This window comes from Gopherus evgoodei, chromosome 3 (assembly GCF_007399415.2).
Source record: "Gopherus evgoodei ecotype Sinaloan lineage chromosome 3, rGopEvg1_v1.p, whole genome shotgun sequence".
NCBI classification, from domain to species: domain Eukaryota; kingdom Metazoa; phylum Chordata; order Testudines; family Testudinidae; genus Gopherus; species Gopherus evgoodei.
This window is the reverse complement of record NC_044324.1, coordinates 5,519,121-5,638,979: the sequence shown is the minus strand read 5'-3', so window position 1 is coordinate 5,638,979 and position 119,859 is coordinate 5,519,121. Positions and strand designations below refer to the sequence as shown.

Genomic DNA, 119,859 nt, shown 5'->3' with positions numbered 1-119,859 from the left:
AGATGCTACGTACGTGGACTCGCCTGGGTCAGGACTCTGGACTCAGCCCTGGCCCCCCTTCCAAAAGCCTCGTGCCGCTTTTCTGCGTCACCAGTGACGTCTTGTGCTTCCGGACTCCGCTTTGTGTCCACCCGTCCCACGCGCCTACAGCCCGAGGGGACCCGGCACCGGCTTGTCCCTGTCCGCCCTGCGGGATACACAGTGCCTTCGCTGCCTGCATTCCAGACCGTGCCAGCAGACCCAACCCTGCCATCGTGGAGACCTTCCCGCCCCCCCCCAACTGGGATCCGTGCACGGGGGGGGACAGCCGATTGGCGACACACAACCCCCCCGCCACACCCGCTGCTCTTCACGGCGGTAGGAACAGCTGGTCGGCACGGGCCACAGGAGGACGACGGGGCCCCACGCCGCACCCACCTCGGTGGACAAGGTTGCGGGGGGTTGGTTGAATTCTGGCATGGCTGGATTGCCCCCCTTCTTCCCGAGAGGGGGGAGCTGGGTGGTGGCTTTTCGGGGGCGGGGGGGAGGGGCAGAGCTGGTGCTGCCCTTGCTGCAGATGGGGATCTCATTTCTATGCACATCCCAGCCCTTCCCAGACCCCCCCGACCTCCACGCACCCCATAGCAGGAGGCAGGACAAGTGCAATAAACCATAACGCTGCCCCCCACCCCCCCAGATCCCTGACTCCCAAATCTCTTTTACCTGGAGACCAAGCTCTTAAAGGTACCAGGCACTTTAGACTTATCCGCACGTTCTCAAAACAATGTCCCCCCGCTTTGTGAAATGCTCTGCTGTGATTCCTTCCCCCCCAGATGGTGCTAAACCCTCCCCCTGCCCCACTGGATAGACGCACCCCCTGGCTGGCACAATCCTGCCCTCCCCCCAATATCTGTTACATTGGATAGACTGTGAAACAGATAGGCCGGCCCCTTCTCCGAGGGACCTACTGGGCCCCCCATCCTTGCTGGTCTCCCCTTCTTCAGAATCGAAACCTCTGCCCTTCACCCCAGTCCTAACCCTCCTGGGCTGGGGGCTGGCCTGCCCTGCCCTTTGGAGAAAATAGCTCTTATGCAGCTGACAATCAATGATGTTTCTGTTGCATGCGTGAGTGAGTTGTGTAGTAGTGAGAGAAGCAGATGGGGGGGGTCGAGGGAGAAAGCTCTGGCCAAGGGGTTTGTAGAGGGGGCAATGGGTGATTTATGCTGTGTGTGTGTGTCGGGTGCATCTCCCCCCATCCCAGTCCATTCTGGGTGGTAGGGAGGGGTGGACACCCGTTAGGTATTTTCACTTCCATGCTCCAGCTGGGGTGAAGAATGGTCAGGGCCTGGCAAGTTAAATATTACCCTACCCCCACCCCCCAAGCTGAGAGCAATTTAAGCGCCTCTGCATCCCTGCCCCAAGCCACCTTATCAAGGTGGGGGGGTCTGGGGCCTGGGCCAGGAGATCCGACTTTAATGGCCGAGCTCCCCCAGGGTGGGATGCACCCCCTTCCCCCCCAGCACCCCATCTCTTGTTCACCCCTTGGCCGTCCTTACAGCAGAAAGCTAGAGGGGCACCCAGCCAGCCTGGGGTGGGGCAGGGAACAGCGGAAGCTACCCCCACCCCCCCAGTGGCATGGTTCCTGGGGGCAGCCCAGCAGCTGGCCCGGCTCCACCTTTCCTCCCTAGACACTAAGGCACATATGTGCCAACACAGAGGAAAGGAGGCGGAAAGGCTGCCCCACATAATCTGTGCTGGGCCCACCCGCAGGGGTGGGGCAGGCCTCCAAAATGCCTAAATCCGCAGGTGTCCGGCGCCTCGCCTGGCCCCATGCGGTGCCTTAATCTGCATTGTGGTGCCTGGCGCTGGCGCCGCTGGGCTCGAACCCGGGACCCAGGTGGCCTCAAAGGCCCTGGCGCTGGGACTCGGCAGTGGCCAGTCCTTGTGCTTCAGGAACTGTGCTTAAATCCAACGGGCTCCGACGTGCTTGGCCGATCCTGGGTGCCGGGGGGGGGGGATGGGGACAGACAGAGCCCCAGGGGAACCCCGAGAAAGCAGCAGACTGGCTGCCCCCCTCCCCCAATGGCTGCGTTTGAAGAATTTTGTTCTTTTTCATGAATTTTTTGTAAGTTTCCTTAAAAAAAAAAAAAAGTTTCCTGGTCCTTTCCCAGCCCCCTGGCTGGGGCAGAGCTGTGGTTTTTACTGCTCACATGTTCTGGGCGTTAAGTTCCACCTTTTGGAGGTGTTGGGGGTGGGGGCGGGGAGGGGGGGTTGGTGTCGCTGGCCGTGATGGCGTCTTAGGTTGAAATTGTTTGATCCAGGTTTTTAAAAAATATTGTATTGATTTGTGACATGAATGCGCGGGGGTGGGGGCGATTTGAGGAAGGTTTAAGTTTGATTTTTCTGTGGAGTTGCTTTTTGGGGTGCTTTGGTTGTGCAGCCCCTGAACACCCCCTGCCGCCAGCTCGCAGGCCTGCTGTTTGCTTCTGAGGTGGGGGGGGTTGTGTGTCCTGTCCATGGGGGGTGGGGGCCCCAGAGTGGCTGGCGCCTCCAGCAGGCACAGCCTGGCGGTGCGGGTGAATCCCTTGTCCATTTCAGCTGCATGGGAGGGGGGGGGATCCCTTCAAAAGCCAAGCCTCCCCCCCTCCAAAAAACCCACCTCAGCACTTTGTCTGTTTGTAACAACCTCGGGGAGGGGGGAAGCTCGTTAGAAATAAGCCAATAGGTTGCCCTGGTAACACCTCCTCCTCCCCTCTCCAGCTAGTTACCTGCCCCAAACACCTCAGCCAGTCCCCCCACCCCAGCCAATAAACCTCCTGCCCCCCCACCCCACTGACAGGCCGGGGGGTGGGTAGCGCACCAGGTTCAATGTTTTGTCCCATTAACCAAAGATCGCTGGGCCCCACAGCATCAGCCCCCTACCCCCCCCCCCCCGGTGACCAGGCCCTTTCGAGGTAGCCAGAGGCGCCGTGTCAACCAAAGCAGCTGGCGCCAGGCCTGGGTCAGGAAAGGGGGGGGGGCTGGGGCAGTGTAGGAACCGCCAAAAGTGCAGTGTAACGTAAAAGCAACCCCCCTTCCTTGAGCTGGGTTCCCCACCCCACTGCTCTCGGCTCCATTTGCCCCCTCGTGGGAGGACTTGGGGGGCTTAGGGCAGAGTCGGGGCCGCTGCTGCCCTGTGTTGTATCTAGGAAGGGAGGAGCGGGGTGGGGTCTAAGCAGCTGGAGTGTTGGGGTGCATGGTGGGGGGGCTAGTCTCAGCGCTGCCCCCACCACACTCCAGCGTTTCCTGGGCTCGGGGCGCACCAGGCTGCGGGTTCTCCCCTGCCACAGGCTGTTGGGGGGCACGGGGCCCTGCAGGTCAAGCCCAGCCATGGGCCAAGGCTGGCCCCTGCTGGGGGGTCCCACCCTGGATGTCTGGCGCAGGCGGGGGGTGCCCAGTTGGCACTGCTGTTCTCTGGCTCCTGCCCCACTGCTGGTGTTGAGGCCCCAACAATAAGAGACCATTCCCCCCCCCCCCCCGACTGCCAGTGCAGGGGGGGTCGGGCCTGGCTGGGCAGGAATCCTGCTGGACTTTGAGTCTTGTGCCTTGATTGGTCCCTGCCTGATCCAGCCCCTGCACTTTAGGGGCAAGCGCGGGGCGGCTGGCGTGTATCTCCCCCATTAACAGCCTGGGCCTGCAGTTGGGTTCTGGTATCTCCAAGAGATGCCCCCCCGACCCCTCGCCCACGTGCCCTGTGAGTTGTGCCAGTCCCTGAGGCCTGGCAGAGCCTAGATTAGCAACCCCCCCCCGCGCACTGCCCGTCATTGGCCAGCATTTCCCCCCCCCCCCCCGTGAAGCTCTGGGTGCTCCTAAATTCCACGCTCGTGGTTACATTTGCCACATGCGCCCTGCCCCTAGCTGCACAGCTACCTCGCCCCCCCATGGCGGCTCATCTCCGGCACGTGGCACCCCGCGGGGCTGCCCGGCCCCCTGGGCTGGAGGTGCAAAGCCGTGGCCCATTCCCCACGCTCCACCGGTTCATGGTTTCACAAACCTCATGTTGCTGCTAATTACTGGGGCGCCTGTTTGCCAGACAGGGCCCCGCTGGTGGTTGTTTCAGATAGCGTTTTGTTCCGTTGCCTGGGTCTGGGGGGGTGAGTTAGAGCTCGAGCAGCCTGGGGGGGCGGTCCCACCCTGGCAGCTAACCAAAGAGGTGCTGGGAAGCCACGGCGGGTGGGGATGGGTGGAGGATAAAACAACCTCTGGCATTAAAGGCCAGGCCATGGGCGCTGGCACAACCCCACCTGCCATGGGCATCGCTGGTGCCTGGGGCCGGGAAGCCGCAGCCTAGCAGCTGGTGCCTGCTGCCTTGGGACCAGCCCAGCCTGGGGTTTAATCCGGCAGAGGAGCGTTGGGGAAGCAGATCCCGGGCTCGCCGGGCAGGGGCCACAGTGAGGGAGGGATGCAAGGCCTTGGGGCTGAGCCCGTGCCAGCTGCCCCCCATTGAAATTGGCAGCTCTGAGCTTTGAGCTGCAGTGGTTGTGAGCCCCAGAACCACCCCTCAAGCTGTGGGCGCCGGCCCCCATCTCAGCCCGCACGCTGCCCCTGCGGCCATCCCAGCGCCTGGCTCTGGCCTCGGCAGCGTAGCAGGCACCAAATCACACGTGCACCTGTGGGTGGGGGGTCGCACGCCTGCCCCACAGGGTTGCAGGCTAGCCCGAGTGCTGGCTTGAGGCCCTAACCGCTGGGCAGGGGGGCTGGGCTGCTGGAGAAATGGGACGCTAAACCAACCACCTCTTTTGCCACTCCCCCCGTGCTGCTCCCCCCCTGCCATGTCTTGCCCCCCAGGAGGTAGCACCCTTTAATTTATACCAATGAGCATTTTGTACAGGTTTTTACGTTTTTGGGTTTGTTTTTTTTTTAAAAAAAAATCTCAAGGTTTCTAGTTTTGTATTCTTGCCGCTTCTGTGCTCCAGACGGGCTTGTCCCCCCCATCCCCCGCTGCTGATGGAGCTCCCACTCTGCTCATGTGGACGTGTTTGTTTTTAAATAAAAAGCTGGGAAATAAGTCGGCTCAGTCTCCTCTGTGGTTTGGTGGTTGGCTGGGAAAGTCCATTAGTGCAGCCGCAGCAATTCTGGCTTCCACCACCAGGGGGCGCCCTCCAGCAACATTAGTCACATGATGCACAACCTGTGGAACTCATTGCCAGGGGACATGCTGAAGGCCAAAAGCAAGATGAGATCAGTTCATAGAGGCCCAGCCCTCGATCTTAGCCACAACTGGCAGGAACACCCCAGCCCCCGTATGGCGCTAAACTTCTGTCAGGAGCTGGGACTGGAGCACTTGCTAACGGCCTCTGAAGTATTGGCCGAACCAGGATACGGCGCTAGCTGGACCCTTGGGCTATTCCTCTGTTCTTAAGCCATGGGGTTGTGGGATTCAGGCCTGGTTTAGCAGCAAAGCCTTTGTCCAGAGGAGGGAAACATGTCCCAGCACGGGCAAGGGAGCCTGGGACTTAGCACCCAGCCCTGTCTAGTCTCTGTCACCATCAGCTTGGCCGCCTCAGTTTGCCCAGTGGTTTTGGTTGGGTCTTTTGCCTAGGAAAAAACAACCCATTTTTACCCTGGCAGAGCAATTGTCAAACCCCAGGACGCCAGGGGTACCCCCAGCCAGTGTACAATAGCACCCCTGCTTGGGTGCTGCTCCCAGGGGGGAAGCAGCTGGTAACTGAGGCTAGGCAGGGGGGTATCGAGGGCCATGCTGCAGCAGTTGCTGTTGTAAAAACTGGTCTGAGACCTGACACGCTCGCCTCACCTCCTCAAGCTGGGTTAATTCAGGACCACGGGAGAGAACAGAGCTGGCTGGGCAGCAGGAACCAGGCCCTTCTAGTGCGGCCTGGGGCCCAGTAGGCTGCAGCTCCGTCCTGCTGTGCCACAGCGGCCAGGCTCCCTCCCTGCGTTCCCAGGCCGAGGGGGCGGCCCAGGAGCCCAGCGGATCAGATGGGTTGAGATGCGTCAGAAGCAGCTGCACAGGCATAACTCAGCGCGTGCAGGCAGCCAGCCGCCTCTGCAGCAGCAGCTCCCGCTCCAGCGGCCCAGGAGCCAGTTAAAAGGGAGGCGGGTTCCTGGCTGCATGGACACAGTAACCTTGAGGGGGCAGAGGCCCAAGTTCCACTCCTTGTGGTGGGTGCCCAAATCCCCTAGGCAGCTGAGCTGAGCTTTCTAACCCTAACAGCCTCATTTACCCCCGTTACAGTGCCCCAGGTCGGGCTCAGTCGGACCGTCGTGGAAGTGCTCCAAGCCCCACCCCAGGGAATTAGCTACCAGGTTACGTGCCCCTTGCACCCCAGGGAACCGTGCCCAGCCTGGGTCTTGTGCGGGTAGCAACGCTGGAGCGCAGAAAACACGCCCCAGCCTGTTACACCAGGACAAGGCCTGGCTGCAGTCTGCTGTCCTTTGCCCGCTTCCCGGCACGGCTACTGACCGTTGGGGATGAGATTTTTCAGCAGGGGCTGAGGAGTGGGGATATGGAACGGCCCGGAAGGGGATACCAGGGAATTTTTAAATGCCCTGTAATAAAATGAGGGAGGAGGCGCTTCTACTCCCACCACACCGAGGGAAAAAATATAGAGGGAGTGGAGGAATTTTTCCCTAAAGCCCTTTGACTTGATGCTCCCAACTCCCTTGGGCACTGCTTCTGCCTAATCCCCGTTCTTCCTGCCCGACACACAGCCTGAACTTCAGCCTTGAACAGCCAGCTGGGCTCTCCCTCTTGCACCCCCATCCAGCTGCCCCCCACGAGAAACACCCCCGACGACACCATCTCTATCAAACGTGGGTTTGTTTTTATTCTCGCAACTTGACAAGCACTCTCTACCGCTGTACTTGTGGGAACATCACATGGCAACAAACAGGAGTTAATCTAGAATATTTTTTTTCCTTTAAACCTTATTAAAAATGAGATTGGTCCTAAAAATATAGAAAGAAATAAATTTAAATTCACAAAAACTGTACATTATCAAAAAGTCACTAAAACACCACATTTGGTTATATAAAAAAGAGCCAGTCCTGTTCCTTTTGCAAGGAACATCAGAATCTCTTTCTTTTATCGTGGTTGGGTCTTCCTGTTTTATCAGACAGCCGGGGTGGGAGGGGAGGGGGAAGGCCAGTTCTAGACCCCACCCATGTAATTTACAAAGCCAACTCATTAAGGGTTAAAAAATAAAATATACTCCGCATCTTGACATCTCTCATACTCAGTCCAGAATGGATTTTTACACTCTGGTGCATCCCCAATAAGGAAGAGTAGATGGGTGGGATTTCAGACACGGCTGGATTAATTTTATGGGGATGGCAGGGGCTAAGAAGGAAGGTGGGGATTTAAAATTCAGGGCATTTTATCAGGGGAAAAAAACAAAACAAAAACCTTTTTAAAACACCACAACACCATTACAGAGACTAAAACTTTTCCATGACAAAAACAAAAACACAAACCAAAAAAAAAACAAAAACCTGACAGATCCAAAATATTTAAAAAAAAAAGTTTGTTACAGCGCAGTTATTTAGATAAAATATAAATATTTATGCATAATATAAAGTCAGTTCAAATAGGCTTCAAATCCACCTCTTATTTCAAAGCAAAAAAATAAAATAAAAAGTTTTTGAGGTTATTTGATAGAAAAAAGGCTACTTTTAAAGACGATGGGGGGGGTGGGGGAATGCATGACAGAGGCTGCTTCCATCTCAGGGCTTCCCACCCCCCCAAGGTAGGTTAGTTGATTTCAGTGCTCATGGTGAGTGGACGACGGGCTGGGGGAAGGGGTGGGTGGGTGTGTCCCAGATGTCGCACAGCTGGACTGGACTGTGAAGCGGCTCCGCTGGGGCCTGCCCGCCAGCCGCTCTAAAGCGAGTACCCGTAATATCGTGGTTTGAGGAGCGGGGGGCGGCCAGGGGGTTGATTTCCACACCATCGCTCCACCTCCGTGACGCTCTATCCCCAGACAGGGCTTAATACATGGGAAGGGCAAGGGACCACCCCCCAACCCCGCGCTTTCCAGAAAGTCCTGGGGGAGACCAGCAAGGGCTGCAGAGTGAACGAGCAAAGGGTTAATGAGGGGCTATGGAGGGGGGATATTTCCAAAGACAACGGGCAGTGGGATTAGCGATAACCCAGCTCAGCCTCCCCTGCCTAGATCAGGCCTGGCCCACCCCCAGCATTCACCATCACACATTATCCTCAATACTGGGGAGGTGGGGGACCCAGGATGCAGCAGCTTGTCCGGCGCTGCTGCCAATCTGCGGAGGGAGCTGAGTGCCCCCCTCCCCATTTGAAGCTGGGTGCCTAACTGCCCTAGCCAGCTGCTGGGGGTGGGTGGAGGGGAAGCAAGCCTTTACCTCCAGCTCTCGGCACCCGAGCCGAGGGTGAGGTCACGGAGTGGAGGGAGACTCTCCACTGGGACCAAGTGGCCCGGGGGCTGGGCTCCCCGCGGCCCAGGCACCCCAGGCCTTTCCCCTGCCCTGAGCAGGTTGGCAGGGAGCAAGGTCGGCCACCACCCCCCAATGCACCTTCACCAAAGCGTCCCCTCCCCCAAGAGGTCCCCCAGGCCTGGCGAGTGGCACGAGGGTGGGGAGGCTTGAATAGATGTGGGGCCTCCCACAAGCTGGGGGCAGCAGAGCCATTCAGAGGTTTAGGGTGCAGGGGGGATAGCCAGGGGGCTGGCATGAGTCGCCCGTCCTGGGACAGAGGGGATCAAAACCGCAGCTCTGGCTCCCTGGATCCGTCAACAGGAATCTGGGGGGTGGGGGAGATGCTGACACGCTGGGGCTAAGGTCCTAGAGCTGCCTATGCTCTCCCACCCCTTTGGGGCACCCCCCCCCATCCCAGTGTGGGACAGCTTCTGGCTTGGAGGGACGGGTCTTGCCCTGCTCCCCCTGCCCGTTCTTTACCCCTGCGAGGCGGGATGGGTGCTGCCTGTGAAGAGCACACAGCAGGGTGGGGGGAGCTGGGCTAGGTTCCTCCATGAAGTGCAAACCCAGCAGCTTGGGGCAGGGGGGGAGAGGGTTGAAGGAAGAACAAACAGCACAAGCCCTACTCCGGGGGGGGGGGGTCTCACAGCAAAGGGAGGGGCACACACCCATTCAGGCTAGGTTCCCATGAACAAGCCTAGCTCACGGGGGTGGGGGGTGCGTGTTCCTGCTGAGGAACAGGGCAGGGAAGGGGCTCCCCCACACAGAACCCCGCCTCCGGCTACAGCGATGCTCAGCCCAGCCCAGATCCCTGTAGCCAGATCCGTGGGGGTGTCTGATCCTCTCTCAAACCCCTATTAATTGTATGTGTGTGGGGGGGGTGACAGTCCTACAGCAGAGAAGGATCTGATCCAGTGGGTTGGGGGGGACAGGACAACAGGGACTCCCCCCCCACTAAAGGGCCTGCAATGGTAGGGCCTGATGTGGGGGAGGGAGTTGGGAGAGAGTTAGGGTTGGGGAGGGATGGGGATCCTGTTGAGGGTAGTATAAAGGTCCCGGAAGGTAAAGGGAGGCGGGGAACAGGCCTGGAAAGGTCCAGGAGGATAAGGGGGGCAGAGGGGCAGGAGTGGAAAGGTCCTGGAAGGTAAGTGCAATGGGGACGGGGTGCATGGAAAGGCCCCGAAAGGTAAAGGCGGAAGGGCAGGCATGGAAAGGTCCCGGAAGGAAAGGATGAGGAGGGGCGAGGGGGCATGGAAAGGTCCCGGACCGTAAGTGCAATGGGAACGGGGGCGCATGGAAAGGTTCCAGAAGGTAAGTGCAATGGGGACGGTGGCGCATGGAAAGGCCCCCGAAGGTAAGGGCGGAAGGGCAGGCATGGAAAGGTCCCGGAAGGAAAGGATGAGGAAAGGCGAGGGGGCATGGAAAGGTCCCGGAAGGGCAGGAATGGAAAGGTCCCGGAAGGGAAGCAGCGAGCTGGGGATGGGGGGAGGGCTGTGTGTGGAACAGCGCATCCCAGTGTCGTTGCGAGCGGGTCCGGGTGTGAAGCTCGACGCGAATCTCGAGGAGTTGAGTTCACTTTACTGGCCATTAATGCCTCAGAGACAGCACACAGCAGTGCCATCCTCATACACGGTCACTACGAACTATTGCTATGTTAAATACTCCCAGCCAAGGGGGCGGGGGGGCGTCTTTCTTCCTTTGCCAGGTCAGGTGGTGGTGAAGTAGAAAAGGAACCTGAAGAGCGATCGCCTGGTTTCTTTCGTTTTTGGCTTACACAGTCTATGAGTCCGGGTGGCTGGGGGGGGGGCTGGGGGCGGGGAGCAGCCGGGCCGTGGAGACGCCCCGTTGCCCCAAGCCCCCTGGTATGTGTGTGTGGGGGGGAGGGGCTTTTCCACGTCACGCCGGGACCAGCCTCCGTCGGGAATTCAGCAGGCAGCGAGATCGTCTCCAGAGGAGTCAGTTCTTTTGCGGGGGTGGGAGGGGGTCTCTCTCCCTACCCCAAACCGCACGAGACAGGTCTCAGGTCAGGAGCGTGGAGGGCGGGGGGCACAGTCCCCAACCCCACCCCTGGGCTCCCGCTTCACGGGTTAGGAGCGTGTTTTCCCTGATAAAATTCCTCCCACCGGCTCTCGAAGAATCTCCGCATGGCACGCCCGGCCTTGCCCACCTCCGAGTCGTCCTCGTTGAAGGTCTGGCAGTTGTCGAACACCAGCGTGGCATCAGTGGCGAATTCCTCACAGCTCACATACCTGGGGAAGAGCCAAGGAGACTCAGTCACCCCTGAGTCCTCCCCCCAGTCCCGGATCACAGCAGCCTCAGAGCAGGGAACAGCTCCCCTGAGCTCTGCTGCCACCCCCTCCCCATTGCCTGAATCCCCCCATACCCATCCTGGCTCTTTCCCTCTATCCTCCTCCCCACCCCAGCAGTTGCTCCCCTGACCCAGCGATACCCAGGTGGTGTCTAGCCAGCCTTTGGGAAGAAGGAGGAGCAGCCCCACACAGCCAGATGGGTGCAGGTAGGTTCTTCGTCCCTGGGGCCAGGCGGCCCGGGGAAGGGGAGGGATGCTCGGCGCCAGCCTGTGAGGTCCATGCTGCCCTCTGGCTCCTTGCAGAGATGGCCCCCCCCCCCGAGCCCCCTGCCCTGACACTCACTCGCCCCGCAGGAGCCGCGTCCGCATGGTGGCAAAGTCCATGGGGTTCTTGATGATTTTCCTGTAGCCGGGCACCAGCCGGGGGTTGACGGGCTCCAGGAAGGGCCAGGCGTCCTCCTGAGACTCCATCTCCATCAGGATGATCCTGCAGAATGGAAGGGGCATAGCACAGGGATATGTACCAAACTGGGGAGTGCAGTGCTCCCACCCCAGCTGGGGCATGCACATGACCCCCCCTCCCAGGCCCCACCCCAGCTGAGGGGGACACACCCCAGGGTACGTACTCGCAGAAGGTCAGGTCGCTGCTCTGGCCACGTGGGGACAGTCTCCTCCGCTTGGAGGGGGACAGGCCCTCCCCTGAGTAGCGGGGCACCGACAGGGTGTCACGCCTCCGCGGCAGAACCCGGCGCCCGGGGCTCTCCTCCTCCTCTGGGAAGCCCCCCCCGAAGAGACGCCCGCCTTTCCGCTTCTTGCCTCGCCTGGGTGAACTGGGGTCCTCGTAATACTCGCCTCCCGCCTGCAAGGAAAGAGAGACTGGGGGAGTCACCTGCTGGAATCGGTTGCTCCCCACCCCTGAACCGCACAATAGGGAAACTAAGGCACGAGGGGAGACGCTCCTCTGAGGTCACACAGCCACCACCCAGCAGCCCTGGCTCCCAGCAGGGGTGGGGGAGAGAGGGTGTTATCTGGGCTCGGAAAGATCTCGGTGAGGGGGACAGCCCGGCTCAGGCCATGCAGGGGTCGAAGCCCAGGTGGGCTCCCACGGGAACGTACCTGGGAGATGCAGACAGAGCAGAACCAGTCCCCGTCCGGCACCTCCGTCATCCTGGGCCGATGGCAGTAGAGGTGGCAGCCACGGTCGCAGCCATCACACAGCAGCAGGTGTTCGTCGTCATCCCCCTTCCGGCACACCAGACACGTCTGGGGGCAAAGGAGCACGTGAGGTGGGTGGGCTGAGAGGGGCGCCCAGCCCCCGACAGGAACTCAGCCCAACCAGGTATTTCTCTCTTACCCTACTAGGTCCATCCAGCCCGGATCCAGCTCTGACCCCCTCCCCACCCCTGCAGTAGGATGGTGGCTCTCCCAACAGAGTTCCAGCCCCGACTCTCCCTCCTGCAGCAGGGAGTTCCACAGGGTGCCACCTCTTCCCTACACTACCCCTGATCCCTGGCGCCTCCTGACATCCGGGAACCATCGAATGTGCCCCCCCACCCCCTGGCCCCCTTACCACTTTGTTGACTGACTTCTCCCAGGCAATGGATTTCTCCAGCTGGTAGATACACAGGGAGACCTGGGCCGCGCTCCGGCACCGCTCCAGGGTCTGGCGCCACGTCCGCATCCGGGGAGTGATCTCGTAGGCACTAGGGTAGAGGAGAAACACTCAGCCTGGTGCATGGAGAATGCCCTGACAGGGAGCTGGTTGCATGCTAAGTAACCCTTGCTGCCACTCCACATCCAGCCCTGGGGAGGGGGTTACTCTCTGGATTGTCCAGAGAGGGAAACTGAAGCACAGAAAGAAAGGGATCTGCCTAAATCACATGGCCAGGAAGAGAACCCAGGAGTCCTGGCACCCAGCACTTCCCTGCGTTAACCTACTAGACCCCACCCCCATCCCAGAGCCAGGAATCGAACCTAGGAGTCTTGGCTCCCAGTCTAGGCCCTAGACCCGGTCCCAGGGCTGGGGGAAGAACCCAGGAGTTTGGGCTCCCAGTCTGTGCTCTCGAGCCCCGTCCCGGAAACCCCATTGCCTCCCCGCGCGTGCCAGGCACTCACATCTCCGTGCTGCCCAGGTCCAGTGCCTCAGGGCTGCTCAGCACGGCCTTCTCCACCACCACCTCGTGCGGCGCCCACAGCGGCTCCTTCAGGTACCGGCGCTCCATATTCTGCTCCAGCGCCGCCAGCCGCAGGACGGCCAGGTCCAGGGGGTTGGTGGCCTCCCGGGAGGGGGGCAGCCCCTCCCGCCGGTTCTTGAGGGTGATCTCCTCCAGGACGCCCACTTTGTGCTCGCAGTACCGTAGGTCGTCCCGTGCCGAGTCGGGGCTCGGACACGTCCAGCCCTGGGGGGAAGGAGAGCCTTAGAGGGGGGCTGGGATCCTGGGGGGTAGGGTGGTTCAGCCTGCTCGGATCCCAGCCGGCTTTACCAACCACCCAGCAGCACCTGGGGCTGCCCTGGGGTCATTCATTCAGGTGCCAACCTGCTGAGGTCACGGCCCTGGGGGGAGGGACCAGGGAAAGAGTTCGCTGGCATGACCGGGCAGCCGCCTATGCCAGGGACTCATCCCCTGTGCCAAATGCACCCCGCAGCAGCAAGGAGGGGTGCATTTTGCAGCACCCACTAGCTCTCCCAAGCTATATCGGGGTGGGGGGCACAGGGTGGGGGCCCAGGCTCCTCACCCGGATCTGCAGATCCGCCATCAGGACCCGCTGCTCCAGCTCTTCCACCCACTGCAGGAGGGCAAGGTCCATCTCGTAGGCCCGCTCCGTCACGGACCACCGGGCCAAAGCTTCCTGAGACACGGGGTGGCCGGTGGCCTGGGGCTGGAAGATGGGATCTGGGCAGGAGAGAGACAGGTTTAACGGCCCGGCGTCCTCGCCCTCCACCCATGGCCCGGTTCCCCCCTCCCCCAACCACCAGCGTGTCCTCACCGGCAGTGGCGCGGGTGCAGACCTCCTGCAGATACTCCTTGTGCTTGGTGAGGTGCTTGTGCAGGGCCTTCTCGCGGATCCCCCGCGGGTGCAGCGCTCGGACCACGGCCTCCAGCTCCTCCGCGTCCTTAAGCCACCACCAGCCGCTCTGCATCTCTGCAAGGCAGCCACAGAGCCGGCTGAGCACGGGGGGGCTGCCAGCTCCCAGTCACCCTGCAGGGGAACGGGACCCCAGCAGGGAACGGGAGACAAATCCGACAATCCCCACCGCCCCGCAGCACGGCAGAGAACGGGACCCAGGAGTCCTGACTGGCACCCAAACCCAGCTCTGTGCCCTCAATGAGACGGGGGCGGACGTGGTCTCCTGTCTTCACCCGAGGCTGGGTGCCCCCCCGTGAATGACAGGGAGGGACAGGGGGACGGACGATGTCAAGAGGGAGACTCACCCACCCCCAGGCAAGGAAGGAAGGGAAGTCTGGCTGGGCGGAGAAGGTGGCAGGCTGGGAACTGGGCTGCCCCGGTGTGATGAAATAGGGGCTGTCTGTGTGGGGAGTGGGAGAGCAGGGGAGGACTTTAGGGGATGGACGATGCCAGGGCCTGTAACCTGAGCTAGCTAAGGGAGGGGAAAGGTCAACACCTTTGCCCGGGAAGGGGGCAAAGGAAGGGAGTGGCAGGAGGGAAGCAGTTTGAGTTTGGGCTTGGGGCTGTGTGGGCGGAATTCAGGGTATCCTAGCTAGGATCCAAGCACCCTGAAAGCCCAGAAGGACTCGGTGGAGGGGTCCTGACTGTGCCTGCAAGCTCTGCTGTAACCTGTGTTCCTGTTATCCAATAAACCTTCTGTTTTACTGGCTGGCTGAGAGTCACTGTGGGTCCCGGGAAGAGGGGTGCAGGGCCGGACTCCCCCACACTCCGTGACACCCAGGGAGAAGAGAAGAGCAGTGCTGGGATCACTGCCCGATGGGGGGTGGGGGGGTATCCTCACCTGGGGGCACGGGCTGAGCCATCAGCTGGGTGAGATACTTCTGCTCAATCTGCTTGAAGAACTTGGTGGGGGGCCGGCCCCGGCGCTTGGGCTGCCCCGGCGGCTCCTGGGCCTTCTCAGGTCCGCCCCGGCCCCTGGGGCACGCACTGGGCACCCTGGGGCTGGCGTGGATGGGCGTGGAAGCGAGGGGGGGAGATGTGGGGCCATTCGGCTGGGAGGAGAGAGAGCGCGGGTGAGAGGTGCCGGCTGCACAGCCCTCGCCCCAGCCCCGCCGCCCCCCTGGGAGCCAGACCCTCCAGCCCCCTCGGGGCTCCGGCTCTAAGTGACCCACGTCACGGGGCTTCCCTCACTTGCCATGGGCCTCGTCTGTGCTCCTGCCCCCCTTCCTCGGGGGGCCAGCCACCACCCCACTCCTCCCCTCGCAGCCCCCTGGATACGAGGAGGTGGTTTCCTCCCCAGACTCAGCCCCACACCCCCCACCCCAGGAAGCTGGAGCCCACAGATCCGCCAGACTCTAGCTGGTCCCCTGACCCCTCCCCGGGGCCCAGATCCTGCCCGGGGCAAAGGGAAGGGGACGGGGAGGCTTTCCAGCCCTGCTTAGAGCGACACCTACAGGGGCCAGAGGCGAGGGTCCCTTTGGCAGTGCCCGCTGTGCCCACATGGTCAGCAAGACAGGCGCCTGCCAATGGGAGACCTGCTAGGCCTCCCTCCCACCTCCCCGTGTCCCATTCCCCAAACTCTTTTCCTGTCCACTCCAGCAGCAGCCCTAGGCAGCCGGCTAGCTCTCACCTGCCTGCCCATAGCCTTGGGCTGGTCCCCGGGGCTGCGAGGTTGGAGGGCGGCTCTAGCAGGGGGTTCCTCTGAGGAGGTGGTGAGGGTGGGAGAGGCATGGCAGGGCGTCCTGGGCAGCAGGTTGAACCAGGGCCCCTGTTTCTCCATTGTCTCTGGGAAGCTCTCCTCCAGGGCGGGCGCCTCGGGGGCAGGGGGACTGGGATCCCCCTTCCCGGGGCTGCTGTCCGGGGTGAGGACCGAGCTGTTGAGCAGGGATGACTGCGTCTGGCTCAGCCAGGACAGGAAGGCTGACTGGCTCAGATCGTGCTGGCTCTGGCAGGGGGGCATCGAGTCCTCCAGGAGCCCGTTGAGCGGTGGGGGCTTGGGCCTGCCTGGCCGGGCCAGCTCCTCTTTGCTTTTCCGCGGCCGGCCCCGTGCCCGGGAGGCCGTGCACTTCAGCCGGTTGGGGATGGGCAGCTCGACCGGTTCTTTCTTCACAGGGGAGATCTCCGGAGCAGCCTCTTTTTCCTCCTCCTCCTCCTCCTCCATGTCCTTGGGCCCCCCCTCCGCAGCTGCAGGGTGGGGTCGGGAAGAGATCAGAACCGTGCAAGCCTCTCTCCTGTAACAGCCCCCCTTCCCACAAGGCCCCCAACCCAGCTCACCTGCCTCAGAGCCCTCCACGAAGATCCCGCCCAGGTGGGGCAGAACCCAGTACCGCCTGCGGTAGCGGTCCTGGCCCAGCGCCGTGGCCCGCAGCGTCTGTGAAGCGTGGAGCAGCTTCTTCCGGAAGAACATCTGCCTCTGGGGGAGGGAAAAGAGGGCAGAGGGTGAACCAGGGGGAGCCATCCTCTGCTGGGGGCTGTCCCGGGGATCCAGAGCCAGAGGCTGCCAGCTCCCCACCCCAAGTGGGGCCAGCCTTACCTTGGCTAGCTTCTCGATCTGTCTCTCCAGCTCGGGGACGCTGGATGCAGGAATGCTGGTCTGAGCGGGAGAAGGGACAGTCAGGAGGAGTGAATCCCCCCACCCTTGCCCACTATGTTCCCCTGGCTCTGCATACAGGACCTCTGTGCAGATGGGGGAATACCCCCCCTTTACCCCTCGAACATCAGCAGCTCTGGTTCACCCTTGTGATGTTGCCCCAATGGCACAGTTGGGGAAACTGAGGCATCAGGGAGCAAGACTTGTACGAGTCAGTGGTAGAGCTAGGAAAAGAACCCAAGAGTCCTGTCTCCCCTGCTCTAACCACTAAATGACACTGCCTCTGAACGTCCCCACTCCCCTCGCCCGTCGACCTGGCCCTGCCACGTGGCTACCTCCTCATCCTTGCGGGATTTCCGGCCCCGGCTCTCTTCCTCCTCTGCCTCCAAACCACTGTTCTCCTCTGTGATCCGGGAGCTGCGCCGCCTGGGCCCCTCATCCAGGCCCGTGATCTCGGACTCCGGGCGGCCCGTCCTCTTGGCCAGGGCGATTTTCAACCTGCAGAGCCACATAGGGAATGTCCTGAATGCCAGTCGGGGACACCGACTCCCTGCCGCCTCTCAGGTACCCAACCCCCACAAGGGCTGGGGGCAGGCGCGCAGTTCGGATCCAACAGACTGAGAACTCGGATGTTGCCATGGCAGAGTGGCTGCAGCAGCCTCCTTCTAATTCACCAAGACGCCTGGAGCCTCGCTGCCCTCCCCCTATAGCCACCCCATAAGTTTCTGTGCCAGAAGTAGGACTGGACATTTGACTGGTCTTAAAAGAGTCGGTCAACTCATCAGTCAAAAATGGCCAAATATTTTAGAGCACTGACTTCTTCCAGCTATAGACCACAACACCAGAAAAATGGGAGGCGTTTGTGGCCTCCCACAGGCTTAGCCTGAGATCAGCCATCCTCAGAGACTCACGACCAATTAACTATTGGCCAATCTAAGCTATTAGCCAATCAGGATGCTTTTGCTATGTTATTAACTGACTGTAGCTGAAAAAAGACTAATAGCCGGTCGGTCGTTTTGCAGTGAGAATCATAAATAAAAACTTGAGACTCTTTAAATAGGAATATCTATCCAATGAAACAATGAATTCACATGGCAGTGGCTCTGCTGGGTAATCTGAGCTCTGACTTGGTTCCTGAACCGCTGAGGTCCGAGTATCCCTGGCTAGGACATTGGTGCTTCATTCCAGATGACGAGCTACTCAAGCTCAGAGCGGAAAACACGATGAAATGAAGTTCCAACCGATGACAGATGCCCTGAAATAGGCATTGACCTACCTTTGCGATCGCATCCCGCTGGAATGTTTAACTCTGGTTGAACAATAGGCAGGTCAGTTGATGTTATCCGGCAGATCAATTGACCAGAAATGCTGTCCCCTTCTGCCCCTAGCCTCCTCCTCGACCTAGCCTGCCACCCCGGAAGCCCTCGGTAGCACCCACCTGCGCAGCTTGCCCTCGATGATCCATTTGTTCCTCCTGTAGTTGGACATGTTCTCCAGAGTCTTGTCGATTTCACTGCAAAGACAGCCCAGAGTTTAGCAAAGCAGTCCTGGCCGGACTTTGCCCCACCCCACACCCCCTCAGGAAGGCAAAGGAGCAACACCCTCCGGGGAGCCAGGGCCGGATCTCGCCTCCAGACCCAGCCTGTTGGGTCCCTGCCCATCACGTGCTTGGGAACGGTTCAGAGCATGTAAGGCTGGAGTAGGCAGAGCGCAGCCCAGAGACTACGAGTCCCAGCATGCAACACTCCCACCTGGCTTCCTACTCAGAACCAGATGGCAGTACTGCATTCTGGGACTTCTTGTCCGCAAGCCCCCTGAGCGCTTAGCCCAATGCATGATGGGATATGTAGTCTCCCTGACTCGCACCATCATTTGGCTCAAGGCAGCCCAATGCATGATGGGATATGTAGTCTCCCTGGCCTGCACAGCCAGAGTGGCCAGATTTTATAGGGACAATCCTGATTTTTGGGTCTTTTTCTCATATAGGCTCCTATTACCCCCCACGCCCTGTCCAGATTTTTCACACTTGCTGTCTGGTCACCCCATGCACAGCCCCTATGCAGCCCAATGCCTTCTGGGATATGTAGTCTCCCTGGCCTGCATCACCCCATGAGAGGCAACAGCTGGGTTTTGCTCCCTGTTCTAGCCAGCGCCCCCCAAGGCTGCAGGGCACCAGCGGCCCCGCCCGGCCCCCGCTTCTCACTTGATGATGAGGGCGCTGCCGTTGAGCTCGTTGACCAGGAAGGCCAGGATGGCCGCCTTGCGGTCCGGGGGCAGCGCCTGGAAGGGCTTGGTCCGCAGCCCGTGGCACAGGTCGGCATCGGCCCCGTAGGCCATGAGGAAGCAGCGCAGGATCTCGGAGACGGTGTCCCGGTTCAGGCTGATCTCGGACACCTTCTCCCCGAGGATCTTCAGGGACTGGGGGGAGGAGGAGGACAGGAGTTAAAGCAGTGGAGGAGGGGTGTGGGGAGGGTCCATGCTAAGCGGGAGCCTGGCTGGACAATGCTGCAGGTCATGCAGGAAGTGTGGGGCAGAGCAGGAAATGGAACCAGGCTTTCCCTGGCCCAGGCTGGCTCCCGCCCCGCTGTTCACACTGAGTCCAGGGGGCTCGGCCGCGCCCACGTACCTGGCAGTAGGAAGGGAGGCCAGGGTCATAGAGTGCAGCCCGCAGGAGCCGCACCAGCAGGTCCTGCACCTCACCGAGACTGTCGTCCATGCCGAACAGCCCCTCCTGCAGGGTGCAGAGGCTGGGGACGTCCCGGGGGACCTCGAAGCCCAGGACCCGGCCGTAGCTGTGCAGGAACTCCACGATGGTGAGGCAGTCGGAGAAGGCCCCGCTGGGCAGGACCAGGCCGGGGATGCGGGAGAATGGCGGCAGGGGCTGGGGGAAAAGAGAGAACAAGAGAGACGCTGGTCAGCGGGGCCTGGTGGGTGGAGCCGGGACCTTACCAGGTTTCAGCATGGTTCCCTTCCACCCCCTGATCCCCAACGCATGGGCATGTGAGACCAGCCTCGCCAGCCCGAATGGGCCAGCACAAGAGGCACCAGGCCCCACACCCCATGTGGGAGGCTTGCTCAGCCCTTGCCCCATGGGGAGCCCACCCTGACCCACTTGTGGGAGGACAGGGCAGCTGCAGAGCCAGACAGGCGCTGGCCTCAGGGGTGGGAGAGCCCTGATCTCCCCCCCTCCCGCCAGGGGGTTCACCTCACCTGATGGTCGCCCAGGCACATGTCCTCGGTGGGCTTCTTCATCTCCTCTAAAATAATCTGCTGCCGGCGCCGCTCCTCCAGCCGCCGCTGGGCCAGTAGGTTCTTGTCCACCTTCCGCACAGCCTTAGCCTTCTCCTTGGGCCGCCCCTTCTCCTTGGGCCGCCCCTTCTCCTTGGCCTTCTCCGGCCGCCCCTTCTCCTTCTTTGCCTGGGGGACAGAGAGCGGTGGGGGGAGGGAATCAGGGACACAGCCTCTCTCTTCATTTCTCCTCCCCTCTTCCCCCAAACAGGGCCCTCCACACCCACCTTGGCTTTCTTCTTGGCCTCCTTGGGCTTGGGCACTTTGGCCTCCTGCTTCTGTTTGTTCCTTGCCTGGAAGGGATAAAATCCAGCTCAGGTGACTGGCGGGGAGGGGAGCCCCAGTCTGGGAGTGGGGGGAGGAGGAGGAGGAGCAGGAGGAGGAGGAGGAAGGGACACCCTCCCAGCTCCAACTGGGTGCCCCAGGTGGAGGGAGGTTGAGGGAGCCCTCCCCCAGCACCGCTCGTACCTTTCGCCTCATCTTCTTCTTGATCTTGCTCATCTTCAGCCTGTCTTCATCGCTGAGCACCTCTGCAAGTGGGGGGGGAGGAGAGAAAGAGGCAAGGGTGGAGCCTGGAACTGCTGCAGGGGGGGAACCGCATAAAACTCACTTCCAGGCTGGGCACAGCTGTCTGGGCCCTGGATTCCTGGGCCCCCAGCAGCCACACAGGCCTATCTAGGCCCCGCTCGCCCTTGCCGTGTGTGTGTGTGTGTGTGTGTGTGTGTGTGTGTGTGTGTGTGTGTGTGTGTGTGTGTGTATATATATATATATACACATACATATACACACACACACACACACAGGTCCGCACACTGTCCGGAAGCTGGCGCAGTACAGTCCACAGCAACAGGCGTATGCCATGATGGGGGGGGGGGCCGCGCTGGGAGCGGACACGGGCCAGGGGTTGGGGCTACAGTTTTAGACCTAGCCTGCCCGAGCGGACTCAATCTCCGGTTCCATCAGCGAGGTGCCCAGAGGATGCTGTCCCGGGCAGGCAGGGGAGATCAGGCCCGTGGCACTGCGGCAGGGTGTCGCGTGGGAAGCCGGGGGTCCCACTGTGGGAGTCTCACGCCCTCCAGCTGGCAGCTTCTTAGCCGGGCTTCTCCCCGGACGGTGCCTTTACCCCCAGGCGTGTAGCGGGTGGGGCTGGATCCAGAGCGGTTCTGAGCAGCCCCGTCCCTGCTCTGAAATCAGCGGGAGTGACTGGCGCATCGGAGCAGGTGGCATCCCCAGGAGCCGTGCTCCCTTGGGGCACCAGGACCGCCTGGCACGCGGGGTTGGTGGGGGGAGGGGGGTACCTTGGGCTTCCAGTTTCTTCAGGAGCCTGGCGTCGGTCTTACTCAGCAAGTCGGCCATCTTGGCCTTGGGGGGCCGGCCCCGGCCCCGCTTCACCTTGGGCGCCTCCTTGGCCTTGGCCGTCTCCTTTTCCGCGTTGCGGGGGCGCCCGCGCTTGCCCGTGATGGCCTGGATGCGTGAGGGGATTTCCTCCTGGGTCAGCTTCACCCACTGTAAACCCTGTGTGGGGGAGGGCAGAGCCAGAATGACCCCTGGGGTCTCCACACCAAGCCCTGGTCCCCCGGGGAAGTCTCCTTTCATGCCTGTAGTGAGGGCGCCAGATGGGCAGGGAGGCCCTGGGGAGCACGGGGAAGGGCCCCAGGGAGCACAGGAGGGGCCCCCGACCTGCCAGCTGGCAATGCCATGGGGCTCCAGTGCCTGGGCCCTGCAAACCCTGCACCCTCAGGTGCATCCCCAATAAACATGGGTAGTCCCAGCGCTCGCCTCATCCCCCCGCTCCCGAGACACGAGCCAGCTGCAGCCTGCGCCCGGGAAGGTGCCCACCTGTGGCGTGTCTCGCTCCTCGTAGAAGTCTCCAACGGGCATGCGGGGGCTGAAGCTGAAGTGTTCGCGCCGGACGCTCTGCACCATGTTCCGGCTCAGGTACTGGGGAAGAGACAAGGCAAAGGAGGCTGATCAGGGTTCTGCGCTGGGCACAGGGCTCCCCCGGGCCAGGCACGGCCATCGGGACACACCCCTGTGCAGCACAGTGGGCAACACCCCCCCCATTGTACACTGGGTATCGTCATAGGGGGCAGCCCACGACTGGCAGCTTCCAGGACTGAGAGAGTAAGCGGGGGTGGGGGTGGGTTGGGGGGCACCGGCTGAGGCGCCCAGCAGCAGGGATCTGCCCGCTCCAACCCACCGTGCCAGCCTCCCAACGGCTGCAGGCGACAGATTCCCCTCGGCCCTCGATGGGGAGAGACATTTACCTTGATCACCTCCGGGAACTGCTTCATTCTTTTGCCGCAGGGCCCGTAGTACCACGTCTCCCCCTGCCAGCGGTGGCTGCCCTTCTTGATTCGCACTTCCCTCCTCCACCTGCGCGGGAAAGGCCCGTCAGCGATCGGCACCCACCTGGGCAGAGCGCCGGCTGTCCCCACCCCGGACCACCGCCCCAAGCGCGGGGCACCACCTACCCGTGCTGCAGGGGGAAGCGAACCTCCTCCGCCGTGGCGATCCGTCTGCGGGGGACTTCACCTGCCAAGACAGGGGGACAGTCACTGACCAAGCGCCGGCTGGTCGCTTACAGGCCGGGGTGGGGGCTGGAACAGCTGGGGGAAGCCGCTTCTCACCTACCCCTTGCTAATGCACTGTGCAGGGCGGCCGGAGCCTCCAGGCAGCTGTCCTCAGCCACTTCCTCCTCCTCCTCCAGACAGGGGGACTCTGGCCCCGGCAGGGGGCTGCACTCCAGAGCCTCTGATTCCTCCTCCCCTGGGTCGCCCCCGTCCTGCAGGTCCAAGCTGCTGTCTGCAACACCAGGGAGGGACAGACACTCATGGGGACGTGGGGCAGGGTATACATCATCTGCCGGGGTTATTCCCAGGCTGTCACCCCATGCTGTGTCCCTCCCCCGCCGTGAGGCAATTCCATCGATTCATCTCTGCCCCCCACACCCATAGGGCAGGCCCTGGGACCCCCCACCTTTCTAGGGGGGGAGCGGAGTGTGTGCACGGCAGGGTGAAATATACCCTGTCAAGTCATGCGGTGAGTCTGCAGCCGAACTGGGACAGCAGCCTTGGTGCCACGTCACCTCTGCTCTAACCACTGAACCTCGCTCCCTGCAGAACTGGAGAGGCCAGGCGCAGGATTGGGGCATAAGGAGGTTATGGCTCCCAATATGTCCCCTGCTAAAATCCTGCTGTGAGGGAACCATCCCTTCGCCCCTACTGCTAGGCCCCGAACCTTGCTGCTTTTCATGGTTCCTCTGCGATTTTTCTCCCCTGGCTGGAGCCCTCAGAACAAAACCTCCCCACTCAATACCCCCAACTTTCCACAGGCCCACCTCCCTGGGGGTACGCCGGCCATCTGTATCCACCTCTTATCCGGAGCATGGAAGCGCTGTGGGGCAGGGATTGCCTTTTTTCGGGTACGGACAGCACCCAGCGTCGCTGATAACACACTACATTAGGCAGGATCCCCCCACGTCTTGCTCCCCGGAAGGCAGTTTGAGCCGCTGAGCTTGAGATGTCCCAGTGTCTGCTGGGACATAGTCCCCACCAGCTGTGCGCTTTGCAAAGCAGCCCGGGCCGGCCCCAGGGCCACTCGTAAGCCGGTTCCACTCCAGAGACACCCCCTACCTTGCAGGACGGCCTCCCTCAGGACAGGCGGCGAGTCGGGGCTGACGAAGAGCGAGGCAGGGGCCTGGCTGTCGTCCGGTAGCAGGCTGAAGGAGCTGGAGTTGTTCAGGGAGGGGCTCTCAGAGCACTCGAGGGTTGAGATGTCCGGGGCAGCCTCCAGAGAAGACTTGTCGTTCACCAACTGGGAGTTGTCCATCTCATAGAGATCTCCGGTCCCTGGGTCTGCAGGTGGGGATCAGAGTAAGATGCCTTAGGCGCATCCTACCGGGGCGAGTGTTCACCCCACTGTGGTTAGGGCTGCACCCAGGGAGGAGCTGGTATCTCCAGCTGGGGGTGTGTGTGTCTGTTTGGGAAGTTAAACCCACACTGAGTGCAATTCCCATGATTCCGGCACACCAGGGGTTAATGGATTTCGTTGGCTCCAGCACATCAGGGGTTAATGGATTTCGCTGGCTCTAGCCATGCCTCCCCCACCATCCTTTGGGAACTGAAACCCAAGATGGCTGGGTAATAACCATCCCGGAAGCAAGTGGGGCTGGGTGACTGTGTAGAAGGAAGCCTGGCCCTTTAAATAAGGAAGCCAGGTCCTGTAACCCCACCCCTAATGGGAGGGATTTTGTGACTCCGCCTATCGGTGGGAGGGATTCCACAGCTGGAGGGGTATAAGAGGCAGTGTGTGCCCCAGGGCTGATCTGACAGGGTCTGGGCAGAGCTGGAGGAGGAAGTTCGCACTTAGAGACCATGTGAACCTGGAGCTCTGCCCCAGGGGTCTCGGCCCCCCAGCTGACACTGCTGTTGGGGCTGACTGGCTCGGGCCAAAGGGAGGTGGGGAGAGTTTGCCAGGACTAGAAAGGGCCATTTTTCAAGGACCGGGATGGGGGCCAGCAAATAGTTGGCGGCTTCAAGGACGCCCTCAATGCCAGACTTCCCAGCGGCCTGAGCCCCAGACCCGCAATGCAAGCGGGGCAACAGGGCGCAGGCAGACGGAGCCTTTGATTGGTCGAGATCCAGCCCATTTCACAAACCTGCCCCCCCTCACCCCAGATCGAAGGGGTTCTTTGAATCTCTCACACACCTCGAGCGGTGCTCTCTGGCCCCACAGCCGGCCAGCCCGGGAGCTTGCCCACGGACGGCGCATGGAGCCCCAAGAGGGAGACCGGTTACTGCCAATGCATTGGGCAGCTGACCTCTCAGGGGAAGGGATCCACCTCTCGGACCGGCCTACCTCTAGCCAGCGACTCGAAGGGCTCCAGTGGGTCTTCGCTCAGGAGAGGAGGGTCTGCCAGGGGACCGGCGAGAGCAGAGGCATTGCCCAGGCAGCTCCCAGCAGTGTCCGGGGACAAGACGGAAGCTTCCTGGCTGAGCAGCTCCACGGCCGGCCCGGAGCTGCTGTAGCTGCACATTTTCAGGTCTAGAAACAACCCACCCCCACCGCAAAGAGAGCACATTAACGCAACCCTTCCCCCCCCGACGCAGATATGGGTGCCCCCCCCCAGCCCCAGCACCCCAAGGGGGACCCCGCTTCAGGGGCAGAGCTCCAGACAGCAGCCCCGGTTCCTGTCCAGCCAAGCCAGGAAGACGCTGCTTGGGCAGGACGTCAGTTATGGGCAGCTTAGCAGGGCCCCCCCACTCCAACACCCTCCCCCCCAGCACAATTACTGTTCCCCACTCCCCCAGACCAGGCTTTCCGCACCCCTTTTCCCAACACGTCTTGTGGGGTGGGGGGGGGAGAGGGAGGGCTCGTGGCAAGTTTGCCAACTCGTCTCTTTTCTCCTTTGGGAGGGGGAGCCCCCTACCCGGCTCACCCCCTCCCCCGGTCATGTGCTCGATCCCCAATCTCCACCCTCGGGGAATTCCCCATGCACGCCAGGAGGTGGGGGAGGGGGGCATCTGCGAGTGCAGAACGTGGGTAGGAGGCCGGGGCAGTGCTGCTGGGCCCACCCAGGGGTGCAATGCAGGGGGCCCAACTCAGAGCACTCTCAGGGCAGCTCTACACCACGGCAAGGATTGGAGGGGGAGGCAGAGGGGCTGATTTAGACATGACCCCCGCCCCTGCACTAGAGGAGCTGATACCCCAGCCCTGGGGGGTTCTGGCTATCCCAGGCCGGTGCCACTCACCCGGCTGCGTCTCCTCCAGTTCCTTGCTGCCTATCAGAGCGGCGCCGGTCTCCTCGCTGGCAGGCGACATCTCCTTTGCCGCCAAGGACCCCTCCTGGCCGGTGCCTGGTTCGTCCTGTGGGCCCGGAGGTGGCGAGAAAGGCTGGGCGCCGGAGCCCAGCATGGGGGAGGGCTGGGCGGCCGTGTAGAAACCGCTGGCGCCGTTTGGCACGAGCTCAAAGCTCTGATCCTGGAAGGAGTCGTACAGCTCCTGCGAATCAAAGCTCAGCCCCATGGAGCTGGAGGTGCCATTGGCCCAGAACTCCTGCCCTGCCCTGGGGTTAGTGTTGTGCCCCGGGGACACCGGCCGGGTGCCACCAAGGATGCCGTTGAGCGGGTACTGTCCGAGGCCGGAGAACTGGGAGACAGCAGGGGTCTCCTTCAGGCCGCTGGGCTGGTATGGCGGGTAATTCCAGAGATAGTCGTACGGGTGGGGGAGGGCGGAGGCGTCGGGGGAGTGCCCGGCAGAGGTGAAGGTCCCCGAAGTACTAGCGTGAGATACAGTAGATAAGCCATTCCCATTCATGTCGCCATTCAGGCCTGCCGAGGGAAAGGCAGAGCCGCTGGTTAATCGGTCGCGCCTGGGAGAGGGAGGGGATCCCGACTTTCCTCTCTGCAGGGAAGAGCCCAGCTGAAGGGGGAAAGCCAGTGGGAGTGGGGCGGGGGTGAAGGGTCTTCCCTGAGACAACTCAACTGAAGGGTGTGGGGCACAGACCCAAGGGCGTGGGACAGCAGCCGGGAACAGTCACCCACAGAAGGGCTGTCCACATGGAGCACCCCGCCTGACCCAGATGAGGTCCTGCCGTCCAGCTCCCCAGCCCCCTAGAGAGCACGGTATGGAGGGCAGCGAGAAGGTCAGCTGCAGACTGACCCCCCCCCCGCCCCATGCACGCAGGTCATCGAGCACAAAACGGGGCCTTGGGGAGATGGGAAGGTTTGTCTGATTTCTCCCCAGCTGCCCGAGTGTCTCCCCCAACCCCCCATGGGTTGCAGCAGGGTACTGTGCCCAGAGGCTGGGACCCTCCGTCCCGGGAGAAGCAGGCCTCAGAGACCCGCTGCAGACTGGAATCGCATGGCCAGCCGCCCGCTGGCATCCGAGAAACCCAGAGCCACAGCGGTGGGAAGTCTGGCAGTTCTGGCTCCAAGCGCGGGGGGCTGCGAGCCAGAGTGGGGGGCTGCCCCAGCAAACATCCCCAGGAGATGGAGAACGTGCAGGTCCGGGTGCAACCCGCCGAACTGCCCCCGTCTCCGAGCCAGCGCCGGAGTCCCGCGGGGATTAGCTGCCCCTCGGCTGGGCTGCTGGCGAGATCAGCTGACCAGCCAAATCCATGCAAAACCCATCCTGGCAAGTCGTTTCTTTTCTAGGATGAAGCGATCCCTAACGAAGCCCCACCCCCCCTGCTAATCCCCTCCAACCCAGCCGGAATTCCACCCTCCAGGCTCCTCTCCTGCGCCCAGCCCAGTGTCTGCCCCATGGCCCGGCTGCCTTCAAACCGGGTTAACTAGTCTTCTCAAGAGGCTGCCTCCTGGGAGGAGGGACCCCCGGCCCAGGGCAGCTGGGTGACTGGCCCCCTCCAAGCCCCACCTTCCTGCTCTCAGCTCCTGGGTCTCCTGCACCAGATAGTCCAGTCCTGCTTCCGCTGGAATGAACCCAACACTGAACCCCACGGTGGCTGGCAACAGATCGGGGACAGGAGAATCTAGACACGGCTTCCTTCTTTCTGCTGCGTGGGTTCCGTCCACTCCAGCAGGGGGTGCCCTCAGTCCCCTTCCCCCCAACTCCTCGGGACCCCCCCCCCCGCTCTCTCAAGGGAAGCACCACCACTGGGGACACTTCAAACCCAAGGCCGGGAGGATGGCCTGGCCAGATCAGTCCTGCCTCTTTCCTGGGGACTGCCTCAGCCCCCGTGTCCAGGATCCCAGCCCCCAGCGAACCTGCTCGCCATGCTGCTAGGACGCTGGACACCAGTGAAAATGATGCAGGGTTTGCGCAGGAAGTGGGATCTAGCGAGTTAGAGCAGCAGGCCTGAAACCCAGGACTCCTGGGTTCTTTTCCCATCAGACACTGACTCTGTGCAGCCAGTGGAGGTCCCCGGCATGCCAGGAAGGGGCGGGTGGTCACTGCAGTTTGTTAAGCACCCCAGGGTGCTAGAGACCAGTGGAGGGTTCTTATTTCTGAATGGTGGGTGGGCCGAAGGGTCCAAGCCCACTCAGAGGCCTCCCCCCACCACGCACTTACCTTTCCCTTGCGGGGGGAAGTTGATAGGAGACCCGTTAGTGTAGAGGCTGTCCCCCGAGGAAGGGGCGGGCTTCAGTCCTGAGGCAGTGGGGACAGAGGGGAGGCCAGGGAAGTTAAAATGGTTGTTCGTTTCCATTTCTGAGAAGAGACGAGACACCAAAGGGTTAAACGTGTCTCAACCTGGTACCGCTGCCCATGCAGGACAGGAGGTCCCCCCCACGCCCCACATACTGGGTACAATGCACCCACCACCAGCTAGACACCAGGCAGGGATCAAGGCCAGGTGGGGGATCCCGTACTCAAGCTCCTTGACTCGAGAGGGGGTTGGATGGAAAACAAGCTGAGCCAGAGAACAGTGCACTGAAAAGACCTCCCCAAAAGGAGGCCGAACGGGTGCGAAAGCAACCGAATCTCAATTGGTGGAAGAAAAGTAGACGCGGAAACCACGGTGCGAATTCCCGGCCTGCGTGACGCTGACAGCTCGAGGCTCTGAGAAAAGTTGCCGGGTCCCCACTTCCCATCACCCGGAACATTCAGGGTTAGAAAACTCCCTGCAGCAGCCCCGACAAGCCAGCAGCCCTACAGTAAACAAATCAACGTCAGTGTAAGAAGGCGCTGCGCGGCTGCGTTGGGAGCTTTGGAGGGGAAGCGGCTAGCAAGAGATCTCACGTGTTCCCGGCCCCGGCTTTCCGTTAAACTCAGCCACTCTGCTTCTAGTCGGGGCTGCGGAAAGTTTTCGGCTGTAGCCGGAGGAATCCCATGGGGCTGCTTCTAGCATCTTCCCACCAGCGGGCCGGCATGTTTCAGTTCAGGATCCTCACCCCCCTCCCTGGCTGGGAGCTGTTTGCCCATTTCACTGGGGAAAAAAGCAGCATTTCCTGTTGCTGAGATCCAGGCAAAAGAGACCAGCCGGCCGAAATAAGCCAGGGAATGTCATCCCAGGGCACGGAGCCAAGCTACCTTGGCATTCGGCTTTCCGATGGGTCACTCCTGCCTGAGTGGTGCCTCCCAGACACACCCACCCATCACGCCAGCTGCGTGTGGGTCGTATCTTTTGGTTGCTGTCTCGCGTACAAAGGGCCAGTGCTAACCACACGCCTGGACGGCTGCCCAGAGCCTGCCCATATAAAGGAATGGGAACACGGAGTTAATGCAGGACTTCGCCTGCCCCTGGCCTGCCAGGAGGAGGGCAGCCCCTTCCCACTCCACCATTAGCCCATTATTCACTAGACTCCTTGTCTCTAAGTGGGTGGATTAGCCCCATTTCACAGACGGGGCAGAGAGAGATGGACGTGCTTCCCCAAGGCCAAACAGCTAGTCAGAGTCAAGAAGAGAACCCAGAAGTCCTAATGCCTCCGCCCCCCATCTCTAACCACTGGCCTCCCATCATCTCCAACTCCCCGTGGGCGTCTCCAGGGAATTCGTACACCCGACAGCCCGCAGTGCAAACAAAACCTGAAATTCAGCCCGACCGAGGGACTGCTGCTCCTTTCCTCTTCGATGGCTTTTGGAACAAGCCCTCCAGGGTATCAGCCGTTCAGCTCTGATCTCTGCCCGCTCCCAACTGCAGGAGAAAGCTCACCCCCCCAACCCCCCGGCACCAGCCTTAGCCAGCAAGGAAAGCAAATGCCGACCCCTTCCCAGATGTCGGTTGCTTTCTAGCATGTGAACCACGGTTCCCTAAGAGACCCCAACTGCAGATTGGGCGTGTGCGTAGGAAAAGGCTGGCGACCCTTCAAGGCTCAGGGAAAGGCGGCACGGAGATGGAAAGGGACTTGTCTGAGGTCATCCTGCAGCAGAGATAGTGGAGACCCCAGCTCAGTTCCCCACACAGGCCACGGTGGATCCTTCCCCACCTCACCGAGTTACGATGCATGGGTTGAAACACAGCAGGGCTGAACCCAGCAGCAGCCGTTCCTGGAGGGCTGCACCGAGGCCACGGCCTTGCAAGGAGCAGCAGGCCAGGCCCTGAGTGTCAAAAGAGAGACCGGTGATTTCATCACTCTCCGTGGCGTTCGCTGCAACGCTTCCAGGCCAGAGGAGCCCCGCGGGCTGCTCCCCGTCAGTGCAGGATAACGACAGCGTCTGATTCACCAACGCGGGGAAATTTCAGCAGCAGGCAACTCATCTTGCACGCGGGAGCCTCCTGCTTGCTACTGCTTCGGCAGACTCCTCCGCCCCATCCATGCTGCTAACTGGGGAACAGGTCACATTCACTAGTGATCAACCGAGAAAGTGACCTTCCCCCCGACTCCTTTCAGAGCCACGTTTACCTTCCACAGCCACACCGAGAGTCCCCCGCCGCACGGCGCACCCCGGCCCAGCCCGGCTTGCTCCTACAAGCCACAACAAGAAGAGTTCTCCAGCCAGCACCTGCACCGGCGAAGCTGGGCCGGACGCAGTAGCGTGGTTATAAAAACAAACAAAAAACTAACCACACACCTTTCCGGTACACCCCAGCCGCAGGTATTTTTGGCTGGGAAAACCTGTTTCTGGCCCTTTAAGGGCCAGAGGAGGAGTCGAGAAGCAGGAACCAGACAGGTGGCTGCTGCAGGGTCAGCTCTGAGAGCGTGGGGACAAGCTGGGCCGGTGCCAAGGTGAAGGGAGGTGCTGGGGACGGGAGGGCGAGGTAGCTAATCGGGGGCGGAGGAACCCCGGCCTTAGGAAAGCAGCCAGGAGGAGGAGTGTGAGTGCAGCCTGGCTAAGAGGGAACCAAATAAAAGCAGGGAAGATGGGGAATTAATTACAGCGACGGAGGAGGGAGATTAATAAGAGGGGAACGGTTCGACTAACAGGGTCAGGGTTTGAAAGCAGGAGCCGCGGCTGCGAGAGAACATTGGCTTCAGCAGCGAGCTGGCTGCTTCATTAGCTCCTCCCCAGATGAGGGACACTGGAGGCGAGCGGGCGTCATTTGCCTGATGGGGGTATTGATCGTGGGCCAGTACGGGCACGGGCTGCTTCCAGACGCCTCTCTCTGACCAATCCCATCGGTAACTGATTGTCTGTGGGTGGGCTGGACAGACACATCTCCGTGGGCCTAGGCCAGCCCACAGCCCAGCACGGACAGGTCTGGGCAGCAGCCGATTCCTCAGACAAACAGCAGCTTCCCCCCACCCCAAAACACCCGCAAATCCCATCCCCATAACCCCAGTCCTCAGCTCCCGCCCGGGAACGAGCCACTCACCCCAACCGTTCAGCCACCTCCCCACACCCAAGCAGGGGACAGAATTAGGCCACAGTTTGTCATTGCAGCCGACCATTTCGCAGGAGAGGTGGTGACAAGAACAAGGAGGATTCTGGACCCCGCCAGAGATCCTGAGCAAATTAGAAACATCACAGCCAGGCCCGGGCATGGGGGCTAATGGAGGCAATTGTGACCAGAGCAGGGCAGCGGGATGCTTAGACACCCACGGAGCAGCTCGCTGAACCTAGGAACCAGCCAGCAGCTTTCAAGAGATGGCAGCCGAGACTTTAGGCCTTGTATTATTTTAGGCCTAACCCAACGCCGAGTGAAACGCGAGTGGGTGGTTTGTTTTGTTGATTTCATTTGGGGGGGGGGGGTGTTCTTTGCCTGCAATTTCAACCGCCCCAACGCAGTTTTTTTGCCAAGCCAACATGGCAACAGACTATTGATACATTTGCGGCAGCGCCAACAACACGCTCCACGTTTTCCCCACCACTTCAGACCTATCTATCCACGAGGGATTAACCGATGGTGTGATTTTAAACCAGTTTCACTAAACCAGCGTAACCTGAGCGTGCGCCTCCTTATATTGGTTCCCATCCGGGTTATACATCCATTTATAGCTCACATCGGTAACCGGATGGGTGCAAACTGAACCAGCAAAACCAGTTTGAAGCCAATAGATACCCACGTCCACACACAGGAGCTGAACCAGTTTACACAGATTTAATATAACATATGGAGATATATACCTATCTCATAGAACTGGAAGGGACCCCAAAAGGTCATCAAGTCCAGCCCCCTGCCTTCACTAGCAGGACCAAGTACTGATTTTATCCCAGATCCCTAAGTGGCCACCTCAAGGATTGAACTCACAACCCTGGGTTTAGTAGGCCAATGCTCAAACCACTGAGCTGTCCCTTCCCCCAAATTAAACTGGGGCAACTTGTGCCTAGACAAGCCTGTAAAACTGGTCCCTGCGCGGGAACAATAGATGGTTTCAGGTCCAGTCAACGCAGGGTTTTTGTCCTGGCACAACCATGTCTGGTCAGGGGTGCGTGATTTTTTTGGGGGGGCGCTATCCAGTTATACCAGGACAACCCTTAGTAAACCCCAGTATAGCTTATTTCCCTTCCTGGCCGTCTACATGGGATAACCACATCAACGCTACTTACGCCAGGGGAACTGAACACTTCTACTGGACGAGTTAAAGCAGCACATCTCGTGTGTTCAGACAAGGCCTCCTACCCAGCGGCAGAGGGTGGTTTCAATGCAGACAGGCTCTGGGCCTCACTCATCCACAAGGGAACCAAATGAAAGAGGGAAACCGCCTATAAACACAAGCGTGAGAAAGGCCTAGCCAGGAGAACCAAGAGCGAGGAATAAACATGCCCAGCATCAGTGGCCACTGAGTTAGATTTTTAAGGTCCCCCCATCCCCCGTTTCGGCTTGTCCCCAAGGCCTTTTAACTCACTCGGGGAACGGTGAGCTCTGAAATAGGGTTTTTACATTTGACTTTGACCCTTGAAGGTAATTTTTAACAGGCAGAGAGGGACCCGGGCCGCCAGGTTCCCAAGCTCCGGGAGGTCCAGAAACCGAAACCGAATCAGGTTGAAAAGAAAAAAATAAAATAAAAATAAAAAAAGGACATTTCAAAAACAACAAGAGACGCAACAAACCCAGCTGCCATTTCCCGGCCACTTCCTGCGGTGGGGCGGGAGGGGGGGAGGAGGGATGCTGGCACCATGGCTCTGTGGACCCCACAGGGGATCCCCCCCAACCACACAGCGGGGACTCCCCTGGCTATGGTGTGATCTCACCCACACAACTCTCCCACCCCAACAGACATACCCAAGGATTCCCCCCTCCCCTACCCCAAACAGGAAATTCCCCCATCAGCTATCACCCCCCCCCAAAAAAAAAACCACCAAGAGGGGATCCCGCAACAACCACATCTCAAGCCACGCACAGGGGGGTGCACCCCTTCCCATGCAGGGGGATCCCTAACTGGATGCCAGGGCTCCTGGGCTCTACCCCAAAACCCACCGAGCACAGGGAATCCCCCACCTTCAAAAAGGGAATCCTCCACAACCCTGCCCCCTAAACCAGCCACAGGGGGGCCCCATAACCCTGCCCCCCCAGCAAAGCCACGGGGGGACCCCCATAACCCTGCCCCCCAAACCAGCCACAGGGGGACCCCCATAACCCTGCCCCCAAAACCAGCTACGGGAGGGACCCCCATAACCCTGCCTCCCAAACCAGCCACGGGGGGACCCCCATAACCCTGCCCCCCCAGCAAAGCCACAAGGGGGACCCGATAACCCTGCCCCCTAAACCAGCAACAGAGGGGCCCCATAACCCTGCCCCCCGCAAAGCCACAGGGGGGTCCCCATAACCCTGCCCCCCAAACCAGCCACAGGGGGGGTCCCAGGCTGCGAGGGGGCCTCCCCCCCCCGCACCTGGAGCGGCGGGCGGTGCCGGGCCCGGCTCGGTGCCCCGGCTGCGGGTCCCGCTCACATGGCCCGGGCCGGGCTGCGGGCTCGGGGCGGGCTCAGCATGGCCGGGTCCGGGGAGCCGCGCTGGGCAGGAAGCGGGGCCGGGCGGGGGCCGGGTCCTAGCGCCGGGACGGCAGGGCCGGCCGGGTCCTAGCGCCGCCGGTTCCTCCGGCCCCCCCACGCACGTATTGGGGGGGCGGGTCCTAGCGCCGCCCCTGGGTATGGGGGGGGCGGGTCCTAGCGCCGCCGGTTCCTCCGCCCCCCCCCAGGTATTGGGGGGGCGGGTCCTAACGCCGCCCCTGGGTATGGGGGGCCGGGTCCTAGCGCCGCCGGTTCCTCCGCCCCCCCCCCAGGTATTGGGGGGGCGGGTCCTAGCGCCGCCCCTGGGTATGGGGGGGGCGGGTCCTAGCGCCGCCGGTTCCTCCGGCCCCCCCCCCAGGTATTGGGGGGGCGGGTCCTAGCGCCGCCCCTGGGTATGGGGGGGGCGGGTCCTAGCGCCACCCGGGTTCTTCCTGCCCCCACCCGGGATTGGGGGGCGGGTTCTAGAGTCACCCCGTTCCCCTCCCCTCAATTGGGAGGCCAGGCTGGGTCCAAGCATTGCCTACTCCCACCCCCAGGGATTGAGGGGGCAATAGCTGCCCAGGGGGCTGTGCCAACACTGTGCCCCTCAAGCTCAGTCCCAGAGAATGGGGGTGTCCCCAAGGATACAGTGGGGGGACTGCCAGGGAGGACACCAGGGACACAGAGGGGAAGCGGCTAGTGGGGTGGGAGAGGTACTGATGAAGAGAGGGGTGGGGGGCACCGAGGACACAGGGAGAAGGGGGCACCATGGTAGGACTTCCCAGTGTGATGCCAGACTGGGAGACTTTGGGGCAGCCCCCTCCTCCCAAGTTGCAGGGGCTGTTATCTCCCCTTCCTTAGCTAAAGCTCTAGTCCCCCTCCCACACACACATTCAGGTAGGGGCATCTCCTTAGTTTCGGCTCCCTCCCCTATTCAGTCCCATCCCCAGACACCCCGCACCCAGCTCCAACTCACGGCTCCCCTCCTACCCCCCTCTAGAGCGCATGGCGGGTCAGAGCCAGCACTCCCCGCCTTACAGAGGGGAGACCGAGGCGCCCAAGGGAGTCACAGCAGGGAGCAGAACCCAGGAGCCCTGAATCACAACCCCACCTCAGCTCTAGCCTCCACTTCCTGCCCAGAGCCGGGAGCAAAACCCAGGAGTCCTGGCTCTCCCTACTGTGCTCTAACCATTAGACCATGCCACCCATCCTCCTTCGCAGCACTTCATTTCCTCACTCCCCCCTCCCCAAATCCGAGCTCCCCAGACTCCCACATGCACAGCCCCTTTCTCCTACCCCCCATCCCACCTCCTCAGTCATTCCAGGCTCCACTTTAAAAAGCCATTCCTCATTCCCAAAAAGTCCTCTGTGGATCTGCTGCAGCCAGCCAATCCAGCTCCCCTCCACACACACACAATCAGGGCACGAGAGCCTTCTCCTCTGCAGCTCCTACTGCCAGGAACCGGCTCCCCGGCTCTCCCAGCCAGGGAGTTCTCCTTTCACCTCTCGTGCACACAGCTCAGGAAAGCACAGAAGATGCCCAAGCACTTACAGCCTCTCCCTGGTGCATCCTTCACCCCCACTGCCTGGCTTCCAGGAGCGCGAACAATCCCAACCCAGGCCAGACCCCCAACCCCACATCACAGATGTGTCCCAGGGGCAGAGTCAAGAACCAGCCTTGGTGGGCCCCGGGTTTCGATCACCTCACTGTGGATCCGAAGCCCCATCCCTGCGTCTAATGTGACCCACAAAGCGGGGGTGTCTGACGAGCTCCTAGCAAGAGAATGTGGATGCTGGACCTTTGGGGAGAGGCCAGTGGCTGCATCTCCTGGCTCTGCTGAGCCGGGTCCAGACGCGTAACTTGAGCTTTCCAGCAGCCCTAGCAGCCGCAGATTGGCGCTGCTGGAGGACAAGGAGGGGCACACGCAGGGATCAAAACGGCCACCGGCCACACCGATCTGGCGGGACGCAGGGAGTGGGCAGCCGGAGATGGAGAAATCTGACAGCGCAAGCGGGCACAACAAGGTGCGCCCCCGCCCCCCCGGCCCACGTCAGCCGTTTCCTCCCGGTGCCGAATGCTGACTCAGCCAGACAGCTCGGTATGGTTATCTGCCCTCCTCTAGGCCTCTCGCCCAACTTGCCCAAGGATCTCAAAGCACTCCACTGAGCCACCAGCTAATCCATCAGCACAGCCCCTCTGGAAGGCAGGCATCACTCCCATTTTACAAGTGGGGAAACTGAGGCACGAGCCGGGGAAACAACTCCACCCCCACCCCACCCCACTAGCAAGTCAGGGCCAAGAAAATAACCCAGGAGTCCTAGCACACCCACTCCCCCAGCCTTGCATCCCAAGCTGGTCCTAGCTCTGCTTCCTGTGGCAGACAGTAGGACGAAGGCCCACGAACCCTAGGGCCTGCCGGGGGGAGCGGGGAGTGTCTGTGTACTGGCCTAGACCAACCTGGCCCCACGGGGGATGCTACACACAGCGGGGAAGATGGAACGGGCATATGGGGCACAGTGGGGAGGAGACCACTCCTGAATCCACGGGACGTGGATCCAAGCGAAGAACGTCAGACTCATCACACAGAGTTCAACCCCCCCAATTAGTTACATCCCTGCCCTCCTCAGGAAGGAAACCAGAATACAATCCAGCCCAGGCCTCCGAGCCGCATGGGCATTTGCCGGCCCAGCCCCCTCAGGCGCAGGCTGCAGCCCCCCCCTCCAGCTCTCACTAGGAACGCGGCATTCAGCTGCCTTTTGGTGCAGCCCCCGAGAGGGGAGTACCCAGCGCCCTCCCCATCACCGTGCATAGCCCACTTCCCCCCAGCCTGTCTCCCTGCAGGGGTGAGGGACGCACCAGGCAGCCCCGTTAGCGACAGCCACGCTCAGCTCCCGTTGGGGGTGGCGGGGGGGGTTGCTCCTCTCCGATGCCAGAGGCGTAAGTAGGTTACAGAGAGAGCTGCGGTAATCCCAAGCGGGGGGAGGGGGGATTTCTGGCATGGGAGGGGGGGTGGGTGGAGCAGGCCTCCAGCATGGCTTGATGGGCTGAGCAAATCTGGGAGGGAAGGGGGTGTAGGGAAGGTGGGGTGCAGAGGATCCCCCCTCCCCATTCACATGCAGAGCCTCGGCCAAGCACAGAGCTGGGCACATGGTCCCCAAACCGCACAGGGTTTCTTCCCCCCCCCCAGCACTCGGGGGACCCCTCTCTGAAACAGCCCCTCCATCTGCTCCCAGGGCCACGGGCTGCAGGGGAAAGGAGCAGGGAGGGGTCTCCAGCCTGCAGGGTTGCGGGTGAGGGTGCCAGTCAGCTCCCCTTGACTCTAACGCTGGGGCGATCCAGGACGGGTGCCCTGCACCGAGCTTGCCCCAGGACGAGATGACTCCCAGCTCCACCTCGTCCCCGCAAAAGGCTTCCAGCCCCTCCCGCCCACATCACTGCTCCCCTGAAACCCTCCCCCCCCAGTCCCAGCTCATGCCCGCTGTCACAGGAAGCCTCCAGCCCTCCAGGCTCTGAACCCAAAGCAATGCGGGGGGGCTGCCTCTGGACCCTGCTGAGCATCTCATGCCTCCTCTGCCTCTGTGCCACCCAAAGGTGCAGATCCCCCCACCCCCGGGGCATCCTGGCCATGTTTCCAAGCACGCGCAGGAGGCTGGGGCTGCTGCCCCAGGAATCAGAAGCGGATGGGAAGAGAAGGGACCCTGCATCTGCCTGGGCTGGCTCTCTGCCCCCTCCCAGGGGGCTGGCTGGACCCCCACACCACTAGCCAGCACGGCCCCTCCCTCCCTGCTGCCAGGTTGGTCTATTTTTAAACCCTTTCGCTTTTCTCCTGCTCAATTCCTGCCAGTTCTGAACCTTCCACCCCACCCCACCGGCCCCCCAAATCCCCTATCCCAGCAGTCCCAACTCCAAGAGCCCCCCTAGGCTCCTCTGCCCAATGTCCCCCCAACTCCCTCACAGCCACCAAGCCTACAAGCCTGGGAGGCAGCAGATGAAGGCTGGGATGGGGGACTCCCATCACCACCCCAACTCCTCCCCCATGGAGGAGATGCCACAAGCTGGCTCCAGCAGCCAAAGCACGGGGTGGGGGGGGACACTCGTGTGCCCCCTCCACAAAGCAGGGAGAGAGGACCAGGATGGGGGGGAGGAGGGCAAGCCCCCCAGCTGCTCTCACCTGGCCCCCTCAAATACACGCAGGGCCTGCCCCACCACCCCATAGCCTCGGGAAACAGTTCAGCCCCAGCAGGGGGGCACTGGAGCTGGGGGGCGGGGAGGGGGGAGCAGGGAAGAGCCATCAGATGATCTGGCTATGTGGGCTTCTTTCCTGCACCCCTAGTTACCAGCTGCCCCCCCTTCCAGTAGCCCCCTGGAAGCATCCAGACAGGGCAAGGCACAGGCTGGTGTTCTTGTGGGGGGCACGATGCTAACAAGCCCAAGGGGGGTGGGGAGAGGCAGTGGGTCTGGCTCCAGATTGGACTGTGGCTGCCAACTCCTCCCCTCTCTCCCATGTCACTCCCCCCCCCCCCAACAATCAGAGACAAAACCAGGAGCCATTGTGGTCTGGGCACCGCTCCAGGCCCAGGCGGCTGCAAGGTGCAGGGGGAACAGATGGCTGAGCTTGGCGAGTGCTTGTGCCAGGCAGTGGGGGGGTCCCCCCCCACACTCACACAGGACCTCCCCCCCACCGCCCCGCCCAACCCCTGGAGCCCAGCCTTCACTTCCCCTCCCACCAGCCATCACAGCAGCCGGGAGGCCTTCCCTGGCGCTGCCCATGAATCACCACCAGGACAAGCACAGACACCTCCCCAGCAGGGGGGGGGGGGAACCTGCCTGTGTCCTGGCAGGCCCTGGGAGAGGTGCCCAGGATGGGGGGGGACAGGGCTCCCCTAGGAGAGGCCTGCCCAGGTGACTCTTGGCACCATCGATAAGAGACACGGGAGCCAGGCAGCAGCAGCGTGAAACGTGACCAGGCCAGGCCGGGCAAGCCCTGCGCAGACCGTGCCGGCCTCGGCACACTCTCCTTCCCAAGGACGCGGAGCAATGGGAGAGGACACAGGCCCTCAGCGCCCTCCCTAGCACGGAGCCACAAAGATGGAGATGCCGGAGGTGTCCCATCAAACAGGGCCGGGCAGCAGCCCCTGGCCCGATGCCACACCAGGAGTCACACGCTGTGCCCGTCCCCAACTTGCCCAGGAACCCCCCCCTCGTTTGCCACAGCTGCACCAGAGCAGCTCATGCTTCCCGGGGACAATCTGCACAAGCATTTTCACTGTGTGTGTGTGTGGAGGGGGGGCGGGGGGGTTAATTTATTTATTGCTGACCCCACCCAGAAACTTTGCTTTCCCGTGAAAATATTTCCCCACAGGCAGATTCACCCCCTCACCCCAGCCCCCAGAGCTGCTGTGGGTCAAAACTTTTCCGTGCAAGGCTTTCACTAGGCCAGTGTCTCACACCCCGTCCTGCTGCTGCTTGGTTCCAATGCCTCCTCCTCAGTTCTGCCCCTCGCCCCAGCTCCCCCTTAGCCCAAACCCCCTGGGCATCCTGCCCCCAGACCCAGACTCCCTGCTGGGGAAATCTGACCCCACCGGCACCTCCAGGGAGCAAAGGGCTTTCACTGGTCCCGGGATTATCTCCCTGCTGGGCAGCACATGGCTCTGGGACCCCAGCACCATTAGCCCATGCCCCCGGCGACTCCAGGAAACGCTCCCCCCGCAGATTCCCTCTCACAGTGCGGAGGTCGAGGCTAACAAGGTCGCAAGTTGTCAGGCAGCAGCAGAGGGCAAGGGAGGAAGCTTCCAGCATCACTCACCAGTCAATACGAAACAGCTGGAGAGAGGGGATCAGCTGAGACCGTGGTGCCCCCCTACCCAGTACTTCAGCCCCCGCTGGCCCAGGCTAGCCAGACACTGCGGGGAGCCGCCTGCACAGTGCGCCCGGGAACGAGAAGATACAGCCAGGCCTGGGCTTCGCTCCAGCTGCCACTGACCCTCTGCTCTGGCCTCCCCCTGCCACCCAGCGGGACCAGAGTGCTTTGCAAACCCCAGAACAGGCAATGGGCACCACCCAGCTAGACAGCCCGGCCCAGCAAGAGCCCTACAGCCTCTGGACTAGGCCCCTAGCACACACTGACCCACAGTTCCCACTTTAACCCCCTAACCGGGGAACCAGGCAAATGTTCTCCCAGCTGTGCAAGTGGGGAAACTGAGGCAGGGAGGCACAGCAACTCCCAAGGTGGCCAAGCTGGTGGTAGAACCCAGGAGTCCTGACTTCCCGTAACCCTGCTGTAACTACTAGATCCTCTTCCTCCCCCTGAGCCAGGGACAGAACCCAGGAGTCCTAGTTCCCAGCCCCTCCCCCCAAACCTCTATTACCCAGTGACCCCTCGTTCCATATTCATTGCCAGCCTGACTGCAGGAGGCTGGGGAGGACACCCCCCAGTAGGAGAACCTCTAAGAGGAGCATCCCAGATGACCATCACAGAGATACCCCCAAGTGCAGGCAGCAGCCAGGCCATGACAGGAGGGAGGGTCCCCCACACCCATCCCTGGGGGCTGGGCAAAGCACAGGCCAGGGAACAATCCTGCCCCAGAGCCCGTGGGGCAGGGAGTGGGGGAACAGGCCAGATAGGGCTTTACCAGCTGCATCCCAGGCCCTGCACCCCCCTCCCAGGGCATCACAAGCCCCAAACTCCCCCAGGCACCTCTTTGCAGCTCCCCCACCCCACCAGCTGCGTCACAAGCTCCACCCCCCACACGCAGACACTTTGCACCTCCCAACACCCCCCAGCTGTGTTCCAATCCCCAGACCCTGCGGGGCCCCACTTTGCACCCCCAACCCTCCGGCTGCATCACAAATCCCGCCCCCTTTGCAGCCCCCCCGTGTCACAAGCCCCAAATACCCTCCCCAACTGCGTCACAAGCCCCAGACCCCAATCTCCACCCCCCCGCAACTGCGTCACAAGCCCCAAACACCTCCCCCCCCCCCGATAGAGTTGCACAAACTTTGTCCCAGCATCCAACGCCCCCTTCACCTGGGGAGGGCAGAGCTCCGGGACCCGCCCCCCCGCGCTCCAGGCAGCCGGATCGGGGGATCCCTACCCGGGGGCGGGGGCAGGGCCCATCCGGCTCGTGCTGCCTTTGGGACCCAGGAGGCTGCACGCAGCAGCTGGCTGGAAGGGGGGGCAGGATGGGTTCAGCTGGGGACCCTCCGATGCACCCCGCGCGCCTTACCTGGGCGGGGGGGTCCCGGGGCTCCGCGGCTCCGGTGCCGCCTCCGCCGGGCTCTGGCTGGGAGCAGGTGGCTGCGAGAGCCCGGGCGGGCGCTGATGTCACCGGCGGGCGCAGCCTCCTCCCAGCCCGGCCCCGTGCAGGAGGCAGCCGGATGAATTATTTAAAGGTGCAGGAGCCATTTGCAGCCGGAGAGGGGCGAGCCCCAGCCCTGGGGGGGAGCGCGGCCACCCCTCCCCCCACCGGGCCCGATTTGCAAGAGGGGGCGGTGGCTACAGGCCGTAATGGTGGGCCCCCCCAGTGCATGGGATGCCGTGGCGGACGTGCACTGTAATGGGCCCCCCAATGCAGCATGACCCGTGTGCATCGTAATGCGCCCTCCCCCGTGCACAGTGACCCACGTGCATCGTCATGGGCCCCCCAATGCACCATGACCCACGTGCATTGTAATGTGCCCCCCAATGCAGCATGACCCGTGTGCATCATAATGCCCCCCATGCACAGTGACCCACGTGCATCGTAATAGGCCCCCCAATGCAGCATGACCCACGTGCATTGTAATGTGCCCCCCCAAAGCAGCATGACCCGTGTGCATCATAATGCCCCCCATGCACAGTGACCCACGTGCATCGTAATGGCCCCCCCATGCAGCATGACCCACGTGCATTGTAATGTGCCCCCCAATGCAGCATGACCCGTGTGCCTCGTAATGCCCCCCCATGCACAGTGACCCACGTGCATCGTAATAGGGCCCCCAATGCACCAATGACCCACGTGCATTGTAATGTGCCCCCCAATGCAGCATGACCCGTGTGCATCATAATGGGCCCCCCATGCACCATGACCCGTGTGCATCATAATGGGCCCCCCATGCATCATGACCCACGTACATTGTAATGTGCCCCCCCAATGCAACATGACCCATGTGCATCATAATGGACCCCCCATGCACCATGACCCACATGCATTGTGATCACCCCCCTCCCCAATGCACCATGACCCAGGTGCATCATAATGGGGCCCGGCCCCCCAATGCCTGTTTGCTCACCCTCTGATGCCCAGGGCACTATGCCACATGCCCCCTATCATGACACACGCACACCCCACACACCAGGCACAGGGTAAAAAGTGGGTGCTGGGGGAAGCCCCACAGAGCCGCACCTTGCTGGACCCCCTTGAGAATTGATTTAGGGGTTAAAAAAATCCCTTCCCCACCCGGCCTCTAGCCCGTGTTCTTTACCCCAGGGTTGGAAGCAGCCACAACCTCTTCCCAGCTCCCCCCACAGTGCCAGGGGAGCCCACCCCAGCCAGGGCTTTCCCCAGCGGGGCTGGGATCGTAGGGTTAGGCCCTTGTCCCCTTTCACATCCTACCCAGCAGCAAGCGTGGGCAGAACTTTGGGTGAAGCCAGCTCACCCTGCCGCAAACGAATGCCCCAGGAATTCAATAGGAGGCGCTCTGCCCTCAGCGTCGGCATCGCCTCAGTCCCCAGCGTGCTGGTAGGGGGCGCTGTGCTGCTGGGGCCACTAGAGATCCCGAGTGCTCTTGCGCGTAAGCATCCTGCCTGCACTCCACCAATGGAGGGGTTAATCAGCCAGAGAAGGAGGTCTTCACTTCCTGTCCCAAAGGGAGCATGTTGCTGAGAAGCTGCTAAACAGCTGCCACGCCCCACCCAAGAGGCAGCTGCATTTCAGGCCTGGGGGGAGCAATCTTTGTATGACCTGCTGGCGGGCTCCATCTCCGAATGGTGTGACCTCCCCACATATAAACAGCTGCTTCGTCCTGCCCCAGAGGGGGTTGCATTTCAGTGACAGGTGATCTCCAGTCTAGCTACGTTGCAAAGCATCCTGGGAATTTTCTTCCGAAGCCTGGGTTTGGTCAGGCACCGCAAATGCAGGTGAACGCTTTCCTCTCCCTTCGCCACTGCGGTAAATCTCGTGCCTGGGGAAGGGGAGAAAAGCCCCCCACCTCCGGCCTGTTCTGAAGCAGCTGAGTGGCTCGCCGGAGCCCTCCTGCCCCGCTGCATGGGGTACCACTAAGGCTTTGCCCCATGGGCAGGGCGGCTAAGTAGCCAGTCTCTGCCCATGGCGGATGGGGAGCTAGAGTGTTTTTTTGCAGGGGTCGGATCTACACGTGGTCCTGGGGCGCTGGCAGCTTTATGGCACCTGAAGCTGCCAGGCAAAGGTGGCCCCCAGGCCTGCGAGAGAAATGAAAAGGGCAGAGAGATCTGGGACTGGGCACCCCCCTGGTTGGAGAGGCGTGAGCCCCCTGCTGCAAGCCTCATCTGAGGGGGTTCCCTGCTTCCCTCCCTGGCATGCTCAGCCTGACGCTCCCCTGGAGCCCTCTGCATGAAGGGGGTCAGCGTTCCCCACGCAGCCCCCGGCACTGGGCTCCTCGGTCAGCACAGCCAGCAGACCCTCCAGAAGCGCTTTTCCCGAGCCCCCTTCCCGTGCTCTCTGTGCCTGGCCTTTGGCTGGCTGATTGCACGGGGTGGGACTGGCGACGGCTGGCACCGAGCAGCCGCCCGGGGCTCCCTGGCACATGGGCCAAACCTCTCGGACTCTGAGCCGTGGGGAGAGGCTGCCTCCCTCCCTGCTGTGTGCTCGGGCCAGCCTGGGACCCCGCAACCCCGCTGGAGACTGCAGAGCGCCCCACAGCGCCTGTTCCCCACCTCAGCCCCAATGGGGGAGCCAGGCTGGTGGGATTTTCAGCCCCCTTAATGCTTCTCCCTGCATCTGCATCCCCCCCAGGCATTGCATCCCCAGTCGGGGGGGAGTCCATCTCCATGCTGTACTAACCCCAGGGGAGTGGGGCGGGAAGGGGGGGCACTGGGGAATTTCCCCTTGCAAGGATCCAGGATTTCCCGGGGCAGATGGGTCTGGGACCTTGGTCCTAACTCATTTCCCCCCTCATGGGGCTGGGGGGGCACCTCCCCTTCGCCAACAGATCAGGCCCTTCTCTAACCCCAGACCAGGCCCCTCTCCCAGCCAAGTGCCTGGCCTGGATTCAGTGCCACGTGGGGCATGAAAATCTGACACCCCCCCCATCCCAGAGGCCTCCCCCTTGTGAGGCTCCCGGCCCCTCTGCTCTCGCTAGGGGGAGCCCCGAGCCCGGCCCAGCCACACAAAAGACCCAGCTGCTCTGGGGATGGTTATTAAAGCCAAGAGGCAGCTGAGCAAATGGCTCTTTTGTGTTTTTAAAATGGTGCAAGAGACAGGAGGCCTGAGTGGGAGGGGGCTGCTGGGCACCCCCACGATGAGGGGCCCTAGCGGGGAGGGATCTGGGGTGCCCTCCCACACAGAGTGGGCTTCATTCGTGCTACCAGGCCACGTGTTAACCCCCCAGAGAGCAGCTCCCTGGGGTCTTGGCTGAATCCCGCAGCCGTTTGCCCCACCCCGGCCAGCGCTGCCCTCTCCCTCGGGGCCCAGGGATGCTCAGCCAGCAGGTGCTTCTTCCCTGCCAGGCCCCAGCAGCCTCAGCCCCACACGCTGCCCTGCAGGGCAGGGCCTGTGAGAGGGGAGGCTGGGTCTAGGGCTAAGTGGTCAGTGGGGCCTTTTAAAATCAGCCCCCAATAATACAGACCCCCCCCAACACTGACCACCCCATGCCCCCCCCTTAACAAGGCCAGTGCCAGGCTCACTGGAGGCCCCCTGCACAGCTTGGGCCAGACTCACCTATGGTGCAAAGGGGCCCAGCCTGCTCCTAGCTGTCCCCCCACCCTGCTGGGTTATAGATGCTGACAGAAGAGCAGTTTGGAAACACCCTGCCTCCCCCAGCCCGGCGCCATACACCGTCCAGCTCCCTCTAGCCCCTTTCCCTCCACGCTTGTCCAACGGCTCCGCTTCCCCGGCAGGTGCCCGCAGCGCTGGAGTCTGGCAGGGAGGAAGGGAAAGGATCTGGGACAGCCAGCAGCGGGATGAGACCCCCCCCAGGGAGGGCACAGGGTTGGCTTCAGGGGCAGAGCACTTCAGAGCTGCTCCATTGATACATGTCCAGGGGGTCCGTGTGCCCTGAGGCCCCAGGGCTCAGCTCAATCCAACAGCTCTTCTCACCAGGCGGGCCAGGGGCTCTCTTGACCACCCCATAATTGTGAGCGGCAGACAGATAGGGTCTTCGGTTCCTGTTGGACCGTTGCTGTCAGTGGCTTAAACAGCTGCCACGTTCCAATTGAGAGGTGGCTGCATTTCAGTAGCCTTTGTATTGTGGTAACACCCAGGCATGCCAGTCACAGACCGAGGCCCCCTTATGCTAAGTGCTGCACCGATAGCAGGGGTCTGGACTGGCTTGACTCCAACCTAGTACCAGGTTCCTAACCCTAGGGCAGGAAGCCCTACCCATAGGAACCCTAACCCTAGCTCCAAGTGCCCAACCTATAGGAACTCTAACCCTAGCTCCAAGTGCCCTACCCATAGCAACCCTAACCCTAGTTCCCAAGAGCCCTTCCCATAGCAACCCTAACCCCAGCTCCAAGTGCCCTACACATAGGAGCCCTAATCTTAGGATGAAATACCCTACCATTAGGAACCCTAACCCTAGCTCCAAGTGCCCTACCCACAGGGACCCTAACCCTAGGGCGTGACACACTACGCATAGGACCATTAACCTGATCTCCAAGTGCCCTACCCATAGGAATCCTAAGCCTAGGACAGGAAGGCCAACCCATAGGAACCCTAACCCTAGCTCCAAAATGCCCTACCCATAGGAACCCTAGTTGAGGGGCAGACGTGGGCTCTAGGCCCAGCTCTGTCACTAAACCAGCTTAATCACTTCCCCTGCCCAGCCTTGTCTCAGCTCCTCAGCGCAGGGAGAGTCTCGGCAGCTGTACAGTACCTGGGGGCCCTGAGCTGTTAGAACCCAGAGATGCGGCTACAGATCCATGGGCTCTGCGGAGGTAAGATGCTGGAGGAAACACAGAGGCACCAAAGGGAAACACCCCAGTTATATATACAAACCCAGCTCATGAGCTCTCTTCCTGCTGCTGTGGGTGGAATATTCTTTCCCCAGTCCATGAATAGTAGTGAGCAACTAGACAAGGCAGCCAGCTGGGAGGTGCATCCCCCCAGCCTCCCCCTCCTCTTGCATGGGGTGCAGCGGGTGTTCATGCTGGGACCCAGACACTCAGGAGTTAATGATGCCAGCAGCCCCCGCCTGCAGGTACAGCTGAGCAACCCCCTGCTTCTCCCTCCTGGGCTCTGCTCTGGCACATCTCCTGCAGCACTTCCCACAAGCCTGCTGCTGCGTCATCGCCCGTCTGCCTGCGATGCCATGTTAAGCAGGCACTAGTGCCAGGCTGGGGCTTTCAGCGCAGAGGGGGAATGGTGTCAAGGACTGGGCATGGAGTCATGGCAGTGCCAGTTGCTGGCATTCAGGAATCTCGCTGTCCTGGGGAGGTGATGAGCATATTGGGAAGCAGACAGGGCTGGGTACTGGCCCCTCAGCCAGTGGCCCCCACCTCTTAAAGCCAGGCCTGGCCAAGCCCTATGGTTACAAACCAAGAGAAACGGGCTCATCCCAAGAGACCACCTGCCCTTGGGAACAGAACAGCGCTGCCCGAGGGGGGAGGTTGGCTTAGCCTGGCCCAGCGTAGCAAGAACTATTTCAGAGCCAACCCGCTTCGTTCTCTGCTACCCCAGAAGCATCCGGCAAGCTGCTCTGCTGCAAACATCTGCAGCAAGGAGGCTCTGAAACCTCAGGCCCTCCCTCCTCACCTTCCCCAGCCATCAGGGGACCGATTTCAGCCGACCCCCCACCTGCTAATTAACCATGGGCAGGAGCTGGGCACTATAGCATCTCCGCTGGGGGGTGATGTCAGCACCAAGCAGGGACCAGCCAGGAGCGACAGCAGCTCCAGTTTGGAGATGAATGACTCAGCAGTGCTAGATTCCTTGCAGCCGTCAGGCCCCACGCAGCAGCCAGGCTGGGACAAGCTGTGTCACAGGGCGCCGGGAGCCAAGGGGAGGCAAGGAGGCAGCCCAGGCCCAATGATCAGCTGGTTTGGAAGCTACTTGCACCATTTACTAGCCCTGTAAGTTACGCTGACACCCCTGGAATCCCCCCCACACACTGATTCAACTGTCACACCCCACCCAGAACTCCGCCCCATGCAGATCCTCCCCCCAGGCCCCCACAGTGACAACAGCCCTGCTTCATGTTTTAGACGGATGTTTTATTGGAAACTTTAAATATACTCTGCAGACACGACACAACACCCAGCTGGGGAGCTGGGTAGGGATGCGGTGGGGGAGAGGCATGACGGAGCCAGTGGCTCATGAGTGCTCCTCGGCCAGCTTGTCCGCCTTCGCCACGGCCTCCTCGATGGGGCCCACCATGTAGAAGGCCTGTTCCGGCAAGTGGTCGTAGGCACCTGCGCACAAGGGGCAGCAGTGAGGGGGGGGACCCAGCTTCCCTGCACCCCAGGGACTCCCCACAAGGGAGCAGCAAACACCAGGGCTTTTACACAGCTGGGGAAGGTCCCTGGCAGCTTCACAGGAATCATCTCATGGGGGGGGGGGGGGCTGCTCTCTCTCCCCCCGAGCCTGATGAAACTGCAGCCCACCAAGCAAGCCTCTGCCAGGCAGCCCACCAAGATGGCCATGGACCTCAGTGACCTGCCGGCAGCATCAGGAGATGTGGGCCCAGCCTCCCAGCTGGCAGCAGAGGGGAGTCTCCATGGGCCACAGCCATCATCCCTCCACTGCCAGGGCTGGGTGAGCTGAAGAGTCAATAAGCCCCACCCTCAGCACCTCACCTGCCAGGATCTCCTGAAAGCCCTTGATAGTTTCCTTCAGAGGGACCAGCTTGCCCAAGTGGCCAGTGAAGACCTCAGCCACCTGGAACGGCTGGGACAGGAAGCGCTGGATCTTGCGGGCGCGAGCTACTGTCAGCTTGTCCTCCTCCGACAGCTCATCCATCCCCAGGATGGCAATGATGTCCTGGAGGGATTTGTAGTCCTGGAGAGAGACAAGCGCTGCAGGCCATCGACAGGCTGGCAGAGCTGCCTGTTCCTCGGCAGCTAACTGGGGCTCCCCTCAATTCGCAGACCCCACAGCCTGTATCCTAGACCATCCCCTGACAGTCCAGCCCAGGGGCACTGAACAGGGGACCTTGAGGTCCCTTCCAGCCCTTTGCAGGAGTACCCAAGTGCCCCCCAGTGTGTGCTCCTCCCTGCTGTATCGAGCCCCAAAGGGGATAAGGGACCTGTCCTCCCACAGCAGTCACGTCCTAACCACTGGGCCTTCGTTGTTCTTGCACCTGACCCCATGCAGCTCTCACCTGTAGGATCTTCTGCACCCCTCGGGCCACGTCGTAGTGCTCTGGCCCCACGATGTTGGGGTCCATGATGCGGGAGGTGGAGTCCAGAGGATCGACAGCAGGGTAGATGCCCAGCTCAGCAATGGCGCGCGACAACACAGTCGTGGCATCCAAATGGGCAAATGTGGTGGCAGGGGCAGGGTCGGTCAAGTCATCAGCTGGCACGTAGATCGCCTAGGCAACAAGGGAGATGCCAATGATGTCATGGTACAGCCAGCACGACGGCAAACGTCTCAATGAGCCAGGAGAGGGCTGTGTGGCTGAGCGGGCACTGACCGGCCACTCCCCAGAACACAGGCGCCTGTTACCTGCACGGAGGTGATGGAGCCCTTGCGGGTGGTGGTAATCCTCTCCTGCATGGTGCCCATGTCAGTTGCCAGGGTGGGCTGGTACCCGACAGCTGAGGGGATTCTGCCAAGCAGGGCAGAGACCTGAAAGGAAGCAGGGTCGGGTCAGGCGGAGGCTGCAGAGACAGATGGCCTTGCCCAAACGGAAGCCTGTCACATGGATTGGATGAGGCGGGGCAGTTCCATGGTAAGCCCAAGAAGGGCCATCTGGAGCTACAGGGAGAGTTCCTCCTCCCCCCACTGCCTTTTTGCTGGTGGCCAGCGTTCCCCAGCTCACCCCATTGGCCAGGTGACCATGGCTCCCTGGTGCTGGCTTGTCACCATACCTCAGAGCCAGCCTGCGTGAACCGGAAGATGTTGTCTATGAAGAGCAGCACGTCCTGGCCCTCCTGGTCCCTGAAGTACTCTGCCACCGTCAGCCCTGTCAGCGCAACTCTTGCACGGGCGCCTGGGGGCTCGTTCATCTGCCCGTAAACCAGGGCGACCTGCAGCACAAGGGAGGCCAGCGTGTTACCGGGACAGCCGGGGCTGCTCACCAGGCCCCACCCATTAATCTCCATGGAGCTGTTCCAGGAGCACCAGCCCCAGCTCTGCCCCCAAGGACCACACATTTCCACAGTGGGGCTGAGCCAGAGGCTCTTTGCTTGGCCAGCCACACAGCACTGCTCAGGGTACGCTGCACAGACCCCAGGGTTCGGCTTTCGCTCCTGGGCCGATACAGCAGAGCAGCTCGACCCCCAGGGATCTTAACCAGGGGCGCCCCCTCACCTTGGAGGTTGTGTCCTTCAGGTTGATGACCCCCGACTCGATCATTTCATGGTACAAGTCGTTCCCTTCACGGGTTCGCTCCCCGACGCCGGCGAACACCGAGTAGCCACCGTGGGCTTTTGCCACATTGTTGATCAGCTCCATGATCAGCACGGTCTTGCCCACGCCGGCACCCCCGAACAGACCTGAGCGAGTGGGGAGCAGGTGCAATTGGTTAGCTCAATAGCACCCCGACAAGCAGCTGCTGTGCCATGAGGCTCTCCCTGCCCCCACCCCTTTCCTTCTCAGAGCATCAATAGTGGCTTCAGCAAACTCAGAAGAACGAAAGTCATCAGGTTACTCATCAGTGAAGGAAACAGGGCGCGTTAGCAAGGGCAGGAACGGGCACTTCTTCTAAACTCACCAAGCTCCTACTCAGCCCCCACAGTAACAAAGGCTCAGGGTGGTTTCCTAAGCTCTAAAAGGGAGTCCAGCTCCATGAAGCACCCTCCCCCATGAACCATGTGCTGACCCCACCCTCCCTCCCCCACATGGCCCCTTTGATCTGCAACCTACCGATTTTGCCACCCTTGGCATACGGTGCCAGCAGGTCCACCACCTTGATGCCTGTAACCAGGATCTCTTGCTCTACACTCATCTCAACGAACTCCGGGGCTTCAGCGTGGATAGCAGCAAACCTGCAAGACAGGGGCTCAGGGAAGCACGTCAGCTTGCAGAAGGTGGATGACATTCAAGGCCTGCTAGGGCACACCCTGCCGCAGGCAGATGACCACAGCTGGAGGAAACAACGGGCCGTCAGGGGCTCTCTTTTTGAGGACAGCTCTTAGCAAAGGTTCAGTGCCACCTCACTGCTTCTCTGCATTTGTAGTGCACCTAGGCAATGGGGACCCACACTGGCTGGATTCAAGGCACCATTGAAATCGACGGGTAGAAGTTACTGAGCTGGGAGAAGACACCTGATGTTCAGTTTAGCTGCCATACAAGTCCCAGCAGTGCCACAGAGATGCCACTGCAAACTCACAGCCATTTAAGGTGGCCCAGAGGGTCTGCAACAATACCCACCCTCCATTCTCTCATGCAGTCCCAAGGGACCTGCAGCCCAGCAGCTTTCAGTTCGGATTTGCAGGGCCTTGCTCCTTCTCCCCCGCCTACGAGACTGGAGAGTTTGCACTTACTGTTTGGTCGTTATGGGGCCTCTCTCGTCGATGGGCTCCCCAATCACATTCATGATTCTACCAAGGGTCTCGGGGCCTACGGGGATTCTGATTGGGGCCCCAGAGTCCAGCACTTTCTGTCCTCTCACCAAGCCTTCAGTACCATCCATGGCGATGGTACGAACCGTGTTCTCACCTGCCAGGGCAAGGGAAAGGAGCATTACATGGATGCTACATAAAGGCTATCACAGGTAACAAGACAGTTGCTGTCCTGACGGACCACAGCAAGCACAGTGGTGCCTCATGGGGGGTGGGGGTATCTCCTAACATAGGAGGGAGGACAGTTTCAGGGACACCTAGTGGTTAGGGTACTAACCTGGGAGAGCTACATTCAGCTCCCAGCTCTGACACATGCGTGTCACCTTGGGCAAGTCGCTTCGCCTCTGGTACTGGAGGCTGCAGAAGTACCCAAGGTGGAAGGGACATGAGAGCAGGTGACATGCACAGGAGTCCCTGGGAACAGCTTTCACTGCACCCCCCGCTGTAGCCTCTCCCTAGGCAGAGCCAGGCCAGCAGCCATTTTAAGCCTGCTCCTTCTCAGATCACAGTAGCGGCTTCAGCACGCTCAGAAGAACGAAAGTCATCACGCTGGATCATCAGCGAAGGAGGGAGGCTTCAGCCCTGCGCCAGTTACAGACCCGGGGCGGGCGCCGCTTACCCAGGTGCTGAGCCACTTCCAGCACCAGCCTGGTGTCCCTGCCCTGCACCTCAAGGGCGTTCAGGATCGGGGGCAGCCCCTCGTCGAACTGGACGTCCACCACGGCGCCGATGACAGCCACGATGCGGCCCGTGGTAACCCCGGGCTTGGCGGCGGGGGCCGCCTGCGCGGCGTAGTCCCGTCCTGGGAGAGGGCAGAGGAGGCGAGAGTCAAGGTCAGACGCTGGGGCAGGGGGCAGGTGGCGATGCCCCTGCAGGGGCTTTGGGGGAAACAAGCGCTTGTCAGAGGGGACTGGGCCCCATGGGAGAAGAGACCCTTGGAGCCTGCCAGGCCCCCGCTCCCAGGCCAAGTCTGGGCTCCCTGAGCCGGGGGAGGCCGGTCTCCCTCCAGGCCGTCCCTGTCCCGGGCCAGTCCCAGCCCGGCCCAGTGCTACAGCCCCCTCCCCCGGGTACCCCCTTCGGCCCGGCTCCGGCCGGCTGCCTCCCCACGACACTTCCTCGCCGGGGCCCAGGCGCCCTGGGGTCCCCCCCCCGCCCGGGTCCGGCCCATTCCCCAGCTCCCTTCAACCCCCCCCTCCCGCGGCCCGGCTCCAAGGTGACCCCGCCCGGCCCGCCCTCACGCCCCCCCCCGCCGTCACGGGCCCCCCCCGCCCCAGCCCGGCCCCCCCCCACACTCACGGGCCCCCCTCCGCACTCACGGGCCCCCCCGGCCCGGCCCCCCCCCCCCACTCACGGGCCCCCCCGGCCCCCCCGCACTCACGGGCCCCCCCGGCCCGGCCCCCCCCGCACTCACGGGCCCCCCCGGCCCGGCCCGGCCCCCCCGCCCCGCACTCACGGGCCCCCCCGGCCCGGCCCCCCCCGCACTCACGGGCCCCCCCGGCCCGGCCCCCCCCCGCACTCACGGGCCCCCCCGGCGGCCGCGCCGCGCAGCAGCAGGTCTCGGAGCGGCCCCGAGGCCCCGGCCGGGCCCAGCGCCCCGCGCCGCAGCAGGGGGGCAGCGGCGGCGGCCGAGCAGCGACCCACGAGCCCCAACATGGCGGCGCAGACTGAGCCCCGCCGCCCGCCCGCCCAAGACCTGCGCCGGGGGGCGGGGCCTCCGGGCGCACGTGACCCCGGACAGTGCGCTCTGTTGGGCGGCGGGCCTGCCAGTCCTGCGTCCCCGCGCGCTCGTTGGACAAGGCTCCTGCCCATCGCTGCTGGCTCGCCTCTTCCATTGGGCGGGAGCTCTGCCACTCAGGTGACGTTACCCCTTCCAGTTGGCCCGTGCGAGAGAGTAAACCCTCCTCGGTGCTTGAAGGGTATTGGTCGATAGAGCTAGAAGAGGCGGGCTCACTACTTAAGGGCGCAGGGCCCAGGAAGGCGTGACCACGTGTCCTGTCTTGTCCTTGTTCTAGGGCTGGGCCAGGGCTGCTCTGGCAGGAGGGTGTATTCCTGACTCCTGCTGCCCCAGGCCTTTCGCAGCCCCTGGAGCCGGCGTGGCCCCTGGGAGCGTCTACACCGAGCCGGGCCCTTGGCCTGGTTTTAAGCCGGACGGTCCATTTTCCCCTGGGTTTGACCCCTGGCCAGCACTGAGACAGAAACTGCATGTGGGTTGGTCTGGGCTCACTTTGAAGAGTGTGAAGCTCCCTCCCCCCGGCGTGTAGGGTGACCAGACAGCAAGTGTGAAAAATCTGGATGGTGGGTGGGGGGTAATAGGAGACTATTATCAGACCCAAAAATGGGGACTGTCCCTATAAAATTGGGACATCTGAACCTTGCCCCAGACACTCCTGGGACGGAGCTGGAGTGGGGTGTCACCTGATCCACCCTGCCTTGTAAACTCAGCCCTGTGGGAGCCGGGCTGGTTGAGTCCACGCTGCGTTGTAAACCTGGCCTCACAACTGCTGGGATTTGAGCTGCATCCGCACTGCAAAATGACAGGGCTTGGACCAAAATTACAGTGGGACCCGAGCTCTGACCCATCCCCCAGCAGGGTCCTAGGGTTCAGGTCCTGAACGCTTGTTGACCTGTGGCTGATTTGTGGGTTGACAGAATCTGAGCCAGCCCATGGATTTGTCCCAGGTCACACACACACAATGAGGCCGTAGCACTGTTAGAAACAGAACCCAGGAGAACTGAATGTCAGCTCACCCAGCACAGAGCTGGGAAGACAACCCAGGCATCCTGGCTCCCATTTTCCCTCCACAAACCGTCTCATTCTCTGCCAAATCAACATCAGTGATGTATTAGTGCTCCGTTCCCACAGTCAGGGGTAGCACTGGCCCCACCTTACGCCACCATTTTAAGTCTGATGTAAAAAAAAGAAGAATCTTTCTATAACCATGAAGCTTGAACAGAAACCATTGTTATTTGATCACTGTAGCAGCGACGTGCATGGCTCAGAACATGATGCTTTCTCCCTTCCAGTCTGTACTGACCTCACTGATCCAGTGCAGGGGCAGTGCAAAGCTAGAGGGCTGCCATGCCCTCCCCTTGCTCGGTGGCTAGTCCAAGCATCCTGGCTAGAATCTCACTGGGGTAGTAATCCTCAGCCTCTTCCCACCCATGACTCAGTACCCCTTCTCCCATCTAGCCACTAAGAAGGGTGGTTGCTTGCAACCCCCACGAGGATAACCCCTTCACTACGGTAATTACATTGTCTCCAATTTCATTTGGACACATTGTTCTCCAACAATTCCTCTCTTAAACTTATGTGCTCTGTTATAAACAGCTGCTGTGATCCACTCAGAGATGGCTGCATTTTAGAGCATAAGGGAGGAGTGAAGGTATCCCAGCAATCCATTCTCCCACTGGTTTCTAAAACATTTTGGCTCCACTCCCCTTGTGATGAAAAGTGCTATATAAGATATTCTCTGAGATACTAATAATCAGACATCCAACATTTTCAGTAAGGAAGGTCTTAAGCAGGATGGTCAACAAAACAGGTATCTCTTAGATTCTGTAATCTCAGAGCTGTCATACACAGGAATCTACCACTACCACACGAGCAAGACTCACAGATGAGTTATCTACACCTAGCTAAAGAGACTCCAGAAATGGGAAAGGATACACATGTAGGCACAAAAAGTTTTCCAAAACCTTTGAACAACACCGGTGAATCACATCATTGAATAAGGCAGGTGGTGGATGTTTCTGAAGTCAGTAATTAGTATCCACATGCTATAGCAAAATCAAGAAGTGATCTGTCAATGTGACACCTTTTGATCAAGATAAACCCCAGATGGCTGCACACTAGTTAGGGTGACCAGACAGCAAGTGTGAAAAATCAGGATGGGGAGGGGGGTAACAGGGAGAGGGATAGCTCAGTGGTTTGCACGTTATCCTGCTAAACCCAGGGTTGTGAGTTCAATCCTTGAGGGGACCACTTAGGGATCTGGAGCAAAATCAGTACTTAGTTCTGCCTAGTGAAGGCAGGGGGCTGGACTCAATGACCTTTCAGGGTCCCTTCCAGCTCTATGAGATCAGCAATAGGAGTTGATATAAGAAAAAGACTCAAAAATCAGGACATCTGGTCACACTAACCCCAATGCACTTATATGATAGGAAGGCCAGCTAAAATAACCAGCCCTTAGAAGAGCTTTCTTCACATCCCCAGCATGGAGGTAGTTTATTATTCCCTATTTTACAGCTGGGGCAACTGATGTGCTGAGAGACACTTTGCTAAGTGGCAGAGTACATCAATTTCAGTAGAAATCAGGTGTCCCCACTCCTGCCTTTTAACTATGAGATGCTCCCACAAGAAGCTCATTACCAAACTGGGGACCATAATTCTTACCAGCACCAATCCATATTAATTTTGATCAGGGTGTGCAGAATTTCATATTATTAATTAATTTCAAGACATTTAAGCATTTTTTCAGTTATTTTTAATTTTTACAGTAGTGCAAAATTATGGATTTTAAAATTTTCATTTATTCTAAATGTAACGATAGTAGAGGGTGAGAATCAAAAAGTTCAGTCTTTATGATTAGAACATGTCAACATCACATGTCAAAATATACAAAGCAGGTCTCCTTAAATCAAAAGCTGAGGTTCTCAAGCAGCATTTTCCTTACATTGCCTCTCTGTGAATTTCAATGATCAAGGGAAAAATGTCTTTTGCTGCTTTGTTGGCATGCAGTGAAACCAACATTTACCAATAAAAATCCAATTCTTCCAAGCCTAATTTTAGATGAACATCAAGGGCTTTAGAGTAAACAGAACGTTCATGAGATCCTTAACGCTGACCCCTGTGCATGAAATAAAGACACTAGAGCAGCCTGGAAAAACAATCTGCTTGTCTGAGATGATTATTCTGGAGGGATGAGTCGAATATTAGTTTTTTCATTATCCTTCATTGTGCTACGGTAGAACAAAGATCTTGTGCCCAGACTGGTAATTTTCCTGGGAGTTTTACAAGGTTGGTAATTAAAAGATTTGTTTATTTATTAAACTCCTCTGGCTGCAGATTGATTCTCTTTGCTTGTCTATTGTTTAGCCTGCCCTGAAACAGGAAATGCAGCCACTTTGATAAACGGACCGAAAGGTAAGTCTGCTGTCACAGGAGCTTGTGGATTGTGCCTCTTTGTCCTCCGTTGACGTGTTATTTTGTAACTCGGTCAATCCTTACGCCTCCTCTAACAGTCCATTAAGCGAACTTTCTTCTGAGCGAGGCTGGCATAGCTATCAATAGATCCTGCTAAAGTGCAGAGCTAAAATTAGCACTGCCAGCCAGCATTTCGAGCCACCCTACATTTCTGAAACAGGGATGCCTGTTCCACCCCCTAGGCCCAGGTACACTCACTCCACCACCATACGCTTTGAGCAGAGATCAACAAGGAGCAGCACATACTGGAGCCAGTGCTGAGCTGTCTTGTTATAGGAGATAAGCACAATGCATGAAGGGCCGGAGTTGGAGTACACTGAACTCAATGGAATGAATCCCCATCAAGGCCATGGGCCCCCTCTAGCAATTGACAGTTTAAACTAGTCAGATGAGCACGAGTAACAGCCCACCAACTTGTTAAAAGTTATTTAGCCCTTTTTAGTATCACTCTAGACTCGTGACTCAGCCTTGGCAGCGGGGTGGTTTATGTATCCCTAGGTACACAAACTGCTGTATCCTTTTTGTCTTCTCCCTCATGTTTACAGTAGGGCATGCGGTGTTTTCAAGCTGTGGGGGGCAGGGGACAATAGAAGGGCTTTATGAAGGATTTTGCATATGCCTGGAGCCTGATCACCACTGTTTCATATTTACCACCTCACAGAAAGAACTGCAGCGAGCACACACTCCCGTGGACTCACACTCAAGCTCCTATGGACTGAAAACAGCAGTTAATAGAATCTAAAATGAACTCTGTTACCATTAAACAGGTCATACCTCTCCTGGCATCCCCCCGCACCATCCAGGACCTATACCTACCTGTCATCCCCTCTATCGGCCACAGTCAGCAGCTCACATCGCTCCGAGTTTAACTGGCCCAAGAGGACGCAGTCCCTTTGGAGGACTTTTGGGACACCCTTTTGGAAAGTAGAAAAAATCATCTCTGCCCGTTGTCACTTTGGTGCTTTCGTTCCCTCCCTCAGCCGTAAGTTCCTCAGAGGATAGACCACTACCACTCTGCTTGGTTTGCTTTGCACTCGCTTCTAGGAAGGGTGCAGCCCAGTATTTGCTAACCACAAACCAGATACTTGAGCATTATTCAGTGTAGCCACAGCTTGACCCGCTAGGACTCCCCGTAAACCAAGGCAAACCAATGCTAAAACCCGTACGGAGAGAGCTGAGTTCATCGGGGCAGTCAGACTCCACAAAAAACTTTCTACTGTAATCCAGGTTCCAGCTGTTAGGGGACCAAGGGTTGCAGTTCAAAACATACCCCCTCACCCCAGCATGCAGCTGCCTGTCTCCTGGGTCACGTGGCAGCACATACTGATGTAGGTTGGCACGACTAGCTTCAGTGTCTACCCCGAAGTGTCACCATTTGGACAGAGCGGTTCGACTGCCAGTGTTCATTTTGTTGTCTCTGGATCGGTGAATGGATCCTCTCCAGGTCAGCCTGGGGGTCCCCTTTGTTTCCCTGATGTGTCCTCACAGGGTTGGGGAGATCATATGGGGTCCCTGCAGGCTAAGGGTCTCCGGTTGTCTTAAGGCTCATATAAATATCAGGAAGTTAAGAGCAGTATAGTTAGCCTGCTCAGCCTTCCTCCTCCACATCGTAGGAAAGAATTTATTAATTTGGACAGACAACTCTGGTACTGCCTTTTACATAAACACGCGCACAATTGACCTAACTTTGCCTGGAGACAACAAACTCAATTCATCTGAGCGGCTTTTCCCATGACATGACTCAAATGGAGCTTCTATACGCAGCACTTGAGGCTCACCATTGCTCTCCTGTGAGCAGGGCTTGAATCCTTAACAAATGTGGCATTTGTCACCAACGTGGGATTCTCCCACACATAACTAGGGCGGCAGGGGGCTGCCGGCAGGGCCTAAATCCCAGCACAAGGTATCGTTCCAGTACTGAGAGAAAAATTGGTCAAAAGTCCTAAAATGAAAACCTAGCACTAAGAACTACTTAAGGCCAACTACAACTAGTTAACTAACTTCTAACAACAGGATATATACCAGAGTGACAAGCTCTTCCCTCAAGTCTGGAATCGCTGACAACCATCATTGGCAGTAAGAAGGAACTGAAGAGGGTTGGGGGGGGGAAAGGGGGGTCATACACTCCTTTTACATCAACACACGTAGCAACAGAGGGCGCTCGGATCAGCCCAGCGGGTACCACTGCAGGAAAAACAATCTCTGGCAACGGTGCTCGAGGCAGGCACACATCTAGCACCCAAGGACCATTCACCCTCTCTGCATCTGCTCCCTTTCTCTAGATAGCCCAGTTCTTTTCCAGGCATTTTTATTTAATGCAGGGGTTTAGGCAATTGCCCTCAACTGGCAGTGTCTCTATTGAAACAGGTAATTTGGTGCCTAAGTGAGACATAGGAGCTGGACAACAGTCAGCTATTACTAATAATATTTAGGACCCCTTTAAAAGGGAAGTTGCTTAAGTAGACATCCCTGATGAGCAGGGGGACACACTGCTTGAGACTACAGCAGCATATAGGGACAATAACAGAACTATGACAAAACCTGAACAAGCAGGGTCAGGTCTTAGTATTAGTTGCATGAAGCCCAATTTATGTTGGGCCAGGAATAAGCCAGAGGGCTCCTGTTCTGCAGAAGGTACCAGGTGAAGCCGTAAGTGTTGAGCAATGTTCTTTGCTGTACCTATTGTCAGGTAGCAGCAGCTGGCATCAGTCCTGCCTCCACAGTTCTATTAATGTTCTTGTACCCAGCACAAGCTTATTAACAAAGCAGAGGAGACTAGAACGATGCACACAGGGCTGTTCCTGCTTACATCTGACAGGCACAAGTGACTCCTTTCTAAAGGCTTACCTGGCCAGGAAATCTCCTTTCCTCTAAGGGTGAGCCTGGCCCACTCCTCAGTGTCTTTTGGCACTCACTGCTCCTCTCTCTTCAGGTAGCATCAAGGCAAAGGCCAGCACCAAGGGGGGTTAAATGAAGATCAAGAGGCAACAGAGGTGATCAATTTGTATCCATCTTCTCCCTTCTATGGCCTTCACTCTGCTAAAGGCATGGAGATGCGCAGAGCCCCCAGATTCTAATGGTGCAGCCCTGCAGTTTGCGGTAGGTGAGCAGCACACACGCCTGCGCGTACTGAAGTTGCTTCTGGGCTTCTGCACCTTTAGCTCTGAATTGTTAGGCCATGTCGACATTATGCACTTACATGGGTATAACTGTTGTGCAGGGCTGTGAAAAATCCACAGCCGGGGAGTGATGCGATTAGACTGACCTAACTGTGCTGTAGACGGCCCTATGTCAACGGAGGTGGATTAACCGTGCTGATGGGAGACGCTGTCCTGACAACATAGTACCGTCTTCACTGAAGGGCTAAAACTGCAGCGGCCCAGCTAGAGTGTAGACCGACCCTTAATAATGATCCCGCTGGAAGGAATCTTGCTTTGAGGAAAAGTACAAAGCAGGAGCCTCCTGCTGGGGAAAGGAGAAACTGCTCAGAAGACAAACGTGCTTTTTTGATTCTAACAAAAAGACTTGTAGATTAAGCAATACCAGACTGTTCCCTAATTCCCATAGCTGGAGCTTGAGAAAGGCTAAATGTTTGCAGGCTCCGGTTCCTGCATGCAGGGACCAACTCATGGCAAGACTGTTCAGCAGAAGGAGCCATCTTCATGGAGACCCAGCCCGTGTCAGGTGAGTTAATTGACGACCGTTCATAAATACACCAGAGATGTACGGAAAGACCACCAAGCTAGAGTTATGGAACACACATGAGCATGGCAGCAAGGCTAGGGTGGGTACTACAGCCTGCACTAGATACTACTTCAGAGCCTCTTTGCATCAGTAGCAGCACACTTCAGCCGTAACTGTGCAGAGCTTTCCACTTGGGAGTCAGGCAGAACATAACGAAATCATGAACAAATACACCCAGCAGTCTGAAAAAGCCCAAGAGCCACTTAAGGGAACTAAAAAGCTCAAAGATTTTAGGAGGAGGACAAAACATTGTTTTATTTTAGTCAAATCACAACACTTTTCTTTTTTAAACTGTTGTCAAAGTGCACCTACAATTTTCAATTACAGATCCACTTTTTTTTGAAGGTTTGCTGGGAACATTACAACTTGCCTCCTTCGAACAGCTGAAATAACCCCCCACTAGTATTCCAACTAAAAAAAATCCATTCCAGAAAATAGTAAGAATACATGAAGTTACAGTCAACCAGACAGTTAAAAGGACAGCCATGGAGTCTTCAACAGTTTATTAGAAAGAATGTAGACATTTGAAAAAAAAAAAATCCCCTCTGCTCTTAACACAGATTGAGGTTTTTCAGTCTTGTAATAAGCTGGTCAAAATAAATGAAACAAAAACCCAATAGTGTATTAACGTTTTGTCACTTGTTTCCATACCAACAGTGCAAATACAATTTGGTCTAAATGTACAGATTGACAAGCAACAATGTACAGCCAGCCACTTTCACCCCTCTGTACTAAGAGATGTAAAAGCTTGAGGGTCAAACAATACCAAATGTACAGGCCTCACCCATTTAAGTTAGGGGTTCATTAGTTTTAGCAAGGATACATCTGGAACACTAACTAGTGATTAAATACAACAAAGTGAAGCAATTTTTTTCCTTTTTATTAAAACTTTAGTGGAATACACCTGAAGACACCGCAGAGGTATAGCATGTTACCAGTTTCATTTTGTAAGCCAATTAAAACATTGTTTCAGTCAGTTGAGTTCCAGGTATAAAAATCTGAAATTTTAAATGATCTGCAGTCCACACTGTGAGGGGAAAAATGCTAATTTACCACTTCCTGTAAATTGAGAATTTTCCCATTGCAATTATGTCTTATGACGAGGCAAGGAGGCTCCAAGCCCTGTTTATTGCAACTTGTTTTGCAGCGATTGCCTACATCTCAATTGTTTTTTGGAAGTCTGGAAAAAAAAAAAAAAAAAAACAACTTTCCCGCATAACATTATTGCCTCATGGGGCTTAAGACTGCCCTGAACAATGGTACACACCAACCATCAGTGAAACCATATAAAACAGACTGAACATGGGTTAAAGGATGCAGCATCTGCCTTTAGCACGATCAACTCAGGAATTCTTCGGTTATGAAATGTTGTGATGAAGTTCTTTCCCCAAACCCTGAAGACGACAGTTCTCCTTACTCCAGATCTGGCATTTCTGGGGATAGAGTTAGTGTGTTAGTGTCTGGGTTTTGTTTTGAACACAGATTACCTAGAACCTGTTGCACTACGGGCTGTACAGACACGATCCCTGCACCAGTCTAAGGCGCATGCAGTGCAATTTTCTAAGAATGCTTTTGCTAGTTTGTCCACTGGTGCAAAGACAAGTTAGGTTCTCAAATATGTGCAGAACTTGAGAACAAGTCCTGGTAACTGCTGCATGAAATACAAGACTTCAGTCAATTAGCATCTACATAGCACCACGCATGAGATGCAAATTAGTCTCCAGCCTCAACAATTGTTGTTGGGACTGCAACAATCTGCAAAGCTCAGAAGTGACACTTGCAGCTCTTCAGAAAGTTTATGACTCTGCACTGGACAGTCCATCAGACCACACTGCCTAGATGACAGGTGTGAAGAGTTAGACCTGCACCGAGTACACACTGCAGACTAACTAGAACACAGTGACTTGTGGCGACACGCAGCACAACACAGTGCTGGCAAGCTCTCCTCAAGACTGTCCTACTTCGGGTGAAACAAAGCTTATGCAAGACTAGTGCTCAGAACCAAATTTGCATGCTAAATTAACTTACTTTCATCATCACTGTCCGGTGAATCCTGGAGAAAGAAAAAAAAAAGTTGGAAAATAAGTCAGGTAGGTCCTGAAGCTGCTCCTTCTGCCCTGACCACTAAACTTCATAGTGAGGATGTTTAAGACACCCTATTGATCAGATTTACTCTGACGTCCTTCAGGAAGGACTCTACCTCTGGTACATGCTTCAAGGCAGAATTACCGAGAACCACAGCTGCAGGTTTGGCAAGGCTGGCTCGAGCACAACGGCTGCAGTGGTAAAGCCACTACCATTGAGGTCACTGCAGAGGACACAAAAGTAGGTTTTTCCAAATCTGATGTACTGTTCGTGCACAAAGGAAAGGAAGAGCAGGAGTCCAGACACAGCCCCTGCTTCCAGTTAGTGAAGCTTCTAAGAATTCTCAAGTGGGGATACAAGTTGACCTGAGCAAGCCTTGACATATCTGCTGAAAACTTAACCCTTTAAGAAATCCCCATAAACTAAACTACTTACATCATCTGCTCCATCTACTTCTGGCAAATCTACATCTTCATCTCCGCCCATGTTGTTCATCATCTGTTATAAAGGGAACTAGTGTTAAATTAGAGACTTTACCTCACTCTCTTTATAAAGCCCAAGGAATACTGCATTCCAAGTCTAAAACCAGTCCCAATTATCAGAACCCTGTTCCACTTGATCATTCTCCATTGTGCTTTCTGTAAAAGCCTTTATAAACACATGCAGTAGTTACTGCCTCTTCATTAAGAATATTTCATGGGAAGAGCCCAAAGAAGAATGCAGAGTAGCTAGATTAGTATAAATCTCAACACACAAAATTTTGTTTTTAAATTAACTGCATCTCAATCTGATGGAAAGTCAAATTAATGCATCAGCTGCCCTCTACCTCTGGAGAGCCATGTTAAGAATAGGTTTGCCACAAGCACAAATAAAGCTGGTAATCTCAGAGTCCACAGCATCCCCTACCCCTATTGCACAGCTCAGAACTGGCAGTCTCTGCTCTGGAGAAGACATGCCTTCTAGCACAACCTGTGTGCACTTTCTCTACTGCTTCGGAGAGCTGTGCAGGCCTCCCTTTGCACTAAACCCAGTTCTTCAAAGTGCAATTAGAGATCATCATAAGGAAAGAGTCAACATACAGAAGCAGCAGCCAATGAAGTGGGTTTTTTTTTTAATATACAGACTATGATCAACTATATATATTATGTATGAAGTTGCTACAATTCTAAAATTGTTTTGCTCTAGTTGGAACCTGCCAAGTTCCCCATTTGGCGCTGGCAACAGCTGGAGTTGAATGTGTAATGAGTTTGCATTGGTACTGATGGCCAAGGAGCCACCTGGTCTGGTAAGACAATTGAAGAGGTCTGATTGCAAGCAATAACTGGTAGCTAGGCAAACAAGACCCCAAAATGGAACCCAGGCTTCTGGGTTCTCCTCTTCCCTCACCTCAGAGAAGCGATCAAAATTGGACAAGTCTTCATCTGAATCATCTTCCCAGTCTTTCCAGTTGTTGAAATCCACACTGAGCCAGTTGAGCTACATAGCAATACAAAGAGTTATCTCCTTGAGGGACAAATTTGTTCCAGGGTTGTGTTGGGGGGTAGAGGAAACAAACAGGAAACGTTTTCCCTCATATTAGGGAAAACGTAGGCTGGTTCTGCGAGATGTTGCTATTTTGTTTGGAGAGGGGCTGAATGACCTGGTAGGTACTACAAAGCACAAAGTAAACGCTCGACCTGCTCATCGTCTGGCATGACATATGGACTTTCCATAATTTGAGTGGAGCAATCACTGCTTCCATGAGTATGATGGGGAAAAACCCCCCACCCCACAGAATGGAAGAGTACCTTTGCCTTCTCTTTTGTTAACCTTGGCCATGACTGGCCAGATTCTCCTTTTCTTAAACAACACAAGATAGATCTGTCTGTTCTTTTATGCTTGGATTCCTGGAATGAAAGAATTGTCGTATTAAAATGGTAGTGTCAGAAGATAGGAGCAACTTCATTAAAATGTATACATGTGCATTCACCCACCCATCTGAGAGGTCACCGCTCAGTTATGCTTGAGAGGAAGAATGAAGTATATACAGTAGCTGCCTCCTGTCATGTGGCATGAATACTCCTTACAAAGAATACTTGAATAGATCACCAATGTCTACAGAAGTGTCTATGGAACACTGCACTGTGATCTAGTATGTACCAAAATAATCTCCCCCAAATTTTGGACTAGCCACAGCATTCAAACTGGGGAAGGGACTGCAAAAAGTCATTATCCATCCAAGACTGAAACCCCACACTCCTGCACAGCACCATTTTACAAGCTAGTAAAAATACCTGCTCTAAGAGGCGCAATGATGCTGACGGTGTGTGTGTTTGGTCCATTGAGAAAGACAAGTGCTAAAAATAGGACGTGCAAGAACAGTGGTGAGAAGCACACAGAAGTGCAATCAGTAAGTACTCAGGAGCAGATTTTGACAGGCCACTCTTCAGGTAGCAGAGAGGAAGGACCAGAGATCCCTTTCTCAGACAAATTTCATAAGTACATTAAGTTACTAACGGGGCTCATTACCCATAGTATCCAAGTACCTCATATGTTTAGGGTCCCTTTTTCTTGTAGGTAGAGGGGATAAAAGTTCAGAAAATACTTACATTTGGATCAATATAATTAAAAAGATCGATTTCATTTAAATGCTTAAAGTTATCACTTCCACCAAGACAACTGTAAGAGAAAAGAATTAAGCTAATTATGTAGCTGGACTGAAAAGTTTCAAAGCAAAGATAGTTGCAATAAAATAAAGGTACATGCTATTTAGTTAGAAAAAGGGTCAGATCAGCATTTAGATACTGAAATTTCTCTTCCACTTGACAATGACCTTAGTTATTTACCTGAATGTAAGTTTGGATTTTTCAAAATTTACATTAACATCTTTACTGTCTTCAACGCAAAATTCAATAAAGACGTAGTCCCTTCGGTCATACCACTTTGCAGAAGCAGGCTGCCTAGAAACAGACCAATTAAGAGAATTAGATCAAAACTGAAAACTTGTGCCATTTAATTCTCAATGTTAAAAAGGATTATTTCTTAATTTTAAGATAGAGTGTACCACAGCTCGGCTGTCCTAGTCTGCTAGTAGATTCAAGGGTGGACATTGCCACTGTATGCGCACCTCCCCCTTCCAAACAGCTTTAATAGTATCTGTCTAGTTTTCACTGCAATAAAGGCAACTTTCATCAGCAAGGGAAAGTTGTCTTTGCAGTTATGAGATGAACTGCAATAAGCAGCTTAGTACAATACAAGTAGCAGCCCAAATGGGGCTTAGGTTGAAGAGTAGATAGAGGCTGAAGAGAGAATAGAAAATTACTCAGTGTATAATCCCCAAAAGCATTGCAAAGTGGTAACACTCCTTGAATGCTTAAAGGTTATCACAGATAATGAAATGGAATGGAGAGATCATACACTTAAGGCAATCAGAGCCCTCTTGGCTGATACGCTACTCCAGTACCTTTGACTTCTCGTTAAGGCCAGTGGTTCCTATTTAGCCAGACTGAATATATATATCAGTTTTGAAGCAAGTTCTCTAGTTAAAAACTGTATGAAATAGAACAGTAATCAGAAAACTCAAATTCATGAAGATGAACAGGTAAGGAAGAGTAAGCCCAGTTACATTTGCATGTGAATGCCATTAGAAATTGCCAGCAAGTGAACAGGTTTGTAAACAGGCTCTTAGACAGTTTAAAGGAGAGTAGTCTTTCAGACTTAGCAATGAGGAAACAAAAAAATCTCACTGCTATTTAAAGGTGCTGAGATTTATTAGGAGTTAGACATACACTTCACTTTATTTATAAAACCGTTCCTATAAAAGTTATCCCTTAGCTCCAAACTACTGTATGCTAAAAGTGGAGAGTGGGCAGGAGCCATGTAATTACCAAAAGTTAAACTAAGTAAAATACAATGGGGCATCCATGACAAGTCTCTAGGAATTGTATCATTTTGAGCTGACCATGTCAGATCTCAGCCTAAGTAGGATACAGACTTGCTCAGCTCTCTATAGAGGCTCCACAGAACACAGGTGCAACAGTATATGCGCTTGACAACTCAGTAGGTGGTAAACCAATGCCCCAGGACAGTACAAAAGAGATCTACTGCTTTTTGTAAAGTTGAAGCCCTGATCACATAAAGGTCCATCAAGATCTTGTATCACTAGCGGTACAAACAGCGGTATCAATGTCCTGGACAAATTCTGACCTGGGTAATTAGATTCTTCCTCCTTATTTCTCTCAGTAGCTTTCCCCTGCTCTAGAGTAATCAATGCTTTTGGTGCAGAATGGACACCCCACTGCATCCCATAGGCGGCTGTATTCAGGTGCCCAGGAAGCGAAGCTTGTAAAACAGCATTCTTTCAGGTGACAGACTTTATACAAATCAATTTATTAGCTTTGCTGTCAAGGTTTTTAAGCCCCTAAAAGTTCAGTTGCCTCTCCTATAGATTTGTAACATCAGCTCCAAACTGATTCCTTGTATGTGTCTAGTGTTGGGGGAACAAACAAGACTTGAAAATTGCCTTATACTGAAGTTATCACTAGTTGGTTTTATATTAAGCAGGAAGTGGGTAGATTTGATCTCAGTACCTTTAAAATAATTGAGTGAATATGATTTAATGGCACTTGTTGGTTTCACCCGCACTGCAAGTTCAATGATGTTACAAGACAGACAGGGTCTTTTGCAGCACGATGTGGTTGTTCCCATCTGAATCCAAGGCCTTAGCCAAGTGTTAGCCATGCCTAAGTCCTGGTTACACTGCCAAATAGAACCACACTAACTGAAGGAGGGGTGTGGGGAAGAAGAGAGAGAATTGGACAGACAACCACTTGCGACCTAGTGAGTCACTAAAAAGATAACTGCACAAGCACGCACCTTCCACATGTGTCAGTATCACAGAACTAGAGTGGAAATCCCTTGTCTTCCCCACATCTTGCTAACACTACAAGCGTGCACAAGTAAAAGTCCCATTTCTACCAGAAGCAGGACAGTGTTAAGTGTCGGCATACTCATGTGACAGGTACAGCTAACATGGTTCAGTATGCCCAGTTGCATTCTCCCCAGCAAAACTGACAGATCAGTACAGCTGACACGCAAGCCAGGCCGGATAACTGAATTTCTGCATTCTGGAGGTAAGACTAGTCACCCTACTTTGCATAAGCTACTGTTGCCACAAACACAAGGTGCAATGGATTTTGGGATACCTTCCTCCAGAGACCTGGGAGGTAGGATAGTAGTAACCCATTTATAATGTTAAGGGCAGATCTCAGATACAGAGAACCACAATGATGGAACGCAAATACAGCCCTGCTCATGAGTTCAGTACATTGTTCCAATGTCAAACATTTTAAGTGGTCTCAAGATTTTATTCTTTAACATAAAATTCTGACTACCTCAATATACTGGCTAAAAATGATTAATACTACACAAGTCTAGAGCATTCAGCTGCATCTGAAAGAATGGGTATTTGCACTTTGTATGTACAATATGTAAAGAGATATGAATGTGTGGGATACTAGCTTTTTCCTGCCATTACATGGAGGGATTGATAACAAGATGCTTTGCAGTCCAGCTCTACATGTTAAAGCACTGCAATAACATGCCAAAAAGGGAATCTTAAAACAAAGACAAGTACTCTGACTATTTCAACAGCCCACTGCTACACTTCTGAAAGGTAAAGCTTCTGAGAAATTCTGACTCAAACTCTCAATTGACTGAGTCAAGCATGAAGTATTCTGCAATATTTGACACAAAACCAATAGCCAAGTACGTTTACACGCACCATTACACATTTAGCAAGTGATTTTCTCCATCCATCTTATAATGCAAGGTTCAGTAGGTTCTGTAAGTTTTTTATGAACAGAATTTTCAGGGTTACGGTCAGATGGTTTTCCCAGCACACTAAAGGCAGTGTTTCAGTGTTTAATTTCACTCTTGCCAGAAAGAGTAAAGAGCTGTTCTGCACATATAGCTCTAGTATGCTTCTGTCCAGCTACTGCAGTGGAGTCTACCTAAAACTATTCAAGTGCTACTCTGATTATACTGGAAACCAAGGATAAGAAGCTTGAAGGAAAGAAATGATGTTTGTAAAAGGGAAACCATTTATTTTATTTTTGTTGAACTTTTAGTTTGTGATGTCTGTCTTCAGAGGTTAAATCTGAAAACACAGTAAAGTTCCATTTTGAGAGTATTCCAGTAGCACAATGATTTTATGTTGCTAAGTGAGTCGACTTATTTTAGTGGACATGGTTTTAATCAAAACCTTTATCATGTCTCACTTATTAAAATGCATGAAATCTGATTCATAATCACACTGATTTTAAAGCAATAGGCATATGCTCGCGGTGATGGGGAACTCAATAGGGGAAAATGCGAACTCTGAAATTCTCAGAATACTATCCCAAACATAGCTTCTAGCCATACACAAATAGTTGCTACCACAGAAGAGACCCACTTTATTGGCAATTCTTGCACCAGCTCTACGAAGACTGATTTGATAGCAAAGGCGACTGGGTTCACAATTATGTTTCCATATGCTCCAAAGGAAAAAAGTGTTTCCATTAAGGTCTAGTTCTATCTTTCTGGGATTGAACATAACCCAATAATGCCGAGGTAGGAATTAAAAGGTTCCCTCAACCACAAACAGTGGTCTTCAAATGAGCAAAAAGAATCCATTCCTGGATGGGTTGTTTGAATATAAGCAAACCACTCCAAGCCACTGGGTGAAAGACTAACTTCCTTCTAGTGACATTTGAGAAATAGTACGTAAGGCAAGAAGTTTCCTTTCATATTTGCGAGGATCCATGCTGGCTAACTTTAGTAAGAAGAGTGGTTATTTCCCCAGTTCAATATTTTTAATTCCTTATTTGACAAAAGTCTCACTCTGCAAAGACTTAAAGGCATGTAGTGAAAAAATGACAAGGGTAAGTGTGCTCCACTTTTATTTGCCTAGCCCAGGCATCAGACTTGCTGCCTTGGGATGCTATGTACGCTAGTCATCTCCCATACTGCTGGGTGAGAATATGAAAATCCAACTCCATGGAACTCGAAACATCAGTTATCACCCATTATTGTTACATCATCAAGAGAAGGGACAGTGATCTCTCTTCTAATGCAAGAGTTTTGCTGAACACTACTAACATTCAGCAAGCAGTTTCAGTGCCAGCAGCCTCCTAAGAGTTGTATGCATATATAACAAGCTACACATCCAAAAAACACAAGCCATGCCCTCAGCATCTTTGCCAAGATTAACTAGGTCTTACAGGAATAAGGTACTACACCACTATACAGTATTTCCTAAGTCTGTTTAAAAGATTACCCTAGAAATAAATGGGGGTTCCCTTCCCAATTATTTAAGCCATGTGAAAAGGAGGTGATAGTAGCAAGAGGAAATATACTAGGTATCTCTTTTTAGATTTACATACTCTCTTCTTCCCCCCAAAAAGGCTTGCTGCAATCAGGTTAAACTGCTCTAGAAGTCTGACCAGCAGATAGCCTAATTTTTGAAAACTTGATCTGGATGGCTAAGTTTGATGGCAACCTTAATTTAGGCCCCTACATGATATGCCAGGAATCAGAATTTCATAACGCAAACAGTAATGCAAGATGCACCAGCACTACTAGCAGGAATTTCAGACGAGGCAGTACTGTGTCTCTATTTTAAGATTCCTGGAAGAAAAGAGAACCAACAGCGTCGATAAAGTCTGCATGTTGACTAAATTCTTTATGGAGCACTTGTGCAGTAAGATCACTCCACCGCATTTAACCATTATGCAGCATTAACCATGACACATTGTCTGACTAGTAGTGGAGAAATATGGTCAGGATTCTCCAGGGCACCAGTTGCATGCATTATCATGAAAGCCTACCATTTTCCTCTCTTCCCTCAATGTAACCAAGTCCATCTCACAAGAACAACCTTTCATCCATGAGGGCTGAAAAAGTTCATTTAATATTGCTTCTAGTTGGTCAAGTGGTCACTTGAGCTACAAGGAATGAGGCAGAGTTCTATCACATCAAGTTCTCGTTAAGTCCTAAATGCACAATTAGGTTTGTCCAATATTTTAAACAATTTATACCATGACACATGACTGTCACGTACCCAGAAAGTAAGTAGTATCTTTAGCAGAGTTAAGTGTTTGCTGGCTCCTTACAATAAGCATTCTTCTCCATAGGAGTTACCTGTATTTCACATTCCGGTGCTCTTTGCCACCAGATGAAACACACACATAAGGAAACAAGTTTCATTTACTTAAGAATTATGACCACAGTGCATTAGATTAGAGGCAGTCACTTCTGGTTGCCATTGTTCTCAAATAATGAAAGACCACCTCAGCAGTCTGGTAAATTGATGTGTTTAACCTAAGCGACTAGCACATCACACTGTGCTATGTCTCATCTTGCATCTTAATTCCTACTTTACAGTGACTTCTTCACTAGTTTCCATCTGATGGGAATCCAGCCAAATTAGCCATACTTGTCTGCCACTTCCACACTGCATTAATGCAGGGTGTTCTACATCAGACCACACAGGAAGCCACCTGGAAGCTACAGCTGGTGCAGAACACAGTGACTCCTCAGCTTAGCAAAGTTAATTGTATTGAGTATATTATATCAGTGCTTCAAAGCAGCACTTGCAGTTCAAGGGGTTGCTAGTGATTTGGAAGTGTTAAAATAAATGGGGGTCCTAGCGACCAAGACAATCTTTTCCCATATATCAATTCCCACAATTCAAATCAACCGTCAGGCTATCTTGTTCTTTCCCTGGTATTGAATGTCATGGGAGGTCTAGGTTTCAGTGAAGGGATCTCTACCATGTAACTCTCCCCCAACAAGGCCTGAGTTGGTACACTTTATTGACATGCTGCAAAGTTTGTCTGGTGAGCAAAGAATTTACCGGAGGGTCTGATAGTAGCGAAGAGTATTTTGGTCCATTGGTGAGTGTGGGATTTAGTTTTAGGTAACGAAACTAGCTTTTATTACAAGTTATTTTACATGTGTACCCAGAAACAAGGCAATAAGCATATTTAAAATATATTAAAATAGTTATGAGGATTCCTGTATTTGTGTTCTAGAGATTCATCACCTGGTCTGGTACCATGATGTAGACCCGGAAAACTAAGCAATTCTATGCTGCAATTGCCACAACCAGAAGTCAACTCAGGAAGTTTTTGAGTAACATGGTAGTTGGGAATCTCAGTTATTTTAGGATATGCACGCACCTAACATTTTACATTGCTTTGGAATATAAATGCCCGTACCACTTTACAAATGTTTGGGCTCAACACCCTCTCAAGTCTCCATTTTACAGACAGAAGGAGAAATATGGTCACATAAGTGAAGTAGCTTGAACAAGGTCACAAGCAGGCCAGAAATCAAGCCGCAAAGAGAATTCAGAGTCCTATCTCCCAATCCCCCATGGCATTACTAGTTCATGGTCTGCAGAGTCAGTTTCTTGTTTCAGTTTCTGTCACATTTTGCTGGTTGAGAAGTGTGGGTTTATAAGAAGATTAACACATTAAAGAACTTAAACAGCCAACACCATTAATATAGTGGCTTGCATTTGTTTCTCTTAATTCGTAAGGAAGAGAATGGAATGAAACTGCTGTTGTGTGTCCCATTTATACTTAGTTTTGGACATTAGTGAGGGCTGCTACTCCAGAAATGCAAGGTAAATGGCCAATCCCTCAAACGGGGAAGCTGATAGATAGCACAGAGGCTGATTGTTGCCTGAATTCTTAAAGCGGGGGGGGGGGGTGTTGTTACATATTGAGTGACAAGCTCAGGTGCTCCTAGGAGAGACAGGAAACCTGGGAACTCTGACAACACCTCACCTTAATAAAAACAAAGGCTATGGTTACATCCAGCCCCTCTGGCTCTATTACTCATCCCCTGGGCTGCAGGGACCCAGAGTGCCTGCGTCCCTCTCCTCCTCCCCTTCCCCAATTACCCTCTTCCAGCCCCAGACAGGTGACCCCATCGAAAGAGCTGAGCTGCTCAGCCCTGCACCCCCACCGAACCCTCCAAAAGCCCCGAGTCCTCCTCCTCCCGCCAAGCCACATGCCCCCCAAAATCCCTGCACCCTCTTCCCCCCCGCCAAAATGCCCTCTGCCTCGGCCCACGTGCCCCCCCAAATACCAGCACCCTCCTCAAAAATTCCTGCACCCTCCTCTCCACCCAGCCCACGTGCCCCCCCGCGAAAACCCTGCACCCTTCTGACCCCCCCCCGGCCCACGTGCCCCCCCAAAGTCACCCTGCGCCTTCCTCCCCCCGGCCCACGTGCCCCCCCAAAAGCCCTGCACCCTTCTGACCCCCCCGGCCCACGTGCCCCCCGGAAGCCCTGCGCCCGCCTCCCCAAAGCGCCCCCACAAGCGCCGCGGCCTTGCCGGGCCCCTCCCCCGGCTCCACAGGCCGCCCCGCCCCGGCCCTCATCCGCGCCCCCCTCACATGGCGAACGGCGGCAGGGGCGGCTCCGGGTCAGGCGGGTCCCGGCTCGGGGCTCTCGGGAGCGGCGGGAGGGACCGGGTCCGACCAGCGTGAGGCGGCGGCGGCTCCTCGGGGCTCGGCCTAGCACCCACAATGCACCGCGCGCTCGGGCAACGGCGGCTGTTCCAGGCGCTGGTGACGCAGCAAAATACCCCGCGCTCCCGCCTCTCGCCGCACTCCCCGCGGCGCATGCGCACGCCAGCTCCCTCGGCGCGCTTTGCGCCCAGGCGGGCCCTACCGGAGGCAGAGCGCATGCGTCCCAACCGCCTCGCGGCTCTCGGCCTTCCACGCGCGCCCGCGCGAGCGCGCGCCCAGGGCTGGCTCGTCCGGAATGCGCACGCGCATCTCCCATCTTCTCAGCGCGCAGGCTCCCTCTCGAGTCTCCTGATTTGCCCCCGTCCCACGCGCGGCGCATGCGCCCATGCCTCCCGCTGTTGCCCAGCTCCCCGGCCCAGGGTTGCCATGGAAACGAGTGGAGGATGCTGGGTCGTGTAGTTTTCTTGGTCCCTGCTGGTGCCCCTAGGAAAGGGCGTGTCTCTGGCAGGGGGAGGTTGGGCACTGGGGCCACAGGAGCTGGAAGCCCCTCGGCCCCCCCATTTCTCCACCAGCTGCTGGCTGCAGTGCTCCTCTAGGGCCAGGTGGAGGGACACTCCCCTCTTCCCTTTAAAGTGCTTGGAGAGCCCCAGGCAACGAGCAGGGACCTGCCCACTCCCCGGCCCCCCAAACCTATTCCCCAGCCCGTGCAGCGCCTCTCAGGCCTGGCCTACGCTACGGTTTAAACCGAATTTAGCAGCATTAAACCGAATTAACCCTGCACCCGTCCACACAACGAAGCCCTGTATATCGATATAAAGGGCTCCTTAAACCGATTTCGGTACTCCTCCCCGACGAGGGGAGTAGCGCTAAATCGGTATTGCCATGTCAGATTAGGGTTAGTGTGGCCGCAATTCGATGGTATTGGCCTCCGGGCGGTATTCCACAGTGCACCATTGTGACCGCTCTGGATAGCAATCTGAACTCGGATGCACTGGCCAGGTAGACAGGAAAAGCCCCGCGAACTTTTGAATTTCATTTCGTTTGCCCAGCGTGGAGTTCTGATCAGCACGGGTGGCAATGCAGTCCCAAATCCAAAAAGAGCTCCAGCATGGACCGTATGGGAGATACTGGATCTGATCGCTGTATGGGGAGACAAATCTGTTTTATCACAGCTCCGTTACAGAAGACAAAATGAGTAAGCATTTGAAAAAATCTCATGCTATGATAGACAGAGGCCACAGCACAGTGCTGTGTGACAAGCGTAATGGAAAGCCAAAGAATCAAATGGACACTCATGGAAGGAGGGAGGGGGGACTGAGGACTCCAGCTATCCCACAGTCCCCAAAAAGTATTTGCATTCTTGGCTGAGCTCCCAATGCCTGAAAGATCAAAAACATTGTCCCGGGTGGTTCAGGGTATATGTTGTCAATTTACCCCACTCCCCTCTCCCCCCCCCCGTGAAAGAAAAGGGAAAAAAATCCTCTCTCCCCTTTTTTCAATGTCACCGTATGTCTACTGCATGCTGCTGGTAGATGCGGTGCTGAACAGCAGCATCCCCTCCTCTTCCTTTCCTGATGGTAGATGGTACAAAAGGCTTGGAAAATGTCCTCCTCAGCCCATGAGTGCTCCTGGCTGGCCTCGGTGAGCTCCATCAGCCCCCCCCACCTTCATGTCTAATGAAGATTCTGTACTACCTGGACTATCATAGCAGCGGGAGGCTGCCTCCCCCTCATTTTATCTCACTAAAAAGTCAGTGTTTCTTATTCCTGCATTCATTATTACTTCATCACACAAATGGGGGGATAACTGCCATGGTAGCCCAGGAGGGGTGTGGGAGGAAGGAAACAACAGGTGGGGTTGTTGCAGGGGCACCCCCTAGAATGGCATGCAGCTCATCATTCCTGCGGGATATCTGGGGCTCTGACCTGCAGCGGCTGTGCTCTCTGGTTCTCTAGTACACTTTCACCATATTCTAGGCAGGACTGACTATTTTTAGACAAAACATAAAGAAGGGAATGACCTGGGGAGTCATTCCTAGTTTTGTCCATGAGCCTCTGGCCAACCTCAGCGAGGCCAGCCAGGAGCACCCATGACAGCAGCAGACGGTGCAAAAGGATTGATAACCGTCATCGCCAATTTCCAATTGCAGATGGTGATATAGGGCTGGTAACCGTCTCTGCTACCTTGCAAAGGTGAATGAATGCTTCTCTGTAGCACTGCAGTATCACGTCTGCCAGCAGCATCCAGTACACATATGGTGACAGTGATAAAAGGCTAAAAGGGCTCCATGGTTGCCATGCTATGGCAACCAGCCAGGGCAATCCAGGGAAAAAGGGCGCAAAATGATTGTCTGCTATTGCTTTCACGGAGGAAGGATTGAGTGACGACATTTACCCAGAATCACCTGCAACACTGTTTTTGCCCCATCATGCATTGGGATCTCAACCCAGAATTCCAATGGGCGGAGGAGACTGCGGGGACTATGGGATAGCTACCCACAGTGCAACGCTCCGGAAATCGACGCTAGCCGCGTGCACTCGACTTCATATAATGTTTTAAAAAAAGATTTCCGTAAAATCGGAATAATCCCGTAGCGTAGACATACCCTCAGAGGCCGCTGGCACGGAGCCTCTTCGGTGCTGAGAGGGCAGCCCTGGAAGGCCTTGACAGCTCTGCAGAGAGCGGTGGTTGTGTTGGATACACGCTCTTGCCAAAAATGAAGAGAAAGACCCTGTATTGCCAGAGGGCTAGAGAATGATTCATGTTAAAAGCAAAAACCTCATTATAAAGTAAGGAACACAGCCTCCGTGCATGAGGGAAATAGCCATGCATGTTTTGCTCCGTTTTTATGAGGGCTCCTCCTCCACAGCCTGTCTTTTTGGAGCATTATAAAATAAGCTCAGAAGGGTTGGAGTTTTATCGGTAAATGTCTGTAAACATCTATTTCACCAGACACAAACAACCCTACGAAAAAATATCATACTAAACTGAAACGTTAAAGATAGGCAGAGAAAAATGCTGCTTGAGAACTTTAATTACAATTATATCCTGCCCGCCACCCACTATAGATTCCCACAATTGTGAAAATTTAAATAGATCAAACATTTTAAAATGTTTATGAAGATGGATATCCATCAAAATCATGAAAAAAAAAATCCATCATGCCTAATTATAAGCTCACCTGAGTTGCCTGGGAGATAGCAAGCAGGCATCCACATTGCAGCAGGGGGGATTCTTTAGAAAGCCTTAACATCCCCGTCAACAACAAAGAGAGACATTCCCTTATTCCAAAACAGTGAGAGATGCTGAGTTCATTAGCCTTTCCATTGGATAAAGCTGCATTTTCAAAACAGGGCAACATCCAGGCAGTGAAGCAATTGTCTAGCTAATATGCTGCCATTCTATCAGACAACCAGTCAAATCAATAATTAAGCCCTATCGATGCACCTGCAGGCTCAAAGCAACATCTGGCAGATTAGAATAGCTCATGAAAATCAGCTCTACCCCACACCAAACGGGACTCGAAGAGATCCTGTCAGGTTTTACTCCTATTCTCACCTACCAGCCTCTGAATGCAGCCTGCTGGAGTCCTAGGCTACTTTCAAATCCTATCACTTCTCTTTGAGCGCTAGTCTTAATTAAATATATGTATAAATATCTCCTGTCTGTGTGTTCCATTCTATGCATCTGAAGAAGTGAGCTGTAGTCCACAAAAGCTTATGCTGAAATAAATGTGTTAGTCTCCAAGGTGCCACCAGTACTCCTGTTCTTTTTGTGGATACAGACTAACACGGCTGCTACTCTGAAACCAGTTTTAATTAAAATGATCAAGTCCGGCTCCCTGAACCTCACGCTCCAGCATTTTTCCCAAATTTGGCTACAGCATCCGTCCTTCTCTGCTCCATCTTCCTGCACCCTCCAAAGGCTTCCCATGGGAGACTGAGAACGCTGCCTGCTTGGTTTCACATGGACAGGCTGTGACTAACAGCAGTATCAATAGGGCTTGTGCACAGCATGAGGGGCTTCCAGCTAGCAGCTCTCCCTGATGCCATTTGGGGGTCCTTACTGACTGTATCCTCCGCAGTGCAGCTCATCAGTTGTAAGGAGTTGTTCCACGGCCCAGTTTTTATGCACAGGGAGAAAAGCGTTACCAAGCAGCGACAAGATTCCCATTTCCACTGCTCCTGCCTTTTCCTTTCAAGACACTTAGGATTTCATTGGGGGTTAGCTCCCTCCCACCGACTGCTGGTCTTTTGAAAACCTCCCTCTGCACTGCACTCAACTTTCTGGACAAGGACAGGTTTATTTGTAGGCTGGGGAACAAGAGAGAAGCGATCAAAGAGAAATCTCATCACGTGGTGGTACAGGACAATGCCACTGAAGTTCTAGTAAAGCAGCATTTTAAAATGCTGGGTATTGTCATTTACTTTGTACATACCTAGCACAAGGCCCTGGCCTGACTGAGGCTGGCAGGTGCCACTGCAATATAAATGTTAACACCACAGCAAGTACGGACAGCGACTCCACCCTCAAGAGTTACACAACAGGGTGTAAATAAGGGATGAACGCCAAGAAAAACTTCCCAACGCCACCGATCCAAGGAAGCAGCTGAAGATCCAGCAGCTGAGCAGAGTTGCCAACTCTTGTTATTTTGGGGGTATTTCCAAAAGCTCCAAGTGCTGAAATCAAGAGATCTCAAGGACTGTCTTTTTCTTGTTTTTGTCAGTTCCTAGCACCACACAACAAATAAACGCTGTAGCTCGAGAGGTCACTGGACTGGGCCTCAGGAGACCTGGCTCTGTGACTGGCCTGCTGGGTAACCTTGGGCAAGGCACTTTCCTCTCTTGCCTCAGTTTGCTCACCTATAAAATGGGGGTAATGATACCTCCTCTGTAAATGAAAATCACTAGAGAGCCAGGGATGATTCTTTCATGGTAGCAGAGAAAAACTTAAGACACATTAAGCAAGTGTAACCTAAAGCCTCAGAAACCAGACAGCAGATCAAAAAAACATGACTTTCCTTTTTATAAAGCGGTCACGAATTTTAGGCCAATTTCATGATTATGTTTGTAGAATCATAGGACTGTAAGGGAGCTCGAGAAGTCCTCTAGTCCAGTCCTCTGCACTCATGGCAGGACTAAGTATTATCTAGACCATTCCTGACCAGTATTTGTCCAACCTGCTCTTAAAAATCTCCAGTGACGGAGATTCCACAACCTACCTAGGCAATTTATTCCAGTGCTTAACCACCCTGTTAGAAAGTTTTTCCTAATGTCCAGTCAAAACCTCCCCTGCTGAAATTTAAGCCCGTTGCTTCTTGTCCTAGCCTCAGAGGTTAAGAACAATAATTCTTCTCCCTCCTCCTTGTAACAACCTTTTATGTACTTGAAAACTGTTATGTCCCTTCTCAGTCTTCTCTTCCAGACTAAACAAACCCAACTTTTTCAATCTTCCCTCATAGGTCATGTTTTCTAGACCCTTAAATCATTTTTGTTGCTCTTCCCTGGACTCTCTCCAATTTGTCCACATCCTTCCTGAAATGTGGTGCCCAGAACTGGACACAATACTCCAGCTGAGGCTTAATCAGCAGGAGTAGAGCAGAAGAATTTCTTCTCGTGTCTGCTACTACATCCCAGAATGTTTGCTTTTTTTGCAACAGTGTTACATTGTTGACTCATATTTAGCTTGTGGTCCACTATGACCCCCAGATCCCTTACATGTTGGTAACACTGGAGTCATTAAAACCTGGAGCAGACCAGACACTTGAGAACTCTAAAGGGCGCAACCTTGCCCCACCCTTGGGGGGGATGAAGCCCTCCAGAGATTTTCTAAACTCTGAACATTAGAATTTGCGATGAACTTTAGACAGCGGGTGTCCGTAAGCTCAGTGTTCCACACTCGCAAAGGCATTCATGTGCTAGATTCTGAGCCCTTTGCTGCCCCTACAGGCTGGTGGACCTTCACACTGAGCAAGGAAACCCTAGAATTAGTAGGTGTGCTTCCCCGGGAACAGCAAAGGAGAGACAATGTCAGGCCCAGGATCTTCTCTGTGATCAGCAGTTACACCTCCTTGTGACCTCATGGCAAACAAAAGGCAAAATAAAAAATAAAAGATTTCACCGACAATAAGCCACAACTTTTATTTATTGATAGAAATAGTACAAATGTTAAATTTAGCTGCATTTTACTCTTCTCTGAAAAACCAAAAGGTTCCTCTCTTCTGATGGCTACATCGTCAATTCCTGGAGAGAGAGAGAGAGAGAGAGAAAGGTTAGAAACTATCCCTGGGGGTAGATCTGAAATTCCCTGGAGACTTCACTAAGCTCTGCACACCACCCCCCTCCAGCATGCTGAGGCAGAAGCAACGGAACAATGTGAGCTTCAGACTGTTTATCTACCAAGTGGGGCCAAGCGGCCTTGGGGAAGGCTGTTATGGCTACTCTGACGGCAGAGAGCTGTGCGATATCCTGCCTGGATACACACAGGGGGGCAGGGAGGACAAAGGCAGGGGGACGCCTACCCCCCAAATAATTATTTACATCACAACACAGACCCAAGCGGATTTTGTACCATCGGATCTGTTATTTCCCCCCATTCCCAATGGCAACGTTGGTGCAGACAATGAAAACTGCCAGAACGATGAAGAACAGGCGGGTTGAGACACGAAGAGAGGAGGGGGTAAGCAGGGACATGCCCTCATGGTAACTGATCAGTAAGCGCCTCACACCCGTCAGCGGTGAAACAAGTGTGCCCTGTTCTCCCCATCCAGGGAGGAGTCACTCTAAACTGTAACGTCTACTCCCCAGGTTTTGGGTTTGCTCGACTGGCTGGGAACTTGGCTTGGGGGGCCACTCACCATAATAGCATTTACAATATCGTTACTGTTGTTCTTCAGGGCCCGGACAGCCTTCGCCCGGGACACATTCGCCTGGGACATGACCAGCTCGATGTCCTTCACCTCAACGCCGGTCTCGTCAACCTAAGCGAGAAAAGACCAGGACTGTCTCCCAGCTGGTGGCACGGACCTCTCTGTGCCGTGCAGGTACAGACGGTCCCAGCCCACTGGGGGGAGCCACAATTCAACCCAAGCAGTAGCAGCAGTCATGATCTGATTTCACTGCTTGCAGACTGGGGAAATGCCTGCTTCATGGAAGCACAGAAATTACCAGGCTGGATCAGACTCAATCTGGCCTGTTATCCTGTCTCCTGACAGTGGCCAGCACCAGCTGCTTCAAAAGGAATGTGCAAGCAGCGTCGCAGTAGGGGATTCTGGGATGGCCAGAGCTCAGGGTAAGTTTCTTCTTTCTACCATTAGGGCAGGGAGGCAGTGGAAGGGACAGGGAATCCCCAGGTACCATGTCTCAGCGTATCCAGCATGTGTTATAGGGGCAAATGGGCTCAGATGCCAGGAAGGTGAGTGCAACGGGGAGATATCACAATCCATACAGCAGCAGGAGCCCAGTAACGCTAGTAATCCGTGCTGGTGAGAAGTGCCTGTTCCGGAGCGGGGAAGGACAGTAAATGTCCAGGCCTGCTCTCTGCCTGGCTTCCCAAAGAGAGGACCAGTCGGTATGATGGTTTGCGTGAGGCAGGCATCTGTCCCTCTAGGAAATGGGCTGGGAACCCACCCCCGACCAGCTTCACACAGGGGTCCTGGACACCTGCCAGATGCAGACACTAGCGTGGGGAGCTAGCATGTTCCATTAACCACACGTGCACATTAATACAGTGGGTCCTTTCATCTGAACTGCACTGGCTGTGAACTTCTGTTTCAGACCCCAAACATGACTGGGCCCCGGAGACCACATACCTCCTCCTCTTCGCTCTCCTCCTGTACGGTCGGAGTCTGTGTGTTTTCCTGAATGTTTGAGACGGCTTCTCCTTGCACTTTGAATTTCTCAGCAGCTGCCAGCTGTGCCTGCTGGGACAGATCTTCGATCTGGGGGTTGGGAGAAGCACAGAGCACAGTGAGATGCTGGCGAACAGGCTGCAATTTGAAACTGTCCCCAAAGAGATGCCAGGACTTCAGAATGGAGGTTCAGACATCCAAGGCCTTTTGAGTCAGCCACAGCGCAAGCACAGTGGAGATGAGAAAACCAGCCCGCAGAGAGGGTTCAGAGCCCACTCACATCCCACCAGACACACACACAGCAGCAGGGAAACTCATGTAAGCACACTTCTGTCTGAAGAGAGACGCCACAGAACTGCAAACCCCGAGGTCTGACTGGGCCACCACGCTGCTGTGAACACAGACTGAAAGAGCGGTCAGATGTTCACCCGCCCACCACAAGCGGGCTCAGCTCACCTTTGCCTCGCCAAAGACGATGTAGGTGTCTGATGCGGGGCTTTTGTACACGTCTGGCTTCGTGATGACGAAGAGGATGTTCTTGGATTTCCGGATGGTAACTCGGGTTACACCTGTGACCTGGCGAAGGCCCAGTTTGGACATTGCCTTAAAAGCAAAGGAGAAGGGAAGAGAAATAGTTCATTGAGACAGTCTAGGCCAGGGTGTAACTAGCTCATCGGCTCAGGACATCAGGATCCCACAGAGAAACCTCTGACATTTTTGCGGCCGAGACGCCTTCAAAGCCTTGTAGACAGAGGCAGAATGGAGAGAACCTGGAGGCAGCGTTCATTCCCAGCTCTGCCACTGCCTTGCTGGGTGACCTGAGGTCACCTCTCTGTTTCCATTTCTCCTCTGGAACGGGCACACCTCCTCAGCTGGGGGTCACCAGGGCTGGCCTCTGAGGTCACTGGATGAGAAAGGCATCACACAAGTGCTCCTAGGTTCCGTGCCAGCCTTGCCAGCACAGGAGGCCTTGCTCTATACAAGCAGAACAATGCTGGGCACGACAGGATTAAATCGAAGGGGCCCAGCGGATATAAGCCCCAATGCACACTGAGATCTTGGCAGAGCCACTCCTCTTCCCAGCGGGGCTGGCTGACACCCTAAGGGAGGGCGAGGAATTGGGCCCACTGCCATCTTCTCTTACCTTTCGTGCTTTCTTTTCACTCCGGCTCTGTTTTGCTTTGCTAACTGGTTCTTCATCTATTTCAGCTGCTGCTGCGAGCTGCAGGGACAGAAAACAAGTGGGACCTTAGGAAATCCTGGGGAAGAGGCCCAAGGAACTAACAGCAGGGGGAGCAGCTGAGATGGTCTCTCAGAAACTGCTGCTCTGCCATGCTGGGGAGCTGAGTTCAGGACACAGCCTGCGCCACATGCACCGAGAGCAGCATAGGGAGAGAGGAACAGAACTGCTCTGCTTGCGGGCATGACTCTCCAGTGGCCAGCATTCACAGCGCTGCGAGCTAGCTGAGACAGGATCTACAAGGACTAGGAGGGATGCATCTGGGTGGATTAAAGAATGGGGATTTCCCAAGGACCCTCCCCCTAATCTGTGAGCACAGTGAGAGATGCATGTTCATGTCCACCTCAAGTGACTGCTTGGGCTCACTCAATTCACAGATCACAGCCCTACACAGCGCGAAGATGAAAGGGCCTCGCTCACTTCCAGAAGCCAGGGATACTGCAACTCAGCCTCACCGCATGTACTCAGCTGCGGGGAGCGGACCCCTCACCTGTGCCTGCTGTGTGGTGGCCTGTGTAGAGTCTTGTTCTTCGAGTTCTGGCACCGATTCGTCACTGTCGGATTCTGTGCCGGACCCTATAGAAACAAATGTGCAACAAACGAAATTTTCCAGCGTGGGCCCCTGTGGGAAGTAGCAGGCAAGTCTGGAGGAAACAGAAGGGGCCAAGGAAGCTGCCCAGTTCCGGCAGAGTCTTGCCATGGGGTTGTTTAGGGTCTTGTTATACCAAAGGGTTGACACTGCTTCATCACCCCAGTTCACACCGAAATGAACTTCAGGCCAATAAACTTATGCAAAACCTGGTAGAGGAGCAGTTCTCCCCTCACTGATCCCTCCTGGGTAATAAAGGACCAGGCACATCCAAGGAGGACAATGCAGACTAGTAGCACAAAATGCACTGGAAATCCAGTGCTCTGAAACAGTGGGGGAAAAACCCTTGTGCAGCAGCAGACAGAAGCCTAGCAGTCAGGCTGGCTTGGGCCAGACTGCATGACTGCCTGCTCCATACCCTCCTGCTTCCTCTAACAACTAGACTGGGGCAGATCAGAACCTGGTATCTATGAGGCCATTGGTTTACAGACCCTGCCTACACAGTTGCCACTGGATTTTGGATAGGGAAGGGAGTGTGAACTAGAGAACGAGGGGGATGGTTGGTATTCTGTCCCGTCTAGAAGCTGAGAAACAGGAAGGAGCGGAAGGTACTCCCCCAGGCGAAGTGGGGAAGCAGCTGCACCTAATTAGAGGGCTGAGCGAGGGCACTGGGCACCTCCCCATCTCCTTTAAAATCAGTGGGGGTCACTAGTGCTCAGCTCTTTGCAGGATCCAGCTCCAAGCCGGAACCTCTACATTCACCAGCAGTGAAGCGTGTGATAGGCAGGAGCAGATGATAAACAAATGCAAAGGCAATAGGGTGGCCAGGTGTCCTGATTTTATAGGGACAGTCCTGATATTTGGGGTTTTTTCTTATATAGGCTCCTATTACCTCCCACCTCCTGTCCCGATCTGTCACACTTGCTGTCTGATCACCCTAAAAAGCAGGTTTGACAACACCGGGAGAGCGAGTCAGCACCGCAGAACTCGCATCACCAGGGACCCAGCTGGGGTAGGGGAGACAAAAGCCCTCTTCAGTCTGTTTAGATGACAGCAAAGCGGGGGATTGCAAGAGCTCGGGCTAGAGCAGGGAAACTGGCTACACTTCCCCCTGAACTGGCAGGGTTATGTTGTGTCTTTGCGCAAAGCCAGGCCCACGCAGGACTCTGTTAAAGGGGATGGCACGACACCAATTAAACCAAGAGCTCTTCGCAGGAAGCAGCATCGCTGGATGCGTATCTGGGTCGCAGCCCGGGTTCTGGTAAGAATCGGAGGATCGCCGGCAGTTCACACAAGTCTCTGCTGCAGTGGGTGTAGGTAGCTTACAAGCCAGGCGATGTGCTGGAGAACGAAACGTGCCTGACAGCACGGAAGTGAAGAAGCAGCATCTGTCTGTGCCACACTCGACCCCCAGTGCAGACCGGGAGGGGCGAGTCACAACCCTCCTCTCCTGTCCTCACAGCCAGTTCAGAAATGAAGACCAGCCAGGGCACCAACCCAGCCCCATTTGTTATTTCCACATGCCCCAGTCTCACTGGGAGTGGAGAGAAGGCTCGGTAACTAGACAGACCCACCAACCACTCACTCCCTGACCATTGGGCCCTGCACTAAATGCTGCATGCAGCTTGGTTAGAGTGTGTATCGGGCAGGCTGCCACCACCAGTGACATACGGCAACTCTCCCGTGGCCCAGAAGTGGGGGCAGATGGGTCAATTGACCACACACACGCTAAGAACTATCACAGGCCACTGAGACACATTTTAACACCAAACTTGCTTCTAGGGAAGTAAAAGGATAACCACAGGTGACCCTGCCGGGATGCTAAAGCCAACCTTTTGATTTTCTGTAAACTGTTGCCTTCCTTGTTTAACTCTGGTGTTTACAGCTCTGTGCAGGGCCATCCCTAGACATTGTGGTGCCCTTCGCAGCCCCTCCATGGGCCTCCACGGGGGGGGGAGGGGGCACTGCTCCCAAGGTCTGTGGGGTGCAGGAGCAGACATGGGGGGCATGGGGAAAACCATCCCCCAGCACAAGACAGCAGAGCGGAGTGGGCTGGAGCCAGGTCACTCTACTTCCTGCTGCTCGGCAACTGCAGGCTGGGCTTGAACCCACACTCACGAGGCAGCAGGAAGTGGAGTCACCCGGCCCCAGCCCACTTTGCTCTGCTCTCCTGGCTCCCATCCTTGGGACGGAAGGGAGGAACAACCTCCCAGCACTCACCAGCGGCACAGCTGGAAGCTAGCTGGGGCCAGGTCACTCCACCCCCCGCTGCCCGGCGAGTGAAAGGTGCGCCTGACCCCTGCTGCAGTCTCCCAGGACCTAGCTCAAGGGAAGGGGTGGAGAGGGTGCGGGGCTGGGGCAGAGCACGGGTGGGATGAAGCGAGACGGAGCAGGGGCAGGGACAGCTTTCCTGGCCGGCTTAGCCAGCTGAGGGAATTGGGAGAATTAGAAGAAGAATGGATTAAACACACAGCAGGCACTGGAGAAACATCCATGTGGGAGGCTCCGACTGGCCTTTCAAGCCCTACGCAGTTCTGGTGACGCTGGTCCAGACGCAACAGCGTTCAAACCACCCACCCTGCAAGCCAGCCCCATGCTCAGGGCGTCCCCCAGACCCCTCCATTAGTGACGTGAACTGCACTCGAACAAACGGCAGAAGCTGGTGCCCAACACAAGAGTGGGCCGCGGGCTGTGACCTGCCCGATACTGGGACGCCACGTACAAGAGGCTTTACCCCCGCCAGGATCCGGTCAGCGCTCACCATGGCTCAGCACAGGGTTATTCTGGCTTCACTACATAGCATGACACATCACTTCTAAAGGCTAGGCTAACAAACCAAGCCGAAGTGTATATGTATGTGTGCGTGGGGGGGACTGAGGCCCGACAGGTCCTAGGAGGTTAGTACTCGGTGGGCAGCCGCTGACACTCCATGCACACAGCAAACCGAGGCCGCAAATACCCTTGTCATTCTTCAGCACGGGTTGCTTGGCTGGAGGAAGAGGAGCTGGGGCCTCAGCAGGGGCCACAGCAGGTCTGGGAGAGGAGAGATCCACCAGGATCGGCTGCAAAGGCAGTTCCCCGGCAGGCCCCTCGGGAGGGATGAGAGGCGGCAGTTCGTCGTCATCGATGGTAGCAGCACAGACGGGGGCGGGGGGTCTAGCTGGTGCTTCGGGCGCAGGACCAGGTGAGGAGGAAGGCAGGGATGGTTTAGGAAGCCCGGTGTGGGGGGTTAGCTCTTCAGCGAGGGAAGTGGGCAGAGGCGCAGGGGCTTGGCTACTCGCTGGAGTAAGGGGAATGGCAGAGAGGTCAGTGGAAGCAACTGGCGAGGAAGCTGGTTTCTGGGGAGCAAGGAGCAGCTCAGGGGAGGAGGCGGGAGCAGAGCCAGGGGCAGAAGCCTCAGTTGCTGCCTTTGGGACAGGGGGAGAGCCAGGGGTCACCAGAACTGGGGAAGTGGGAGAAGCTGGGGCCACAGGGGGAGAAACAGGGGTCACAGGAGAAACTGCAGCCTCAGGAGGGATGATAGGAGCTGGTGGAGATGCTGGAGCCACCAGAGCTGGTGTCATGCTGGGAGAAACAGGAGCCACCAAGGGATGGAGAGGGGCTGGTGTAGGAGCCATAGGGGAAGGGTGAGGGGTTGGGGGAGAGACTGGGATCGCAGGGGGAATGTAGGGGGCTGGGACTGGGGCAGGAGCAAGACCGACAGGGGAGGCTGGGGCCTTTGGTGGAAGAGCAGGGGTTTTAGGGGAAGTGGAGGGGGTTGGGGCAGAGGCAGGAGGAGCAGTAGAAGCTGAGGTCATAGCAGAAAGGAGAGGGGTTGGGGGAGAGGGAGGGGTCTCAGAGGGCATGGAGAAGACTGGGGCAGAAGCAGGACCCACAGGAGAGGCCGGGGGCTTCGGTAGAGAGGCAGGGGTCTCAGAGGGAGTGGAAGGGGCTTGAGCAGGAGCCGCAGGAGAGGCTGGGGTCTTTGGGGGAGGGAGAGGGGCTGGGGGAGAGGCAGGGGTCTCAAAGGGCATGGAAGGGCCTGGGACAGGAGCCGTAGGAGAGGCTGGGGTCTTTGGGGGAGGGAGAGGGGCTGGGGGAGAGGCAGGGACCTCGGGGGCTGTGGAGGGGTCTGGGGTGTTTGGGGGAAGTAAGAGAGTTGTGGGGGAGGCAGTGGTCTTTGGGGGAGGGAGGGGGGTTGGGGGGAAGGCAGGGGTCTCAGGGGGCATGGAGGGGGCTGGGACAGGAGCTGTAGGAGAAGCTGGGGTCTTTGGGGGAGGGAGAGGGGCTGGGGGAGAGGCAGGGACCTCGGGGGCTGTGGAGGGGTCTGGGGTGTTTGGGGGAAGTAAGAGAGTTGTGAGGGAGGCAGTGGTCTTTGGGGGAGAGAGGGGGGTTGGGGGGAAGGCAGGGGTCTCAGGGAGCATGGAGGGGGCTGGGACAGGAGCTGTAGGAGAAGCTGGGGTCTTTGGGGGAGGGAGGGGAGTTGGGGAAGAGGCAGGGGTTTCAGGGGGCATGGAGGGGGCTGGAACAGGAGTTGTAGGAGAGGCTGGAGTCTTTGGGGGAGGGAGGGGGGTTGGGGGAGAGGCAGGGCTCTCAGGGGGCATGGAGGGGGCTGAGACAGGACCTGTAGGAGAGGCTGGGGTCTTTGGGGAATGGAGAGGGTCTGCGGGAGAGGCAGGGCTCTCAGGGGGCATGGAGGGAGCTGGGACAGGGGCTGTAGGAGAAGCTGGGGTCTTTGGGGGAGGGACAGGGGCTGGGGGAGAGGCAGGGGTTTCGGGGGGCGTGGAGGAGCCTGGGGTCTTTGGGGGAGGGGAAGGGGTCTCGGGGGCTGTGCAGGGGTCTGGGGTGTTTGGAGGAGGGAGAGGGGCTGGGGTCTCGGTGGCTGTGCAGGGGTCTGGGGTGTTTGGGGGAAGTAGGAGAGTTGTGGGGGAGGCAGTGGTCTTTAGGGGAGGGAGGGGGGTTGGGGAAGAGGCAGGGGTCTCAGGGGGCATGGAGGGGGCTGGGACAGGAGTTGTAGGAGAGCCTGGGGTCTTTGGGGGATGGAGAGGGGCTGGGGGAGAGGCAGGGCTCTCGGGGGGCATGGAGGGAGCTGGGACAGGGGCTGTAGGAGAAGCTGGGGTCTTTGGGGGATGGAGAGGGGCTGGGGGAGAGGCAGGGGTTTCGGGGGGCGTGGAGGGGCCTGGGGTCTTTGGGGGAGGGGCAGAGGTCTCCAAGGGAGTGAAGGGGGCTGGGGCAGGAGACACAGGAAAAGCTGGGAAAGAGGTTGGGGCCAGAGGGGCAGCAGCAGAGACCACTGGAGAAGCCGAGGCCCCAGCGGATGTGAGAGGGGCTAGGCGAGCAGCAGTGACTACAGGAGGAACAAGAGGGGCTGGGGAAGTAAATTGGGTCACAGGGGTAGCAGCAGCCAGAGCTGATGTCACAGGGGGAGAAACAGGAGCCAGAGGGGCAAGGGGGGCAGAGGCAGCAGCCACAATGGGGGTGGCTGAGACTGCAGGAGGAGCAAGAGGGCCTGGGGCTGCAGGAGCCACCAGAACAGGGGCCACAGGAGGAACGAGGGGGGTTAGGGGAGAAACAGGAGCTGTCAAAACTGGGCATCTAGAAGAGGCTGGTGCCGCCAGGGGGGCAAGAGGGGTGGTGACAGGGGCCAGGGAAGAGCTTGGGGTAGCAGAGGGAGATGCCAGTGCTGGGCCCGCAGGAGTAACCGGGGAAGCAGCAGGCCTGGGAGAGCCTGGAGTGATGGAATCGGCTGGGACCGCAGGGGGGACAGGGGGAGGAGGGCTGGGCACTGAGATGCCAAGAGCTCCAGCTGGGAGCTTTAAGGGAGCGGAAAAGGTAGGAGGCATCAGAGCTGGGACCACAGGTGGGGAGGCAGGGGAAGCAGGAGAGGTTGGGGAGTGGGGCTGCTCTAGTGACACAGTCAGGCCTGTGGGGGCACTTGGAGAGGAGGGCTGGGCAGGGTTAGCGGCAGGAGCTGGAGTTAGTGCCGGGGAAGGAGCAGCATGAAGGGATGGAGAGAGAGAAACAAAGTGAACCAATGAGAACAGAAAACCAAGGGAGCAAGGAGAGAAAGGTGAGTTATCCAACGCGACCCTACGTGGGCTGCAGTTCCGTTACCTGGGCAGAGGGGCGGCACCAGGCGATGGCCCTTTAACACCACGTCCCTTGCGGCTTCCAAAAAGCTCTCCACACACGACAGATGCCTCCCCCTCTCCCCAGAGGGAGACCAATCAATGTATTTTCACACACAAACCAGGACGCTGTGTGGGTTTCTAGATGCTACATACAAGTGCCTGACAAGCCAGATGGAGTGGTTGATGTCTGGTTGATTCGGAGTTTGCCTGGCTCTGGAAATCCCCCTCTGGCTTTGGTGGAGGATGCTGTCCCAGCAGACTGGTACAAGCATTCAATTTTTCTCCCAAAGGGATTCTGGGAGCATGGGGGAAGTTACACACCCCTGTCCTTCACACAGTCCAATTCAAAGCTTGACTCCCTCAGCTAACACAGAGGTGTGGTCTGCAGAGCGACAGGCCCAGGCATGCAGGGCGGCTCCCCCAGGATCCAAAGAGGGCAGGATCACGGGCCGGCCTTCGTGGTCTCTGAGGGCTGCACCTGCATATTAAAGAGGAGCCTGGCTGCAAACTGCTCCTTTTTAGGTGGGTTAGGTTAGGCCCTGGCACTTGGGATGCCAGAGAACGGGAAGGAAACATCCCAAGTTGCCACACAGCTCCTGAATGTTGCGGTTTCATCGTCCCAACACACCAGGCTCTCTCATGCATTCTTTATCCGAGGAAGGCTTTACAACCATGCAATTCAAGGCCTCGTGTGCTCCTGGAATGCAGGTTTTCTTTTACACGTAAGTGAACTGAGGCACGCGGCAGTGACATGGGAGAAGAACCCAGGAGTCCTAGCTCCCAGGCTCCTGCTCTTGCACTGCACTCTTCGCTAAACGGTTTTGTTAATGGACTACCCAGCACAGCAAACATTGTTATGAGACGCACGGGGGACAGGACATGAGTTCAGAATACCTGACATTTGAACAGGAGGCTCAGAAACAGCGGTTGCGGGCGCTGCAGGAGCACCGGCAGGAGGGGCAGGGACAGCAGGAGCTAAACAAGCAAGAGTGAAAGGTTATTACCGACAAGTCCTTCCAATCAGGAGCTGCTGCAAGCAAGAAGGTCCTGCTCCATTTCCAAGACAAACCAGATCCCGTGAGAATGGTGCCGCTCAACTTTCACCTCTGGATACCAGAGTTCAAACCCAGGCTGGGCCACAACCCAAGCAAGCTAGCGTGAGGAAGCTGGATCCAGGACAGCGTGGTCCTGATGATTCTGCTGGTCAGGAGCGAGATGCACTGGACAGCTGCACACCAAAAACAAGCCGCGCCTGCCCACATGATACATAACTCTAGCGAGGGGCATCAGCCTTTCCTTTCTTGAGCGCTCGATGCACCCCAAGCCTCCGAGGGACAGCACCCAGCGAGGTCTCTGGAAGAGGGTGGCAGAACAAGTCCGGTGAGACTGCACTAGGGAGAAACCTGCATAGTCTGTATCGAAGGGCAGGGGAAGAGGCCGCATTTGGCAGTGTATGTGAACGAGCTGGTTCTCATGAGCAGCAATCTGCTTAGCAAAAAGCAGCAGGCAGAGGGGTCAGGCAAGGAGAAGGGCTGACCTGCTCCAGTTGATATTCCACCATCAGGTACAGTTCCACTGGAGACATTGTGACTCACGCCACCTGGGGCAGCGTGCAACCCCAGAACGCCACTAGTTAAACAGAAACAGCAGCGCTGCCTGGGCTGTTACACCAGTTAAACCAGCACTGGCTCCCAGGAGCTAGGAATGGGGTGGGGGGGGGCTCATGATGAGCAGGAGGGTGAGGAAGAGATGGCCTGTTCCCAGCAGGCCTGAGGCAAGGTCTGCAGGTGTCTGGGATGCAGAGGCTTCTCTGCGTTCTTCTCCTGAACAGCTTGAGAACAGAAGGGAAACGCCTTTTGTGAGTCTGAGGCCTGACTCGCACTCCAGAGGGCCAGGTCCTCTCCCAGCAGGGCAGTGCTGACTAATGCAGAATGCAAGGCTTGGCTGCAGCATGAAGGTAACCCCAGCACTGCACTGAGCAAATGGCTAAGGCTTTCACCGACCCTCCTGCAGGGGCGGGAAGAGGCTGTGTCACTGGGACAGACATATAGGAAGCTGCAAACCTACTCACCCTCATAAACCTCGCCACCCCCCTGCTCATGCTAAGAGACTCCCCTCAGCCCTATCTCACTAGCTAAGACGCCAGGCCAAACTCTAAGCTCTTGCCTGAACCAGGTAATAGGGACACCCTATGTGCTGACGTTCCGAGAGCTGAGCCCTGATCCAGGTAGGAATGACCAACTCGTTGATGTGTCACACACTTTGCATAGGTCACTTGACTGCTCACTCTGGCAGACGCCAGATGTCAGCTGCACATGTACAGTCCTGCCTCAGCCTTTCCCAAATCGGGTTTAGTGCTAGTCAGAGACCAGCACCTGTCATCTCTCAGCTGCTGAGAGCCAGAGAGCTAGGCCCGGTTCCGTACTCAGTGTGTATGCTACTTACTTGTGGGGTGAGGCCCCTCAAAAAAGCCCCCTCCCACCCCAAGGAAAGAGAGCAGGAGTTGGTTTCCAGCATTAGTGAAATGTACAACACTAAAACATGGCAGATCCCAGAGTGGAGTCTAAAATTGGGAGCCTTGTGGCAAGGGGGAAGAAAGGCCCAGCACATGCCCCCCAGAAGCTACCGGATCAGTTTTTAAAGGGGAATTACCAAGTCTAACAAAGAGGCGCTAATCTCAGAAAGGTGCTGAGCCGAGCATGAACCAGGCAGCAGGGGGCATTTCCTGTAACTTTCCCTTTGAAAAATTCTTTCCAGTCTCCATGAGGCCTTGTTGATCCTTCCACATTCGCTCAAGATGCCTCAGATATGATCACTCTGGACATCACTGAGACACGACTGCCATGCAACCACCAGCTCTAATGCCCCCCAGTGTGCTCCAGGGGCATCTCCTGCCAGCCCAGGAGCAGTGGATTTCATTCAGGCCACAAACAATTGGTGACGCTCCTAGTAACTGGGCTGCAGGGGTGGCAAACAAAACCTCATATTGCCGGTCCTCAGGAGTTCAGCACTGCGTTACGCTCTTTCCACAGGCCACTCTAACTCCCGCAGAGATACACTAGGGTGGCAAGAGGTGCGATGAAACCAGCTCAGAGATTAAGTCACACAAATGCATGTAATCGTACATGTTATTAGAGCCCCACCAGGCTTCAGAAGAGTCTGCTCAATGCGGAGCTGGTATTTCTAATGCTCTAGATGAGTCAGAGCCAGACAGGGTAACTCTTTGCGCCACTCCCCACACTCTACCTCCTGTAGTAACTTGAGACCTACCTGAAGGCTCCAGAGCAGCTTCAGCCTGTACAGCCTCAGCCTGGGAACCCTTGCCTGTCACCTCAGGACTCTTGGTGGCAACTGCTCTAGTCTGCTCAGCTGCCAGTGTCCCTCCTGTGAGAGCCCAGCTTGCTTCCCCTGGGGCAGGGGGAGGAGTTACTGCAATAGCATCAGCTGGTGAGAACACACCCCCTACTACCAAGACCCACCAACCTTTATATACTCCATGGCGTGGGAAGACACCCAAGAGATGAGAAGCATCAACAGTGGGGAAAATGTGTGAGTTATCCTCGGAGACCCAGAGAAAAACCATGCCCTGGGATGCTGCAGCTCTGTATTCACCCAAGGGCACCAATGGTGCCTGGGAAGTTACCCTGAAATAGGAATCGCAGCTACCCCTCAATGAGGCATTTAAAGAAAACGACAGCATGACAATACTGCAGGCCAAACTGAGCTACCTACTTGACTCATGACCAACAAGCACAACTAATCCATCATGCTGAGACCTGGACTTTAGCCCCACCCACCTCCCCCGAGGTTATTTCCCTTCACAAAACCTTTCCCCCATCATTCATATGGTTTCAATTTTTCTTGTTGTCCCCAAGTCAAACTCACACAGCCCTTGGACAGAATTCACCCCATTTACCAGTCATGCACTGTGTGGCTCCCCACGCCTCAGGCCCATCCTACAGTCATGCAGTGTGCCCCGACCCTCTAGGCAGAAATGTAGCAAACAAGGCCATACTATTCGCTAACCGGATCACGGCACCCAGGAAACCTTCAAAAGAGACAATTGAGAAGCACAACATACAGTGGGTTTGAAAATCCTTACTAAATTCATACACACTGCAAAACGCAAACAGGATACTGTTGCTTTTTTTTTTTTTTTAAAGCTGCACCGACTCTCGATTCAACTCCCCCCTCCCTCCCAAGAGTAGTCAGGCATTCATACAGCACATTCATCAGCGGTGCATTACAATGTGCCGTGAATGCCAAACCCCGCTGTAACTTTCTGGCTGAAGCATCATGTTACTCCCTGTGTCCACTTTTAGCCATTCCATTGGACAGAATCTGTTATCTAGTTAGTTTCAAGGAGTTAAAAGGAACCTCTCAGCACCCAGTAAATCTTTGCAGATTTATAGCTACACTGTCCTATGGCTTTAAAATGTTTCTCTCCTCCCCCTGCTGTTTTGGGAGACCTACACATGCAATATGGGAAACGAGTACAGGGGAAAGAGTGAAATTGACTACGCCAAGTGCTCTTACAGACACAAAGAAAACAAGCTGAAAAAAATTAGTATCTCTAATCTGCTTCACTACTTAGGACTTACAGTGTTACTTGTAACAATATTAGGTTACAAATGCCTGATGACATCCCCTGATGGAGGGAATCAGCATGTTACTGAACGTACCAAGCATGCTTTTGCAATTCCACTGTAGGCCATGTAACACAGAGCTGGTTACACTGGGACTGCGTTGTCCGACTCAGATTGTTACCATATATTTAATAACCAGTATCACTGCTGGCATGAAGTGGCTTTTGAGCTGGTTGAGCGAGAAACACCCACACAATCATGTGGTGATGCCGTGGGACAAAACAGTTCTGCCTTGTACGACAGCAGCAGCCAAACAATGTGTGGTTAAGAGAAAAGGCACCAAGAGCAATGAAACCAACATCCAGCATTTCACCCCGGGGTCAGAGCAGCAGAGACCCACACACTTGTGTTTCACTTAGGAACCACAGCAAATCAGAACACTAGTTAAATGAAAGCAGGTTGGTGTTTTACAATTAGTATTTCTGCACATCACACACTGCCAAAGCCTTGGTTGTACAGCTGGGCAACAGTATCGACTGATCCCTTACTGCCCTTCAAGCATGCTACCACCATTTCGACTCAAAGACCCCCCTTAACTCATCCATTTGAGCAAGTGAAACCCAGTCAAGTTACCTGCGCTCAACCTTCCTTCGTCAAGGCTTTTAAGTAGACTTCCAAAAGCCACCAATGGTCAAAATATTCTTGTTCTCCTTCCCCACAAACTGGCTTCACCTGTTCTTGAAGTTTAGGGTGGATGAGTTTTGGGATCCTTTCAGAAGGTGTATAATAAAGCAAAGCAACACTAACCTGTCTCAGCCTGAGGCTGTGGCAGTTCCTGCTCTGTGGCTGGGACGGTTTCTGTCGCTTCACCAGGCATTTCTGACAGCAAGAAAGAAAAAACAGATGCCACCATTAGTGAAGGATTCAGTTCTTTGGGATTTGAGGAGCTATGAGGAAAAAATCCCATGACATTCACAGTTAATGTCTCTCCCACAAACAGGAAACCCAACTAGATGCATGTTTGTGTGGCTACAAATAAGGAAGTTTCATAAAACTTTTAAAACAAACAAAAGAGAAGCTGTAATTTTATTTCACCATGAAATTGCAACTAAGTTGTCTTTCCCATTACCAAACCCTTGTATCACAGCATTTCCCATTTCCAGCAAGTAAGTAAACTCGTTATGCATGTCCTCAGAAGTAACAGATCTGCAATGGTGATCACAGTGACCAAGAACTTAAGATTAAAAATGGAACTGCATATTCATATGGATATCATGAATATCCAGAGTTATAGTTAATGCCAACCCAGGTAATGGAAATGATATGAACTCTTGTGCTTTAGGACAAAACCAAATCTATGAGAGATCAAAATGCCAGAGAGAGAGAGAGAAAGAGAGAGAGAGATGGGGCTGTTATGTGTCAAATAATCCCTCATCTGCCTGCTGTAGGGTTCTTGCACCTTCCTCTGAAGTTTCTGCTACCAGCCACACTCAGAGACAGGATACCAGGCTAGATGGATTTGGTGTCTGAAATGCACTGGCAACCCCTATATTTCTGTGAAACTCAGTGGCCTAGATAATAATTCTTGGCCCATATACGCAGCACGTTTGACCTGGCCAACAGCTCTTTACAGACTTCACTCAGCTCTCACAACTCATGAGTTTCAAAGAGGGGAGTCCTTCCCTACTTGAGAGGAAAAATGAAGGGGCAGAAAGTTGAAGCGACTTGTCAGAGGCCACAGGGTGAGCTGGTGGAAATCAAGGATCAGATTCTTCCTGTCCGCTGAAGGAAGTACAGGGAGATCGCAGGACCCAGACGCTTTGGCCAAGGGCACTGGGACAATCCTGTATTGTGAAACGCCCCCCCTGCGACCTTTAGCGCCAGCACCTCTGGTTGTGAGGTCTCCTCAGAAAACCCCACCCAGTCAGCACAGCACTGGGGATCTGGTTTATCTACCGGGGCAGGAGGAAGGGCTGAGTCAGACCCGGGAGGCGAAGTGGTGGGGGCTCCAGACGGTTCTGGGGTTTCAAACTTGAGGCTCAGACCCCCCAGCCCCACCCTGAAAGCCCAGGATGGGCACACTCCCCAGTCCCAAAGTTATTCTAAGGGGCGGGAACTCGTCACCCACCCCAGAGGCGGACGGGAGCGGGGGAGACATGGACACCCCCCCCCTTGCTCCTCAGTGTCTCCCAACCAGGCGCCCTGCTACCCCCCGCGCCCAGGAGGGGGGGACACCCCCTACCCGCCAGGTACCGGGGAGGGGCTTCCACTGCCGCGCCCCCCCCCCACACTCAGGAGCCGCAGGGCCCGGTCCCCTCCTCCCCCCACCCGGGAGCCCCCTCCTCGCAGCCGGGCAGTAGCTGGGACCCAGGCTCCGCCGATGCGGGGCCCAGGCCCGGCCCCCCTGGCTGCTCCCCCCCGGGCCGGGGGCCCCCCAGCACCCCCGGCCGGGCCCGCGGCGGGGCGGATGGCGGCGGATAGACGCGGCGGGACTCACTGTGCGGGGAGCCGGCTTCAAGATGGCGGCGAAAAGAGAGAGACTGAGGCGGAGGGGGCGGTGCTTCCGGGAGAGCGAGCGAGAGCTTCCGGGGCAGGGGTCACACAAGGCCCTCTTCCCAGGAGCTCTTCCCTACTCCCCCCACCGCGGGATAGGGAGCTCCAGCAGGGGCTGTTCCCTGCGCCTCCCTCCTCTTTCCCAGAGCCCCTCCCCCCCGTCAGGGCTGTTCCCTGCGCCTCCCTCCTCTTTCCCAGAGCCCAGTCAGGGCTGTTCCCTGCCCTCCCCCCCAGGGCTAGGGGGCTCCCCCCAGTCAAGGCTGTTCCCTTCATTCCCCCACAGGGCTAGAGAACACCCCCCCCCGTCAGGGCTGTTCCTTGCCCCCCTGGGCTAGGGGGTCCCCCCAGTGAGGAACTGTTCCCCACCCTCCCCCACCAGGGTGAGGGGACACCCCCTTAGTCACAGGGGCTGCTCCCTGCTTTAAAGGACACCCCCCCATTCTCCTCACCCAGGGGCTATTCCATGTTACTCCCCCATCTCTGCCAGGACCTGGACCCCCAAGTCGGGGGGTCCCAAAGAGCTGCTGCCTGCTCTGCCCCCCCCCCCCATCCTGGCTGTGGCCAGGATGGGGGTTCAGCTGCTCCTTGAGGAGGAAACTGGGGGTTAAGTCTGCTCCCTGGCCCAGTTATCTCCCACCCTGTCCGGGTAACAGATGCAGCTGGGATGGGGGGTTGTGTTTGCGATTAAGGAACGTGGCGTCTCCTTGCCCGATGGAGCAGGTCGGATTTTCCAACGAGTCCAGCGGTTCTCAGCCTCTCCAGACGACTGTCCCCCTTGCTGGAGCTGGATTTGTCTTGCTTACGGCCAAGTTTCACCTCACTTAAAAACTAATTGCTTACAAATCAGACATAAAAACACAGAAGCATCATAGCCACAGTTACTGAAAAATGGCTTCCTTTCTACCATCTCATTATAAAATAAACCGATTAAAATATAAATACTGTACTAACATTTTAGTGTACAGTATATAGAACTATGTAAAGAAGTCGTATGAAATTTTAGTTTGTACTGACTTCGCTAGGGCTTTTTATGTAGCCTGTTGTAAAACTAGGCAAATCTTTAGATGAGTTGATGTACCCCCTGAAAGACCTCTGCGTACCCCTGGTTGAGAACCACTGTTCTAAGAAACCTGCCCTCACTGTCAGACACAAACCCTCTCCTTTCCGTCCCCACAAAACTGGGCCCTTGCTTACTCCCAGGTTATTTAAATTGTGAAAACATCACTGGAGATGCTCCAACTTTGATTTGAGAGACGTTTACTGCAGTTCAGCTTAAACTTAGTCCTACTCCACTTAAGCGAGATTCCAGAGGGCTCTAACCTCATTTAAATTCACCCCTTTAGCTAAACGGATGCAAATGACCCTCACACTGAGCTTTCTGTCTCGCCTATCCCTCTGAGCCTGGGTCCAGGGCAGGCCAAAAAGGGGAAGCTTTCAACTTAAGCAGCATGTCTGAACTTTTTATTTTCTACTGGTACAAACAATAACCCCTTGCTCTTATCTGTTACCTCCCTTTGGGATCTACTATCATTATCCCCATTTTAAAGACGGGAAAACTGAGGTATAGGGAGGTGAAGTGATTTGCCCCACTGAACTGGGAACAGAACGCAGGTCTCCTGATTCCCAGTGTGGCGCTCTATCCACTAGGAAACGCCACCCCTCAGATTCCTGTAAGAGGGATGGCCGAGAGTAAAATCATTCTCTCTTCCAATCTGTGCCCAACGCGTGCAAGGGGCTGTACATCTCTGGCCTGTGTTATACAGGGGGTCAGCTGAGATGATCTAACCGGCGTTAACATCTATGGAAAAACAAAATGTGATTTTAAACCCACAGATGCCGGCAGGGGGGTGGTGCTGGGTCTGGAATAACTTCTGAGTCAATTTCAGAAATTGACTCCAGTGGATACTGTCCCTTGAAGGTCAGCAGGGGGCACTCTCACAATGTGATTGGCCTAGCAATGACTTTAAATGACCGGCTGTCTGGAAAAGAACAGAGTTAAAAAAAAAACAACAGGTAACCCCTGCACCTATCTGACCATGAGCCTTTAAAGGCCAAAGGGCTCTGGGAAAAGGGGAGTGGCAGAGGATACTTGCAGGGGGCCTTCACTTTATCCCACATCTGAGTCATGTTTGTTTCTTTACTTTGATGACTAACCTCAGCATTAGAACACAAAGAGGGAGCAACAAACAAAATGGAAGAGCCAGGGACCCACGTACCTATTGCTCACTGTATCCCTCAGACCTTTCCAGCCCTGTACCTAGCTCCAAGCCCACCTCTACTCTTTCCCTTGAGACATGTGGGGGTCTAGTGACCTTTTCGGATCACTGGTAACTTCCCAACCACGCCCCGTGAACCCAGCAAGCAGCCCACAGCACAACCACCACCAAAAGGACACATGGTCTTTAACGGAACCCTTTAATAGTTTTCCTTTTGCATAAAAAAAGTACAAAAGAAGGATACACAGAGCGCCTCCTACTGGGCCATCAGACCCAGGCTGCCTGGAGTCATTTGACACTTTGAGATAAAGAACTTGCGAATTAAACCCTGCAGCAGGGAGAGGACTACGCAGGCTGCATCCAGAAGGGAACATTAAGCAGGAGGAGGGACAACTGGGGTAGCCTTTGATATCTGGAATAAGTCAGTCAAGGTCAAAATCTGGAAGAGCTGGGCCCGAGAAACCATTGCTTAGAAATGACAAATCCAATGGTCCAAGCTCACGCATCTGGGGCTGCCAGGCAGCTTCTTCCATTAATAACGGTTTGTCCTAGAGCTCAGGCAGCAGAGTTACCCTGACAGAAAAAAACCCGTGTTTTTGTAGGCAGCAGCCAGGTGCCGATTCCAGACCCCTGCATCCTCGCAATCCATCAGCGGATGAGAATTCCTCTCTTATCAGCCAGCTGGGATCCCCTCTCTCCTAATTCCCACTTTACCAAGGGCTCTTGCTCAGGTAGGGAAAATTCCGCCTTGCCCTTGTGCCGGCAAACAGGACGCATGGGTTAATCCGCCTGCTCTCTGCAGACGAGGGGAGGAATTGACATCAGCCCAGGCCCCGTCACCTCATGCAAAAGGAAGCAGTTCTAATTTCTTGTCAACAATCCACAGCGTAGTCTTCTCCCAGCGCACGCTCCAAGCCCAGGCTCAATGAACATCCAAATCCTCTCTCTCCAGTAGGCAAGACCAGTTGGGTTTCCTTTTCTTGGAAGCCTGCTGGGCAAAGCCTTTAATGCCAAGAAGAATAAGGTAACTAGAGCAGTCTGATCGGAGCTCTTGTAACGGCTGGTTGGACAAAGCAGATGTAGATTTCCCCACTGGAGACGCTAGAAACCTCAGAAATCTCCCTGTAAGTCTAAAGGAAAGAAACACGGGATCTTAAACAACAGAGAAAGCTGCACCCGTGGCTTATTACACGTTTGCCTTTCTGTTCCTCTAAGCCAGTGATACTCAGACCTCAGCGGTTCAGGAGCCAAATCAGCGCTCAGCATTACCCAGCAGAGCCACCGCCATGTGAATTCACTGTTTCATTGACGACAGGTGCTCTATATTGATATTTAACCGGAATGACAGGGAAATATTTAGTGTATATATTATTCTCACAGCAAAATGACTAACCAGGTGCTATTATCTGCTCAACTGCAATCGGTTAATAACACAGCAAAAGCATCCTGATGGGCTAATAATTAAATCACGGTGTTTGAATACCACGTGCTGCAAAGAGCCGCAGGGGACACACCAAAGAGCTAGCCAGTCTGAGTATCGCTGCGGTAGGCAGAAGTTGATGGGCATTAAGACACTTGACCTTTTTGGTTACGTTCTCATTGACGAGAGCAACGCAGTTCATCCCTCAGCTGGTTTAACCAGAGTTAAACATCTCTCTTACCTGCAGGGAGGACACAACCTAAGGGGAGCTGAAGTGACACGGCTAGTGAGTGGCACAGCTGGCACAGAACCCAGGCAGCTGTGCGCTGATCATTGGGCAGTATTGCCCCCTCCCATGCTTGGCAGTCAGGACCACATTTCTGCGGGCAGGGAGAGCCCTGAAAGATTTCGAGCAGCCTGGAGGAGAGGCCCTGCCCAGTCCCCTCCTCGGCCCCTACCGCTCCTCTTGAGAAGCTCCCCTTTGCGAGACTTGTCCATTTCCTCCACAAACTGTTCGAACACTCTCACGTATGGAGCCAAGCTGGTTTTCTTGTAGTCTAAGGGACAAAGAGAGAGACGTGCAAAGGATCTGCCGACCATACAGAGCGTATGCAATGCCTCATGTTACAATCCCTCAAACCTGGGCTCTCAAGGCTGGGTGTATCAAGAGGTGACATGAATTCAACGTCCATCCGGGCCTGTATCTTAACTTAGCCTTCGTAGTTTCAGCGCTGACTAACTGCATCAGGCATACAGGGAAAATTTCCCCCTGGCATTGCCCACAATGCCGCAGTGGGACACTGCCACCTCAGAATGACAGTGTTGCCTATTGGCTAGTGCACAGGCTCATGACGCAGGAGACCCAGGTTCAATTTCCAGCCCTGCCACTGGCCTGCTGGAGTGACTTCTCCTGTGTGCCTCAGTTTCCCCATCTGTAAAAGGGGGATAACGTGAAAAATGCTACAGAAGAGGAAGGTGTTAATTCTTACTGAAATGCCACTGGGCTTGGCAGCAGTTAATTTACACATCTGGGATTATGCCACGAGTTTGGAAAAATTCTAACTCTGGGGGCACTTTTTGTTCTACTCTGAAAGCTCATTCTCCGGGTGCAGCAATTTCCAGGGGGTGCCTCTTTCCTCCCCTTCGTGAGCTGAAGACCTCTGCTGTTCACCCTGGAGGAGCTCTGGCTGCTGCATGAAACCGAGCCAGCCCTCAGCAAAAATATTCCGTGGTTGACGAGTGGCTCTGGGAGTGAGGGGATCCTGGTTGAGGCTGTCGTGTGACCGCTCTGGGGACTGGAAATACTGACTAGGAAAGAGGGGTATCAACTTTCAAGATCGACCGCTGGGTCGACACATAAGCTAGTCCCCCCTGTGCCCAGATGGAGCTGCCACGCCTGACCTCAGTTGTTATAATCATAGACTCACAGACTATCAGGGTTGGAAGGGACCTCAGGAGGTATCGAGTCCAACCTCCTGCTCAAAGCAGGACCAATCTGCAGAGAGATCTTTGCCCCAGATCCCTAAATGGCCCCCTCAAGGATTGAACTCTCAACCCTGGATGTAGCAAGCCAATGCTCAAACCACTGATCTATCCCGCCCAGCCCCCTATTCTTTGTTCTACAGCATCACCAACAAAGTTCGGGCCCCACTGGGCCGAGCGCTGCACAGACACACAGCGAGAGACAGCCCCGGTCCTGGATAGTTTGCAAGCTAAATAGACGAGATGGGCTGGGAGGGGAAACTGAGGCAAAGAGCGGAACGTGCCCTGTCCATGGGCACAGAGCAAGGTAGAGAACCCAGGTCTCCTGTCCCCTAGACCATGCTCCCGTCCGAGGTCCCATATCAATGTGCTTTAATAAAAGCAGCATCTTTCGTGACTACTCACCCCTGGTGCGGCGTCTGGGTTCCGGCTCTGCCTCGTTTTCCTTCTCTCCATCCTCCTCCTCGTGAGCCATGTCCAGTTCACTACAGAGGCAGCTAAGAACAAGCAGAGTGAGAGTCCTTTACAGTTGGCTACCCAATGCCGCTAGTTAGCCTCTAGCCCAGATCGGCCCCACAGACCAGAGCAGCACAGGGCAGCCTCATGGCCCAGCCGCTCGCTCGTGGAGCACTGACCCGGCCCACTCTGCGCCAGACAGATCACGTGACAGAGGGGTTCGCTGCCCTGTGGTCTAAAAACCAACAAACCATCCACCTTGCGCTGGTAAATACCTTGGGGGTCTACACTCATTAGGAGGCTCCATTCCCCCCATGGCTCCCCATGTGCCACCCTCCTGTCCCCCCCACACCAAAGGCTCTGGGTGTCTCCTGATCTCCACATGCTCGGGGCCGAGTCTCTCGCTGCCCCCTGCTCCATTCCAGGAGCTTTGGGTCTCTTTCTTTTGTCTCCCCGCTCCAAAGTACTGTTTCCCCACACTCCCTGGATTGGCAGGTGGCCGGCGTGCTCGTTCCCTGACCATAGATCGTGACGTTACAAAGAGGAGGCCACATGCTAGGAAGGATGAAGTCTCCTCTTCCTCAGGCTCTCCTTGATGGCTGAGCATCTGCCACACAGGGCAGGGGCTCTGGGCGTCCCCCATTTCCTCTCTCCCCATTTCTTGATCTCCCCCCAAATCAAAAGGGTTCTGCCCGTCGACGCTGGAATCCCAGACTCAAGCAGAGGCAGCGTTCAGAAGTGATTGTTTCCATGGCCAGACGCCCCATCAAGCGGAGAGGGAGGTCCTGCAATCCTGGCCCATCACCGGTACCTTATGGTTGGAACGGCGAACGGGTCGAACTGATCCAGCTTCCTCAAATCAATCGGGACTGAAACACGACCTAGTAGAGGCAAAACCAGTGTCACTTTACCAGCTGCGTTTCCTGTGTCACCCAGAGGCCACAATGAGGGGTCAGGGTCCCTTGGGCTGGCACCTGCACAAGAAAGTAGCTAGACAACCCTGGCATAAAGAGCTAGCAACCTCGGTGTGCTGCAAGTCTCAGGTGGAGAGACAGCCAGAGCTGGGACGGGAATAGAAGCACAGCGAGATGCAGTCACAGCTGACCATGAACCCAGGCAGGGGATGGGACTGTCTTTTGGTTGTGTTAGGACATGTATAACGATGCTAGCGAAGGTGTGAGAGGAGGAAGGTGAGGTAAAGACAGTGTGGATTTCTGGACTGCACAGAGACGTGGGTCGGCAGGCAGGAGCTGACTGTCAGCTCTCTGCCCGAAAGGGAGCTTGTGGTGCCAGGATCCCCCATTGCATTAGCCAGCGGAGTGTCTGGCAGGGAACTTGCTCCCCATCCAGGTCTGAAACAAGGAGGGGGCTTCAGGGCGGCTGGCTGAATTTCTCATGCTTGCGCTGGTGGGATTCCCTACCCGCAGAATGGGGACAACATGACCGCCCCGCCCCGCCGGGCCGGGCCAGCGGATCTACATCAACGCGCGCGTGACCTGTTTTGGGGTGGACGCTGAACGGACTCTTCAGTAAGTGGCTGACTCCTCTGCTGACGTTGATATCCAGCCGGGGAAAGCAGTACTGCAGCATGATCTCCCACTCTGCATGGCAGGGCTAGGAGCAGACAGACAGTCACGGGTCGGGCCATCTTTTGTGCTACGAGGCCCCATACGCTCCCTGTCTCTGCGCCCTCTGCAACCGAGTCCCACCCCAGAGATTCAAGGACATCACCATCCTAGGTACAGCCAGAGGCCCCGATTCTGGATGAGAGACAGCTACCAGGGAATACCCCTCGCCAGGGGGTGTTGTTGGCAAGGCAGGCACACCCTATAGCATCCCCATCCGAACGGGGACCAGTGCTGGATTGGGACTCAGAAGCCTGGATTCTATTCGCGGCTCTGCCACTGGCAAATCCCACCACCGGCAAATCCTGCCACCGCCCGTGCCTCAGTTTCTGCATCTGTAAAATGGGAGGGAATGATACTGATCTTTGGCATGCACTTCGAGGTCGATGGATGGAAAGCATCAGATAAGAGCCAGGCATGGTTATTATTCTAGGGGCATGCCCAGCTCTGGATACGGCATACAGGGCTGGGGCAGAAGCAGAGCATACATTCGATCAGACCCCAGAGCCTGATCCTAAGAGCACTGAAGCCAACGGGGGGGAAAAATTGGGCCCGACGACCAACCATCCCCCACGAGCCTCACATCCGTCCCCAGCTAGATTCTTGGTCTGTTCCTTACCTTGCATTTCTCCATTTTCTTTTTCAGGAGCTCCCAGCGCTGGATGGAATCATGCTTTTTGGGGAATTCCCGCAGCAGGCTTTCTCGAACTGGTGATCAGCTGTTAAGGGGTTATAAGGCTCTCCTAGGGGCCAACCCCCCGTCAAGAGAAGCCCAAAGCGCCAGTATTCCTAAGGCAAGAGCCGCGTCACTCTCCGAACAGCGGTAGCACGGAGACTGGGGCTCTGTTAAGCACCCCCCAGAGACAGACAAAGACGCCTGGTCTCTGCCCAAGGAGCTTACAACAGGGTATGTCAATCTCACAAACACGCCTTCATATTTTTCTAGCGCCAAGGGAACGCCACGAGCTTTTCCCATCTCGGAGAAGTGGGGAAATGCAGCTGAAACCCAGATCTGACCCACAGACCCGGCTATTGGTCCATTACAACGCATGTAACGCGACAGCCCTTAGAAGCCCTGACCGAGACCGTCCCAAGTGAAGGCAGGACAGAACTCTGGGGGCTTCAGCCCCAGCAGGTGCAAACAGGTGTTGCTCCACTGCGGTCGATGGGCAGCCCCCACCCCTGGCAGCATGAAGAGACTGCAGTTCCCGGGAATTACAGGCTCAGCCTGTCGATTTTACTGCCCAGCAGGCTTCCTTGACAGACGTCACCCTTAGAGCCGAGGTGAAGGCACCTTGGCGCATCCCGCACACCTATGTCTCAGGTGACCCCAAGAACCAGGACCCTCGAGTTCTTGCTGCCCCACCCCCCCAACCGCTGAGCTGCAAAAAGGCCCCCCCGAACAGCCAAAGGATATACTCTGGGACGAGGGCAACCACCTTCTCCCAGCTCTCGCTGCTGCCCAGGATATCCTGGCCCACCAGGGCGTATTCTTCAAAGTACGGCTCCACCAGACTCAGCGAGTTGCTGGGGAAACAAGTGGGGGTGGGAGGGAGGGGCAGGATGAGAGAGCTAAGGAGCTTGACGAGCTGCACTTTGGCAGAGGAAGGCAACACAATGCCTGGATTTAACCCTGACGCCTCTAACACCGCATGGCGGGCTGGACGCTTGGCTACTTCCTCCCTGCACATAGGGAGAGGGGGATCTAAGCTGTATTCTGGGACCGGGCAGGATCCTGCCTGTCTCCTGATTAAGTTAGAGTAGCCCCAGGGCTGCTCCAACATACAGTCCTCTCCCTGTGGCCCTTGGGAAGCAGAGATTAGCCATAACTCAGTGTGATCTTGCCACACCCTCACCTGCCCCCTATGCCAGGGGCTGGGCACAGAGCAGATGCAGAGCCCCTTACGTCTTGCTCCATGCCAGACTTGGGAGGGCCCCAGCACGGGGAGGCTCCCAGGGAGTCATTCTCACCCACTTTAAGCTGCTCTAAGCGGCACAGAGGGGCCTGAATACAACCGAGACCCAGGCCCAATGAGCAGGGCGCGGCATATGACTAAGCCAGGCTGATGTACATAAGACGCCATCCAGCGTCACGGCAACTGACCTGATGAACGGGTGAATGGGGTCGGTCAGGTTCACCTTCTTTACGGTTTCGGACCCGCCCTGGGAAGCGAAAGAGGAGACGGTTTGTACAGCTCAACCCCTCCCCTTACCCGGAAAGCAGGCGCTGAGCGAGGAGGGTGGAAGATTCTGGCTCGAGGGCACCATCTGCAGAGGGCCCTGAATGCTCACAGCTCCAGCTGGGGTCCACGCTCCGGATCAACCACAGACACCCTGGAGGTTAGAGCCCTGCAAGCCTGAGTCTGCAGACCCAGCCTCAGACTCACTGGATAAAGCCATTGCTGATACCACAGTGACCGGGGCCAGAGAGGACCTGCGACCGACAGGCCCCGTATTTGCGTTGCTGCGCTCGGCACAGCCTGGTTTCAGAAGAGAGACAGGACGCAGCCAGTTTCTCAGCCCACCCCCGCCCCGTCAACTCCCACGTACCTTCACGAGGGTGAGATACTCCACCGTCGCGGCGCGCATGGCGGACGACCACTTCCGGACGGAGTCGTCACACACCCAGCAGTGGACGCCTCGCCGGCCCGAATACACCCACAGGCGGTGCCTCACCCCGAAATCCTCTGCAGGGGGGACACGGAGCAGAGTCAGCACAGAGCTTGGATTGGAAACAAGGATTGTACAGGACACAAGCAAAGCTCTGTGGAGCAGAGTTCTTGGCCCCCCTAGGTCCCACGCAGGGCCAGGACACATGGGGTTACGTTCTGGAGTCTGCAAACGGACCTGAGGGAGGCCCTGTTTTATTCTGCATCCCATGTGCCCCACAAGCCCCCTTGCCCTGCCTGGCTTAGCCCGTATCCCTGTTGGCAAACAGGTTAAAACGAGAGGCATCATAAGTGACACCGAGAGCTGGTCAGGAGGCCAGTGAGAACAGCCCGCAAGCTGGGCTACAGCAACCCACATGGCTCTCGCCAATATATATGTGGCCTACATATCCCAGCATGCAGTGCTCCATCTCGATCTGCAGTGCACACTGGGACCTGTAGTCTCTGCGGGTCCCACCACCACATGCCCAGCAGCTGAAATGGGTCCTGTTTTACACAAGTTGGAGTTGCCAAAGGAGCTCTCAGCCTGGTGGAGTTTGGACTCCCTGGAGAGCGTGGGGGAGACATCACCGCAGATGTTCGGAACACGGCTAGAGAGGAAACGTCAGAGCCCCAACGGTGCCACGCAGACTGGCGAATACAGCAGTGTTTGGACCCAAAGGGCGTGGCCAGTACTTGCCCATGAGTGCACGGTCGATGACACGGATCGCAATGGTCATAAGGATCCAGCACTTGGAGCAGATCTCAGCAGAGCTGAAAGGAGAACGGCACAGAAGCAAGGCAGGGTAAGCATGAGCCTTCCACAATATAAACCCCCATGCCCTGGCACGGCTAACCAAGCAGCCACAGGGTCCTGCTGTCAGAACCACGCCCCGTTGCCTACCCCTTGGTCACAGTCAGGGCGGAAACTCTCTGGAGCAGCATGTCTGCGACCTTGGCCTGACCCCATGCCTCAGTTTTCCCATCTGTAACATGGGGTTCCTTTGTCTGCTTCATCTCTTTCAACTGCAAGCTGGTTGGGGCAGGGACTGTCTCACAATATGTCTGTGCTCACTGGGGCTCTCTAGGAGCAGACGGCAAGAGCGAATACCTGCAGCACCTCCGGACGTCGTTGTAATCCGTCATGTCTATGTCGAACACCAGCTCCTTCTCCTGAGCATGGAAGGCACCCATGTGCACGGTGTTGCGCTGGCTGGGCTGCAGAAGGGGAAGAACGGGTCAGTTTCGATGGCCGGGGATTCCTCCATGTGACCTGCTAAGCCAGCGGCGTTGCGTTCACACGCCACCGAGTCACTGCATCACAAGGCAATGGGGATGGGTTTGGCCACCAGCCCTTGTGGCAGCTGCTGCTACCGAGGATTTTGTGATGTTCTCCCAGCCCCGGGGGACTAGCACCTCGCCCAGCTCTCATTCTCTGTCGGTGGAGAGGAAGCAGCGTCAAGCAGACCCTACACTGCACTTCCCGAACCAGACTCGGAGTCAAGATTCTTGGGTTCTAGTCCCGGCTCTGGGAGGCCAGGAGAGTCAGGGGCTGGCTCTCAACTTTTCCAGACCACTGTCCCCCTGTCAGGAGTCCGATTTGTCTTGTGGACCCCCAAGTTTCACCTCACTAAAAATTACCAGCTTACAAAAATCAGACATCAAAATACAAAAGCGTCACAGCCACACTGTTACTGAAACATTGCTGACTTCCTCTTTTACCTTATAATTCTAAAATAAATCGACTGGAATATAAATCTTGTACTGACACTTCAGTGTGCGGTATATAGAGCAGTCTAAACTAGTCATTGTCTGTATGAAATTGTAGTTTGTCCTGACTTCGCTAGGGCTTTTTCTGTCGCCTGTTGTAAAACTTGGCAAATCTAGAGGAGCTGACGCCTCCCCTGGAAGACCTCTTGCACCCCCATGGTATGCGTAACACAACTGGCCAAATAGTCAGAGCAGAGGGGCTGGGAGTCAGGACTCCTAGGATCTCCTGCTAGTCCGATGGTTGGAGAATATGAATCAGGACTCCTGGGTTCTATCCCAAGCTCCAGGAGTAATATGGTCAAATGGTTAGCGCAGAGGGCCTGGGCGTCTTTGTTTCTAGGTGTACAACTTTACATTAGTCCCTACTAAAAACACAGTTCGCATGTGTCCAGTGTAGCAAGCAGATCGCTCTGTTAGTGACCTATCTTCTTCATTATTTACCACGCTCCCAACTTGTGTGTCACCTGCCAACTTCCTCTGTGACGATTCGACGTTTCCTTCAAGGTCACTGATAAAAACGTTCAGTGACATAGGGTCAAGAACCCCCCTGGAAACGCACCCTCTCAGTTATAATTCCCTATTTACAATTACTATTCGAGTCCCAGCAGTCAGCCGATTTTGAACCCATTTAATACGTGCCGTGTTGATTTAGCATCATTCTAGTTTCTTAATCAGAACGGCACGTGGTACCAAGTCAAACACCTTGCAGAAGTCGATTACGTCAGTGGTTCTCAACCAGGCGTACGCAGGGATCTTCCAGGGGGGACGTCAACTCATCTAGAGATTTGCCTGGTTTTACAACAGGCGACATAAAACGCACTGGCAAACTAGACAAGCTACAATTTCATACAGACAATGACTCGATTATACTGCTCTGTATACCATACGCTGAAACGTTAGTACAATATTTATATCCCAATCGATTTATTTTAGAATTACATGGTAATAATGAGGCAATCAGTAACAGTGGGGCTGTGACACTTCTGTATTTTTGTCTTGATTTTGTAAGCAAGTAGTTTTTAAGTGAGGTGAAACTTGAGGGTGCACCAGACAAACTGGGACTCCTGAAAGGGGGACAGTCATCTGGGAAGGTTGAGAGCCGCTGGGTTACATCAACACTATGACTGTTACCAATCAAACTTGCGGTCTCATCGGAAAAAGATCCCAAGCTACTTTGACAAGCTCTGTTTTCCACAAACCCACATTAATTGGCATTAATTATATTATCCTCCTTTAATTCTTCATTTATCGAGTCCCGTATCAGCGGTTCCATAATATTACCTGGGAACGAGGTCAGGGCTATAATTAATGAGGTCATCCCTCTCCCCAGGTTAGCCACTTCCTCCTCTCTGCCTCAGTTTCTTCATCAATAAAGAAAAACGATAAGCCACCTCGGTGACTTGCCTGTCTACACTCCAGGTGCTAGAGTGGCACAGCTATCCTGCTGTAAACTCATCATGTAGACACAAGGATCTCCACTTTTCTGAGTGACGGTAGCATTCATTCGTCCACCAAGCTGGATCTACACCCTGGGCTAGGCTGGCAGAGCTGAGGGGCTATGAGGAGGGTGGATTTTTAGACCCTGGAGCTCCATTGCTATATTGATGTATGTTTTACATGTAGACCGGACCAGAGAGTACCAGATCTCTCACCCGATGCGAATACACGGCTCCCACGTCAATCTTGTATGGGTTCATCTTCTGCATCTCTTTCTCCAGCTCCTGGGGGCTGTTGAAGGACTGGTACCGCACATAGACGTCATCACGCAGCGTGAAGGAGAACTCCCGCCGCTGGAAGTAATTCTTCACCACTGCAAGGGAACCGGCATGGAATCGAGCTGCACTTGGACTGTCTGTACACGAACATCTCCCTACGGCACTCACACACACAGCCCAATCTAACGGCCCTCAGGCCTGACAGCCCCCAGTCTCCTAGCTTGGGGTTTTCCCCACATGCAGACCCTCACCCCTCCTTTCCTGCCGCACCCCAGAAGGGTCCCAACTTCAGGACCTGGGCTGTTTAGAATCCCTCCCTTTTACACTTCCCCATTCTGCTCCCTGCCCCCACAATGTACACGCTCCCTCCTCCCTCAAATTCCCCCCCCGTGCATATGCCCCCTCCCTGTACATGCATCCCTATCTCCCTATGCATGCACCCCATCGTCCCCTGCGTGCACCCCCATACCCCATGCACCTCCCCGCCACCTGTATGCATACCCACACCCCGTGCACCCCCTATGCATCCTCCACCACCCCCTGCATGCACCCCCTTCTTCCCATCCACCCCACCCCCTGCATGCACTCTCATCTTCCCGTGCACCTCTATGCACCCCCACCACCCCGAGTGCACCCATCTCCCTATGCATGCACCCCCACACCCCATGCACGCACCCCCACATCCCATGCACCCCATCTCCCAGTGCATGCACTCCCACATCCCCCATGTACCCCATCTCTCCGTGCACTCCCCGTGCACCCCCCGCCGCCCCGTGCGTGCACCCCCATCTCCCTGTGCATGCACCCCCACACCCCGTGCACCCCATCTCCCTGTGCATGCACCCCCACACCCCGTGCACCCCCCCTCTCTCCCCTGGAGCCCGCGGCGGCCCCCCGGCGCTGCCGCTCACCCCCGCCGTAGCTGAGCCAGCGCCCGTAGGGCCCGTAGGGGAAGAGGCGGCGGTAGTAGAGCGGCAGCAGGTCGGGCAGGGAGCCCGGCTCGAACCCGGCCATGGCCCGCCTGGCGCCAGGGCAGGGACCGGGACCGGGACCGGCCCGCGCGCGCGGGAACCGGCTCTGCCGCGGCGCACGTGGGCAGGGTGGGGCCGGGCCGGGGCGGCTGGGAGCTGTAGTCCGGGCGGGGCCTCTCTCCGCCCCCTCTCCCCGCCCGGCATTGCAAAGCCCGGGACTCCCCATGCAGCTCAGCCCGGCTGGAGCGCGAGCCTGGGGGGCTGCTGCGCCCTGCACCCCCCCCGCAGAGCCCTGACTTCAGGGGCACCCCCTGCCACGCCAGCGCCCTCACCCCAGTCCCAGCACGGCCCCCGGAGGTGCCAACCGGCCCCCTGCCTACGGGGCCATGCACAGAGCCCCCTGCACTCTTGCAAAGCCAAGTCCCACATCAGACTGACACCCCCCCCCCCCCGCGCGATGCCAGGCTGCTCGCTCCCTGGAAGGGCCACCCCCTCCCCACATACACAGCCCTCCACCCCGGCCACTGCCACGCAGCGCACTCATCGTTCGGGGATGGAACGGGAGCGGCCGTGTGTCAGAGGCCCTGTACTGATCACATGTCATGGAGATCCTCCGCCATCTCACAGGGTCAGAGCCTGCACTCCTCTGTTAACATATTGCTTCTCTGCCCCCCATCTATCTATGCTTTGGCTCTGCATTCACTAAGCACAGAGCGATGCTGTTTTCACCTTGCAGTCTGTGGCCATGAAGCCTTGGCAGGGGGTGTCCAGAAATCAATCATTGATTGAAGGCTGGGGCCCAGTCGATCCTGTCCCTGCTTTCCCAGGGGCTGCAGAGGCGGAAACTGCTTCCCCGGCCTCCCTTCAGCCCAGCCTCCCTCACTAACAGGCCGGCAGAAATGAATGCACTCCCATGGCTGGTGAACCGCTGGGGGGAAGTTGATATTTGCTGGACCTTGGGGCAGTTAATTATTCATTTCCCCATCGATATGGACGGTGCTGAGATTCCACAGAGGGGACAGAGGGCTGGTTGCTGGGGGCCAAGCGGCCACAGTCCAACGCTGATCCTGAAATTCACGTGGCCGCTGCAGATTTCTACCTCCCCCTGATCCCCGTCTCCAAAAGTCCAATAGGAACAAGGTTGAGATTTAGGGTCTGCGTGACAAGGACAATTTGCTACGGCCGGTCTACAAACCCTCCTGCTTCAGGGCACGAACCAGCTTCTAATATCAGGGATCAAGAGGAAACAGTCTCTGGGAGACCCTGATCCCAGCTGCCCCCCACAGGGCCAGCTGGGGCTGGCCCTGAGCAGAGCTGGGGAATTAAGGGCTGTCCCGGTCTCATCCACCTGGCTGTGCCTGGGACAAAAGATTGGAGCAGCTTCCCTCTGCTTCCTGTCCCCTGCTTTGGAACAGATTCTTCACCATTCATCTCATCAGCTTAGACTGGGAGCTTGTGGGGGCAGGGGCTGCTCACTGTGTGTCTGGCCAGCACCCATTGGGTGACCAGATGTCCTGATTTTATAGGGACAGTCCGGATTTTTTGATCTTTTTCTTATATAGGATCCCATTTATCCTCCACCCCCATCCCCATTTTTCACATTTGCTGTCTGGTCACCCTAAGCAACTGCTACGATGGGGCCCTGTGCAGCGCCTGGCACAATAGGGTCCCGATTTCAGACAGGGGGATCCAGGCAGTGCCTGGCAAGATGGGACCCTGATCATAGTTCAGGAAGGCAGGGGGGCGAGAAGGTCTGTGCAGCACCAGGCATGCAATCCAGCCCAGTGGGGGGCTGTGTCCCCTCTGTCCTGCAACCTGGGGTGTGGTGCAAGGCCTTGCTCCATCTGGACTGCTCACAACCAGCCACCAGCCTGCAGATCACTCCTGGGTGTGTGACCGCAGCCTGCCAGGCACAGACTGGCTCTCACCAGCCTGGGTTACACTGCAGGGTGACCTCGACACACTCCCAGTCCCGGATTCTCCCCCCCAAAATGTACGTCCTGTGCTGCCCAGCCCTCTCCTGGACAGTGTGAATGCAGTAAATCTGTTATTCCTTCAACGGAATAATATACAGCAGCTCATCACCTGAAAGAGTTACCCGGCCACCTCCGCGTAAACACACTGGCTTAGGTAAACCGAGTTGATTACAAAGCGAGACGCTTGAAGTGAGTACGAGCACCGAGGCATAAAAAATCAGAAATGGCTACAAGAGAAATAAAGATAAAACACGTCCTAGTGCCGAACGTAACACACTGTATTAGCTACAAGCGGAGTTCATCACCACACGTCTCCAGCGCATGGTCATACTGACCAAACTCTTTGAGTCAGGCCCCGTCCCCCAGAGTCTAGCAGCTGTTCCCTTGGTCTTCTCAGCTGCAGAGAATGAGACGGGCAGGGAGAGAGAGAGGGGTCCCTTGAGGTGTTTCCCCCTCCTTTTTATTGTTTACGTCCCCCCTCTGGAAGAACATTGCCAGCTGAGAAGCAGGGGACAAAGCGTCTATGTGGAAGGATGTTCCCTGCTGTTTTTTTTCACCTGCATATGCTTACATGCAAATTTCCTTCCTTCCCCCTTTGTGCTTGATGACTCTGTTTACTGCTTAAATGCAAATTAAGGCAACACATGTTCTTTTGCTCAGGACAGACCCGCTTGCTGACTTCTGCCTGGGCACAGCTGTGGGGTTTGGGCCTTGTGCGGGGAAAGCGTCTCGCTTCACATCCAATGCTGCCAAGCTACTGATCAGCAAAGAATGAGTTTCCAAGCGATATCTCCCCAGGCATCTCTTGTACAAAGACGGTTACGCTGGCGTGCCGGGTGTGAATACAGGGGTGGATTCCATCCTGTGTGGGGAGGGCTGTGCAGTGCCAGACGCAATGGGGCCCTCATCTCGGTTGGGAGGGGCGGTCTGTCTAGCACCCTGCACACTGGGGGCCTAATCTGAGGGAAGCCCCATAATCCTGGATGTTCCCTTCTGTCTCTAGACACACCCATTCCAGCTAGTCTAATGGCCCATCCACACTTCCCTGGCATGGCGACAGACTAGGCTTTGATACCCCTAGTCTGAGCACCCAGGGACTCAGCACCGCTGGGATTTAATGGGCTGATTTTTCTGACTCCCTTCTGAGGCCAGATCAAAGTGACATGACCCTTTTGTTTAACCACAGGCAGAACCTTGCCTCCTGGCCTTTCCATGCACCGCCCCCATCTAGCGCTCCGCCGCCTCCCCAGGACCTCTGCCCAGCTCCGCTCTGTGGGCATAAATTTCCTCACCTTCGCTGCGTCCATCCAGTCCGAAGGCTGCAGAGCAGGCAGACCAGGCGGGAGCTGGTGCCCAAGGCAAGCGGAGACCTTATTCACAGGTAGCTGGTTGTAGGCTTCGTGGGAGCAAAACGGTTGGCCTGGTGTCCTCGTTAGTGATGGATACAGGGAAGGGAAGGGGGCAGGGGCTGGCTCGGGGCTGCTGGCTGAGGCAGATTTCAAACGCAATGTGAACCGATGTCTGCAGGCTGGCACGATTGCTACCTAGGGGGAATCAAACGGGTGGGTTCTCCCCTGGCTGGCCTCTCGTCCTGGCGTTTACTTCCGTGCCCAGCGGCTGTAACCCGGCCCCAGTTGGGATCTCGTACCGTTTGACGCTGGTGGCAATGGGGGCACGAAGCAGGAGCGAGCCGGATCCCAGGGGGTGAATTTAGCAGGGCTCGGCGTGTAGGCAGCAGGGCTCTTGGGGAAATTAGACTCCAGCAGCCCAGTGGGAGTTGCTGGGTGCTGAGCACCATTGAAAATATGGCCCCTGTTCAGAACACATTGTGGGGAGCTGAGAGCTCTGGAAAATCTGGCTCTGTCACCCTCCAACCCTGTCTTTTTCTGGTTACAGACACGTTTTATGTCCATAAAGAGTTTCATTCTAAAATCCCAGGCACAGTTTCTTTTAAAGTCCCACTTGTATTAGATGTGTTGGGCCGTGGTGCTCCTGAATCCTGTGGCTGCTGCAGGCAGGCGTCTAAGCACTCCTTTGTTGCTCTGCGCTGTTAAGCAGCTGCTCCAACCCACCCCAGAGCTGGCTGCATTTCAGTGCAAGTCTTGTCCCATCGGGTGCTGGTTTGTTTGCAGTGTGGGAGGATGTGGCTGTACCTGGCCGCCCTGCTGGGGCTGTATTTCCTGTGCCGATGGTACCGGGAGCGGCAGATTGTGGAGAACCTCCGAGAGAAATACGTCCTGATCACTGGCTGCGACTCCGGCTTCGGGAACCTGCTGGCCAAGCAGCTGGACGTGCGGGGCCTGCGGGTGCTGGCGGCTTGTCTCACTCAGCAGGGCGCGGAGCAGCTGAGGAAGGTGACGTCGGAGCGGCTGCAGACAGTGATCCTGGACGTCACCCGCACCGACAGCATCGCCGCGGCCACCGCCTGGGTGAAGGAACGAGTGGGGGACAAAGGTGGGGCCCCTGAATCCTCCACCTACCCCTTTGCCAGGGGCAGCTCTGAGCTCACACAGGCTGGGGCTGTGCTAATGCGACAGGCAGAAAATGACTGAAGGGTCGGGAGCCAGGACTCCTGGGTTCTATTCCCATCATGGGAGGAAGGAGTGGGGTCTAGTGGTCAGAGCAGCGAGAGCTGGCAGCCAGGACTCCTGGGTTCTATTTCCATCTCTGGGAGGAGAATGGGGTCTAGTGGCTTAGTCCAGCTCCAGTTTCAATGCACCCATGCGTCTCCACCAAAGACGAAGGTCCATCGGCAGCTGCGTTCAAAGCACAGCGATGCCGGATAATCTCAGCACGATGCAGACGATTTGGGGCCAGGACGGGGTTGGTGCGGATAAACGTTGGTGCCAGTAGAGGATTTCAGATCAGAAGGGAACAGCCTTCCCCCCCCCAGCTCATTTATTCTCCCTTTCCCAGGGCTCTGGGGCCTGGTGAACAACGCGGGGGTTGCCCTCCCCCTGGTCCCCAACGAGTGGCTGACCAAGGACGACTTCGTCAGGGTGCTGGATGTGAACCTGATCGGCCTGATCGAGGTGACCCTCAGCTTCCTGCCCCTGGTGAAGCGAGCCAGGGGCCGGGTCGTCAACATGGCCAGTATCCTGGGCCGGTTGGCTTTCTACGGAGGGGGCTACTGCCCGTCTAAGTACGGCGTGGAGGCGTTCTCTGACAGCCTCAGGTACCCGCTCCCCTGCCCCACCTCGGCCCCAGAGCAGCCCAGAAATGTCCAAGCACACAGAGGCCCAGAGCTAGGAGGTTCTAAAGCGATTTGGGGGCCACAAGTTTTGAGGGCCTGCCCTGAAACCCTTTAAAAGAGCCTGATTCGCAGAGATGGTACTTAGCGCCCACCCTCTGGGGAGCAGGCTCCTTTGTGGGTCCCGCATCGGCCCCGCAAATCCCCAGTCCTTTGGGAAATCTGTCCCCGGCCACTGATTTCCAGGTGCTTTGATTTTAAGGGGCCCCACTCCAGAAGCGTTGGGCCTTGTTCCAAAAGGGGGAGTTGCGGGGGGCGCTCCTGAAATCGGAGGCAGGCTCGTGCCGGGCTCCTGAAATCCGCGGCGTCCGGCGGCTGGCGGTGACGGGCTTGTTCCGTTCCAGGCGCGAGCTCCGGCCCTTTGGCATGAAGATCGCCATCGTGGAGCCGGGCTATTTCCGCACGCCCATAAGCGATATGCAGCGTCATCTGGAGTGCCTGGAGCAGAGCTGGCGCAATGCCCGCCCTGAAGTCAAGGAGAGCTACGGGCAGCACTACTTCGACAGCTGTGAGCATCGTGGGGAGACGGGGACTCTCTGGGCAGGCTCCTGAGAATGGGAAGAGGGGGGAAGCCACCCAGCCCATAACACGCGTAATGAACTCACATGCTGGGTGTAGGTGGGAGAGGCTGCCCTCTGCAGGACGGATGCATGCTGTGCGGTTGTGGGTGGTAGACCCTACGCTGTTAGTAACTAATGGAGAGTCTCCACGGGTAGGGCTTTTGCAGCTGGGGCTCTCAGTTCGGGGCAGATTAAGACTAAGTGGGGGGCGTCAAGTCCTCTGAAAATTTTAGCCTCTCCCCAGAGAGCCAGTTGCTTCCAACTAAGGGATTCCCCACAGTTATGCCCTGACTTTGACTGGAAAACCAGATCCCCGGGAGTCATCGTTATGTTTAAGAGTCAACATGCCAATGATCTGAATAGAGGCAGAGCTATCGATGCAGGCTGCCTGCAGACTCAGGAAGTCGCCGTAACTGTCAGAGCATTTCTTTGCAGCCATAGGGGACAAAGCTTAGTCCCCCACCATCCCACAAAGGGCTGAATCCCTCCGGATCGAAATCTGCCAGGGAGGGAGGGGGTGCGCCATGGGACTGACCTCTTTCCCTTCTCTGCTTACAGGCCACAAGCTCACCAGAGAGATACTCACGACAAAGCCCAGCACCAACCTCTACCTGGTCACCGACTGCATGGAGCACGCGCTGATGTCCTGCCACCCCCGCACCCGCTACTCCGGGGGCTGGGACGCCCAGTTCTTCTACATCCCCCTCTCCTACCTGCCCACGGCCTTGGCGGACTGGGTGCTGACCTGGGGTTGGCCCCGCCCAGCCCAGGCTGTGTAAGTGGGGGGAGGCACCTAAGGGGGCATTGCAGGGGGCGGAAGAGGAAGAGGCTGGGAAATCCAGCAGGACACAGGTGCAAAGAGCAGCTTGGCCCGTCTGCATCAGCCGGGGCGGGAGGGGGCATCTGCACTGGAATCGGTGCCAGCCCCGCCCGCACCGTGCAGATGAGCACAGCTTCCAGCAGCACCTTCTTAAACGGGACTGGATCCTTCTGGTGAGTTGTTCAGGGCCAGCTCACTTCCCAGGCACGTGGCTGGGAGGTGCAGGCTCTCACCGGCTGTGGAAAGGCAGCGCGAAAGCAGCCGGGGCCGCTACAGCCTTCAGCCCCGGCCGGCCCTTACCATCGCAGGCAGCTCAGCGAATGCCCAGGCCAAGGCAGCGCACCGCACCCCTGAACCTGTTTGCTTAAAGGCCCATTTCCTTGTGCTGCCCCGACTGCCTGCCTCCACTGATGCCTCTTCCTTAGATTGGAGGCTTCTTGGGGCAGGGCGTCTCTCTTTGTTTTGTGTTCGTACGGCACCTAGCATTGGGTAGGGGCTGCTCCCGGACTGAGCCCCTGGTGGGGGTGGAGGGGTGCCACCATCATACACTGAATAAAGAAATATTTCCCATTGATTCACTCTCTCTCTTGGCTCTTTGGTTCCTTGTTTGGATGGGAGCATTTGCTGCATTTGAATAATACCGAGCTTGTCTCACTCCTGGATCTCAAAGCATCGTACAAAGGAGGGCTGGGGCAGGATCCCCTTTTTACAGATGGGGAAACTGAGGCACAGGGGGAAGGGACTTGCCAAAGGCCCTCCAGCAGGCTAGTGGCTGAGCCTGGAATAGAATGAAGCCCTCCCAAGCCCCAGTCCAGTGCTCTAGCCAGTAGGATGCACTGCCTCCCATTTTACAGAGTGACACTTTGTGAGCCCAGGTCCAAAGGGGATCCCCCAACAATGCAGCCCCCCCTCCATCCCCTGGGCCGAGCCTGCGTTCCCGAGAGGATGAGCAGCATCGAGAGCAGCTGGGATGTGAGCTCTCTGCACGCGCTCTGGTGCAAAGACCCCGTCCGTGGGGCAATGGCAGCCCCCTCGCCCCTGCTGCAAGGTGGGCTCTGCCTCCCAGGGGCGCTGGACCAATGTGCATAGTGGGGGGGGAGGTGTAGCATGACCCGAAGTTGGGCCTAGATCATTGTATCTTGAGGATTAACAGGTTCTTGTCCCACGATTAGGCCCAGTAAGATTATTGTAAACTTGGTATATAATGTTGGGACCCCCGATGTGCACAGGTACAAGACTCACACGATAGGAACTCGCTCTTGCTATACAAATATATATTTATTAATAATTTAGCAAAGTTATACATACACGTAAACTTAACAAGGCAACTAGAGCTAATACAGAAAGGACTTTTGGACGTTCACACTTACACCCATATTTTTTCTACTTAACCGTGATGTTTTTTATCACTGTCATTGTCCTCATCTTCCCCGGTGGCCGTCAGTCTGGCTCCTCCCACGGTCTGCATCTCTCCAACCTCTCTGCTGCCCCGGGAAGTTACTTTTCAGGTACGCTGCCACTGCCATGACCAAAGCATAGTTAATAGAGGTCACTGTTTGTAGCTGCTCCCCTCAAGGTGTTGGTTTTTCTATAGGTTAGTCTGTGTCTGATCTTACCCTATTAGCATTTGCTGTCATGGTACCTTTGTGGTCGGACGTTCTGTCAAGAGTCTTTTGCATGCTGGTGTCAGCGATGTTCTGTGGGTGGCCGATGTCAGTATTCTGGACAAAATTCCCCCTCCAGCATGTCACTTTCAGTTCCCTATAACTTATAAGTTACTTCAATTTATCTACACCAAAGGTTATAAGCATCAAGCCTCACACTAGCAACTAAAGCCAAATCTTACAGGATAAAAGCCTCTAGGTTCCTTGCATTGCTACTGAATACAATAAAGCAGAATAACAAAGCACTGAATATAATACGGGTAAGTTGGCCCACTGGGCTACAGATGCTGAGAACCAAACAGTGGGTCAGACACTTGCTCTGGCTCTAGGTGGCAGGACCCTTCCCAGCATTGCCCCCGTCCCGTCAGGGTTATGATCCCCTCCATGTCTGCCCTACATGGCCCCTTCACTGGGGGCGTCTCCCTGTGCTGGGCCCGCTGCCCAGAGTCCCCCTCCATCTCCCCAGCTGCTCACCGCGCCCGGCTCTTGACTGCTCCAGCCCCAGCCCCAGCCCCACCCTGCCTCAGCATGGCTGCTGCTCTGCCTCCAGCTCCTGGACCCTGGGCTGCTTCTCTGGCCCCTCTGGCTCTGGTTGCTGCAGTTCTGCTCCCAGCGCAGGTCTGCTCCCTGAGCTGCTTCTGTGGCTCTGCTCCCAGCCCCAACCAGCTCCTTGGGTTACCTCTCTGGTTCCCCCTGGCTGGTGCGGCGCTGCTCCCCAGCTTAGCTCGGACCTCTGCTCTCCCCTTAGCTCAGCCCCACCCTCTTCCAGGCAATCCAGCTCAGACAGAGAACAGGACCCCCCTGACCCCTCATTAGCCTGCCCACCCTGTCAATCAGGCTGACCTGGAGCACTGGCCTCTCCCCATGGTTCCTGGGGACTGTCAGTCTCAGGGTCCTGATTTCCCCTCGACCCTTCCCCTTTCTTTCGGGACTGAGAGCTAGCAACCAAAACACCCCCACTGGGTTTTAGTAAGGGGCCAACAGGCCCTATACACATGCACTAGGCATCTAAGTAAGCAGGGCTGAAATGCAAGGCCTGCAGGCTGAGACCTGTAAGATACCAGCTTAGCCAGACTAGGCCAGAAGCCTGAGAAATGCTTGACATGAGTAAGTGACCAAAGAATGAGCCAATGCCACGATCATGCGTAACTGCCAATGAGACGGAAAGGAACGAGAACCGACCTATGAAAAACAGGAGATCCCCCTAGCCTAGGGGGAAGCGGTGCGAATAAGGAATGAGGGATGGGTGCCTGAGGGATGGGTGCCGTCACGCACGTGTGCAGAGTGTCGGTGTAGCCGGCAGCACAAGAGAAAAGAGGATTCCCAGGCTGGGTAAAATGAATTCCTGAAGGGAAAACTCTGGCAGGAACTGCCCCGTTCCTAAGGGCCAGGCAGCATCGGACGCGGAATTGCTGAGGCGGTGCGAACCGGGTGGCTGTATTTGTAACTTGGGAGTGGGGCTTGACAGGATTTCTCTACGCTTGGGTAACCAGAACCTTAACTGTAACTAGAATAAAAGTGGTAACACAGACTAGCCCATTGAGCCGTGACCCTCTGGATGGGCTTCATGCAGCCCTAAATGTGTAGTGAGCAGCAGAGGGGACTTTCACCCTGAGGAGCTCGCAGCTGTAGCCACCCAAGCCCAACCCACGCTGGCGTAGAGACAGCTTCACTTTAACGAAAATAAACAACTACAGCAGGAAATGGCAGAGAACCAGGGGGAGCCACCTCCTGCCTGCCGTTTACACTGGGTGAAATCTGGAGTGACTCTGGAGCTCACACAGATACTGGGGTAACCTGGAGGAAACGCAGCCTGCTTCTCTCCAAAGGGATGCGGCTGGGAGGGGCGTTGGGAGGGACACACGCCCCCCCTGCCTGCCGCCCGGCTGCAGGGAAGGTGAAAGCTTTCATTCTGCAACCAGCAATTTCTCCCTCGGTGCCCGCCTTGCACCAGCGTGGGAGGGGCGGTGAATGCGCTCTGTCTCCCTGACCCAACGCCGTTGGGCTCTGACCCTGACCCTGGCAGGGCGCTGGGCCTTGCCCCCAGAGCCAGGAAAGCTGAGATTTGCTAGAGTGCAGGAGGATTAATCATTTCCCTGCAGATAGCAGAGGCTGCAGTCCCAGCGTGGGGGAGGGGGTTCGTTTGCACCCAGAGCAGGGTCCAATTCTGATCCTGACCCTCATGCAACCCACACGCCCCAGCCCACAGAACTGGCCAAGAGAGGCGAGTGGCTAGGCTAAAGTTACTTGTACTTCAGGGCATCAGCCTCTAACTCTGGGGGTCAGGAGGACATGGTCCCGGAGCTGCCAGTAGGATTCCTAGGGACGGCTCTGGCGTAGGTCCCTTCAGTAGGAAATCTGTCCCAGCTCCCGGCCCCGCTCTGCTCCAGCAGGGCTGATCCTGTGCCGTCAGCACC

General features: G+C 56.1%; 6 protein-coding genes, 1 long non-coding RNA gene and 2 other non-coding genes across 18 annotated transcripts; 1 reads left to right on the top strand and 8 right to left on the bottom strand.

The window, feature by feature from the left end:
- Window positions 1–880: 880 nt before the first annotated feature.
- LOC115647846 lies at window positions 881–6,147 on the bottom strand. Its single transcript, XR_003999405.1, has 2 exons — window positions 5,774–6,147; window positions 881–5,556 (listed from the first exon to the last, which is right to left on the bottom strand). It is a non-coding gene; the product is annotated as an uncharacterized LOC115647846 (long non-coding RNA).
- A 641-nt stretch (window positions 6,148–6,788) lies between these two features.
- Window positions 6,789–40,828, bottom strand: BAZ2A (bromodomain adjacent to zinc finger domain 2A). Of its 3 annotated transcripts, none has more exons than XM_030554644.1 (29): window positions 40,737–40,828; window positions 27,771–27,908; window positions 25,493–26,071; window positions 24,600–24,785; window positions 23,375–23,596; window positions 22,374–22,544; window positions 22,214–22,274; window positions 22,007–22,115; window positions 21,579–21,680; window positions 21,038–21,254; window positions 20,208–20,269; window positions 19,967–20,032; window positions 19,662–19,868; window positions 19,078–19,332; window positions 18,655–18,869; window positions 17,890–17,964; window positions 16,787–16,949; window positions 16,395–16,454; window positions 16,136–16,274; window positions 15,492–16,045; window positions 14,703–14,913; window positions 13,721–13,876; window positions 13,469–13,626; window positions 12,848–13,131; window positions 12,303–12,435; window positions 11,849–11,995; window positions 11,359–11,591; window positions 11,076–11,219; window positions 6,789–10,673 (listed from the first exon to the last, which is right to left on the bottom strand). In XM_030554644.1, the coding sequence occupies exons 2-29, from the start codon at window positions 27,904–27,906 to the stop codon at window positions 10,505–10,507; spliced, it is 5,214 nt and encodes a 1,737-aa protein (XP_030410504.1). In that variant the 5' UTR covers window positions 27,907–27,908; window positions 40,737–40,828; the 3' UTR covers window positions 6,789–10,504. The 3 variants fall into 3 exon arrangements, with proteins under 3 accessions (XP_030410504.1, XP_030410503.1, XP_030410505.1); XM_030554643.1 differs by lacking the exon at window positions 40,737–40,828 and adding an exon at window positions 32,130–32,696; XM_030554645.1 differs by lacking the exon at window positions 40,737–40,828 and adding an exon at window positions 29,632–30,875.
- A 6,048-nt stretch (window positions 40,829–46,876) lies between these two features.
- On the bottom strand, window positions 46,877–52,070 carry ATP5F1B (ATP synthase F1 subunit beta). The gene is made up of 10 exons (XM_030554657.1): window positions 51,931–52,070; window positions 51,030–51,212; window positions 50,333–50,507; window positions 49,713–49,834; window positions 49,158–49,342; window positions 48,716–48,874; window positions 48,351–48,473; window positions 48,004–48,216; window positions 47,480–47,681; window positions 46,877–47,095 (listed from the first exon to the last, which is right to left on the bottom strand). The coding sequence occupies exons 1-10, from the start codon at window positions 52,061–52,063 to the stop codon at window positions 46,998–47,000; spliced, it is 1,593 nt and encodes a 530-aa protein (XP_030410517.1). The 5' UTR covers window positions 52,064–52,070; the 3' UTR covers window positions 46,877–46,997.
- On the bottom strand, window positions 49,437–49,510 carry LOC115649550. Its single transcript, XR_003999863.1, has one exon. It is a non-coding gene; the product is annotated as a small nucleolar RNA SNORD59 (small nucleolar RNA).
- Window positions 50,904–50,977, bottom strand: LOC115649551. Its single transcript, XR_003999864.1, has one exon. It is a non-coding gene; the product is annotated as a small nucleolar RNA SNORD59 (small nucleolar RNA).
- Window positions 52,071–59,828: 7,758 nt separating the features above from the next.
- Window positions 59,829–72,116, bottom strand: PTGES3 (prostaglandin E synthase 3). The gene is made up of 8 exons (XM_030554674.1): window positions 71,868–72,116; window positions 64,268–64,381; window positions 64,031–64,100; window positions 63,230–63,328; window positions 62,829–62,918; window positions 61,878–61,940; window positions 61,386–61,410; window positions 59,829–60,790 (listed from the first exon to the last, which is right to left on the bottom strand). Exons 1-8 carry the CDS (start codon window positions 72,095–72,097, stop codon window positions 60,771–60,773), a joined length of 711 nt encoding a protein of 236 aa, XP_030410534.1. The 5' UTR covers window positions 72,098–72,116; the 3' UTR covers window positions 59,829–60,770.
- Window positions 72,117–78,056: 5,940 nt separating this feature from the next.
- Window positions 78,057–94,921, bottom strand: NACA (nascent polypeptide associated complex subunit alpha). 7 transcript variants are annotated; one of them, XM_030554646.1, is made up of 11 exons: window positions 94,814–94,921; window positions 93,124–93,195; window positions 88,625–88,705; window positions 86,472–87,570; window positions 84,580–85,904; window positions 81,522–81,607; window positions 80,936–81,013; window positions 80,248–80,394; window positions 79,753–79,881; window positions 78,799–78,921; window positions 78,057–78,184 (listed from the first exon to the last, which is right to left on the bottom strand). In XM_030554646.1, exons 2-11 carry the CDS (start codon window positions 93,191–93,193, stop codon window positions 78,170–78,172), a joined length of 3,153 nt encoding a protein of 1,050 aa, XP_030410506.1. In that variant the 5' UTR covers window positions 93,194–93,195; window positions 94,814–94,921; the 3' UTR covers window positions 78,057–78,169. The 7 variants fall into 7 exon arrangements, with proteins under 7 accessions (XP_030410506.1, XP_030410508.1, XP_030410507.1 ...); XM_030554648.1 differs by lacking the exon at window positions 88,625–88,705; XM_030554647.1 differs by lacking the exons at window positions 93,124–93,195; window positions 94,814–94,921 and adding an exon at window positions 91,647–91,778.
- Window positions 94,922–97,268: 2,347 nt separating this feature from the next.
- PRIM1 (DNA primase subunit 1) lies at window positions 97,269–109,259 on the bottom strand. Its single transcript, XM_030554664.1, has 13 exons — window positions 109,113–109,259; window positions 108,139–108,296; window positions 105,828–105,934; window positions 105,417–105,490; window positions 104,619–104,755; window positions 104,173–104,231; window positions 103,486–103,595; window positions 102,688–102,779; window positions 101,940–102,057; window positions 101,255–101,324; window positions 100,393–100,484; window positions 98,964–99,062; window positions 97,269–98,215 (listed from the first exon to the last, which is right to left on the bottom strand). Exons 1-13 carry the CDS (start codon window positions 109,213–109,215, stop codon window positions 98,196–98,198), a joined length of 1,239 nt encoding a protein of 412 aa, XP_030410524.1. The 5' UTR covers window positions 109,216–109,259; the 3' UTR covers window positions 97,269–98,195.
- A 481-nt stretch (window positions 109,260–109,740) lies between these two features.
- On the top strand, window positions 109,741–116,352 carry LOC115647832 (17-beta-hydroxysteroid dehydrogenase type 6-like). Of its 2 annotated transcripts, XM_030554667.1 has the most exons (6): window positions 109,741–109,800; window positions 112,335–112,529; window positions 113,281–113,602; window positions 114,065–114,323; window positions 114,743–114,906; window positions 115,517–116,352. In XM_030554667.1, exons 3-6 carry the CDS (start codon window positions 113,290–113,292, stop codon window positions 115,735–115,737), a joined length of 957 nt encoding a protein of 318 aa, XP_030410527.1. In that variant the 5' UTR covers window positions 109,741–109,800; window positions 112,335–112,529; window positions 113,281–113,289; the 3' UTR covers window positions 115,738–116,352. The 2 variants fall into 2 exon arrangements, with proteins under 2 accessions (XP_030410527.1, XP_030410528.1); XM_030554668.1 differs by lacking the exons at window positions 109,741–109,800; window positions 112,335–112,529 and having other exon boundaries at window positions 113,137–113,602.
- The last annotated feature ends 3,507 nt before the right edge of the window (window positions 116,353–119,859 follow it).

Excerpts from the sequence above, each read along its gene's own strand:
- LOC115647832 (XM_030554667.1), top strand. The coding sequence starts at position 113,290 with ATGTGGCTGTACCTGGCCGCCCTGCTGGGGCTGTATTTCCTGTGCCGA. Across the intron at positions 114,324-114,742 it reads GCGTTCTCTGACAGCCTCAG|GCGCGAGCTCCGGCCCTTTG; the intron begins GTACCCGCTCCC and ends GTTCCGTTCCAG. Across the intron at positions 114,907-115,516 it reads GCAGCACTACTTCGACAGCT|GCCACAAGCTCACCAGAGAG; the intron begins GTGAGCATCGTG and ends CTCTGCTTACAG.
- PRIM1 (XM_030554664.1), bottom strand. The coding sequence starts at position 109,215 with ATGGCCGGGTTCGAGCCGGGCTCCCTGCCCGACCTGCTGCCGCTCTAC. Across the intron at positions 104,756-105,416 it reads CATCGACCGTGCACTCATGG|AGGATTTCGGGGTGAGGCAC; the intron begins GCAAGTACTGGC and ends TCCCCCCTGCAG. Across the intron at positions 98,216-98,963 it reads GGAGCTTCTCAAGAGGAGCG|ACTTACAGGGAGATTTCTGA; the intron begins GTAGGGGCCGAG and ends TCTTTCCTTTAG.
- PTGES3 (XM_030554674.1), bottom strand. The coding sequence starts at position 72,097 with ATGCGCCGCGGGGAGTGCGGCGAGAGGCGGGAGCGCGGGGTATTTTGC. Across the intron at positions 61,941-62,828 it reads ATTTTGATCGCTTCTCTGAG|ATGATGAACAACATGGGCGG; the intron begins GTGAGGGAAGAG and ends CCTTTATAACAG. Across the intron at positions 61,411-61,877 it reads AAGTAGATGGAGCAGATGAT|GATTCACCGGACAGTGATGA; the intron begins GTAAGTAGTTTA and ends TTCTTTCTCCAG.
- ATP5F1B (XM_030554657.1), bottom strand. The coding sequence starts at position 52,063 with ATGTTGGGGCTCGTGGGTCGCTGCTCGGCCGCCGCCGCTGCCCCCCTG. Across the intron at positions 49,343-49,712 it reads TGCCAAGGGTGGCAAAATCG|GTCTGTTCGGGGGTGCCGGC; the intron begins GTAGGTTGCAGA and ends CCACTCGCTCAG. Across the intron at positions 48,474-48,715 it reads TCACGCAGGCTGGCTCTGAG|GTCTCTGCCCTGCTTGGCAG; the intron begins GTATGGTGACAA and ends GCTTCCTTTCAG.
- NACA (XM_030554646.1), bottom strand. The coding sequence starts at position 93,193 with ATGCCTGGTGAAGCGACAGAAACCGTCCCAGCCACAGAGCAGGAACTG. Across the intron at positions 81,608-84,579 it reads CGTGCTGAAGAATGACAAGG|GGTCCGGCACAGAATCCGAC; the intron begins GTATTTGCGGCC and ends TTGTTTCTATAG. Across the intron at positions 78,922-79,752 it reads AGGAGAGCGAAGAGGAGGAG|GTTGACGAGACCGGCGTTGA; the intron begins GTATGTGGTCTC and ends TTTCTCGCTTAG.
- BAZ2A (XM_030554643.1), bottom strand. The coding sequence starts at position 32,175 with ATGTGCTGCTTTAACTCGTCCAGTAGAAGTGTTCAGTTCCCCTGGC. Across the intron at positions 21,255-21,578 it reads AGGAGCGAGACACGCCACAG|GGTTTACAGTGGGTGAAGCT; the intron begins GTGGGCACCTTC and ends TCCCCCACACAG. Across the intron at positions 13,132-13,468 it reads TGGCGGATCTGCAGATCCGG|GGCTGGACGTGTCCGAGCCC; the intron begins GTGAGGAGCCTG and ends CCTTCCCCCCAG.